Source organism: Balaenoptera physalus, assembly GCF_965194825.1.
Source record: "Balaenoptera physalus genome assembly, chromosome: 9".
Lineage (NCBI taxonomy): Eukaryota > Metazoa > Chordata > Mammalia > Artiodactyla > Balaenopteridae > Balaenoptera > Balaenoptera physalus.
In genome coordinates, this window is record NC_138888.1 from 97,317,473 (window position 1) to 97,461,651 (window position 144,179).

Below are 144,179 nucleotides of genomic sequence, written 5' to 3' on the forward strand. Positions count from 1 at the left end.
TGTGCTTGTGTAAGGCAGAGAGTTCCTTGAATGCCAGAACAGTGTTCATTTGTCTTTGGATCTCAAGCACCAATAGAGTGGCTACCTAGTAGATGTTCAATAGATCTTCCTGATAAGTAAATCCTGCGACCAGAAACTGCCAGTGAGGGACCATATGATAAGTGAATGGGTGTCAGCTAAAAAATATTATAATTCGAGGTGGCACTAGAATGGGGAAAAAATGGATTTGAAGTAAAAAATAATGAAAAGAGCTGGATTCAAGTTCTGGTCCCCATAAATTACTGCTGTATGGCCTAGAGGTGAGCACTGTGTCTTCAGTGGAAAAAAGTGGGGTGGGGAGAGGTGAGGGAGGGTTAAAAAATTACCACGTAAAAAGATTAGAAGAGGATCATTGATTTTTAGGTAATTTTTTTCAGTCATTCAAAAAAAAATTAAGTTCTTACTCTATGTCAGGCACTGTTGTTTATAGGTGATGGAAGGAAAGTTTCATTCTCAGGGAGCTTACATTCTAGTGATCTATTACATTATGTCATATTATGTTATACGTGAAATGTTATATTTTTCTACTTCATGCTACGTAGTATGCAGTATATTAGATAATATTGTATTGATTGATAGCTTAGAAAATACGTTAAATCGTGAGATATTATAATAAGCAGTATGAAGAAAAATAAATAGTCGTCAGGCAATGGTGCTGCCATTTTAGATGAGGTGATGAGGGAGGTGACCCTTGAGGAGAACGTTGAATGAGGCAGGAGAGGAAGTCAAGGAAGAAATAGGTCTGGAGTATTCCAGGCAGAGCAAATCTCAAATAAAAGGTCCTGAGGAACAACTCGGGTTTATTTCTTCAAGAAAAAAAAATAAGAAGTCCTGTGTGATTGAGGGTGGAGAGTCAGGCAAAGAGTAGAAGGAGAGGATGACAGAGAGCGAGGCAGAGGCCAGACTATGGAAGGGCTTTTTTTTAGAGTCATCAACCCATAGATACCAGCGAAAGTAAACAGAGAAGAACGATTTTCGATGACTGAACCCTGGAGAACAGCTGAGTTTGGGATTCGGCATCTGGACGAGTATACAGCCGCGGAGACCCAGGAGTGGGCGTTGAGCTGGGGAAGAATGGGGAGAACGTGCCTCTCACACAGCAAGTATTTGAAGAAGCATGAGTCACCGTCTGTGCCCAATTCCCCTGCAAGACTGAGGAAGACGAAGACTGAAACCACCCTTTGTACTCATGCCCTCCCCAGGAACAGTTTAGTGAAGTGGTGGAGACAGAAGCTGCCTGTAGCTGATTCGAAAGAGAATACGAAACAAGGACTTTGGGACAGAGAACAAAATACTCTCTCGAGAACGAGAGATGAAGAAATGGAGCTAACGAAGGATGAGCCCATGCAGTAAAGGAAGCATTTTTTTTTCCCCAGGATGGGAGATATTATACCACACTTGTAAGAAAGACAGACGGATGTGACAGATGGAGCGTGTGACGGGCAGAGTGTCTGGGAGAGCAAACTCAGGTGAGCCACGGTCACAGGTACGGTGGATGCTGAGGGTGAGTGGAGAATAAGAGCCATATTGTCTGTGAGCTTATCAAGTTTACAGTCTCATGTTTCCAACCCTAATTGCTGCTGAAAGCACTTTGCATTCAATCGAGATGGAGCTATAACCTAATACTTTCTTGGCTCTTTTAAAGTCATACCCCATTTAAACAGCTGATAGTTGCATACCATAGAGACCAAAGACAGGGAACAGTCCCTGTTCCTCCTCTAAGTCAGTTTTTCTCATGACCAGTGGAGTATTGACAAATATTTAACCACCAACCCTCTGGAGGGAAAAACACCCTAATTTGCAGTAATTGCCAATTATTGTAGTGTCAATACTCTTGCCATGGTCAATTTCAAGTTACTAACTATGGAACAGCCAGCTTGCAGCATTCCGAAATATTTCACAAGCAGCTCAGACAAGTCAGTAGAAGCTGGCTGCAGCATTCCACCCTCTAAGCTTCCTGAAGATAAGAAATGTGTCTGGTCCACTTTCTCTCTCTTTAGGCACTAAGCACATTGATTTATCTAGTAGAGCCACACACCAAATATTTGGGGAAGGAAAGAAGAAAGGGCAGATACTCTGATCAATAGCTGAGATAAATGTCATCTGTGAGCCACTCGGCTTAGGACACACCTCCCCATTCTACCTACCTGGCTCTTTGCCTCACATGTCTTATCTTAAATGTTGCCTCGATAGAAATGCCTTTCTACTGATTCTATCCAAGCAGTCCCCGCAGTTATTTCATAACTCTGCACTCTGTTACTTTTTTTCATAGTACTCATTGTGATCTATCATTTTCCACAATTTATTTCCTTCCCAATTTACCCCACCATACTATAATTCCCAAACAAGATGGGACCATGTTTATTGTATTTCCAGTGCGTAACTAGCAGCGTGAATGGGGCCTGACTCATACGACACACTTAATAAAAATATACTTTGAACAAATAGGTGGTTTTACATGATTTATTAGTAAAAAGCAAGCTATTTAACGAAATGCTAATCTTATTGGTAAATTATTTTGATATCTACAATACCATTAGGATACTTCGTTTTGCACTTTTCTTCTTTGTCAATTATCAGAGTAGGAAGTTAGTGTTACTAAAATGTTCATCAACTTTGTTTTCTACACAAAGATGTCACTGTCATTTGGAAACTGTAATTTTACGTGGTTTTATATTCGAGAATGTTATCTATGTTCTCTCTGCTTTTCATCTAAATTTACATACACACACTAACAGCCATACATGTATTAAAGATGGAAGCAAGTACCAGCAGACAAAAGTTTGGACTCATCCTGCTAATAATCACGAGGGAGTATAAATTTCTATATAGAAGTAAAATACCAAAGACTCCTTTCCTGTTATATCCACAGTCCTCAAGCCTGTCTTATAGAGTGTTGCTTACCTGCTTCTATGCCCTTTGCGCATGCTGTTTGCTCTGCCCTTTGCTCAGGTTGTTTGCTTTGAACCATCCTCCTCGTCGCAGTCTCCACTCATCAAAATTCTATTATCCAACAGATTTCATCTCTACTGCTCTCTCTAACCATGAAGTGTTTCTCATTTTCATATATCACTCCTTAAAGAGACATTTGCTGAGACTGCTGCGTCTCTGGCACTAAGCAAGTACTAGGTACTCGGAGATAAATAAGATACAGCCCTGCCATGCGGAGCTGACTGTGTAGCTGGGGGGTCAGACCAGCAAGCCTAGTGGGCTTCACACAGGGTCAAATGCGAGGTTCTGGTCCAGAATGAGCTGTCAGAGAATGCTTCCTAGAAAAGAGTACCTCTCCTGAGTTACAGTCATGCTAGATGGATTTCCTCTTCATTCAGGTCCCGTAGGATGTTTCTTTTTCTTACGGCATTTGTAGAGTTCCTTATTTTATTATAGGCATTATGGGCATTTTTATATATTACGGATGTATAAAATATCCTTTTATTTTTATATGCGTGTGTATTTATTGTCACAATCGAGTTTGTTTCTCATTCGTGTCAATTAATTATTTTTCAGGTGGCCAACAAGGTGATTCAGGGACCCAGGCTCCTTCCACATATTGGCTGCTCCAAATACTCTGTTGGCTACTCTGAGTCTGGCCTGGAGATGAGGGGAGAGAGATCACCAGCAGAGAATCTCAGGGACAAGTTCAGAGGCCACGTGCAATGCTATATACATTCATTTGGCCAGAGGTAGGCACATGGCCCCAAGTAATTTGTACCTATTATCAAACTGTGAACTTGCTAAGGCTACTAATGTATAATGTAACTGCAAGACGCTTCAAAATACATTTATTTACAATAACTTGAGCATTTTTTCCTCTGGAAAAGAAGTTCAGAAAGTTTCATAATATACTTTTCAATAACGTTCTTGTGCACCATTTAATCTACACACCTGGCAGATGATCTTCAGTACCTTCCATGCTGGGGAGTGAGGCATCCAAGAGACATTTCTTCCTTGTGTTAAATGTGCAGCCAGGCCCAGCGCTAGCTGTGGGTCACCAGAAGGCTTGCCTGTTGAACATAACTCTTTCTGTCTGCTGGTTTGTAAACCGAATTCAGCATTGTGAAGTGAGATTTTTTTTTCCAGAATTTTATGGCATGTGGTATTTTTCAAAGCATTCATCCAAAAGAAACCTAGCTAAAAACTACCTATGATAATACCACCATGTCTCCCAGTTTTTGCCTTTAAAATCAAATGCATTTGTGTTACCATGCCCCCTAGGTAGAAACTGTCCCCGGGTACACTCCAGTAATACAGAGAAGGCCAGTGACAGCTGAAGGACTATTTTTTCCTAAACAACTGTGTAAATTGAGAATGGGCATAACCTCTAAAAAGTGGGTAACCGTGTTATTTATCATCTTGTAAGACTATGTAAATTAACATCAAGTCAGCTTATCAGCACAGTCAGCAGGAATTATATACATCGTGAATTTGATAAATATGGAACAGATACGTGAGGTGGAGAAGATCAATGTGTGCAATTCAAATAGTAACAGAGAATCATTTGCAGCTCTAATCCAGGAAACCTCACACATTCATTAGGCAAGGTGGTTTAATGGAAGAGATAGGTGTGAGAGTACATAGCTTTCCATTCCATTCAACTCTTTATAACCTGTGATCCTAAGGAAATCATTTAATAAATTCTCATCTAGACAGAGATCTAAAACACGTACTGTAATCATTAATTATAAGGATGTAAATTTACCTGCAACAGTACCTGATACAGGGAAGCCTCCTGAAGGAGCTATCGTCCAACTTAACTAATTTTATTTATTTATTTATTTATTTTTATACATCTTTATTGGAGAATAATTGTTTTACAATGTTGTGTTAGCTTCTGCTATACAACAAAGTGAATCAAAGTATATACACAGACACACACGCACACAAATGCAGACATTTTTGAAGAAAAGATATCTCCTATGAACTCCAATACCAAAGAATGACCATTATAAGATTTTGTTGTATTTGGCATATATTGTATGCATGTATGCATCTCAATATTTTATAAGTGGCAATATTTCAAAATATATTTTAAATATATGTGGGCATCGTATAGTTCTGTATGCTTATTTTTTAACTTAACATTAAGAATTTTCCGACTTTTCAGACATGATTTAGTTGAAAACAAAACTTAGAGCACATCAAATAAAGTTCTTTTGTCAGCCACAAATACTGAATTAACATAGCAAATATAAAATTAAAGGAAAAATATGCATGAACATACAAGATCAGAGGGACTCAGGACAGGAAGAAGAAATAATATTCAAAATATTTAAAAACCTGAATGGCATGGGGCACTGTATCTTTCAGAATCCACATCAGCCATGGAGCTGCTGGGCTAGGTATTACGCCGTTATTTGCTCAATTTTGGGGCCATCCACGGGGTCCTGGAGGAAAGGCTGAGTTAGGGGGGAAATGAAGGACTCTCAGGGGCAATGGCTGTTCACAAACAAGTACGGAAGTGTCAGGGAGAGGGAAATTTCCCCCTACCTTTCTTGAGTTCTTTTGGCTGGGGTAATAATTAAATTGACACAAGACAGATCAAAAGGAGAAAAGAAATTTAATTTGCTCACATGGAGGTCTCAGAGAAATAAGACCCCAAAAGTGGCCAAAGCAGGCAGCTTTTATACTTTTTAGATGAAAAAACAATAAATTTGTGAGGAATTGACTGGACAAAGAAACTTAGGGTCCTTAATTAATAAAGAATCTAAACAAGAGTTTGGGCTTGGAATAGTAAATTAGTAAAGAAGTAACGAAGTATGTTTATGTAGGCTTCTTGGCCCCAAATTCCTTATCTCTGGCAACAAGGGTATGGGAGATTTTGCTTCCTGCTTTCAGGGACACAGCAAGGAGGGTCAAAGTGTCCCTCTTGCATTGGCTGTTTCTTAAGTCATCTTAATTCAAAATAATCAATATACTGCTTTTGCATGTTTTGGGCTGGCCTGCCCTAAGCCCCAACAGAAGTAATTAAATATTTTGACAACCAGAAGGCAGAACAGTAGACCCAGCATGGTCTCATCCACGGCAGGAGCCAGGCAATCTAGGGGAACCTTAAGGACCTGCAATGAAATGAATAAACTATGACTATCTCATTCTTCTTTCCATCGATCTGAAAATATTCAAATTTGACGGAAAGACTCCATTGGCCTAGCTTGGGTCAAATGTCTATCCTGTGACTAAGAGAATACGGAACACCTAATCTCTTATGGGGAGAGATTTGGGGAAGTATAATTACCAAAACAAGATGGAATGAATATTGTCATTTGTGTGATACAATGATTCATTTAATTATTCCCCATTGTTGGACAATTAAGATGTTTCTAATTTTGTTATTGTATATAACACAGTATACCATATTTTATATATATAATACTAATACATATTATATATGTGTACATATATAATATGTATTAGTATTATATATAATTCTATAGCATCTTTGCTCCCTTCTCTGATTTTTAAAATGATTTTCCTAGGAGGAGATTACTAGATTAAACAGATATGAACATCATTAAGCTTTTCAGACATAATGGGAAATTGCTTTTCACAAAGATGGTACCAATTTATATCCTGATGAGCAATGATCAAAAATGCTCTCAAGAGCACTCGATACTACATTTAACAAATAATTTTTCGTGGTTGCAATGGGCCGGTAACCATTACAGTCTCCAGATAGACAGTGATAAACAGATGTCTCTGCTGGTGTAGAGCTTAAATTATAAATGCACAAGAGCATTTCAGAACTGAGGAATCCTATGAAGAAAATTAATCAGGGGAAGAAAATTAAAAGTTATTGTCATGTGAGTGTGGAGAACATTAGAAAAAGTGGCCAGGAAGGCCCCTCTGAGGAGGTGACATTTAAGCTGAATTCTGAACGATAAGAAAGATCTGTCACGTAAGATCAATGGGAAGAGCTTTCTAGACTGGGGGAAGGGCAAGTGCAAATGACCTGATGCAGGAAGGATTTTACTATATTTAATGAAGGAAATAAAGGCAGTGTTGTTGGAGGTGAATTAACAAAAGCAGGAAGAGATAAGAAGAGTAGGATGAGAGAGGGCCAGATAATGCAGCAGCTTCTATGCCCGAGGAAGAAGTTTCAGACTGCATTTAGTTGTTGAAATATTTTAAACAAGACATGGACATTTTATTAGTTTGCTAAGGCTGCCATTACAAAGCACCACAAACTGCATGGCTTAAGCAACAGAAATTTAATTCCTCACAATTCTGGAGGCTAGAAGTCCAAATCAAAGTGTTGGCAGGGTTGATTTCTTCTGAGACCCTCTCTCTTTGACTTGTAGATGACTATCTTTTTTCAACATCTTCTCATGGTCTTTCCTCTGTGCCAGTCCGTGTCTTAATCTCCTCTTGTAAAGACACCAGTTGTAGTGACCCATATGACCTTATTTTACCTTAATTACTTCTTTAAAAGTCCTACCTGGGGCTTCCCTGGTGGTGCAGTGGTTGAGAGTCCGCCTGCCAATGCAGGGGACACGCGTTCAGGCCCTGCTCTGGGAGGATCCCACGTGCCGCGGAGCAACTAGGCCCGTGAGCCACAACTACTGAGCCTGCGCGTCTGGAGCCTGTGCTCCGCAACAAGAGAGGCTGCGATAGTGAGAGGCCCGCGCACCGCAATGAAGAGTGGCCCCCACTCACTGCAACTAGAGAGAGCCCTGGCACAGAAACGAAGACCCAACACGGCCAAAAATAAAAAAATAAACTTGAAAAAAGGCCACAAGCAAAATTAAAAAAAAAAAAAAGTCCTACCTCCAATACAGACACGTTCTGAGGTCCTGGAGGTTAGGACTTCAACATATGAATTTGGGGTGATATAATTCAACCCGTAACAGACGTGACCTGATTCGCAATTTAAAAAAAAAAACAAAACTTCTCTACTTGCGTTGTGGAAAACAGATTGTAGAGAAACAGGAGTGGAAACAAGAAGATGCGTTAAAGGTGTTCACAGTAATTCAGGTAAAGGATGATAGAGATTAGAACAAAGGCTGTGGCAAGAAATGAAAACTATTAAACAGGTTTGGGATATATGTAGAGACAATAGAACCAGCAACTCTTCTCGGTAATATAGTAAACTTCAGTACCAAATAGCCTCACGTAGAGAGAGTTAAATACAAGAGAACTTTATTTCTCACTCATGTACCAATAAGTATGTATCTGGTGAAGTATTTTCCAAAGCATGTTCTGTGGAATATAATTAACGGAATCCTAAAAAAATGGATTCTCTGGTCCCTTAGGTTGAAAAATGTTGGTTTAAACAAGACAGTCTGATCTATTTACTGACAATTCTTGGAATCTTTAATTACTTTAAAGTACAGCACCAAGAAAAGACTACCTTTCCCAAAATTATTGATCAAGTAGTCTCCTTTGTTTAAGAAAACAGCGTGTGAGACTTGTGCACCAAAGAATGGCAATCTGGGAAGCAGTTGTCTATCTCTAATTAAGTATGAATCTGGTTATTACTTTAAGATACTTTTTATTATATTAGGTATGGAGCTTTCTATTCCTACTTTATCTAGTTTTGCTTTATTTAAATAATGAACTGGCATTACATTTAATCACAAAACACATAAAAAACTATTAAAAAAAAACTATTGATATTATCATGTATCTATTCTTCTCTAATCTATTGATAATGATATACTATACCAATAATTTTTGCAATATTATACCATCCTTTAACTCCTGGAATAAATTCTATTTTATTAGAGTGAATACTTCTTTCTAAGAACTGTAGAAATATGCCTATTAAGTATTTATCTAGAATTGATGTAACACACAAGTATAATTGCCCTATAATTTTTTTTGTGCTATTGTCAGCTTTTAGTATCATGATAATGCTGATTCACGAATGATTGAGTGAATCAATGGCTGTGCATTGTTTTTAATCATTTGGAACAGTTTATTATATTTAAATTTGAAAGTATGTCCTATGATGAACCTGGAGTTATTTCTATATGTAACTCTTTGAAAACTTTTTCAATTATTTACATGATTATTTCTATCTTTATTAGATTATCTCTACTTCCTTTTTTTCTGATTTTGCTTATTTTGACTAATTTTTAGTAATTTTTACTTTTAACATACTTGTCTACTTTGTGCATCTCTTCAAATTAATGAGCAAAAGCCATTACCTGGCTTTCCTTACACTTAACAAATCTCTGTAACTGCTGATACCTTCACATTCTCCTTTCTGCTTTTGTGTTGTGTTTCTCCTGTTTTCTATTTTTCTTAATTTTATTATAACTTTCATTAATTTTTCTATCTCATTGCTAGTGTTTTCTCAAAAAAACATATTTTGGATTTATAAATATTTAAATTTTCTCTTTGGTAATTTATTTGTCATATATTTTTATGTATGAAATCATTCTTTGTCCGCATTTATTTAAACAATATTAAGAGCTTAAGGTTGTAACAGACAAATACCTAGTGCATTTTCGGGCAGTCTGAATTATAAAACTCACTTGTCATTTTCTTTGACTTCTGATTTTTGTATATTAATTATGACTTAGTTACTTTAATCTTCTTCCATGATAATCATATGTATGTAATATTTTAAATTATGTAATAGTAATGTTTAAGTTTTTGAGAAATAAGCTTTTTTTTTTTTTTTTTTTTTTTTTTTTTTTTAACATCTTTATTGAAGTATAATTGCCTTACAATGGTGTGTTAGCTTCTGCTTTATAACAAAGTGAATCAGTTATACATATACAATATGTTCCCATTTCTCTTCCCTCTTGCATCTCCCTCCCTCCCACCCTCCCCATCCCATCCCTCTAGGTGGTCACAAAGCACCGAGCTGATCTCCCTGTGCTATGCGGCTGCTTCCCACTAGTTATCTATTTTACATTTGGTAGTGTATGTATGTCCATGACACTCTCTTACCCTGTCACATCTCACCCCACCCCCTCCCCATATCCTCAAGTCCATTCTCTAGTAGGTCTGTGTCTTTATTCCCGTCTTGCCACTAGGTTCTTCATGGCCTTTTTTTTTTTTTTCCCCTTAGATTCCGTATATATGTGTTAGCATACTGTATTTGTTTTTCTCTTTCTGACTTACTTCACTCTGTATGACAGACTCTAACTCCATCCACCTCATTACAAATACCTCCATTTCATTTCTTTTTATGGCTGAGTAATATTCCATTGTATATATGTGCCACATCTTCTTTATCCATTCATCTGTCGATGGACATTTAGGTTGCTTCCATGTCCTGGTTATTGTAAATAGAGCTGCAATGAACATTTTGGTACATGACTCTTTTTGAATTATGGTTTTCTCAGGGTATATGCCCAGTAGTGGGATTGCTGGGTCGTATGGTAGTTCTATTTGTAGTTTTTTAAGGAACCTCCATACTGTTCTCCATAGTGGCTGTATCAATTTACATTCCCACCAACAGTGCAAGAGTGTTCCCTTTCCTCCACACCCTCTCCAGCATTTATTGTTTCTAGATTTTTTGATGATGGCCATTCTGACCGGTGTGAGATGATATCTCATTGTAGTTTTGATTTGCATTTCTCTAATGATTAATGATGTTGAGCATTCTTTCATGTGTCTGTAGGCCATCTGTATATCTTCTTTGGAGAAATGTCTATTTAGGTCTTCTGCCCATTTTTGGATTGGGTTGTTCGTTTTTTTGTTATTGAGCTGCATGAGCTGCTTGTAAATCTTGGAGATTAATCCTTTGTCAGTTGCTTCATTTGCAAATATTTTCTCCCATTCTAATGGTTGTCTTTTGGTCTTGTTTATGGTTTCCTTTGCTGTGCAAAAGCTTTTAAGTTTCATTAGGTCCCATTTGTTTATTTGTGTTCTTATTTCCATTTCTCTGGGAGCTGGGTCAAAAAGAATCTTGCTGTGATGTATGTCATAGAGTGTTCTGCCTATGTTTTCCTCTAAGAGTTTGATAGTGTCTGCCCTTACACTTAGGTCTTTAATCCATTTTGAGTTTATTTTTGTGCATGGTGTCAGGGAGTGTTCTATTTTCATACTTTTACATGTACCTGTCCAATTTTCCCAGCACCACTTATTGAAGAGGCTGTCTTTTCTCCACTGTATATGCTTGCCTCCTTTATCAAAAATAAGGTGCCCATATGTGTGTGGGTTTATCTCTGGGCTTTCTATCCTGTTCCATTGATCTATATTTCTGTTTTTGTGCCAGTACCAAACTGTCTTGATTACTGAAGCTTTGTAATATAGTCTGAAGTCAGGGAGCCTGATTCCCCCAGCTCCATTTTTCGTTCTCAAGATTGCTTTGGCTATTCGGGGTCTTTTGTGTTTCCATACAAATTGTGAAATTGTTTGTTCTAGTTCTGTGAAAAATGCCAGTGGTAGTTTGATAGGGATTGCATTGAATCTGTAGATTGCTTTGGGTAGTAGAGTCATTTTCACAATGTTGATTCTTCCAATCCAGGAACATGGTATATCTCTCCATCTATTTGTATCATCTTTAATTTCTTTCATCAGTGTCTTATAATTTTCTGCATACAGGTCTTTTGTCTCCTTAGGTAGGTTTATTCCTAGATATTTTATTCTTTTTGTTGCAATGGTAAATGGGAGTGTTTTCTTAATTTCACTTTCAGATTTTTCGTCATTAGTGTATAGAAATGCAAGAGATTTCTGTGCATTAATTTTGTATCCTGCTACTTTACCAAATTCATTGATTAGCTCTAGGAGTTTTCTGGTAGCATCTTTAGGATTCTCTATGTATAGTATCATGTCATCTGCAAATAGTGACAGCTTTACTTCTTCTTTTCCGATTTGGATTCCTTTTATTTCTTTGTCTTCTCTGATTGCTGTGGCTAACACTTCCAAAACTATGTTGAATAATAGTGGAGAGAGTGGGCAACCTTGTCTTGTTCCTGATCTTAGTGGAAATGGTTTCAGTTTTTCACCATTGAGGACAATGTTGGCTGTGGGTTTGTCATATATGGCCTTTATTATGTTGAGGAAAGTTCCCTCTATGCCTACTTTCTGCAGGGCTTTTATCATAAATGGGTGTTGAATTTTGTCGAAAGCTTTCTCTGCATCTATTGAGATGATCATATGGTTTTTCTCCTTCAGTTTGTTAATATGATGTATCACGTTGATTGATTTGCGTATATTGAAGAATCCTTGCATTCCTGGGATAAACCCCACTTGATCATGGTGTATGATCCTTTTAATGTGCTGTTGGATTCTGTTTGCTAGTATTTTGTTGAGGATTTTTGCATCTATGTTCATCAGTGATATTGGCCTGTAGTTTTCTTTCTTTGTGACATCTTTGTCTGGTTTTGGTATCAGGGTGATGGTGGCCTCGTAGAATGAGTTTGGGAGTGTTCCTCCCTCTGCAATATTTTGGAAGAGTTTGAGAAGGATAGGTGTTAGCTCTTCTCTAAATGTTTGATAGAATTCACCTGTGAAGCCATCTGGTCCTGGGCTTTTGTTTGTTGGAAGGTTTTTAATCACAGTTTCAATTTCAGTGCTTGTGATTGGTCTGTTCATATTTTCTATTTCTTCCTGGTTCAGTCTCGGCAGTTTGTGCATTTCTAAGAATCTGTCCATTTCTTCCAGGTTGTCCATTTTATTGGCATAGAGTTGCTTGTAGTAATCTCTCATGATCTTTTGTATTTCTGCAGTGTCAGTGGTTACTTCTCCTTTTTCATTTCTAATTCTATTGATCTGAGTCTTCTCCCTTTTTCTCTTGATGAGTCTGGCTAATGGTTTATCAATTTTGTTTATCTTCTCGAAGAACCAGCTTTTAGTTTCATTGATTTTTGCTATTGTTTCCTTCATTTCTTTTTCATTTATTTCTGACCTGATCTTTATAATTTCTTTCCTTCTGCTGGCTTTGGGGTTTTTTTGTTCTTCTTTCTCTAATTGCTTTAGGTGCAAGGTTAGGTTGTTTATTCGAGATGTTTCCTGTTTCTTGAGGTAGGCTTGTATTGCTATAAACTTCCCTCTTAGCACTGCTTTTGCTGCGTCCCATAGGTTTTGGGTCGTCGTATCTCCATTGTCATTTGTTTCTAGGTATTTTTTGATTTCCCCTTTGATTTCTTCAGTGATCACTTCGTTATTAAGTAATGTATTGTGTAGCCTCCATGTGTTTGTATTTTTTACAGATCTTTTCCTGTAATTGATATCTAGTCTCATAGCATTGTGGTCGGAAAAGATACTTGATACGATTTCAATTTTCTTAAATTTACCAAGGCTTGATTTGTGACCCAAGATATGATCTATCCTGGAGAATGTTCCATGAGCACTTGAGAAAAATGTGTATTCTGTTGTTTTTGGATGGAATGTCCTATAAATATCAATTAAGTCCATCTTGTTTAATGTATCATTTAAAGCTTGTGTTTCCTTATTTATTTTCATTTTGGATGATCTGTCCATTGGTGAGAGTGGGGTGTTAAAGTCCCCTACTATGATTGTGTTGCTGTCGATTTCCCCTTTTATGGCTGTTAGTATTTGCCTTATGTATTGAGGTGCTCCTATGTTGGGTGCATAAATATTTACAATTGTTATACCTTCCTCTTGGATCAATCCCTTGATCATTATATAGTGTCCTTCTTTGTCTCTTGTAATAGTCTTTATTTTAAAGTCTATTTTGTCTGATATGAGAATTGCTACTCCAGCTTTCTTTTGATTTCCATTTGCATGGAATATCTTTTTCCATCCCCTCACTTTCAGTCTATATGTGTCTCTAGGTCTGAAGTGGGTCTCTTGTAGACAGCATATATATGGGTCTTGTTTTTGTATCCATTCAGCCAGCCTGTGTCTTTTGGTGGGAGCATTTAATCCATTTACATTCAAGGTAATTATCGATATGTATGTTCCTATTCCCATTTTCTTAAATGTTTTGGGTTTGTTATTGTAGGTGTTTTCCTTCTCTTGTGTTTCCTGCCTAGAGAAGTTCCTTTAGCATTTGTTGTAAAGCTGGTTTGGTGGTGCTGAACTCTCTCAGCTTTTGCTTGTCTGTAAAGGTTTTAATTTCTCCATCGAATCTGAATGAGATCCTTGCTGGGTAGTGTAATCTTGGTTGCAGGTTTTTCTCCTTCATCACTTTAAGTATATCCTGCCACTCCCTTCTGGCTTGCAGAGTTTCTGCTGAAAGATCAGATGTTAACCTTATGGGGATTCCCTTGTGTGTTATTTGTTTTTTTTCCCTTGCTGCCTTTAATATGTTTTCCTTATATTTAATTTTTGATAGTTTGATTAATATGTGTCTTGGTGTGTTTCTCCTTGGGTTTATCCTGTATGGGACTCTCTGTGCTTCCAGGACTTGATTAACTATTTCCTTTCCCATATTAGGGAAGTTTTCAACTATAATCTCTTCAAATATCTTCTCAGTCCCTTTCTTTTTCTCTTCTTCTTCTGAGACCCCTATAATTCGAATGTTGGCGCGTTTAATGTTGTCCCAGAGGTCTCTGAGACTGTCCTCAGTTCTTTTCATTCTTTTTTCTTTATCCTGCTCTGCAGTAGTTATTTCCACCATTTTATCTTCCAGGTCACTTATCCTTTCTTCTGCCTCAGTTATTCTGCTATTGATCCCATCTAGAGTATTTTTAATTTCATTTATTGTGGTTTTCATCATTGCTTGGTTCCTCTTTAGTTCTTCTACGTCCTTGTTAAATGTTTCTTGCATTTTGTCTATTCTATTTCCTAGATTTTGGATCATCCTTACTATCATTATTCTGAATTCTTTTTCAGGTAGACTACCTATTTCCTCTTCATTTGTTAAGTCTGGTATGTTCTGACCCTGCTCCTTCATCTGCTGTGTGTTTTTCTGTCGTCTCATTTTGCTTATCTTACTGTGTTTGGGGTCTCCTTTTCACAGGCTACAGGTTCGTAGTTCCTGTTGTTTTTGGTATCTGTCCCCAGTGGTTAAGGTTGGTTCAGTGGGTTGTGTAGGCTTCCTGGTGGAGGGAACTAGTGCCTGAGCTCTGGTGGATGAGGTTGGATCTTGTCTTTCTGGTGGGCACGTCCACGTCTGGTGGTGTATTTTGGGGTGTCTGTGGCCTTATTATGATTTTAGGCAGCCTCTCTGCTAATGGATGGGGCTGTGTTCCTGTCTTGCTAGTTGTTTGGCATAGGGTGTCCAGCACTGTAGCTTGCTGGTCGTTGAGTGAAGCTGGGTCTTGATGTTGAGATGGAGATCTCTGAGAGATTTTTACCGTTTGGTATTACGTGAAGCTGGGAGGTCTCTTGTGGACCAGTGTCCTGAAGTTGGCTCTCCCACCTCAGAGGCACGGCCCTGATGCCTGGCTGGAGCACCAAGAGCCTTTCGTCCACACGGCTCAGAGTAAAAGGGAGAAAAAATAGAAAGAAAGAAAGAAAGAAAGAAAGAGGCTATAATATAGTGAAGTAAAATAAAGCTATTGTAAAGCAAAGCTATACAGACAAAATCGCACCCAGAAGCATATACATATACACTCACAAATAAAGGAAAAGGGGAAAAATTAATATATCCTGCTCCCAAAGTCCACCTCCTGAATTTGGGATGATTCGTTGTCTATTCAGGTATTCACCAGATGCAGGCACATCAAGTTGTTTGTGGAGTTTTAATCCGCTGCTTCTAAGGCTGCTGGGAGAGATTTCCCCTTATCTTCCCTGTTCGCACAGTTCCTGGGGTTCAGCTTTGGATTTGGACCCGCCTCTGCGTGTAGGTCGCCTGAGGGCGTCTATTCCCCGCACAGACAGGACGGGGTTAAAGGAGCAGCTGCTTCGGGGGCTCTGGCTCACTCAGGCCGCGGGGAGGGAGGTGTACAGAGGAGGCGGGGTGAGCCTGCGGCGGCCGAGGCCGGCGTGACGTTGCAGCAGCCTGAGGTGGGCAGTGCGTTCTCCCGGGGAACTTGTCCCCGGATCACGGGACCCTGGCAGTGGCGGGCTGCACAGGCTCCCGGGAGGGGCGATGTGGAGAGTGACCTGTGCTCACACACAGGCTTTTTGGAGGCGGCAGCAGCAGCCCCAGCGTCTCACGCCCGTCTCTGGGGTCCGTGCTGATCGCCGCGGCTCGCGCCTTTCTCTGGAGTTCGTTTAGGCGGCACTCTGAATCCCCTCTCCTTGCGCGCCGCGAAACAAAGAGGCAAGAAAAAGTCTCTTGCCTCTTCGGCAGCTGCAGACTTTTTCCCGGTCTCCCTCCCAGCCAGCTGTTGTGCGCTAATCCCTTCAGGCTGTGTTCACGCTGCCAGCCCCAGTCCTCTCCCTGCGATCCAACCGAAACCGAAACCGGAGCCTCAGCTCCCAGCCCCGCCCGCCCCGGCGGGGGAGCAGACAAGCCTCTCGGGCTGGAGAGTGCTGCTCGGCGCCGAGCCTCTGTGCGGGAATCTCTCCGTTTTTCCCTCTGCGCCCCTGTTGCTGTGGGATCCGCGCTGGTAGCTGCGGCTCGCGCCCGTCTCTGAAGTTCGTTTAGGCAGCGCTCTGAATCCCCTCTCCTCGCGCACCAGGAAACAAAGAGGGAAGAAAAAGTCTCTTGCCTCTTCGGCAGCTGCAGACTTTTTCCCGGACTCCCTCCCGGCTAGCTGTGGTGCACTAACCCCTTCAGGCTGTGTTCACGCCGCCAACCCCAGTCCTCTCCCTGCGATCCGACCGAAGTCCGAAGCCCGAGCCTCAGCTCCCAGCCCCGCCCGCCCCGGCGGGTGAGCAGACAAGCCTCTCAGGCTGGAGAGTGCTGGTCGGCACCGCTCCTCTGTGCGGGAATCTCTCCGCTTTGCCCTCCGCACCCCTGTGGCTGCGCTCTCCTCCGTGGCTCCGAAGCTTCCCCCCTCCGCCACCCGCAGTCTCCGCCCGCGAAGGGGCTTCCTAGTGCGTGGAAATCTTTCCTCCTTCACGGCTCCCTCCCACTAGTGCAGGTGCCGTCCCTATTCTTTTGTCTCTGTTATTTCTTTTTTCTTTTGCCCTACCCAAGTACGGGGGGAGTTTCTTGCCTTTTTGGAGGTCGGACGTTTTCTGCCAGCGTTCAGTGGGTGTTCTGTAGGAGCAGTTCCACGTGTAGATGTATTTCTACTGTATCTGTGGGAAGGAAGGTGATCTCCGCGTCTTACTCTTCCGCCATCTTCCCGAGGACCTCGAGAAATAAGCTTTTATCCATATTTTTTGAATTATCAACATCAAATATAATTTTGACTACTGCATATATCAATACTGTTCAACACTCTATTACTTTTCCCATCTCTCTACTTTATAATTTCAAGCTATGTAACCTGGTTATCTTCATTGGATTATTATTTCATTAAGCATAGTTTAAAATATATTTTTATATTTTCAGTTGTATTAATGGTACTATCGTCCTTCTATTTCAATAGTCCCTTTCCTTTTTTGATTTTCTTCTTCAGCCCATCTTTTTGTTAGTTGGCATGTATGTTCACAAAAGTTTTTCCCAGTGGCGTGCAGATGACAATGGAGTTTTTCTTGGAGTAGAAAGAACCTACTTCTGCCTCTTTCCTTACTGGTCATTTCGTGCTCTCCCGGAGGCTTACGTATAAACTAGTATAAACTAGCCAAAGAACATTTCTTAATCCAGCATGTTAATTCTATGGTTAGGGTGATTCCTCATGAAAACTAGCAAACCATTGGTCAATATCTTGCACTTCTAATTTTCTTGATATTTGTGAATTTTTAAGTGAGTTTTAAACATGGGAAGTTAGAGGAATTAGCCTCAATCAAACTCTAAATTATAACTAAATGTTTAAGGTTAAAAATAAGACAATATCTGTGCGATTGTTTTGTCTGTATTGCAAGGGTCTGAAAACCTTTTCTACAAAGGGTCAGATTGTAAGTATTTTAGGCTTTGTGGGACATACAACCACTGTCACAATGACTCAACTCTGCTACTGCTGTGTGAAAGCAGCTCTAGAGAATATGTAAACAAGCACATGTGGCTGTGTTCCTATAAAACTTTATTTTCAACGTCAGGTGGTATGCCAGATTTTGTTCCAAGAGCAGTTTTTTGCTGACCCTTCCTGTATACAATTACAATATTGTGATTTAAATGAGATTATTCTGTGAAACAGTTTATTATTAAGTTTCTGTGTCTGACGTGAGGCATTGGGATATTTATAATAATTCACAATTTAATAAAATTTTCAGATTTTAGTCATGTGTATAGTCTGAAGACCATAAAGTGATTATAACCTTTGTTTTCAGTATAAATAGCTCAGCTACAATGCATTGATTCATAGTTTTTTACTGAAATAATGATAGACAAGATGTATATGATAAGTTTCCTATGGAATGTACGATTGGTGAGAGTAGCTGATTTTCCTTAATTACTATACTCAGTGAATTCTTATTCTCAAGGGAATGAATCTTGGCTTGAGGAAGCCCATTGGTAAGAGAGATCTTCTGTACTGTTGCTAATTAATAAGAAGAAAGGTTAGATTAAGATTAAATTAAGTCACAGGCAATCCAAACACGTACTTCCTGTTTGGTTAAATGTGTGTTGAGGGTCGGGGAGAGCTGTGAAGGTAAGAGTAAGATAAGATGCTGTAACACTGGAGTCTGCGTCAGGCCTCTGAAAGCATTCCCTTGCCCACTTGGTAAATTCTTTTACACCAATTCCATAAATGAACATAACTCAGGGATTTTTGTTTGCCCATTTGTTTTCAGGATTGCGTTAGTTTACAATTGCTGTGTAACATATTATCAGAAACTTGGTGGCTTAAAACAACATAAGTTTATTTTCTTTCAGTTCTGGAGGTCAGAAGTCTGAGATGTCTCACTGGGCTGAAATGAAGGTGTTGGCAAAGCTCCTTCTGTTGGCTCCAGGAGAAATCCTGTTTCTTTGCCTTTTCTAGCTTCCAGACGTCACTCACATTCCTTGGCTTGTGGCCACCTTCCTCCATCTTCAAAGCCAACAGTAGAGGGACGTGTTCTCACATCACATCAATCTGACCTTCTCTTCTGCCTCCTTCTTTCACTTGTAAGGACCCTTGTGATTACTTTAAGCTCACCTGGATAATCCAAAATAATCTCCCTATCTTAATGTTAGCTGATTAGCAACCTTAATTCCATCTGTGAACTTTATTCCCCTTTGTCATATAGCCTAACATAATCACAAGTTCCAGGAATTAGGAGTTGGCCATCTTTGGGAGACCAGTATTCTGCCAAACGTAAGGATCAAATTATGCACAAAATTAAGTAAACTGAATTGAATTTTCCTATAGAAGAGTTGATCCACATTGAATTTTCCTATAGAAGAGTTGATCCGCCCTGAGCCATCCTTACATCTGAAGATGTAAGGCCTAAAGAGCAAGGCCATAAATTTGCTGGAGATCTAGAATATGTACTAATTTTTTAATACAAAAGCCCTAATTTGGATACATTATCATTTACTTAGTGGTTAAAAGCATGGCCCTGAAATAATAGAACCTGGGTTCACACACTAGCACCACCATTTACTGGCTGTATGGCTTTTGGTAAATCACTTAGCCCTAGGTTTCAATTTCTTCCTCTGTAAAATGGGCATGGTAAAAGGTCTATCTTTTATAGAGTTGTTGGGATGATAAAATGAGACAGCACTTAAAGCTCTTACAAGGATGTCTGTAAGAAAGGGGCAAGGGCACAGTTACCAGGGGAAAAAAAGGCACAGGTGCCTGACTTATTGAAAAGGCTCTTTATTTCTCGCCTAACATTATTGAACTGGAGAACACAGAAAAGGAGATAGGGAGCAGGCCAGAATGTGTTTTCTAATTTTAATGTGGTGCTCGTATTGTTTTTCAGGATGGATGAATGAAGTCTTCCATGTTTGATAGTGTGAATGCAAATTATTTTCCTAGACTTTGAGAAAGATGAACAGATCAGTGGGCATGTTCCATGGACAAGAGCAGCATAGACACGATGCATAAGACTGCTCTGCCTTGAGGGGGCTTGTGTCTCCTCATTCGGTGCAGTTGGATGTATAAAGTGATAGAATTTGGAATATTGGACTTCACCCATTTTCTTGGTATCCTCGGCCTCTCTGACATTCTCTTAGCCCCCAAATAATGATTAATATCTACATTGATAGACAGAAATATATCTATATATTCTGACTAATATAACTTCATACTTTAGAGCTTTGACACAAAATCCATACCCTAGGCAATATTTCCACAGAATTCCTGTGCCAAAGGTGGTTATAAAATGTAGGAATAAAAAACTAGGGAGATCTCAAATAATTAAAGGGTTCTCCTCTGAGTCTCTCTCTGCCATGGTTTAAAGTTTTAGACTCAAGAACTATCAGGGGAGAGGTCATATGAGTTCTTATAATCAGCCTTGGCTTCTTTAATACCTCATTCAAACAACTGAATTAAATTCACATAATAATTCTAAGAAGATGGTATATCTGTGTTTTTTCTACCTTTTAATGAGAATTTATTACTTTGCATGCATTTCTATTGTAATTTGAATTAAATCTACTCATCTGAAAGATGATGAAAAACTAATATTAACATTGCTTATGGTACTTCCAGTAGCCTCACCAAATGGTTTTATGATTTCATGTTCTTCTGTTTCTCGCAACTGGATTGAAACAAAAGAACATCATTTTATTTTTTAATAAATAAATAACTTGAAAGGATACATGCACCCCAATGTTCATAGCAGCATTATTTACAATTGTCAAGATATGGAAGAAACCTAAGTGTCCATCAGTAGATGAACTGATAAAGAAGCTGTGATATATATATATATATATATATATATATATATATATATATACACAATGAAATACTACTCAACCATAAAAAAGAATGAAATTTTGCCATTTGCAGCAACATGGACAGACTGGGAGGGTATTATGCTAAGTGAAATCCAGACAGAGACAGACAAATACTGAATGATATCACTTATATGTGGACTCTAAAAAAATACAGCAAACTAGTGAATATAGCAAAAAAGAAGCAGACTCACAGATATAGAGAACAAACTAGAGGTTACCAGTGGGGAGAGGGAAGGGGGAAGGGGTAATAGAGGGGTTAGGGAATAAGGAAGTAAAAACTATTAGATATAAAATAAGCTACAAGGATATATTGTACAATAAGAGAAATATAGCTAATATTTTATAATAACTATAAATGGAATATAACTTTTAAAATAATGAATCCCTATATTGTACACCTGTAACTTATATAATATTGTACATCAACTATACATCCAAAAAAAAGAGCATTGTTTTATGCTATTTTTGTAGCTAAATGGTATAGAAAATGTGTAAGGAAATAAGATTTATTGATTAGCCTATATGTCTTAAACAACTTATTTTATTTAAGACTTACAACAATCATTCAGGAAACATTATTATCCCCATTGCAAATTAAGAAAATAAGACCAAGAGGTTAAGCAACTAATCCAGTTAAGACAGCTGGTGAGCAACTAACTGTGTATTCCTAAGTAATCTTCTCTGAAGTCTTTGACTTCAAGCCCAGGTTCTAGTACCTGTACTGCTCTGCCTCCTTCAGATCCCATGTATCAAACTGAACGTGCTAGCCAGAGTGATGTCACCTGACAGGTATCCAGTATGTCAGTCACTCTTAAATCAATTTCCCTGTGGATTTTGAGACCTGTATGTAGCACTCCCTGTAACCTGGCAGTATATGATTAGAAAGTCCTTGTACACTGGCAACAAGACATTTCCATTACTCTGCTTTCTGCTCATGCAAAATGTTACATAGACTTACATAGCAGGAGTGACTGAATTATATGTGCATGTCAGAGGAAGTTCAAAGAATATAATAAAATATACACTTAGGAAAAAAGAGCTATGACCCTACAGAATTCAATATTAAAAGTTGCTTAAGATAATATATATTTACCTTGCTTCAGTTATATTTTGCTAAAAAAAGTGAAACAAATCTATTTTTATTTGGTCAAAAATCATCTAGTGACCATTTGCACTCACCAAAAAAGGTCTAAAATGGATATGAAAAGATTATAGTTACCCTATTTTACTTGGAATTTTATATAATCCAAATAAACAATTGATCTTGTATGAAATTATCTCCATTCTACTAAGGTTTTAAATTCTGCTTTTGATTATTACATTTTATTGAGAAAATGCTTATTCTTTTCCCTGAAAAAAGAATTCTACTGTTTCCACTTCAATAGTCATCCACAGTCTTCCATAGTCGCTTATAGCAAATATCTGGTATTTCTAAATGAAACCTCAGAAACTCCCTGAATCATAGTCTGAAGAACTAATTAAAATATCAAATGCTGTATAATGATATACTTCACAGAATGGGAAAATAAAAATCCTGCTCAATAGAACAGAGATCTTGAACAATGCCTACATTATTGATTCTGTGTAGAATGGATCCTTTATGGAATTAAAGGCCTAATTGTTCTCCCATTGATGCACATGTGTAACTTCCTTTAGAGAAACTGACAATGAACCCCTTAAGAGGCTTCAGCGCTCACATCCTGCACTGTGTGTGTGACAGCGAATTGGGGCAGCGAGCTAAGACTCCAATCGCTTACCACATGCTTCTGATCAATGTCGAAGAGACTTTTAAAACCCTACTTTTAGGAGATTGAGGGAAATAACAGATTCTTCTAGGTTCTCCACATCTTTTGTTTTTGGGGGGACAAAATGGGCAAACCTTTTTAGCTCCTTTTCTTAACTGATGTCAATAAAATTACATATTCTGATCCTATAAAACATAATCAAACTTGATACATAAAATAGTCAGTAGAGATCCACAGAATTCCTATCTTGGCACCTAACAATTACATTTGAAATTCAAATAATACAAGAACTATTTGTTCATGGAACACATTTTCTTGACCAATAAAATAACCAGATTCCCACAGAGCACACCTGTTCCACCAGTCTGCGCGTATAATGTCCACAAAGCCAATATTAAATAGTGAACCCCACCCACCTGGGTCCTGCTAACTACCCCGCCTGCTCCCTCTTCCTCCAGATCACCCACTGGCCCTCAGAGGCCTGCCCAGCTGTACTTTCATTTGGGTACCACAACCCGTCTCCCTTCCTGTTTCTGACGAGTAGGTTGTTTGTTACTCTTCACTTCCTGCTACACAGCCACTCTGTGAGAACTCATGGATTCTTCTTTGGGTGGTATTTCTGGGGTTGGACCTTTTTACAATGCTGTAAAAAGAAACAAAGAAAATTGCTAGAAAATTGTACGCATCATACTCTTTCAAACCAGCACAATATGCTCCTGCATACAATGGAACATAAACAGAATCGTTCTCTTGTAAGGTAGAGAAATGCAAATTATTTTCTTTAATATTGTAGATGGGTCAAGTGTGTTTGTAATGGTTAATTACATTTCTGGCCACAGAAAGTGGTGTTGATGGTTCCCCTGGAAATTTAAACCACAACCCAGGCTCCAGCCCCAATATGCAGGGTCCAACCTCAGTCTAGCCTCTGGCCCTCTTAAGTTAACACCTATCCAGTAACTGAGCAGAGCCACTCTTGGATGTGGAGGATTTGTACAGGGCTTTAATACAGTCTACCATTGTAATGGCACATGAGATTAGTCGTTCCCATTTTAAGGAGAGGTGAAATTATCTTTATCAAAATTATGCACATTGATTATTGGATCAAACGAATAAATCTTCTAATTACTAAGAATTTAATCGTTGGTTTCCAGTCAGGTACTCAGCTTAAGCACTTAATAAAAATGTCTTTACATTTCCATCTTGACTAATCTTTCTACAACCAGGGCCATTTATTTCTGCTTCTATTCAAGCCCTGACAGTCACTGAACCACTCTTGTTTTTCACACCTTCTTTCATTTTCCCATTCTCACTAATGTAAAATGACCAAGGGCTGGGGACAGTGGACGAACAGAGACATCTTGTCCTCAGCCCTTCCCCAGGTGCTTCACTCTCTCAGGGAGTCTTTGCTCGTGCTTTTTGATTCATCCAAATTCCATGAGTCCTAGCTGCTCGTGCCCCCTGCCCAGCTTAATCCTATGGGCTGTTTGTTTTCCCAGCCTGAGGAAAGTGCCTGTATTGGCCAACTGCCTCTATTGCTTTGACTGGGACCCGGGTGGTCTAGAGAAATTCTTTGCCTGTTGTTAAACCAATTCCTCAAGGGTGTTTGGTAGCAAGAGGTTCAAACATGGCTCTAAGAGCTTGGTTAGGTGTAGAGTAAGAGGTAACCACAAGTAAGTCACCGTGTGAGAGGTTGGCATTTGCCTATGAGGCTGGTGAAATTTAGCAAAGCTGGACTACTAATAATTTTTTAATTTAATGTTAACATGTGTTCTGATTCTATAAATATACTATGTTATTTTTGTTTGAAATTTTCTATAAAATTTAGGACCTCGGAAAGGGATTTGAAGTGAAATATCTGACCACTAGAAACCTTGTGTTTGGTTTTAATCCAAAAGTATAAGCAGAATGACTGTTGTTTGTTAATGTGTTTGTGCTTCCTATATGCTGAAGTATTTTTTCTAAAAGACTTTATAAGTTCTTTTTCTAACATCTTATTAAATGATTGAGTTAGCAACAAATCAAGATTTCTGTTTATGACACCTAAGGAAAATAGAACTCTGCTAATCGTTGCCAAGTTTGAGAATTCATAAGATGTTAACTTCAGTTACAGTAATGATCATGAGTTTTTCAATTTATTGTTCGATGGAATTTTTCTCATATATATATTCTGATTTTTCTGATGAATGATTTGATCTGTTTCAACGTGCTTTAAAGTTGGAAGAAATAAAGAATAGTTATGATAAGATAAATGGAAGCAACACAGTGCTGTAAGGTAATTCAAATTTAGCTGTATCTATTCCTTGGATAGAATTTTAAATGTTTTGTAACATTTACATTTTTTGATATTTAATTAAATTTTGCATTTGTATATAAATTTATGTTTTTGCTAGCTTTTCACACAACTCATTTGATCCTCTTAACAAATTTGTGAGGTAGATAGGGTAGGTATTTTTAATTCCATTTTGTAGATGAGGAAACTAAAGTCAGAGAGGCTATATGGCTTTGGATTAAGGTGTTATAAATTATGCTCACAGACACTATTCATTCATTCAACAAACAGTCATTGTGTGTTGCCATTAGGTTCCTGTCACTCTTCTAACAATGGGGACATGGCAGTGAACCTATGTCTCTTAACTCTTATTCTACTGCTTTATCAACTAGACCACATGGGCAAAGAAAATTGATTTAAAAAAAAAAGAAAAGAAAAGCATAATGATGATGGGCATTTTACTCTACTCTAAATATCTAGGTACAGCCCAATATTACATCAGAAACTAAGATTCTATTTGTCTTTCTCTGTCTGACTTATTTCACTAAGCATAATACCCTCTAGGTCCATCCAAGTTATTGCAAATAGCAACAGTAAATAACTGTAAAATTTTTAAAAAGAGAAAAAAAATAAAAAGAAGTTAAGGTTCTAAGGCATTAAAAACAAACAAAAAGTCTTAAAACGCTTGAAAACCACTATAGTAATGTCGATTGGCAGGAAGATAAGTTACTTTCAACCCTCTGAACTACTTTACTAGGAGGGTGGTGATGCTTTCAAATCATGTGTTCCTCCTTCATATTGCTGGGGTGATCTACTGGGTAAATGGTGTGAAGACTGCTGAATGCTGAGACAGCTGGGGCGGCCAGAAACACTATTTAGAGGTTCATATACACTTCTTCCAGGTAAAGATCTTCTCTGTCTTTTTAATCAGAGATGATTATTGTTATGTGTTTGGTAATTGGTACCCAAACTAAACGATTATTTGAGCCTTGGATACCTTATTAGTACAGTGATCACTTAATTTATTGTCCAAACTGGGACACTTGATTATGAAATGTGGAGCTGTTAATAATTATGCTTTTTCAAGAGGCATAAACTGGGGACTATCCTAGGTCAACTAGGACTAACGGCCACCCTTCTTATGTGGCAGTCCCTTGATAAGCAGAAACTAGAGTATACCACCCTTCCTATTTTAAATGTTCCAGAATAACAATTATTTCAAAATCTGGCCTTCATTTTCAAAGGCACCAAATAGATAACCATAGCTTACAGACTTCTGAATATACTACATACTTTCCTCTTCCAATTAAACAAGAAATTGCTGGACTAAATCAATAAGAAGCTTTTGGTTGCCAGAAACAGATAATCCAATTCAAACTTGCTTATTCAATAAATAGAATTTAATATCTTCCATTCCTAAAAGATTCAAAGACTGAGCTGGCCCAGGTAGAGGTGAATCCAGTGGCCCAACAGTGACATCAGGACCTGATTTTGTTCTGCCTCTTCCTTCTACACTTCCTACTGTAGGGTTCATCACAGGCAAGTATTTATGATCCCCAAATGGCTTCCGTCATGTCTCAGTTCCACATGCTTCTGTATTAGTATCACACAGAAAAGAGTGTCACTGTCTCAGAATTCACAGAGAAAGTCCATAGATTTTCGGTGTTTATACTGGCTAAGGTTATGTGACTGTCTGGGAACCAGTCTCTGCGTTCAGGACAGTAGGTGCTGATTGGTCATGTGCTTTATCTTTAAAATAAAAGGTGGCGCCAGATTCTCTGGAATCCAGATGAAAATGGGGAGTTACTGGGCCGGAAGGGCCAAGGACTGGGTGGGAGAGGGTGAGGGGTGATGATGGTGGTTGTAGTGGGGTAAGGGGAGATAGGGCAGATATAAAAGCTGAGAAGGTGATAAAAATGACTACTGCCTGAACATCAAGAAATCTCTCTAGGATACTGACAATAGAAACTGTGAGTAGGGACAGACATGAGAGATAGCAGAGAAACTGAAGCTGCAGTAAATGAATTAACTCAGAGTTTGCGCGAGAGATTGGGATCTGGGATTTTTCTAGCATTTTTGGTTTGGGTGATTGACAGGATTATTGACTATATTATTCATAGAGATGGATCCACAGCAAAAGGGGTGAGTATAGGAGGAGAGGAAGTTGGATTTGGGACATGTTGAGCTTGAACTGATCTTGGACTTTACACATAGGCTCTCCTGTAGGTTCTTTTAGTTTTATGTTTCTGTTAGAGTCTGCTAGTTGCTTTACTCTCCCCTATATTGTCAAGGTGACCAATGTACCTGGTTAGAGATATAAATTTCCCAACATCAATTGCAGTTTGAGGTGACCAATGAGATGTGAGAAGAAGCTTCTGGAATTCAGAAAAGTTCTTTATAACTCTGGACCTAGCTGGTAACTGTACTTTGGGATTTTGCCCCTTTCTCTTTCTTATCCATTTACATCATATATTAAATGGTATACATGTGAATATAAACCTGGAGCTTTGGGGATATATCTGAGATATAAATTCTTCATATTTCAGTACAAGTTAAAATATACCTACCAAACAACATATGCAATATCAGCCTGGAGCATATATTGTATTGAAGGATACAGGAGTGATGAATATACAGTCTTTGCCAACAAGAACTTAGTATAGCGGGAAGAGTAATTGTGAAAGCAATATTTAAATTATTATGATGAAGGTACATGTTATGGGCTATGAAGGGGTAGATTTCAAAGGCAACAAGATAATATTGTGTTGGGGGTTCTGGGGCATGTGAGATGGCGCTTGAAGAGTGAGCCAATTTTCAACCGGAAGTTGTGAGAAAGGAAGGGTATTTCAACTGGAAGAAGCAGCTTAATTAATATGCGAGGTTTTAAAAGGATAATCAATTACCCACTTTGTTCAAAGGCAAATTGTCACATTTAGGAATTCAGAGCTGTTACAAACAATACGAAATTAAGTCTAGGAAGATTTGGGACCCTCTTGATGGAAATACAGTCAAAATGGTTAAACTTTTTTATTTACTGACCTGATCAGGTTTTTTTGGCCCAAGTGACCGGATCATCTGACTATTTTAGCATCAGCTGGGTACATTAACCTTTTCTTTCCTTTAGTTCACTGATGATCTCATCTCTGAGTTTGTAAAATCAGTAACATTAACCTCCTACTAACTTATTTTAATGCTTGCCTGTGCACTGGTTTCTCAATCTGTAAAATATGAAACACTGTGTTTCTCGGCTACATGTGGTAAATTAGTTGGTACAACAGCCAACTTTGAGATTCTTGAAGGAGAAATTTCATATTCTATGTTTCAGTATTAGTATATTGTGAAACATTTTCTACAAAGAAAACATAGGTAAAACAAACTGAAACAGAATTGTAAAACTAATATTAAGCCATCTGACACCTTTATAGAGAAATTGAAACTTAGATATTTCCTCCTAATTTTAGTCTAATCCTTCAATCATTTAGAATCTGACCCAGATGTGCCAGACCAAAACATAAAGTTATTTCCTTCAAATGGAATGCTGAATAAGATAGTGACATTAAGACTGAATGTTTTGTGGCCACAGTGAATGAACCAAGACTGAAAAATATACTTTTTATACTAGCCATTTAGATTACCTGCCATATTTGCTAATTCAACTTCTGTACATGTGCTTATATACATATAGATAGGTAGATATACATATGCATAGATATAGTTTATTTCCAACTTTTTTTTATTTTAGGAAAAGAGCATTGATCACTTCAAGCTTTAAAAGAATTTAAATCAGTGGGTTTGTTATCTCAAAAAAGTAAAAACGTTTTCAGGAAGCAGAAATTTGAAATAATTTTTTTTTATTATGAGTAAATGATAGATAAAATAATCCAAGAGGGAAAATATGTACTTCACACGTGCAAACACACATTAAAAACAAACACACACCACATGATCTTTTGGTGTCTCCCATAACTTTTGTCAAAATGGTCATTCCATTAGGAGATATTTATAGAAGTTTCTAACTCATAGCATGTTATTTATCAGTTGATAATAGTAACTTGCATTCATATGATATTTTACCTAGCATTTTAACATTCAGTCTTTTATTTGATTCTGATCATAGCCTTGTGAGTTAGATATTATGGATAATGCATCTCCTTTTTACATAGGAAGACACTGATTTGGAGAAGACAAGTAACTGTCCTGAGGCCGCACAGGAAGCAAGCAAGTTTCTAAAGCCTCTTTGACAACTCTTTCTACTGCAACATAATAGCTGCCTTTTATTGTTATGAATACAGTTTTAAAGCCCTCTACAGACCAGTCACTGGCAAACAAGGAATCAGACAAATATTGAAAACCTTGTGGACACAGTTCAGTCAAAAAAGTGTATATTCCTCAGGGAAATATAATAATTATCATATTTTTCATGATTAAGGCACGGTTCTAAAATTTCTCCTAGACCCTCTTCTATGAGAATTAATAGTATAGCTAAATGTCAATAACCCCACAATACTAGGTTTATGTTTTAAATGCAAGATAGAATGCAAAAGCAGATGGGATGCCACGTACCCAAGACAATTTGATCCATTTCCCAAATCAACAGCCCTCAAATGCCTCATTACCAACCCATTTGCAAGTTTCCCCCAGACATGACAACCCAGGAAACCTGAAACCCCAACCAATTTGGTTGGGATTTCTAGGTCAAACCCTGAATCCTTTCGTTATTTTCTCTCTGCCATCACAAAGTACACAAAAAAATGTCTGGGTCTTTTTATGATACAAGCCCAGAACCATTTCCAACCTACCCAAAATGGCATTCCACATGGTAACTTGAGTGGAGTGAAAGAGATGGCAGAGAAATTAGTCATGCCTCAAACAGCAAGCTAAAGACCTCCTACCCTGCAATTTGGGCTTTACTTAAGGTCCTACAGAAAGAGCTGCATTCAGGAACTTGGGTGGTCCCACATTGGCAGGGGCTAGGGGGAAAGTGAAGCAATGCATGAGGCAGAGAAGACAGGCCTACAGAACTAAATGCAACTATGACACCAACACATCAGCCAATATCCACCCCTTTCTGTTGTAATGCATGCTCTTTTAAATGTAGTGATTTGTTCCTGGCCAAAATGTCACAAAACATGTTCTTCCATTCTTGAGTTTTCCATTCAGAACACTGTGTCCTAAAGGAGACTAGTTTCCACAGTGAAAAATAATTGGGTATGGCCATGTGAATGAAAGAAAAATCATTTAAATCTCTTTTCTTCTACTCATAAATTAACAAAGTTTCAACATGTAGCATAAAAAAGTAACAGGACAAGAACAGTCAGTACACAAAGGAAAAAATACAAACAGCCAACTGTATTAATAGCCAAAGAAATGCTAAACAAACCAATAGTATTTTCACCTATTGTATTGGCAAAAAATTTTAAATAAGTTAAAATATCTAGTGTTATTTCGGATATGAGGAAACAGATTCTCATTAACTGCTAATAAAAGTGCAAATTGATAAAATGTGTCTGGAAAGTAATGTGGAAATTTATCAAACAGATTTAACACATGCATGGAAGAACTTCTGAGTCAAAGAATATGATCTATTTTGACATTATCCATCAGAAAATTTGCAAGGCTTTATGCTTCAATCAGAACAGAGAGCTGATTGGTTGGATGGCTATTCTTTGGTCAGTGCCATACTGTACTACTTGTAAAATATTTTGATTATCACCTCTGAATATGCCAGCACTCATTTGAGTGTATCTCCCATACTAGATATTGGTATATTTTTAAGAAATTAGTGATGTGGTAAGAGGTAAATGTTATCGCTCTGATTTAATTTTCATTATGTAATTGTTGGTAATACTGAACATGTTTTCATATATTTAGTCAATACTGTAATTTTTATGGAGAACTGTGAATTTCTTTTTATACTCCCCTTTTCTGTTAGAGGAATTATAGAAAGTAAGGTAGGTTTGGGGAAAGATATGACAATTTTTCATTCATTGGTTGTGACAAACTGGTGAATGAACTAAATAACAGAACCATAACTAATGAATTATTACCTGCCCAAAAAAGGGTTGTCATGGTCTTAGATACTGAAAACATTCCAAACATTTTTGGTTTTTGGTTTTATTGTATATGCTGTTTTTAAACAAGATTTCTCATCTTAATTATTTTGTTCTCGGCTCAAATGAACAGCAGTCTGGAACCACTGAACACACATCAGCCAACATGGGAAGCAGACATCTGGCCCAGGAGAGAAATCAAAACAGGAAGGTAAAATTCACCCCAGTTAGTTCATAAAATCAAAAATGTCCACACAAAAGATAAAATACCATCTTCTCGCTCTGCAACTTTAGTCTTTCACTCAAATAGCAGGATGCAAATTCTCATACTTCAAGATTTATATATCCCATAGCTCAAGACAGACAAATGACCAGATGACAGTTTCATAGCATAATACCCATTGTCAGCTACTAGTTAAAAATTAACTCATGGCAAATTCATGTCATATATCTGGAAGAAAACTGCTTAAGTTTTCTTTAAAGCATCCTTGAGAACAAGCTTCTGGCATGAAAATGGAAAATAGGTTGAAGAATATTAATAAATGTTAATAAAACTTGTAAAGTACTAAAGTATAGAAAAATTGGGTGGGAAATTTTTTTGCTCTGAAAAACAGCTTGAATTGCTTGTCCCTTAAAACTCCATAGATGATTTCCATATTCACATCTGTATATGTCATGCCAGAAAAGGATGAAAGGGAGAAAGAAAAGGAATGTTAAGTGTCTGGGAAGGAACAGGAAAGCCTGATGTGCTTCAGGGATTCAGGTTTTACACCATACATAGTCAAGATGTTACTCTTACCAGAGATAGATCATCGAGTCTTCCTCTTATTTACATAGATACACTATCGTGGAAGATTTTCCCAATTAAACTTAGGGTTTCTTTTCAGTATTCCTTCAATACATTTGACAAATCCACAACTGATATAAAATTTCAGATGGAAATGCTTCTATAAACATGCCACCGTTTTCCATCTATTCTCTGATTTCTAGATACTTAGACTTGTGCCTTAATCTCTTAATAACAACTCAAACAACAAAGACCACAGTACCATACAGGGGAAATAATGATTTGAGAATCAAAAATTGCTAAAGAGCAGAACTGACTTTCATGTTTATTTAAGGACTTTCCATGGAACAATGATTTTTTTTTTTAAATTAAGTTCTTATCTCCTTTATTATGAGAGTTTCCTGGAAGAATTACAGTTGGGAAAGTGGCCACTTTCTTATGATTAAGCTCAGTCGTTCACTGCAGCATGCTGCGATCATTAGGGCTTGTAAAATCCCTTTTGCAGATTTGCAAGAAGGCTAAATTACATTATCTCCATCAGAGTTTATGTACCTAAAGATGAAAGATAGACTCATTGAACTCACAGAGTTGCAGAGTTCAGTGGAATTAGGTTATAGAACTACTATTGCTAACAACGAAATACTGTAAGACTTCTATTTTCAATATTACTGTTAACAGCAAAGCTAGAAAGAAACTTTCAGATAATCTAGGTAAATAAAATATCCCTCATAAAAATTCACAGAAAATGACTTTTTTCTTTTTATGATCCATATTCCACATGTAAACTACTGTGATAAAATCTTCTTCTATGAAAAGAAGTAAAATTATTCTTATATTTCTAATGTTTTATTTGGCTCTTACATAGTCTAATATATGGATCATTGATCAAAGTTTTTATTTTAATCCAAATATTTTTTATCATGTAGTCACAGTATAAATTTTGATTATTAATTTTTAGCATATCGGAGAACGAGGAAGAAAAGAATTTGAAAAATAAAAACAAATCGACTTTTGCAATTGAAATGCTGCAAAACTTATTTAACTCCTTTAGAGCTTACTGAATTTATTCATTTCCCATTCCTTTGCAAAAAAAAAAAAAAATGATAAAGTAGATACAGAGAATTTAAGATAACTAAATTTATCAAGAAAATTTGAAAACAGATTAAGAGAAAATGATACTGAAAACAGTAACCAGTACTTTCAACAAGACATGATAACACATAAAACCTGGTTCTTAACCTCAAGGAACCAAATGTAGTGGAAACCAACACCTTTTTCCTTTTCCCGCTGGACGTACAGCTACAGTATGTTTCCCACCCACCCTTGCCCTGAGAGTAGTCAGGTGACTGAGTCCTGACCAGTGAAATCCGGACCACAGAGATGTGCAACGCTTCCATGCCTGGCCTTTCCCCATCTGCAAGATGAATGGACCCTACTGTAGGACTTAAGAGAGGATGGACCAGCAAGCTAGAAGGAGCCTGAGTTTTCAAGTGACCACATAGAAGGTGACCTACAGCCAGAAACACACACGTCAGCATTTGTGTGAATGAGAAATAATTCTTATTGCATTAAGCTGCTGAGATTTTGGAGTTTATCACTTAGTATAATCAATTCAGTAAAGCAAAGAGAAACTGTAAAATGTTAATAATTTTACTTCAATACACACATACATACACATAAACACAAATGATGGCATGCATAATTGGAGAAATCTGAACAAGCTCTGTGGGTTGTACCAATGTCAATTTCTTGGTATCCTTATCGTACTATAGTTATACGATATGTTAACTCTGGGGGAATCTAAGGGGAAAAGTGCAGAGACCTTCCTGTACATTTATTTGCAACTTCCTGTATATCTATAATTATGTCAAAATAATTTAAAATTTCCCTTGATTAGAGGCAAAAAACTGTATCAAATATTTAGGGAAAACCAAATTTGATTTTGCTTGTTTATTACGTAGGTACAAACGAGGTATTTATATCATTAAAAAGGTTGTAGAAATAGAAAATGTCAAAGTGGAAATTATATGTCTAATTCTTATAGTAACTTTTCATAAAAACTAGAAGACAATAGAGGTTGAAGCATTATTTGGTAAAGATGATTTGATAATGATCTAATATGATATGGTCCAAAAGTATAAATGCCTATTTGAAAAACTAGATTTTAAACAAATAAAGGAGGGTGTAACAGCCCAGAAATGTTCAAATATTTCTCACTTTGATTCCTACCAGATTGTGCTTGCATGCACAACACACAGCCATGTGCATCAGATACAACTTCCCTCTATCACTCAAGGAAGATAACGGAATCAAGAGCATAAGAACAACACAATCACGAGGCCAGCCTTGACTTTGCTCTGACTTACTTTTTATTATACTATAAATTATTTGTCAACTTCAGGACTTTCCTATTGTTAAAAAATAAGTAGTAATACACTGTGGAAGAACTCTTTGCTGTGGTTAGAAAGAATCCATTAGCATGAGTTTCTTGGTCTTTCAAAGCCAAGACCAGTATTCTACCCCTTTTTGACAAATAAGCAAGGTATCATGCTGCCTCTAAAACTAGGTGTCTCTGCCATCTCCTCACTAGAGTGGGTTCCACATGTCATCTGCCTCACGTAATGCCTGTGATTGCTACAGCAAGAGTTCCTCACTTTTACTGCAAGAAGGCTGCACATTTCAGCCTTGTGCCCCAGCAAAGCAAGAACTTACAAGGTGAGAAATTTCTTATTATAGGAAAGAGGTTCAGAGAATGAGGCAGCCAAAAAGAGTGACAAATATCTGCTACACAGCACATGTATAGATTAACATTATGAATAAGATGTTATTTTTCTATTTGGCAGTAAAGAACCCTGGCAAACACTGCCTTAGCCAGATGATGAAGGTCAAGCTCACCCCAGTGATAAGTCATGTACCCCCAACGTACACCCATGTGATGTCATGAGAATGGAAGTTCATCTCTGTGGTCACCTTCCCCAACATGCACAACCCCCGTTTAATCATGAGAAAAGCATCCAGCAAGAGACAAAATACCTGACAAAACAGCTTTTGTCAAAAGAAAGTCATCAAAAATAAGCAAAGACGGAGACTCTGTCACAAAGCAGAGAAGGCTAAGGAGACATGACCACTAAATATAATGTCCCGGATTGTATCCTGGAACATAAAAGACATAGGAAAAAACTAGTCAACTCTGAATAAAATGTGAAGAGCTCCGCAGACTCTTGGCTAAGATCAAATGTGAATAAAATGAGTTCAGTTAAAAGTAATGCACCAGTGTTGGCTTCTTAGTGTGACAAATGTACCATAGTAATGTAACACATTAATAACAGGGAAACTGGGTGTGGTGAAGGATATAGGGGAACTCTCTGTACTGTCTTTCCAACATTTCTGTAAATAAAAAACTGTTATAACACAAAAAGTTTATTTAAAAAAAGAATACTTTTGCACCAGCTGGTTAATGTTCTTATGGACACTAGTGTGAAAATATTCCCCCATTTTCTCCCTCCCCTTTACATAAAACAGTAATGACTGGTAAAGTACTTTAAAATAATACCATTGTCATTTGTGGCTTCTTTTCATTTTAACTAAGGTTGATTCAAAGTATTTAAAGCTTGTAATTTTCTATTTCTACAGCATCTCACAAATAATCACAAGCAAGCACAACTAACAATGTCCTTAGATTGTTAGATCTGGGAAACATTTCTTTGCTGAGGTTATATCTGGATAGTAGTGGTTCAAAGGTACATATCCTGATAGTATCTGGGGCTGGGAATATTCATATCCATATTAAAAGATGGGATTTAGCCTGTGATTGTGAACATAAAGGGGCTAAATCAGTTATTCTCATTGAATGAAAGGCAGATCTCTTCTCCATATGGAGGTAAGCTGTGGGAGATTTACCTCAGGAATTTAACAAACCATTATAAAGTTGTTCTGAACATTTTCAAAAAAATATTATTACTTATAAAACTGATGTGTAACCAAAATATATTAGGTCCAACTCTTTAATTAAAGTCAAATTCTTACTCAAGAACATACCTGTGTGTCTGAATTCTCAGCCACTGACGAGTAACATTATTAAAAAGTGTTATTTAAACCCGATTAGCTGCTGACTCCACCAGAATTTCCAAAGAGAAGGAACTGTAAACCTTTTGGGCAGGATATGGGTTTCGTGGGAAGGTTTTTTAGCAACCCTGTGTTCACAGACATGCAGTAAACATTCTGTCTACCCAGAAAGTACCCAGAAGGTACCCAGAAAGTACCTCTCTGCCAAAATTCAAACTTGTTTGATGTTCATGATGTTCATAATGTTTCAAACATCCAACTAGTTCTGATGTTTATAACCAATAAAAGGGATTTAGTTATAACTTCTCGTGATACTGGCTGTTCTTCAAAGGACTCTCCCAAAGACACTTTTTTCAATTTCAAAACAGTTATTAAAAGCAGCAGAATGATAAGTTGCAATGGAATGTACACTTATATGATGTTGAAGGAAAGGTACTTTTATATCTTAATGATGAAAATAATACTTGAGGACTTCTTTAAACTATGCTGATAAGAGTAATTTATCCGAAGTAGGTCTCTGCCAACGGATCTTTCAAATGAAAACTACTGAAAAGAGTCTCAAAAATTGACATAAAGATTTCTGGATCGTGCTGCTACCCTAAAACTGGACTCAGCCATAGGATATGGACAACTCCGGAACACAACTTGATAAACAACCTTTAGTACACAAATTTCCAATGCCAAGACAGCTGATTAATATATGTCAAACTTCTCTGCATAGCTAAATGTGCCCATTGTTTTGTGCTTTCTCATAAAATTTATTTTTCAAACTGTCGAACACAGCTGAGTCATCACCACATTATTCCTATGTTATCTTTTCTGTCCTTTGGGAACATTTTGCCCCACTGCTTAGGTGAGATTTCTTCTATTTGTTACTTCTATTTCTTGCCCCATTCATAGCTGGACTCTAGAGGGTCACACATAATTACCCCAGAGAACTATTTCATGGTATACAAAATTGAAAAGTAAAGTGATTTTAAACAACTCCACACTGTAGTGTGGTGTGCCTACACGTAAGCATACAATCATTCATGTTCTGACTGGTATGGCTGCAAAGTAGGCATAGCCAAAACGGGTGCTGCCTATATTCTTGCAACAGGATGAAATGGAATGAAATTAAATGGAATTTAATTCTAAATTGACTTTGTGTTCATCTAATGCAATGCCTTACATTATTAAAAGTAGAATACATATTTGTTGATTAATAAATGATTGGGGAATTGTTACAGTTGCAGAATCTGGATTATGTCTTTTACATTATATTTGTTTAGTACTACTTTTACTTTCTTAGCCAGGATTAATTTTGCACATAGGCAAAAGATGGCCAACTATGCAGCATAATTTTAGTGTGCAAATATTATCTGACAGAGAATAAAGGTTTAAGACTCTAGTCCTCTTGTAGCAGCCGGAACCCGAAGCCTGGCAGGCCCTTCCCTCCTCCCTCCTTGGCACGTGGCCCACGCGCGGTTGCATCAGGGGCCGCTCCTCCGCTCCTTAGCCCACCAGACTGTCCCCGCGCCCACCCGCACGCTCACTGCGCGAGTGGACAAGGGGGAGCTCTGCTCCGGGGACACCAGCCCCCCCGAGCCTCTTTCTGGTGTCACATCTTTCTGCTCCTGGTGTGGTAGCTGCGAGGCAGGCGAGGGCTACAGCAGCCCCGCTCAGCCATTGGCTGGCGCCGCAGTGGGCCCCTCCCCAGAAGCGAGTAACTGTCTACCAGCGACATTAGTGGTCCCGCTCAGCCATTGGTCAGTGCCACAGTGGGCCCCGCCCCCTTCCCCTCTTGTACATAAAAGGAGCCCGAAGTCGGTCGGAGGTAAGGTGGTTTCTTGAAATGCTAGGCTGCCATCTTCTCAGTCTGTTAGCTTTCCGATTAAAATCGTTATTCCTTGTTCCAACAACTTGTCTCCCGATTTATTGGCCTGTTGTGTGGCGAGCAGAATGAGCTTGGGCTCGGTAACACTATCCCATTAATCCAGTAGCATAAATTATATATCTATATCTATACCTGTTAGACTTTTAACACTCTTAGAAAGAAAGAAGTGACTTACTTCCTAAGTTAATGAGACGTATGTCCAAATAGTTTTGATGGAGAAATGGTGATAATGAACAGGAAATGACCTGGGAGAGATAGACTTAAAGGCAATAAGATTTAGGGTTTTTAGCAACAGCTGAAAAGTAGAGGGGCATGATATATATGAAAACGGGGGGCCATCAAGAGATAATGAGTTCTCTTGTGAGAAAAACTGCCAAATTCACAATATAAAGCTGATGATATTTGTGATTTCATGGCGAATATAAACATGATTCTTAGAAGTCATATCTTATGCTTTGCTCTCACATGAACTTTGTAGCTATGCTTTGACTTAGAGAAGATTTCAATCTTCTGTTTTTAGCTTCTACCCTTCAGTTAGAGTACCCTCATTTCAAAAACAGTCGTAAAACATGCTGATCATTTTACCCACCGAAATTGTTATAGTAGTAATTTTAATGGTTTTTAGCTATCAATGGCTGTGGGTCAACTGTTATCCCTCTGGCCCACATGTCTTTGTATTCCAAGACTCAGACTAAAGACAGCACACAGAATATATCTGATAAGGACTCATAGTTAGAGTATATAAAAACTCCTATAACTCAATACTAATAATAGAAATAACCCTATTAAAAGAATCTGAATAGATGTTTCTCCAAAGAAGATGACAAAGGACCAACAAGCAAAAGAAAGGATGATCAACATCCTCATACATCAGGGAAATGCAAATGAAAAGCATAATGAGATAGCACTTTGTATCCACTAGAATGACCATAATCAAAAAGATAAAAACAAGTGTTGATGAGGATGTACAGAAATTAAATCCTTATCTAGTACTGGTAAAAATGCACAATGATGCAGCTTACTTGGAAAATTAGACTGGTTATTTCTCAAAATGTTAAGGGTAGAGTTGTCTTATGACCCAGCAATTTCCCTTCTGCATATGTATTTAAGAGAAATAAAAACATGTCCACACAAAAACTTGCACACAAATGTTGATAGCAATGTTATTCATAATAGCCCCAAAATAGAAACAACCCAAATGTCTATCAACTCATAAATGGATAAATAGAATGTGGTATATTCATATACTGCAATATTACTTAGGAGTGGAAAGAAACGAACCACTATTACATGCTAAAACACTGGTGAACCTTGGAAGAAGCTAGTCAGTAAGTTTGGTGTGTCTGTGGGTGGAGGTGAGCTCAGAGTCTTCCTACTCTATCATTTTGGCCACACTCTGTACACATTAAATAGATGAATTGTATGCTATGTGAATTATATCTAAGTAAAGCTGTTATTAAAAATATATAATAGGGGATATTTAAATCAAGAATTTAAACAATATGTGGACAAATGAAAGAGCAGTTGCAGAAGCTGGTCAAGCAACAGCTTTTCAGTAAATAAAGTCTCATGTTGTCAATGGACTATTGGTAACCCATGCTTCTGGTCAGTCAGACAATAGAATTAAATTTTTCCTTAAATGGAGAAAAAGGTGACTTCAGAAAAAGAGATTAAGGTCTCATTTGCCTATTTGAATGGTTGTCTGAGGATAACTTGCTTAAGAATTAATATATGGGTAGCAACATCTCACCAATATCAAAGTGGATCTAAAGAACATATCTTATGAAGATTTCACTTCATAAATACAAAGTCACCTCATGAGTTTAATATGACAATCTCATCTTCAGAATCTTTGGCACAAAAATGGACTGAAGAATTTAAAAGTCTTATTTGAACCAAAAAAACCTTTTCTACTTGTCAAAACAAAAATGGACTTTTAGGGATATTTTATTGATTAAAGAACTCCCATTCCAATATCAACATGTTCCAGCCTTACTAGATATCATAATCTCCATAGATCCATTGATCAGGGAGGCATGGACAAGGAGAGAGGTGTGAACTTGTATAAAAGACCTTGAGAATGGACCTTGAAGGGGGAGTAATGGCATATTATCTCTACTTCTATTCAAAGGAAATCTGCCTCCTACTTCACCAAGACCAGAGATATCCACTCAGCATAATCAACTGTAGCTATAAACCCTCAGTGTTGAGGTGTGCTTGTGTGTCTGCCTGTGAATGAAATCTCATAAGTGATGAATCTATTGAAAATAATTATTTCCATATTTTATTTCTAGATATTATATCCTAAGCTTTCCTCCCTAAAGTCTCCTATTTGTAGAAATAACATTCCTCTCTTCATTTGAAAATAAGCCTCAGATCTTTTTAAATATTAAATGATAAGTATTATTTGATCAATATATATAAAGAAGACTATCTAAGCTAGTTCACACATCTTGTCACGGGAACTCATCATCAATATAAGATTACCTAGTCAGAAGATGTAATTCACTGAAATATGTACCTTAGACACACCTGTTTAAAATACATTTTGGAATAATAGTGGTTGAAATGTGGTGTGTCCCAGAAAGTGTCAAAAGACAGACATCACTGACAGTGGGCCTTTCTACTGAGGAAAAGTTAGTTCAGAGCTTAGTCTTAAAATTGTGTTCAAATTTCACGTTCACCCCCCCAAAGTAATTGATTACGTAACTAGTTGAGCATAAGAGCAATTAAGTCACAAGTCTCTCACAGAAACAGTTTATGCAGTCTTTGGCAATTGATAGCTCTGATGAAACACTGCAATTTAGAAGTCTGTTTTACATAATTTTTCTTATGGAGTGATAAACATATACTGATTACATTTCATCTTGGATTTGGTAACATATTATTGATGATTACAAGCCTTTTCTTGTGGTTTGAGAGTTGCTCGAGTACTATGAACCTAATCTGCGATCATTCTCCAAATTTAGTTTAAATAAACCCAATATGAATGGTTTACCTTATTAGGTAAAAAGGCTAAAAATGTATTCAACCTCAACATTCCAAATGAATGAAGTTGGCCTATTCACTTGTGTAAAGCAATGTCTTTCTCAGAAAGAAGAGTGAAAAAGCAAAATCCTCTCTGAGCACATAGTTTGGATTTTGAGTAGGTTATCACCTAATGCTAATACTTAATTAATTCTGTGAGCACTCTTTAAAGGAGGAAAGAATACATAAGTTTCAAAATGTTTAAGACTCTCCCCTAAAGAGGCAGATTTCAATAAATAAAATCCTATATTCTAGAGTCTGCACCTTACTGAAGACAAGGTACTAGGTAGCTAGAAATCTGGATGATAATAGTATAATACTTCAACTTTTGAATGAAGATTTACAAATAAATCTGTGGAACAGAATAGAGCATATCCCTGTAGAGCTAGTTAAGCATTTTCAAATTATCCTACAACCACACTCATATTAAAAGCAAGCAATGTCAAGAATCAAATCAAACCCATATTACAATACCATACTAGAAACTTCATGTCTAAACTAAGAGTCATGTACCAAAATGTTCATTGCAGCTCTATTTACAATAACCAGGACATGGAAGCAACCTAAGTGTCCATCAACAGATAAATGGATAAAGAAGATGTGGCACATATATACAATGGAATATTACTTAGCCATAAAAAGGAATGAAATTGAGTTATTTGTAGTGAGGTGGATGGACCTAGAGACTGTCATACAGAGTGAAGTAAGTCAGAAAGAGAAATACAAATACCGTATGCTAACACATATATATGGAATCTAAAAAAAAAAAAAAAGGAAAAAAAAATGGTCAGAAGAACCTAGGGGCAAGACGGGAATAAAGATGCAGACCTACTAGAGAATGGACTTGAGGACACAGGAAGGGGGAAGCGGGGAAGGATAAGCTGGCACAAAGTGAGAGAGTGGCATGGACATATATACACTACCAAACGTAAAATAGATAGCTAGTGGGAAGCAGCCGCATAGCACAGGGAGATCAGCTCGGTGCTTTGTGACCACCTAGAGGGGTGGGATAGGGAGGGTGGGAGGTAGGGAGATGCAAGAGAGAAGACATATGGGGACATATGTATATGTATAACTGATTCACTTTGTTATAAAGCAGAAACTAACACACCATTGTAAAGCAATTATACTCCAATAAAGATGTTAAAAAAAGAAAAAATAAATAAATGAATAAACTAAGAGATCAGTGAGAACAATGCCATGTGTGTCTTCTTCAATAGTGAAGCAAATATTTTGAATAAATAAATATAAGAGCATGAGTTGTGCAAGATAAAACAAATAAATGCAGATCTGCAAACTAAAATCTTACCTACTTACAAATGTGATAATAAAGACAAATCAGCAATGTGTGCAAATATATCCTACATGTACCCAAGACAAAATTTGGATGTTGTTAAGCATAAAGAAGTTTTGTGATATCTGTGTTCCTGCTAATTGGAGTCTGAGTGAAATAAGGAACAAACTAACACCTCTCCACACACACAAATGCTCATACATACACCAACACACACACACACACACACACACACACTTTTAAGATCCCAGTATGTTGACATGATCCCAGTATGTTGACATGGCTTCCACTGATGTCTTCAGAAATCTGGATGACAGATTTGTCATCCTTGTCCTGGTGTCCATTATTTGTGCATTACTTGTTCTGATGTGACAAGTAAATTCTTGATCAGGAAGGCCCAATTATTAAGACTCTATTGACAATGAACTTGGAGCAAGTTGCTAAGTAGCTACATAAAATAAACATTGTCTTTCACTGCTGACCACATAAGAGCATGTAAATATATTTCACATAACCAACGGTGTGAAAAATAAAGTTGAGCTACAGCAAACAACATGAGCCATGAACACATGTTGTTTGAAGCCATGATGAGTGGTCCACATAAAGAAGATCAACAGGATAAGAATAACACAAGAAGACAAATCCATATAGCGCTCAAGAAGAAACATTGGCTTGACAAATTAAGAGATTTGCATGCATTTCTTGTGTGAAAAACTTGAAAATAAGTATGGATGCTCAATTTTAATATCATTTCATAGTAAACTATAAACATTTTTTCCTCAAAAAAATCCAATCATTTCTATTAATTATAATTCTTATAGATTTCCAGGTTAAATAATCACAGTATGTTGTTCCAGGTAGATACAAGAAGGAGAATATCACCTCTGACAGTTGTACTCAGGAGTCTGGTTCCCAGAGTAGGAAAAGCCAGAAAGAAGTACCCCTAACAGAATGGCAATTTATTTAGGCTTACTTCTGACTAGAGACAAGGAGATTGCTGGAATGACAATAAAATAATAGCGATTTTTATGAATTCTTACTAAGTGACAGACACTGTTCTAAATGTTACATATGACTCATTTAAGTAACAACCCTATGAGTTAAATATTATTATTAACCTCAGTTTATAGAAGAAGATACTAAGACACAGAATGGTTATAGAAAAATGAAAAAGAGGATGTCCTAATCTAGTCTATGAATCAAAGGAAGTTTCTTTCCAAAGAAGTTTAGCCTCTACTTTCTTATAATGGTTAGGGAAAATGCTTATAATTATTTGTACTTTTATATTCTGACACCTGGTTAAGATGAATCAATTGCAATGGTGACTTGGCATTCTGGATCAGACAGAATTTCTATCCTTCTATATTCATGTAATTGCTATAAGTTATATATATGAGAGAATCTGATTAAAAGATGCAGATATGCCAGCAATTAATTCTAGATATTATAACTTCTGATGAGATAACACAGATGAGTTTATAACAATTTTAAATTCCACATCTAATCTTCATTTCTTCTTACACATTCCACTGGATCACTAGCTTAACATCATTTAAAATATTTATCATATAATATATAGTACAGTGGTTTTCAAGTCTGGCAGTGCATCAAAATCAGGCTGGGAGTGTATAACATTCAAGATGAAATAAGTCAAAATGTCTAGAAGAAGGGTCCCAGAAATTTAAATTTTTAACCAACTCATTAGGTAATTCATATGACTCTTAGGTTTGCAAACCAAAAATCATGTACTAGACCTAGACTAACCTGGGGTGTCTGACACTGCATACATCAAAGTTTGGAAGGGGTCTTAAAGACGAGTGAAAAAAAAAATTTAATCCAGTTTCCTGGAAGGATTGTTAATGAAGGAGGCAACATAAATGTTTTCATTTAGCTTAGGCTTGGACCAGAAACTGAATAACGTAAATTGAAATATGTTGGTGTCCAGATGTGCGAAGTCACACATACAGAAACATGTCAAGACTACAGTCAAAGCAAACTTTAAAAGGAGACTCAGAACTGGTTTTAAGTCAACATTTACAGGGCAGAAATTATTTAAGTGCCAAAATCATAAATCTAACAGCTGGAACAAACGTCATGACATGATTGTAGGAGATCATAAAGAAGGAAAAGTTTTATACAACATATAGCTAGCTTTTTTCAAAATACTGAAGATTTTAGGTTTCCCTGAAAAATTAATTTCTATCAAAAGGGAGAAACATCTTAATTTTCACTGATACCAAGAAACCCATTATTCTGTTCACTGTATATATTACACAAATATACGCATGCTATGGAAGGGAAAATAGTGTATTTTTAAGTAGTGAGATTTCCTAACCATTTACAATTCTGTAAATTAAAATTTTTTTTTAACATTTTCTCAGTAGCATTTTCCATTGTGTATATTTCTCTCCAATAAGAGGCTCATGGTGAAGTCTGTAAATCACCACTTGCTATTTACCCCCTATTGGATATTTATAATGTACATTACTACATAGTCTTTAGACAGACCTGCCATGATCTGTTCAATTTTATTTAATTCAGCGTTTCTCAAACTTATTTCACAAATAGACTCCATTTAAAAATTTTTAAACATCTATTATCCCACAAGGAACATGCTCTGGAAAACACTGGGTAGACAAATTTGAAAATACAACTTTATGGGGAAGTGGCTTTTCACTAAGAAAACAACTTCACAAACAAAATAGAAAGAGTAGTCTCAAAGATTTTTAAAATAGTGTAATTGTTCAGACAAATTAAGATAAAGATACTCAGCAAGTTGTGCCTTCTTAAGAGGGGCACATGTTTTAGCTTTCTCTTTTCATTTTATTAGCTATTTTTCAATAAAACATGGCATTTTATGTAATCATATTTTATTTGAATTCTTCCTTTTTTAAATCTTTGGATATTGCTTCATATATGTGACCTCAGTGCAACTAGTCAATTTCTAAATATAGCAAAATACATAACAAGCTAGTTGGGAAAAGTAGACTAAACAAATGGTTGTAATAGAATCTTCATTTTTAACTACTAATTTTTGCATCATGTAAGGAAAAACCCCATAAATCCTAGGCTATATTTATATAGCATAAATAAAAGCTAACAATCAGTCAAAATTTAAGATGCATTGCAATATGTTTCTATATAGGTAACGTCTATGTATTTTTAAATTACCTTTTGCAATTTACCAATGCATAATAAATAGTTTTAAAAATGGAAGGAATTTTAGAGACTGTTTGTTTCAAACTCCTCATATCATTTATGAGGTAGAAGGTGGTCCAAAGCAATAAAGAATCTTAACCAAGGTCATATCAGGTTTAAACCTTCTCTGGTAATATTCAGTTCTATTTCTTAATGTAATTAAGTTCATCCAACATTTATTAAGCACTTAATATGAGACAGGCTTATCCAATTCCAGTTATAAGTACAAAGCTACTGAGACTGTAGGATGTTGCAATCAGTCAGCAAGCTTATCCCAAAGGAAATGAAGGAGACAAGACAGAATTCAGTCCAGAAACCCTCAAATCACTTAGAAAATATGATTGTAAAGGGTATCCTGAGAAATGGGCCCCCAAATGCGAAGTGTTTACAACTTAAAATTCCTTCTGGGACTTCCCTGATGGTCTGGTGGTTAAGACTCCGGGCTACCACTATGGGGGCACAGGTTCCATCCCTGGTCGGGGAACTAAGATCCAAAAAAGTTCCTTCTCAGAAACTATAAATCTCCCAGAAGAATTCCCCCATAGTTTTCTGAAACAGTAGCATGTGGCTTCTGGGCAGCCTTCAGAGATTTGCTGGTCAAACTAATAACATGCTTGAAAACCTGAGAATGAAGTAGCAAACTCTCTTCTCTCTCCTTCCCTCCCTTAGTGAAGAAATTTCAGTAAAAAGCTAAGAAAGGTTACAAAACTGGGGGCTTGGGGCTTTGAAAGCTAAAATTATAGAGTTTTGCTAAACACTGACCCTCTGTGGGTACAAGGCCACAAGTGCCACTCCGGCTGAGCCTCCTATTTACACAGCCGGTGTTCACAGAGACTCTGAATTCCAGGGGGCTTGAGAATGTGGGATGGTGTTCGGGCGCCCGGGATGCCCAAATGAACCCAGATCCAGCCGGATGTATTGTTCGGCTACAAGGAAAACCCGAATGTGTGGCTCTTACCCCTTGATTTCACAGTGGGGAAAAACAAACTTCAAATCTTTGGGGATCAAAATATGAAACAGACACACTTAAAATACTCTTCACTCTTTCCCACATTCAACAGCTTTTGTGCCACTTCTAGATACTTGATATCCAAACTGTCCATTATTTAGATTTTACTGAAGGGTATGCATACGTATACATATGTATATAGAAACACATTTTTTTTGTAATGGTGATGGGCAGAAATTTTACAGCTTGTTATCTGTATATTTAAAGATGTCCTCATACTGCCTTACAAACAACAGTGTTACATCCCGGGGTGTGTATCTAACTTATAAAGATGTATAGTATATTTATTTTGTGTATCCACAAATGTTTATTTTACTCTTTTAGATCCTGCCACTCTTTGTGGTTCATTTTTCTTTGCCTTGTGTTAAAAAGAGCACATTTCTAGTCACACACGAAGTCCACTGGGGCTTGGCCATGAAAGACCTAGATAGCGGACCTGTGTAGATATGCCAAGCCAGTCCCAAGGCCTCCACATCTAATCAAGATGGGAAGCAGATCAAACTTTCCAAAATTCACGAAAGTGAATAGTGACCTGGAGCAACTGATAGAAGCTACTGAAGCAGGTTTCCACTTCCACTTTACTGTTTTCTTACCTGTTGTGGCCAGAATTGGCTCTGCACACAGGCAAGTGAGTGGCCATCTATGCAGTCCTAGAATAAATAATTATCTTTAGCAAAGTCATAATTAAAAATTCCATGTAAAAAAATCAACACTTTCTAGATACTTATAATGAAAAATTGGAAATTGACGTTTAAAAATAAAAACATAATTTATAATAGCATAAAAATATGAGATGATTATGGACAAGTTTAATAAAATACTTGGGAGCCTGTACCCTAGAAATGACAAAACACTGCTGAGAGAAATTAAAGATCTAACTAAATTGAGAGACATCCCAGGCTCATGAATGGGAAAACTCAGAATTATGAAATGTCAGGTTTCCCCAAGTTGATTTTATAGCCTTATCAAAAGCCTAAAAAAAAAAAAAAAACCTAGGTTTTTTTTTGTTGTTGTTGTGACATACACAAGCTGATTCTAAGAGTTTTTATGAAAATGCAAAGGGCCTAAAATAACCAGAACAATTTTGGCAAAGCAGAATGAAGTCAAAAGACTTCCATTACCTGGCATCAAGACTTTATATTATAGAGCTAGAATAAACAAGGCAATGAGGTATTGGTGTAGGATCAGACATAGATCAATGGAGAAGAATTAAAAGTCCAGAAATATTCTACATATATATGGAAAATTGATATTCAATAAAGGAGCAAACACAATTCGATGGATTCAATGGGAGGAAAAGATGTCTTTTCAACAAATGGTGCTGTGATAATATCTATGCGTCAAAAAAAAACCCCAAAAAACCTTAGCCCTCATATTACACCAGTATTACTACTACAGACCCATTCTTCTCAGTATTATAAGCTCAGTGTTACTAACCCATTCTACAGATGCTGCATATATAAGGTAGTTGAAAGAATTCAGTGTTTGACTTTGGGAAGGTCACCTCATAGATCACCATCAGTCAAATGAGGGACAGGGGGCTTTCTACTCTCCTATTTTCACTAAAAAATGTATAATGTTCTACAAATACAATTAAAGTTTGTATCTATTATGGACATAAACATTAAATATGCTACATTTATATATGTTTACATGCATTAGAACTTTAAAAAATTTAGTGTAAGGTAGATGTGAGACTTGTTATAGCAAACAAAACTGATAGAAATGGAGATCTAACTATGTACAATGTTTAATTCACCAGGTGTTTGACAAAACAAAACAAAAAAAAGTGAGTTAATCAAAAACTGTGTGTATGTGTGTGTATTCCTTTTGCAATTAGTAATTTTGGCTATTTCATGGCATAAGTAACAAACAAGAATTGATTAGTTCTTATGACTTGGTCTAATGGGTCTGATAGTTTCCTTTCTGGAATTTAGACTTGTTAACTTCCTCATACATACTTAAGAATTGGTTATTTTCTGAAGATGTACAAGAATTTTGCAGTATTTTGTGGTTGATTGAAAATTGGAAAATGATGAAAATATATTGGATGGACTAGGGCCCTGGGAGCAGCTAAAAGAAAAAAAAAATGTTTCTAAAGTACTTAAAAAGACATTTATGAGATGGAAAATTACTGTGGATTTTTATAGAAATCTCCTTATTAGAATTCTGCAACATTTTTCTTAAGGAATTCTTTCCTTTAAAAGTGTGGTTAATACCCATATTATGCTGTAGGCAATCAGAGTTTAAGATTTTTTTTAATGCATAAATATATTCTTCAAGGAGTGTTTCCACTCCAGTGAATATTTAAATATGCTCTAAGGCATTTGGGGTATTAAGGAAAGCTCGAGGAAATATATGAGCATTTATTTTTCCAGAAAGCTATACCAGGAAAATGCATGAGGCATAAAGCTTGAAAATACCAAATTTCCAAACAAAAGAAAGAATGTGTCTTCCACTCCCTCTTTTTCACTATTAGAAAGTGAGTAAAATAAACATATCCTTCTTATAGACTTAAAGTTCAAATTGCTGTATGAGTCAGACTGTAATGATGTTTTCTATATCTTTCAAGTTATAATGAAATATAAGCAAACTACTATGGAAAAAATCTAGCCACAGGCTCCTTTTTCCTCCCTCTTCTATATAAATTAGGTTTTTTAAGCCAAACCAAACCCTCATGCATGGGTTACAAACTTTATTTTGATTTCATTTTTAAATGACCCAACCAAAAATCCCTAAGCCAAATACCACAAGGAACTCTCTGCCTTCTCCACCCCAAAGTAAGATTCTGGAATTAACCTCTCTTGGTTACAATTACAGAGTCACTTTAAAAGTATATGGTAGTCCCATTTTTGTCATTGAGGTAACTGATATACTTGAGCATAATATATTATTAATATTTAGCTCTTTGGCTCCTAAAGGAAAATATTTTTCTTTAAAAATTGATGTCATCAATCACTACAGAGTACAATTTGGCAATATTGATCTATTTATCATCTATCTCTTACAAATATACCTATTCTTCTACTGAGAAATTCATTTTTAGGAATTTATCCTGCAACTGTATTTCAAAAATTTTGCAGAGATTTATGTACAAATATATTTACTGCAGCATTGTTCTGTAAGAGCAAAAGATTGAAAACAACCCAAATGTCCACCAACATAAGGCTATTTAATAAATGAAGGTAGGTGAGTACAATGGAAAGCTATTCAGAAGTTAAAAAGCAAAAGGCAGCTCCAATCTGACCTATATAGAATACCCAATGAGATACATTATCAAAAGAAAAAAACTAAGTTTTATAAAAGTATGTAAGATATACAGTTGCCTGCAGTTATAAGTGCATATACACTCATAAATAAATACAATATCTCTGGGAGGTTACGTAAGAAATTGGTAATACAGTTTGCCTGTGAGATAGGATTAAATATCAACTAGTGTACAGAGTGGGCAAGAGACTTACCTCTCACTGAATTCCATTTTATTCGTTTTGAATATGGATTATGTGCATATATTATCTATTAAAATAATCATCTTAAAAGGTAATATACACCTAAAAAGCATTCTTTATACTGAATATGGTGAAGAAGAGAAACACTGCTTATGGGGAAAAAATAAACACGCTAGAGAAAAATAAAACCTAGCCAAAGAACACAAATGATTTTAAGCTGTCAGTATTTGGTGCTAACATTTAAAAATATTACTGAGACAATTGCAATGTGGTAAACATCTCCACTGTTTACATAAATTTTGTTGTGGGAAGAGAATACTTGTCAGCAGCAATTAGAAAAAAATTAAAAGTAAAATATTGTTGGCTGATTGAATATTTGCGAACCACACGTGAGGAAATAGGATTTATTTAGAGTGGCTGGAGTCAAGGAGAACAAAGTTCCTAGAAGGAAGTTAGACTTTTCTTTCATGAGTCAAGAGCAATACCTGTGTCCAGAAGCTAATAAATACAAGTCAGGATCCAAAGGACGAATACAAGATTTACCCAAGAATATTCCTGCAAAGTGGGGTTAAGGTGAGGTTCTATCATCTTTTAATTAGCAAAAGAATGAACTGTAATCAGAAATTTCTTCTAAAAGCTTAATTTTCTGGTTGAGAGGGAGGAACTGCAGTTCACTCTTCTAGAGCCATAAATCCATGACATATCCAGCCAATTTATCAATCTGGTTAGAATTATATACTGTTTGTGACTGATTGCTTCTTGATTCTTCTTGTCTTTAATGCTTTCTAACACTTTGGGATCACTTTGATAAGTTCTAATATTTATAAAGTTGGGGTGAGCACAATAAGACCTTAAAGAAACAAATTCTCTGCACTCCCATCTCTACACAGTGGTTTCAACATCTTCAGTGATTGTTGACAGATAATAACAGGGACATTCCATCTATTGTGGGGAAAGGAACCACATCACTTAGACTATCGAAAACAAATATCTTTAACTTTTAAACCATGAAGTACATCCAAGGAGCAAAAACAAAAGTTCTTAAATAGCAAATATTTATCATGATATAATTTATATGAATCTTTTTGTTGTTATTTACTCTCCTCCACCTCTACTCTGAGTAACCCCAGGCCCTTTCTCCCTAAGCCTTATCCTCTATGCCAACTTACATTTAGTTGCTATTAAGTAGGTAGATATTAATTATTTTCATAACAAATCTTTATATTTTTATAATATATATAATTTCAATATGCTTTGACAAGCATTGTTTTATTAGAGTTTCCCAGTAAGCCTATTAGGAGTTCAGAATAGAAATTATTGGTGCCATAATATTTTAGATGAGGAAACTGATGTTTGTAGTTCTTAAGAAAATTGCTTAAAGTTCTACAAATAATATGGAATAAAAGAAAACACACTGCAGTCTGACTAATCCTCAACTGGGACAGCAAATATGCCCCTCCCACAGAAAACAACCTGCCAGAGAAATGTGCGCCAAAAGGAACAGGATAGCGCTTGTTTCTTAAGGACTTCTTAATAAGAATTTCAGTTAGTAGGTCTACTTGATGAGAGGTCAAATCACTGATCATACAATGCATTGAAAGATCCTCTGATGGACTGTAAGTCTCTTTATTATCACAGAGATTTTTGTCAAAAGACTTTATCCAACGATGGGAGATGACTGAAAATGCTGTCTTTCATCTATCACTGTCACCATATTGAGTTCCAGTCAATGAGTTCCAGAAAAAGAGCTATCATTGTTCAAATCAGTTTTATTTTCTTTGCAAATCTATAATGAGTGCAATAAAAGTATTTTAAAATATATTTTTGATAAGCATCTTTCCCTGGAAAAAATATCTGCTAAATAATCTGTTTAAAAATTGAAATTCAAAAAGTAATGGCAAAGAGTGAGTTCCACAGTCTTCCTCATTTCTCAGCTACTGTTACAGGTTGAATTCTGCCCCTTTCAAAAACAGATTTGTATATCGAGGTCCTTAACCTCCAGTACCTCAGAAGGTAACCTAATTTGAAAATACAGAGTATTTGCATATACTTAATTAATTAATTAAGATGAGATCATAATGGAGAAAGTTGGACCCCTAATCCAATATGTCTGGAACCTTTATAAAAAGGAAACTTTGGGCACAGACACACACACAGGGAGAACACCACTTAGAAATAAAGGAAGAAATTAGAGTGATGTTTCTATAAGCCAAGGAATGCCAAAGATTGCCAGCAAACCACAGAAAGGTAGGCAAAACTCACGGAACAGATTCTCCCTCACAGCCCTCAGAAGAAACCATTCCTGCTGACACCTTGATCTCAGGCTTCCAGCCTCCAGACTGAGAGACAATATATTTCTGTTGTTGAAGCCACTCAGTTTGGGGTCTTTGTTCCCACAGCCCTAGCAAACTAAAACACCCACCAGTATGACCAATTTAAGGAGAATTCCAGCTACGTATGTAATTTTAAGATGTACAGCTGGCAACACTGGGGAATTAGGAGCAGGAATCACCAAGAAAAGGAATAACTGAGATAGAAAGAAAAGGGATAAGGATTAAGGACAAGAACGCATATAGGATGAATGAAAGGAAAACTTCCTGGTTGAGAGTTAAGAGTACGTGAGAGAAAGGTGTTAGCAAGGGGCTACTGTAAAGGATGGCAAGTCAGGCAGTGACTGAAGAAGAGGAATTTTAAGCTGTTTGTGTACCCAAAAAGTGCTCCCCCAAAACCTCCAACCCATGCATACAAACATCCTTCCAACTTTAAATGTTTGTAAAAAATGAATATATCAATTACATATGGATATATTTAAATATATAGACATACATTTTTTTTCCTGCTAAATGCTGTTTCTTTGAATCAACACTGCATGAAGACTAAGCCAAAATTGTATTATATCTATTACATTTAGATTATATGTATGCAAAACATATTATGTATATTATGTATTTTATTGAATTTTAAAGTATGGATTATTTGAATATATATAAAAGTACAGATACTTACGTGCCCACCACACAGGCTTTATATTTCCACCTTATGTAATGAAATAAAACATGAATTAGTTCTACCACTATCATCATAAGTTACCACAAACATTGACTGAAATAACACACATTATTTTTCTAGAGGTTAGAAATCTGACATGGGTCTTACTGGGCTAAAATCAAGGTGCTGGCAGGGATGAATTACTTTCATAGGTTCTTAGGAGAGAATCCCCCCTTTCCATTTTCCAGTTTCTAGAGGCTGCCTGCATCCTTGGTTCACAGTCTCCTTCCTCCCTCTTCAAAGACATATCAGAGGGTCTAGTCCTTCTCACATCACAGCACCGTGCCCTCCTCTTCTGCCTCCTTCTTCCCCCTTTAAGGACGTTTATGATTACACTGGGTCTACCCAGAAATCCAAGATGATCTCCCTATCATAAAGTCAGCCAATCAGCAACCTTAATTCCACTTGCAAGCTTAATCCCCATTTGCCACATAACCTGACGTATTCACAGGTTCCAGGGATTAGGATATGGACATCGTAGTTGGGGGTTAGAGCATTATTCTGTCTATCAGATATAGTAAACGCCAACTGCCTCATCTCTCTCTCCCTCTTCACTCCTAGATATTTTCTTTTACTGTTTTTCAACATATTTTTGAAATATGTGTTTTTATAGTATTGTTTTGTGTATTTAAATTTTTCAATGATATTATATTTAATGAGAATTTACATTCCAGTTTACTTAAGATAGTCTGGTTTACATTCATTGTTCTAACATAAGTACTAATAGCACTCTTATTCTCAAAAGCAGTTCAAGTCATACCATTCATACCCTTTCAACAGCTATTATTTTCCACTCAACATATTTTTAATATCCATGTTTTTGCCCATAAATCAACATTATAAGAGACTGGCTATATTCTCTCTGTTCTGGCTTATTTTGGATGTCTCAATTCATCAACACTTCCTCTACACTCTTTCTCAAAAGAGATGTGCAAAAATTCCCTCTATGACTGAAGTTTTTCGGTTTTCCTTTTACTTCTGTCAATTTCTCCTTTAATGTATTTTAAAGTTATATCATTAAATGTACAAGGTTCAAAATTGCTTTGCTCTCAAGTGTTTGAGAGTAAAGTTATTGCTCTTATCAAGTTTTTTCTGATAATAAAATAAAACTTTTCTTTGGTTGGTATTTATGTAGTTTATCTCTTCCATCTTTCCATTTGTTTTAAAATTTTTTGTCACTAACATTCAGATAATGTCACTAATAACTTTTATTTTGTAATTTAATTTTTTATTTTAACCAGTAAAATTAATCTCTTTACATTTGCTTTAAATACTAATATTTTGGGACTTCCCTGGCAGTCCAGGGGTTAAGACTCCCCACTCCCACTGCAAGGGGCATGGGTTCGATCTGTGGTCGGGGAACTGAGATCCCACATGCCACGTAGCATGGCCAAAATAAATAAATAAATAAATACAAATTAAATACAGATATTTTGCATTTTTCTGCCATGCAATATTATGCTTTCTATATGCCGTCTTTTTCCTTTGCTTCTTTAACATGTTTAATTTAGGGAGAATCTATATCCCTTCTCTCCTCATGAATAATGATGAGAACATTTTAACTCTGGTTAACATCTTTCCCTTAACTTATTGCTGTCCAATATTTTAGTTCCACATTGTTTTTACCCTCCCCCATTATTTCCTATAATTATTATTGGCTTTCACATTCTGTATTTTTAGGCTGTCTTATATAGTCACAAATTTCTTTGTTCATAATTGCTTCTTGCCAACTCACTTCACATTGGATTCAGTTTCCTGAAGTATATCTTGTTAAAGATGCTTCAGTATAGGTCTGCTCATGGTCAACTCTCAGATTTTGTTTGAATAAAGGTAACTTTATATTGACTTTTGAGACTTAAGAGTTTTTTTTTTTTTTAATTTTAGGTTGCACTTGTTACACTTCTGCCCTGCAGAAATATTTCTTGTGACCAACTATATCTTCCAAAGCTTGACATAAAAATGTCTCCCACCTTATAAGTTCTTCTACAATATGACCTTGATTCTCCCACATCGAGTGGTGGGAATCTATGCTACCCTCCTCCCAACACCAAATCTGGCAGTTTTTTGACTCACTTGTAACCAGTAGACTCTAGCAAAAATGAGACTGTATAACTTACATGCAAATTCAAAAAGGTTTATGCAACTTCTATCTTTTTCACAGACATTACTTTTGAGCTCTGAGTGGCCATTTAGGAAGTCTCACTATCCTGAGGCCACCTGGGGAAATGGAGGCCAGATGCTCTAGTCACAGCCTCAGGTATGGTCCCAGTTAACAAGCAGAATCAGCCAACACGCACATGAGTTAAGACTCCTCTAAATGACTCCATTCCCCAGCTGCTGAGTAACCCCAGCTGCCTTGTTGTCCCAGCTAAGAATTCAGACATTTTGGAACAGCAACAAGACCTTGGCTCTATGCCCTGTCCAAATTCCTGGCTCACAGACTCTGTGAGCACAATAAAAGTGTTGTTTTAAGACACTAAGTTTTACGGTAACGGGTTATGCAGCCATAGTAACTGGAACACTAGTGAACCATCTTTTGATCTATTTTTATTGTTCCAAAAACTTCTTGGTCTCATTCCTCTTTATATAATCTGTACCATCACTCTGGTTGTTTTCAGATTTCTCTCTTTGTCTTTGAGAAAGAAAGATATTTTCAAAGATGAAGGTAAGTTATACCATTGGAGTAATTAAAGAAATAAGTGTAACTATTATTTGTTTAAATAAAAACACCACCTCTGGACTTCTCTGGTGGCGCAGTGGTTAAGAATCCACCTGCCAATGCAGGGGACACAGGTTCGAGCCCTGGTCCTGGAAGATCCCACATGCCGCGGAGCAGCTAAGCCCGTGTGCCGCAACTACTGAGCCTGCACTCTATAGCCAATGAGGACAACTACTGAGCCCTCGTGCCACAACTACGGAAGCCCGCACACCTACAGCCCATGCTCCACAACAGGAGAATCCACCACAATGAGAAGCCCGCGCACAGCAAGGAAGAGTAGCCCCCGTTCACCGCAACTAGAGAAAGTCCACGTGCAGCAATGAAGACCCAACGCAGCCAGAAGAAGAAATAACAGAAAATCGGCAGAAACAATATTTGAAAAGATAATGGCTGATAATTTTCCAAAAGCCTCAGATTTAAGATGTGTAGCAAAGAAAACTACACTTAGACAAAAATGATAAATTTGCTGAAATTCAAAGACAAATAGGACATATGTTATAGGCAGCCAGAGAATAAAAGACACATAACGTTCAAAGGAGCAACAATATGAATCTCAGTGTACATTTTTTTCTTTCCTTTTTATTAAAAAAATTTTTTTTCCATCTATATTGGAGTATAATTGCTTTACAGTGGTGTGTTTCTGCTGTATAACAAAGTGAATCAGCTATACATATACATATATCTCCATTTCTCCTCTCTCTTGCATCTCCCTTCCACCCTCCCTATCCCACCCCTCTAGGTGGTAACAAAGCTGATTTCCCTGTGCTATGTGGCCGCTTCCCACTAGCTATTTTACATTTGGTAGTGTGTATGTGTCCATGCCACACTTTCACTTCGTCCCAGCTTACCCTTCACCCTCTCCCTGTCCTCAAGTCTATTCTCTACATCTGTGTCTTTACTCCTGTCCTGCCTCTAGGTTCTTAAGAACCTTTTTTTTAGATTCCATATATATGTGTTAGCATATGGTATTTGTTTTTCTCTTTCTGACTGACTTCACTCTGTATGACAGTCTCTAGGTCTATCCACCTCACTACAAATAACTCAATTTCATTTCTTTTCATGGCTGAGTAATATTCCATTGTATATATGTGCCACATCTTGTCTATCCATTCATCTGTTGATGGACACTTAGGTTGCTTCCACGTCCTGGCTATTGTAAATAGAGCTGCAATGAATATTGTGGTACATGTCTCTTTTTGAATTATGGTTTTCTCAGCGTATATGCCCAGTAGTGGGATTGTTGGGTTGTATGGTAGTTCTAGTTTTAGTTTTTTAAGGAACCTCTGTACTGTTCTCCATAGTGGCTGTATCAATTTACATTCCCAACAACAGTGCAAGAGGGTTCCCTTTTCTCCACACCCTCTCCAGCATTTATTGTTTGTAGACTTTTTGATGATGGTCATTCTGACTGGTGTGAGGTGATACCTCATTGTAGGTTTGATTTGCATTTCTTTAATTAGTGATGTTGAGCACCCTTTCACGTGTTTGTTGGCAATCTGTATATCTTTGGAGATATGTCTATTTAGGTCTTCTGCCCATTTTTGGATTGGGTTGTTTGTTTTTTATATTGAGCTGCATGACCTGCTTATATATTTTGGAGATTAATCCTTTGTCAGTTGATTCATTTGCAAATATTTTCTCCCATTCTGAGGGCTGTCTTTTTGTCTAGTTTACGATTTCCTTTGCTGTGCAAAAGCTTTTAAGTTTCATTAGGTCTCATTTGTTTATTTTTGTTTTTATTGCCATTTCTCTAGGAGTTGGGTCAAAAAGGATCTTGCTGTGATTTATGTCAAAGAGAGTTCTTCCTATGTTTTCCTCTAAGAGTTTTATAGTGTCTGGCCTTACGTTTAGGTCTTTAATCTTTTTTGAGTTTATTTTTGTGTATGGTGTTAGGGAGTGCTCTAATTTCATTCTTTTGCTTGCAGCTGTCCAGTTTTCCCAGCACCACTTATTGAAGCAGCTGTCTTTTCTCCATTGTATATTCTTGCCTCCTTTATCAAAGATAAGGTGACCATATGTGTGTGGGTTTATCTCTGGGCTTTCTATCCTGTTCCTTTGATCTATATTTCTGTTTTTATGCCAGTACCATACTGTCTTGATTACTGTAGCTTTGTGTTATAGTCAGAAGTCAGGGAGCCTCATTCCCCCAGCTCCATTTTTCTTTCTCAAGACTGCTTTGGTTATTCGTGGTCTTCTGTGTTTCCATACAAATTGTGAACTTTTTTGTTCTAGTTCTGTAAACAATGCCATTGGTAGTTTAACAGGGATTGCATTGAATCTGTAGATTACTTTTGGTAGTATACTCATTTTCACAAGGTTGATTCTTCCAATCCAAGAACATGGCATATCTCTTCATCTATTTATATCATCTTTAATTTCTTTCATCAGTGTCTTATAGTTTTCTGCGTAGAGGTCTTTTGTCTCTTTAGGTAGGTTAACTCTTAGGTATTTTATTCTTTTTGTTGCAATGGTAAATGGGAATTTTTCCTTCATTTCTCTCTCAGATTTTTCATCATTAATGTATAGGAATGCAAGAGATTTCTGTGCATAAATTTTATATCCTACTACTTTACCAAATTCATTGATTAGCTCTAGTAGTTTTCTGGTAGCATCTTTAGGATTCTCTATGTATAGTATCATGTCATCTGCAAACAGTGACAGCTTTACTTCTACTTTTCCTATTTCAATTCATTTTATTTCTTTTTCTTCTCTGATTGTTGTGGCTAAAACTTCCAAAACTATGTTGAATAATAGTGGTGAGAGTGGGCAACCTTGTCTTGTTCCTGATCTCAGAGGAAATGGTTTCAGTTTTTCACCATTGAGAATGATGCTGGCTGTGGGTTTGTCATATACGGCCTTTATTATGTTGAAGTAAGTTCCCTCTATGCCTACTTATGGAGGGTTTTTATCATACATGGATGTTGAATTATGTCAAAAGCTTTTTCTGCATCTCTTGAGATTATCATATGGTTTTTATCATTTAATTTGTTAATATGGTGTATCACACTGACTGATTTGCATATATTGAAGAGTCCTTGCATTCCTGGGATAAACCCCACTTGATCATGTTGTATGATCCTTTTAATGTGATGTTGGTTTCTGTTTGCTAGTATTCTGTTGAGGATTTTTGCATCTATGTTCATCAGTGATATTGGCCTGTAGTTTTCTTTCTTTGTGACATCTTTGTCTGGTTTTGGTATCAGGGTGATGGTGGCCACATTGAATGCATTTGGGAGTGTTCCTCCCTCTGCTATATTTTGGAAGAGTTTCAGAAGGATAGGTTAGCTCTTCCCTAAATGTTTGATAGAATTCGCCTGTGAAGCCATCTGGTCCTGGGCTTTTGTTTATTGGAAAATTTTTAATCACAGTTTCAATTTCAGTGCTTGTGATTGGTCTGTTTATATTTTCTATTTCTTCCTGGTTCAGTCACAGAAGGTTGTGCTTTTCTAAGAATTTGTCGATTTCTTCCAATTTGCCCATTTTATTGGCATATAGTTGCTTATAGTAATCTCTCATGATCCTTTGTATTTCTGCAGTGTCAGTTGTTACTTCTCCTTTTTCACTTCTACTTCTACTGATTTGAGTCTCCTCCCTTTTTTTCTTGATGAGTCTGGTGAATGGTTTATCAATTTTGTTTATCTTCTCAAAGAACCAGCTTTTAGTTTTATTCATCTTTTCCTTCATTTCTTCTTCATTTATTTTTGATCTGATATTTATGATTTCTTTCCTTCTGCTAAATTTGGGATTTTTTTGTTCTTCTTCCTCTAATTGTTTTAGATGTAAAGATGTTTATTTGAGATATTTCTTGTTTCTTGAGGTAGGATTGTATTGCTATAAACTTCCCTCTTGGGACTGTTTTTGCTGCATCCCATAGATTTTGGGTCATCATGTTTTCATTCTCATTTGTTCTTACGTATATTTGATTTCCTCTTTGATTTTTTCAGTGATCTCCTATTTAGTAGCGTATTTTTAACCTACATGTGTTTGTATTTTTTATAGATTTTTTCCTGTAATTGATACCTAGTCTCATAGCATTGTGGTCAAAAGAGATACTTGACAGGATTTCATTTCTTAAATTTACCATGGCTTGCTTTGTGACCCAAGATATGATCTACCCTGGGGAATGTTCCATGTGCACTTGAGAAGAAAATATTCTGTTGTTTTTGGATGGAATGTCCTATAACTATCAATTAAGTCCATCTTGTTTGTTGTATCATTTAAAGCTTGTGTGTCCTTATTTATTTTCATTTTTGATGATCTGTCTATTGATGAAAGTGGGGTGTTAACGTCCCCTACTATGATTGTATTACTGTTGATTTCCCCTTTTATGGCTGTTAGCATTTGCCTTATGTATTGAGGTGCTCCTATGTTGGGTGAATAAACATTTACAATTGTTACATCTTCTTCTTGGATTGATTCCTTCATCATTATGTAGTGTCCTTCTTTGTCTCTTGTAATAGTCTTTACTTTAAAGTCTATTTTGTCTGATATGAGAATTGCTGCTCCAGCTTTCTTTTGATTTCCATTTACATGGAATAACGTGTTCTGTCCACTCACTTTCAGTCTGTATGTGTCCCTAGGTCTGAAATGGGTCTCTTGTAGATAGCTTATATACATGTCTTGTTTTTGTATTCATTCAGCCAGTCTATGCCTTTGGTTGGAGCATTTAATCCATTTACATTTAAGGTAGTTATCCATATGTATGTTCCTATTACCATTTTCTTAATTGTTTTGGGTTTGTTTTTTTAGGTCTTTTCCTTCTCTTGTGTTTTCTGCCTAGGGAAGTTCCTTTAGAATTTGTTGTAAAGCTGGTTTTGTGGCACTGAATTCTCTTAGCTTTTGGTTCTCTGTAAAGATTTTAATTTCTTCATTGAATCTGAATGAGATCCTTGTTGGGTAGAGTAATCTTGGTTTTAGGTTTTTCCCTTTCATCACTTTAAACATGTCCTGCCACTCCCTTCTGACTTGCAGAGTTTCTGCTGAAAGATCAGCTGTTAACCTTATGGGGATTCCCTTGTATGTTATTTGTCGTTTTACCCTTGCTGCTTTTAATATTTGTTCTTTATATTTAATTTTTGATAGTTTGATTAATATGTCTTGATGTGTTTCTCCTTGGATTTATCCTGTATGGGACTATCTGTGCTTCTCGGACTTGATTGACTATTTCCTTTCCCATATTAGGGAATTTTTCAACTATAATCTTTTCAAATATTTTCTCAGTACTTTTTTTTTTTCTCTTCTTCTTCTGGGACCCCTATAATTCTAATATTGGTGCATTTAATGTTGTCCCAGAGGTCTCTGAGACTGTCCTCAATTCTTTTCATTCATTTTTCTTTATTCTGCTCTGCGGTAGTTATTTCCACTACTTTATCTTGCAGGTCGTGTATCTGTTCTTTTGCCTCAGTTATTCTGCTATTGTTTCCTTCTAGAGAATTTTTAATTTCACTTATTGTGTTGTTCATCATTGTTTGTTTGCTCTTTGTTTTTCTAGGTCTTTGTTTAACCTTTCTTGTATTTTCTCCATTCTATTTCCAAGATTTTGGATCATCTTTACTATCATTACTCTGAATGCTTTTTCAGGTAGGCTACCTATTTCCTCTTCATTTGTTTTGGTCTGGTGGGTTTTTTCCTCGCTCCTTCATCTGCTGTGTAGTTCTCTGTCTTCGCATTTTGTTTAACTTACTGTGTTTGGGGTCTCCTTTTCACAGGTTGCAGGTTCATAGTTCCCGTTGTTTTTGGTGTCTGCCCCTGGTGGGTAAGGTTGGTTCAGTGGCTTATGTAGGCTCCCTGGTGGAGAGGACTGGTGCCTCTGTTCTGGTGGATGAGGCTGGATCTTGTCTTTCTGGTGAGCAGGGCAGCATCCATTTGTGTGTTTTGGGGGTGTCTGTGAACTTATTATGATTTTAGGCTGCCTGTCTGCTAATGGTTGGGTTTGTGTTCCTGTCTTGCTAGTTGTTTGGCATAGGGTGTCCAGCACTATAGCTTGCTGGTCATTGAATGGAGCTGGGTCTTCACCTTAAGATGGATATCTCTGGGAGTGCTTTCGCTGTTTCATACTATGTGGGGCCAGGAGTTCTCTGGTGGACCAATGTCCTGAACTTGTCTCTCTCACCTCAGAGGCTCAGGCCTGACACCCGGCCAGAGCACCAAGACCCTGTCAGTCACTTCGCTCAGAAGAAAAGGGAGAAAAGAAAGAAAGAAAGAAAAAATAGTATAAATTAAAATAAAGTTATTAAAATCAAAAATAAAAAAATATTATTAGAAGTAAAAAAATTTTAAAGTAATTTAAAAAAAAAATAGAGCAACCAAACCAAAAAACAAATCCACCAATGATAACAAGTACTGAAAAGTATACAAAAAACAAAACAACAACAAAAAAAACAGACAGACAGAGCCCTAGGACAAATGGTAAAAGCAAAGCTATACTGACAAAATCACACAAAGACTCATACACATACAGACTCACAAAAAGAGAAAAAGGAGAAATATATATATATATTTTTTAAAAAGGAAGAGAGCAACCAAATCAACAAATCTACCAGTGATAATAATCTCTAAATACTGAACTAAGATAAACATAAAACCAGAAACAAGTCAGCTGCAGACAGCAAACCCCAAGTTTACAGTTGCTCCCCATGTCCACTGCCTCAATTTTGGGATGATTCGTTGTCTATTCAGGTATTCAACAGATGCAGGGTTCATCAAGTTGATTGTGGAGATTTAATCCGTTGCTCCTGAGGCTGCTGGGAGAGATTTCCCTTTCTCTTCTTTGTTCACACAGCTCCTGGGGTTCAGCTTTGGTTTTGGCCCCGCCTCTATGTGTAGGTCACCTGGGGGTGTCTGTTCCCCACCCAGACAGGACGGGGTTAAAGGAGCAGCTGATTCGGGGGCTCTGGCTCACTCAGGCTGGGGGGAGGGAGGGGTATGGAATATGGGGTGAGCCCGTGGTATCAGAGGCCAGCATAACATTGCAATAGCCTGGTGCATGCCATGTGTTCTCCCCAGGAAGTTGTCCCAGGATCATGGGACCCTGGTAGTGGCTGGCTGCACAGGCTCCCGGGAGGGGAGGTGTGGATAGTGACCTGTGCTCGCACACAGGATTCTTGGCGGCTGCAGCAGCAGCTTTAGCATTTCATGCCTGTCTCTGGTTTCTGAGCTGATAGCTGTGGCTCACGCCTGTCTCTGGAGATCACTTAGGTGGTGCTCTGTCTTCTGTGGGCACACAGGGAAGGAATCCCCTCTCCTCATGCACCCTGAAACAATGGTCTCTTGACTCTTAGGCAGTTCCAGACTTTTTCCTGGAGTCCCTTCCAGCTAGCTGTGGCTCACTAGCCCCCTTCAGGCTGTGTTCACGCAGCCAAACCCAGTCCTCTCCCTGGGGTATGACCTCTGATGCCCGAGCCTCAGCTCCCAGCCCCCACCTGTCCCGGCAGGTGAGCGGACAAGCCTCTCAGGCTGGTGAGTGCTGGTCGGCACTGATCCTCTGTGCGGGAATCTCTCCACTTTGTCCTCTGCACTCCTGTTACTGCACTCTCCTCCGTGGCTCAGAAGTTTCCCCCCACCACCCACCCTCCGTCCCCACCAGTGAAGGGGCTTCCTAGTGTGTGGAAACTTTTCCTTCTTCACAGCTCCCTCCCAGAGGTGCAGGTCCCACCCCTATTCTTTTGTCTCTGTTTTTTCTTTTATCTTTTGCCCTACCCAGGTACTTGGGGAGTTTCTTGCCTTTTGGGAGGTCTGAGGTCTTCTGCCAGCATTTAGTAGGTGTTCTGTAGGAGTTGTTCCACATGTAGATGTATTTTTGATGTATTTGTGGGGAGGAAGGTGATCTACACATCTTACTCCTCCGCCGTCTTGAAAGTCCATCTTTAAAAATTTTTAATTAAAGTACAATTGGTGTACAATATTATATGTTACAGGTATACAATGTAGTGATTCATAATTTTTAAAGGTTATATTCCATTTATAGTTATTATAAAATATTGGCTATATTCCCTGTGTTGTACAATATATCCTTGTAGCTTATTTTATGCATAATAGTTTGTACCTCTTAATCCCCGACTCCTATTTTGCCCCTCCTCCCTTCCCTCTCCCCCTGGTAACAACTACTTTGCTCTATATATATGTGATTCTGCTTCTTTTTTGTTATATTAACTATTTTGTTGTATTTCTTAGATTCCACATATAAGTGATAACATACAGTATTTGTCTTTCTCTATCTGACTTATTTCACTAAGAATAATACCCCTAAGGTCCATCCATGTTGTTGCAAATGGAAAAAATTCATTCATTTTACAGCTGAGAAGTATTGCATTGAATATATATACTACATCTTCTTTACCCATTCATCTGTTGATGGAAACTTAGGTTGCTTCCATATCTTGGCAATTGTAAATAATTCTGCTATGAACAGTGGGGTGCATGTATCTTTTCAAATTAAAGTTTTCAAGTGTTTTTTTTTTTAATATATACCCAGGAGTAAAAATGCTATGTCATATGGTAGTTATACTTTAGTTTTTTGAGAAACCTCCACACTGTTTTCCACAGGTGTTGCACCAGTTTACATTCACACCAACTGTGTACAAGGGTTTCCTTTTCTCCCCATTCTCACCAAAATTTGTTATTTGTGTTCTTTTTTTTGCTAGCCAATCTGAACTATATGAGGTGATGTCTCATTTCCAGTGTACTTGCAAAAGAAGATATGGTAGCCAGAAGACAATTAGTCTTAAAAGCAAATAAAGAAAAGAAAATTACTGCCAACATACAATACTATATAGAGCAAAAATATTCTTTCAAAATGACTTTGCAGGTAACAAAAATGGGACGAATCATGAAGAGGTCCTGCAGACAAAAAAAATAATTAATAAAGGGAATTATTTAGAGAGAAGGAAATAATTCCAGATAGAAACACAGGTATATAGTAAGGAATGAAGAGCAACAGAAAGAATAAATATGTGAGCAAATCTAAAATGATACTGATTATATAAAACAATAATGAGAGGCTTAAAATATACACATAATTATAATATACAACAAACAATATAAAAGATGGGTATGCAAATAGAATTAAAGTGTTCTAAGGTCCATTCATTGTTCAGGAATTGGCAAAAGTACTTATATTAGACGTTGATGAAGTAAAATGTAGATTGTAATTTTAGGTTAATCATTGATAATAGTTTAAAATTTACAGCTAAGAAGTTAATTGAAAAGAGAAATAGAATAATAAAAGTATTTTATAAAATCCCCAAATGTAAGAAAGGAGAGAAAGAAAAGTGTGTAAAACAAGTCAGACAGAGAACAAAGAGCAAGACAGTAGATTTCAATACAAATATACCTGTAATTGAATTCCATTGTATTAAAATTAAATTATAATTATAAGGCAAAAATGTCAGATTCAATTTTTAAAAGCTAAAAGACAAATATTTTCAGATTAAAAAATCACAAGTGCACAAGACACAAACTAAAGAAAACTCGTGAAGCTAAAAAATACAGATGTATGTCAAGTGGACATGAAGGCAAGAAACAACATAAACAAAGTGGGCTATTTCATAATGATAGAAGAATCAATTGTCAGTAAAACAAATTCTAAATATATATGCACTTAATAATATAGACTCTAAATACATCAGGTGAGTTAAAGGTTTACACAGACAAATAGAAAAGCACACAAGCTTAGGGCAAGATTTTAATACACCTCTCTCAGTAACTGATAGAATAAGCAAACAAACAATATATATAGTGGATTTAAATACCATGATTAACAAACTTGGCCAAATTAACATATATGTAACATCGAATCTAACAACCACAGAATACATATTCTACCCAAGAGCACACGAACATTTCCCAAAACTGATCATATATTGGGCACAATTAAATCTCAACAATATTCAAAAGATTAAAATCATAGAGAATTTGATTTTTTATTATAAGGGCACCAAGCTAGAAATCAATATTTAAATTATTTCTAAGTCCCAAAATATGTAGAAATTGAATAATAAGTTTTTACTGACCCATAGATCAAAAAAGATACAAAAATTTTAAAATAGAACATATTTTAAGTGAAGGATAATGCAAATACAATATATTAAACCTTGTGATATGTAGCTAAAGCAGTACTGAAAGAGGGATGTAGTCTTAGATGCATATATTAGAAAAAATAAAAGACTCAGTGGAAATCAATGATCTAAATATTTTTGTGTTAAAAAAATTTTAAAGCAGCAAATTAAACACAGAGAAAGTGGAAGGGATAGAATGATAAGAAAAAAAGAAGAGAGCCAGGGACTCCCCCTGGCAGTCCAGTGGTTAAGACTTTGCCTTCCAATGCAGGGGGTGTGGGTTCAATCCCTGGTCGGGGAGCTAAGATCCTATATGCCTAGTGGCCAAAAAACCAAAACACAAAACAGAAGGAATATTGTAAAAAATTCAATAAAGACTTTAAAAATCGTCCACATCAAACAAAAAATCTTTTTAAAAAATAGAGAGCCAAATTGATGAAATGGAAAACAAATGTACAACAAAGTGAATATACAAAGCTAAAACTTGGTTCATTTCAACAAAAAAAAATCTAATAATCCCTTTTAAAACTGATTATGTAAAAAGAGAGGTATATAAATTACCAACTCCAACAATGAAAAGGTATACAACTTTAAGATCCTATCAATATTTAAAAAGATATTTTGATGAGATGGACAAGTTCTGAGAAAAACATAACCAATAAAAACTGACAGAAGAAGAAGAAATTGAAAAACTTAGTAGTCATACATCAAAGAAATTAATTAAATATCCTCCCACAAAGAAAACTTTAGTCACAGAATGCTTTACTAGTAAATTCTTCCAAACATTTTAGGAAAAGAAGCAACAGTCTTACACAATTTTTTTTGAAATTAGAGAATTGGAAAAGAGAAAACACTTCCTGACTCACGTATGAGACCAGCATAACTCTGATTTCAAACCATGACAAGGACATTATAACAAAGGAAAATTATAGATCACTCTCATAATCATAGATGCAAACTTAAATAATCAAAATATGAACAAAATAAATCTAGCAATACATAAGAAAGATAACACACCATAACTGAGGGTTTTTTAAATTATTATTCCAAGAATGCCATTGTCTACCCTTAGAAAACAATCAATATAAATACTATATTGTTGAATAAAAGGGAAAAAAATCTTATGATTATCTCAATAAGTCAAAAACAGGTGACAAAATTCACTGTTCACTCATGATTAAAACATAAACATAGCAAAGAAAAAATATAATTTCCTAATCCGAATAAGGGTATCTACTAAAGTTACTACTCTGGGTAAATGAAGTTTAATTCCAAGGGGGTACTCTGAGAGCTGGTGTAAAATACAAACTTCAGAGGTATCTAACTGATTAGCAAAGGAACTGGGCTATACAACAACTCCTATCAGTCATTGGTTGTGTTCTCCTAACAGAGTTAATTCCTTCGAAATTCTGATTTGCTACTGCTGGCAGCAAAGAGTCTCCAGGGGACTGAGAATGTTTTCAGCAACAACAACAAAATGTGGTTGTTGGCATTTAGAAGCTGGGCTGGTGATGTGCACTAAGAGGTGAGGGCAAGAGGATTTGATTGGGTTCCAATGAATCTATTTCTGAACACCTAAATAAACGGAAAGGTATGCCATGTTCATAGATTTAAAAGCTTAATATTGTAAAGGTGTCAGTTATCCCCAGAGCAATAGTGATTCAATGAAATCCAATTCAAAATCCCAGAAACTTTTCAATTAACAGGCTATTTCCAAAATTGATACGGAAATTTAAAGAGTTAAGGACAGCCAAAGCAACCTTGAAGATGCATGAAGTTAGAAAATTTACACAGATATCAAGAATTATTTTAAACTTACAGTAACTAAAATTATGTAGTGTTGGAACAAGAATAGACAATGAAACATCAAAAGGAATCAAGAAACAGACTTACATATACATAGACACATGCTTTGACAAAATTTACACTGCACAGAGAAAAATAATGCCTCTCTTAAACAACCACAGCTCAGCTGGATATGCACATGAAGGAAAATAAATGAATCCTGAGCCCTCTACCTAGTTGCAACAACCAATTCTAGACTGATTGTAGATCTCTGTGTAAAAAGTAAAACAATATAGCTTATAGAATATATCTAGAATGATATCATCATGTCATTGGAGTGTGCGTGGATTTCTTAAATGGTCAATAAATGCACAAGCCATAAAGGAAAATATGAAGACTTTCTGTTCATAAAATGAAAACTTTCTATTCATAAAAATCTACCATTACAGGGGTAAAAGGCAAACCACAGAGTGGGAGATGTTAGCAATTTTTAATGCGTAAAAGACCTTGCTATGCATTGAATGTGTCTTCCCAAAATTCATATACTGAATCCTAACCCCCAAAGGTGATGGTACTTGAAAGTGGGGTCTTTGGGAGGTGCCTAAGTAATGAGAATGGAACCCTCATGAATGGGACTAGTGTTCTTATAAAAAAGACCCCACAGATAACCCTTGCCCCTTCCACCATGTGAGGACCCAGAAGTTGCTGGCTGTGAACCAGGAAGAGGGCCTTCGCCCAAGCATTCTGGTGCCTTAATCTTGGACTTCCCAGTCTCCAGAACTGTAAGAAATAAATTTCTGTCATTTATAAGTTAACTAATCTGTGTTTTTCTGTTATAGCAGTCCAAATGAACTAAGACAGGCCTCGTATCTAGAGTATGTGAAGAATTCTTACATATCAATAATGAAAAATTAGTTAACCAATTTCAAAAATGAGGAAGAGACTTTAAAAGGCAATTCATGGAAGAGGATATCAAAATGGACAATAAACACATTGACCCCATTAATCATCAAGTAAATGTAGGATTCCAGCAAACATCCACAAAAATACCTAAAATTAAAAAGACTAACAACATTAAACAGGGATGAAGATGTGAAGCAACTGGAACAGTTATATGCTGCTGGTGAATGTCTAAATTGGTACAATTTAGAAAACCATTTGTCAGAATCTCCTAAAGGTGAACAAATGTATGACAAAGCAATTTTCCCAGAGAAACACATAGGTTTATTTAAGGATACACACAGAAATATAGTAGTGATTTTTGTAATAGGAAAAACTGGAAAGAGTAAAATAGAGTTTTAAAAAATATGGTATATTCATATAATGGAATGGTGTACATCAACAAAGCTAATGCTACTCCAGGAACATGGATTAATTTCTCAAAAATAATCTTAAAGATCAAATACAGGAGTGCATATGATGTGATTTCATTGTAAAAGTTCTAAAACAGATAAAACTAGCCTTTGGTTTCAATGGTGTTAGAAGTGAGAATCATGTTGCCTCTGAGAAAAAGAGAGAGAAGTCCTATGAGGCAGTATGAAGGAATCTTCTGAGATATTGGCAAGCATTTATTATTTATCTCCCTGAGAAGAGGTGATCTGGATGCGCTCACCTGTGAAAATACATTGCTTATGATTTGTTTATAATTTGTTCACTTATAATTTGTTTATTTTTCCATATGTGTTCTACTTTCACTAAAATGTTTATTTACAAAAATATTTTAAAATAAGTAACAACCTACTAGCTATTTTTAATTTTCTTAATGCTAGTTAAATCTTACTAGGGCAAATATAACTTGAGTAAGGAAATTTTATCAGATTTTGCCCAGTTCTTTCGATGGGTTTCTTTTCATCTATTAATTTCTACTACACATAATTTAATTTATTTGAATAATAATTATGGTTCTGTGTACTTATCTATCACATATTTACATATGTATCTTTCTGTGTATAGCACACAAAGTTGAATTGGAAGATGAACACAAAATAATAACACTGTTTATTGTTCAGCTGTTTGTTGTATTCAGTATTATTTTTATTTTTATATGGAATGTTATAATTTTTAAAAAATTATTTATTTATCTATTTATTTATTTATTTATGGCTGTGTTGGGTCTTCGTTTCTGTGCGAGGGCTTTCTCTAGTTGCGGCAAGCGGGGGCCACTCTTCATCGCGGTGCGTGGGCCTCTCACTATTGCGGCCTCTCTTGTTGCGGAGCACAGGCTCCAGACACGCAGGCTCAGCAATTGTGGCTCACGGGCCTAGTCGCTCCGCGGCATGTGGGATCCTCCCCGACCAGGGATCGAACCCGTGTGCCCTGCATTGGCAGGCAGATTCTCAACCACTGCGCCACCTAAATGTTATAATTTTTTAATAAAAATAATAAACGGTTTATACTTGAGAGAAATAATTCAACCTCTTAAGTGGTTTTTAAATCATGTCTTCTAAATAGGTTAACTATATCATTAGTTAAAAACAAATTTACTCACATTTGTACCCCATGTCTTTGTCAATTTTTTTATTCTTTCTTGATCTTCTCCATCCAAGATAACCGCAAACTAAAATGACCTCAAAAGAAGTTTCAAACATCTTTATTTTATTATTCGATTTTACTTTTTATCTTATTTCTTACTACTCAACACTACCTCTCTTTTCCTTTTAAAGATTCCTGCTGAGTTCCCTTCAAATTTGCATGGATGGTTTTTTAGGGTCATTTGAAAGAGTGATGGTTTCAAGTATCATTGTCCATGTTTCCTCAAGCAGGTCACTAAAATTAAGATACACCTGTATCTCTACACTAGCATAAAATAAACAAATAAGCATTTGCATATGTTTTATACCTTTACATTGACTTTTGCTGCTCACTACCAACTTATCAGTTACGGTTGGAGAAGCACAGTCTTTGCATTCACTTTGGGAAGCTCACTATCACAGCATTCCCTTCCTGCCGCAGCCCTCCATGATTCAGTTGATCCTTTACTTAACTTGAATATTTTTCTGATTTCAAAGTCAAGTACAAACCTCCTGTTTTTAGCTATGGAGCCATGTTCCCAATTGAAACCATAAATTTATAAAGACTACATCTTAAAACTATCAGTAAACAACAATCCAAAATCACACGCAGAAAGTACTCAGAATTTTAATTTTTATCTCATCAAGAAACTCCCAGTATTTTCAACTTGTTTATAAACATGCTGATGAAGAAAATTGTGGCTGGAAATTGACCTAATTTTAGGAGAAAATACGTGTTTATATAATCAAAATTAAAAAGAAAAAATCTCTGATTTTTTTAATGACAGACTTGTTTTTCGAAAACAGCTGTATAATCCTCTCTGAACTCATGCATGTAGCTATTGTCTGCTCTCATCAGCAAGCCCTTTTCATGCATTTCTGATGCTTTAAGCATAATCTTTTCATATTATAATGGTAATCAATGGTAAACAAGATGACTACTGGGTTAAAGCTATAAGATCTCCCACTAACAAAATAGTAAATCTTCTAATTACTCGTTAAACATAAAATAAAATTTATTTGTTATCTGGACATTTACAAGTAAATGTGAGATTGGTTAATATGAATTCTTCCAATTTTCTTTCTGAATGGAATTGAAGCAATATTTTAAGTGTAAAAAATTTTAAAACTTCTTTCCCTAAACGTTTTTGTGTCCCCAGTATAATTCCTCTTACCCAGGGAATATAAGTACCACAATTTGAAAAGCATAGATCCAGGGGAAAGGGTCAAAATGTTACCGAGTCCAAACTCGTACTGCTCACTGCACAACAGGCCAGTAAATCAAGAGATGGAGTGTTGAGGCAAGGAATAGTGACTTTATTCAGAAAGCCAGTAGACCAAGAAGATGGTGGACTAGTGTCCCAAAGTACCATTTTACCTGAGTTAGAATTCAGGCTTCTTTTTACACTAAAAGGGGACATGGTGGTGGTTGGTTGCTGCAAACTTCTTGGTGCTGGAATCCTTTGTTCTGGCAGCTGTCCACGTAGGTCTGGTCACATGTTCCTGTGAACCTCCAGCAAGACACATGTTATTCTCTCTTCTGCAACTTTGTGTCTCTATAGGAATAGAAAAGTGTTATACTCTTAAAGGTCAGGGCCTTGAGAATGTGCTATCCTGTATATTTCAGGCTAGAGGAAACATTCTTTTGCAAAAATTGCAGAGCCAGAGTGACTAAGCACAGGCAGCAGAGCACAGACGTTAGAGCTAAAGAAGTAGATCCACTGTGGAGGCAGGTTTGTTCTCTGTTACAAAAGGAGACCACTCAGCCAGCATCCAACTGAATGGGCTAAATCCCTTTTATTTATTTATCTATCTATCTATCTATCTATCTATCTATTTATTTATTTTGAGACTCAAACATCATTCAGTTTATTTCACTGGGGATTTGAGCCCAAAACACTTGAAAATTACAGTGTGCGGAGTCCCTTTAAGTGCTTGTTTTAGAAATAAAAAAGTAACAGTATTCATGCACCCAGAGTCACTGAAAGTGCCCATCTCTAACCTGGAAACCAATCAAAAACAATCAATCAACCAATGACAAAAAGAGACCCCTACACTCTGTATTAGTGTTTTACTGGAACAAATAAATCAATGTATGGGTGAAATATCTATAGTTTAGATACACTTTGCCTCTTTGTATTGACCACTGTCCCTAGACTTGCACACTAAAATACAGTCACACTGGTTTCCTTTCAGTTCCTTTCAATCCCAGGATATTTTCACAAGTGGTTTTCTTTTCCAGGAATAACACACACACTCACACACATGCACACACTTCACCTGACTGGTCAGTATTCATCTTTCAGGTCTCCACAGTCACACCAAATTCAATAAAGCCCACAATTATCATCATGTTTCCTAACTTGTGTGTATTACTTCATCATTTAAAAAATACTTCTATATAATAAGCAACAAGGACCTACTGTATGGCACAGGGAACTATACTCAATATCTTGTAATAAGCTATAATGGAAGAGAATGTAAAAAAAAGAATATATATATATATATATGATATATAGACATATATATATGTATAATTGAGCCACTTCGTTGTACACCTGAAACTGGTACAACATTGTAAATCAACTATATTTCAATAAAAATTAAAAAAAAAAATTTAAAAAGTAAAAATAAAAAATACTTTCATATTCATTTTTCTTCTTCTCATAGAAACAACATTTCTCATTATATGGAGGCAGCATCAAGTGCTTTGGTCTTGGAATCAGATGGCCTGGTTTTCCATCCCAACTCGGCCACCTACTTGTTGTAAGACATGACAAGATACTTAATCTCTCAGAGGCTTCGTTTCTTGATCTGTAAATAGTAATGATGACAGTGCCTATCTCATAGGGACCGGAACAGTGTCTAGTGCTTTGTAATTACTCAATAAACACTATCATTCATTATTTCCTCCCTTACTTTTTAGATGAAGCTAAGTGATTTGGTCTAGAATAGACAAATAGTCTTTTGATTCCTTTTATGTAGTTCTGGGGGCTTTCTTCTTCAAAGCAGACTCATTTTTGCAATAATTATAAGTAATTTAAAAATTAGCATTTAATTCCAAGAGATTGTGTAGGAAATTTTACTGAATGTAAGTCCTGCCAGAGAGAACTTGATTTTTGTTTTCTAAATGACTGGCTGTTTTTAAATTTATATTCAAGAGAAAACATTTTTCAGAGTCCTATTTTCAGTGAAATTCATTGACATTTCTTACAGATGACATGCTGTACCAATGGAAACCAGCACCAAAAAGGAAAATAAAAGGATAAACAAAGTTTATGACATTTAACATTGAATGCCAAGCTCTCTCATCATTAGCAGACAGAGCCTCTTTTTGTTAATTTATGCAATCAGAAATTGTGAACTTTGTCTCTTTTTTCTGTAATGACCACAGACTTATATTATTGTTCTGTGCAGTTTCTTCCTGGACACTTGTTCTTTTTTTATTTGCATTTTATTTTTTATTTACAAATTATTTCACTTTACTTTTGAAAGAAAAAAATCTGTCTTCACTAACTTTACTTTTAAATTGACATTGATTGATAACAATTATCCAGTAGAAATCTAAAATAAGGAAAAAACTCCCACCCTGACACCACTGTTCTTAAGAATATTTTTTCTTACACGGGAGAGTGAGAAATGGCATCTCCACCTTGCATGTGGATTCCTAGGATTCTTTTCCATTAAAAGTTACTGAAGAAGCTAAAGACTTCTGAAGCTGGGGTCTTTACAGGAATCTTTCAAGTTCCTAATACCTGAAATTATTGTAATATTTGTTACCTAAGTATGTTCATACATGTCAAGGATGACTGTCAAATTATACGCTTAAGTAACTTGTCAGTGAGCGTCTTTATTTCTCATGGTATTTAGGATCCTAGGTTTAGAGCTCAAATACAATCCTTATTATTCATCCATTTTGTATTTTCCAATTTGCCTACTTCCTAAAATTTCTTTGTAACCCCCAAATCTATACTGGCAGTGGTTTCAAGGTCATTCACGGACATGTGCAGACTTGCAAAAATATTGAGTCACCCACCACACACTTTATCAGCCAAGATCAAACTAAGCATTGTTCTGCCCTCTTGTTTCAGATCTCATACTGTAAACAAGTGTGTCCTTTTCAGTCTATTTAATGCCATATTTTTCATATTTTCATACTTTCTGTTGGTGGTTTTGTTGTTTAAAAGGTTCCCCGCCAAGCATGTTGCTGAAGTATTTTCTAGAGTTTATAAGCACAAGAATACTGCAATGTGCCTTAAGGAGAGAACGTGTCTTGAGGTAAGCTTTGTTTAGGCATGAGTTATAGTGCCATGGGCCATGCCTTCAATGTTAATGAATCAATAATACATATTAAATAAGTTGTCTTTTAACAGAAACACACATAAAACAAGAACCAGGAAGAAGTTAAATCTGTATAATGGAACTTTTCACCTATGTCTACTTTCCCACTCTCCACTAGGAATTGTAGAGACTGTGGGATGGAGCCTGTCAGTCATCCCGGACCTCCAGTACTGTGAGCAGAGTCAACTCTCTGTCCTCTCCTGAGAATAGGGACCTGAGAATCATGTGGGGTGATAATAAGAAAGTACTGCAAACAACTCGAAACCCATAAATTCAACAACTTAGGTGAAATGAATAAATTTCTTGAGATGCAAACCACCAAAACACACTTAAGAAAAAAAAAAAGATAGCTTTAATAGTCCTATATCTATTAAATACACTAAATTTTTAGTTAAAATATTCAAAAAGAGAGATTCCAGTTCCATATGATTTTACTGGTGAATTCTACAAAACATTTAGGGAAGAAATAAAATCAATTCTACACAGTCTCTTCCCGAAAAATAGGAGAGAACACTTTCCAAATCATCTTATGTGGCTCGCATTACCCTAATTCCCAAACTAGACAAAGATAGAACAAGTAGAGAAAACTATAAACAATATCTCTCATGAACATAGACATAAAATCCTCAACAAACATTAGTAAATCATATCCTCCAATATATGAAACAAAAAATACAACATGACCAAATGGGGATTACTCCAGGAATGCAAGAGTTACTTAAAAATCAATCAATATAATCACCATATAAACAGTCTATAGGATAAAAGCCACAGTATCATATCACTTGATGTAGAAAAATCATTTGACAAAATTCACATTACCCATTTACAATAAAACTATCAACAAACTAGGAATAGAAGAAAACTTTTTTCAACCTGATAAAGAGCATCCATAAAATAACATACAGCTAATATCATACTTAATGGTATAAAACTGAATAATTTCCCTAAAGTCTGGAAAAATTAGGGATTCCACTTTCTCTACTGCAGTTTAACATAGTAATAGATGTCTTAGTTCATTAAAGCAACAAAGGAAATAGAAGACATATAGATTGGAAAGGAAGAAATAAAACTGCCCTATTTGCAGATGATAATTGCCTATGTAGAAAGTCTCAAGGAATCTACCAAAAACCAAAACAAACCAAAACAAAAAAATTCCTATAAGTAACAAGTGAATGTAGCAAGGTCACAGGAAACAAAGGTCAATCTACAAAGACTGTATATTTCTCTACAATAGAAATGAATAATTGGAAACCTAAATTTAAAATACAATATCATCTTGTAAGGCAATTATACTTCAATAAAGATGTTAAAAAAAAAATACAATATCATCTATAATAGCTTAACAAAAAAGAAATACTTAGATATAAGCCTATTAAAACATGTGCATAGTCTGTATGCTGAAAACTACAAAACAGTTCTGAAATAATTCAAATAATTTATAAATAAATGGAAAGACACAGTGTTCATTGATTAGAAGACTCACCATAGTAAGATGTGAATTTTCACTAAATTGATTTACAGGTGTAAACAATGCCTATCAAAATTCCAGCAAACTTTTTTGGAGCTATAGACAAGCAGTTTCAAAAATTTATATGGAAGGATGAAGGGACTAGAAAAGCTAAAACAATATTGAAAAAGAGAACGTGCTTGGAGGAATCATAATGTTAAGACTTATTATTCTGCTATAAAAACAAAGAAATGTGGAATTGATAAAGAATAGACACACACATCAATTGAACAGAATAAAGTCCAGAAAGAGATCTACACAAGTAGGTCTGCTTTTGACTTTTGCCAAAAATACAAAAATAATTCAATAGAAAAAAGATTTTTTTCAACAAATAGTCTTGAAACAATTGGAATTCCACAGGCAAAAATATAAATCTAGACCTAAACCTCACATCTTGTAAAAAAGTAACTCAAAATGGGTCATAGATCTCACAGAAAAGTGTATAACTATAAAACTTTTAGAAAAAAAAAAAAAAGAAAAACAGGAAAGAATCTTTGTGACCATGGACTAGGCAAAGAATTCTTAGGACTATCACTATACTTAGACATCTAAATCACTATACATTAAAAAAAATAGATATCATTCATATTAAAGAATTAACAACTTTTCTCTATAAAGTAACCTGTAAAAATGATTTAAAGACAAGCCATGGACCGGAGGAAAATATTTATAAATCATATATCTGACAAAGAATTGTATCACAATATATGAAGAACACTTTAAACTTAATAGTAGAAAAACAAAAAAATCCAATTATAAAATGTAAAAAGACTTGTACAGACCCTTCATCAAAGAAGACATACCAATGGCAATAAGCACGTGAAAAGATGTTCAACTTCATTAGCTATTAGAGAATTGTAAATAAAAACCACTATGATATATACTCCAACTACAGTAGCTAAAATAAAAATACTAGCAATATCAAATTCTGTTGAGGAACAAACAGATATTTTACAATTGCTAGTGATAATATAAAATGATACAGCACTCTAGAAAACAGTTAAGTTTCTTATGAAACTAAATATACACTTACCATAAGACACAGAAATTGCACTTTCAGGTATATATCTTAAAGAAATGAAAAGTTATGTTCACATGAAAATCTGTACATGAATGTGCATTGCAGCTTTATCAGTAATAGCCAAACACTGAAAATAGCACAAATATTTTTCAAAAGATGAATAGAGAAACAAACTGTGATATAATCATACAATGAAAAAATATTCATTAATTAAATTAACTACCAATATACACAAAAACTTGTATGGATTTCAAGGGCATTATGCTAAATTTAAAAAGCCAATATCAAAGGATTGTATACTGTGTGATTCCATTTATATGACATTCTTGGAATGATGAAATTACAGTGTTGGAGTAAAGATCAGATTACAAGGAGTAAGACCTTACCTACAGACAATCCTAAAGAATCCACAGAAAAACTGTTAGAGGTGATAAACAAATTCATCAAAGTTGCATGGTGCAAGATAAACACAAAAAATCATCTGTGGCTCTTTACTTCAGCAATGAATAATTCAAAAAGGAATTTGGGAAAGCAATTACGTTTATAATAGTACCAAAAAAAATCAAATACTTAGGAGTAAGTCTAACCATAGTGGTGAAAATCTTGTACACTGTAAACTACAAATTATTGTTGCAAGAATTAAAGAAGAACTAAATAAATGGAAATATATCTCATGTTCATGGATAGAAACACCAAAAGAACAGGCAACAAAAGAAAACTAGATAAACTGGACTTCATCAAAATTAAGAACATTTTCGTGCATCAAAGGATACTATCAAGAAAGCAAAAAGACAACTTACTGAATTGGAGAAAATATTTGCAAATTATATATGTGGTAAGAGATTAAAATTCAGAATAAGTAAAGAACTCTTACAACTCAACAACAACAACAAACCCAGTTGAATGGCCTTGAAGAGACGTTTCTTCAAAGATATACAAATAGGCAATAAGGACATAAAAAGATACTTAACATCATTAGTAATTAGATGAATACAAATCAAAACCAGAAAGAAATAGCATTTCCCACCTACTAGGAAGGTAATAATTGTTTAAAAATGGAAAGTAACAGTGTTGATTAGAATTTGGAGAAATTGGAACACTTGGGCTTTACTGATGGCAATGTAAAATTGTGCAGCCACTGTAGAAAATAGTATGGTGGTTCCTAGAGCCATATATATGGTTCCTCAAACTATACAAAGTTAACAATCCCATTCCAAGCAATAAATCAAAAAGAATTGAAAGTAAGGATTCAAACAGATATTTATATACCAGTATTCATACCAACATTTTTCACAATAGCCCATGGGTCCATCAACTGATGAATGAATGAGCAAAATGTGATACACACATGCACACACACACACACTGAAATATTATTCAGTCATAAAAAGGAATGAAACTTTTATTTTTGCTACAATATGGATGGACTTTGAAAACATTATGCTGAGGGAAGAGATAAAGTTGTCAGAGTAGGAGGATGCTGGGATCCCCTCCCCTCAAAAACACATCAAAACTAAAACTACATATAGAGTGACTCACTGAAATCTACCTGGGGACTAGCAGAACAGCTCTACTACAACCAAGGCTGTAAAGAAAGAACCACATGGAGTCGGGTAGGAAGGGAGGAGAAGCAATCTGGCCAGAATTCACACCCCTAGCAGGGAACACAGAAGAGGAAAGGGATATCATAGGCTCCAGGATCCTCCCTGGGGAGCAAAGGGTTCAAGACACATATTAGCTACCTCAGCCCTGGGATCTGACACTGAGAAGACAAGCCCCCTTAGCTGGGGGCTTACCAGAGGGCTGTAAGAAACTAAGACTTCGTTCTTGAAGAGTGTACATGGATTTTCCCACTCCCAATCACAGTGCAGAGGCAGCAGATTGAAAACTGCTTGAGGCTTTGTCTAGCTTTCCAGGATCACCCCAACATGCTCCCCAGCCTGCACCAGGCACTTGTTCCAGCCCCCCTTGCTCCAGCACTGCTCTCCACTAGGGTGAAGGCTGCTATTGCTGATGAGAGTGCACCAGGACAGTGACACCACTGAGCATAGGAGAAGCCTCAGCTTGCACCTGACTCTGACTCTAGCCCCTCCTACTCCAGCCCTACCTCCCACCAAAGGGTAATTCTACCAAACATATAAAAGAAGAGTTAATACCTATCCTTCTTAAACTATTCCAAAATATTTAAGAGGGAACACTCCCAAATTCATTCTGAGGCCATCATTACCCTGATAGCAAAACCAGATAAAGATACTATAAAAAAAATTACAGTCCAATATTCTTAATGAATATAGATGCAAAAATCTTCAACAAAATATTAGCAAATGAAATTCAACAATACATAAAAAGGATCATAATCATGATCAAGTGGGATTTATTCCAGGGATTCAAGGATGGTTCAGTACCCCAAATCAATTAATGTGATGCACCACATTAACAAAAGGAAGGATAAAAATAACATGAACATTTCAATAGACACACAAAAAGCATCTGACAAAATTCAACACCCATTTGGGATAAAAACTCTCAACAAAATTTGTATAGAGGGGATATGTCTCCACATGATAAAGGTTATCTATGACAAACCCACAGCTTACATTACACTCAATGGTGAAAAACTGAAAACTTTTCTTCTAAAATTAGGAACAAGGATGCCCATTCTCACCATTTGTAGTTAACATTGTATTGGAAGTCCTAGTCACAGCAATCAGACAAGAAAAAGAAATAAAAAGCATCCACATTGGAAGACAAGAGGTAAAACTGTCACAACTTGCAAATCGCATGATACTACATATAGAAAACCTTAAGATCTCCACCAAAAAAGAATTAGAATTAATAATTCAGTAAAGTTGCAGGGTATAAGATTAATATATAGAAATCTGTTGATTTTCTATACAACAATGAAATATCAAAGAGAAAGCAAAAAAATCCCATTTAAAAATGGATCAAAAAGAGTAAAATGCATAGGAGTAAACTTAAGGAGGTGAAAGACCTATACTCTGAAAACTATAAGACATTGATGAAGGAAATTGAAAACAATACAAATAAATGGAATGACATCCCTTGTTCATGGATTAGAAGAATTAATATTGTTAAAATGTCCATACCACATAGAGCAATCTAGAGATTCAACTCAATCCATCAAAATACCAACGACATTTTTCACAAAACTAGAAGAAATAATTTTAAAATTTCTATAGAACCACAAAAGACCTCAAAAAGCCAAAGCAATCTTGAGAAAAAAGAACAAAGTTGGATGTATCATGCTTCCTGACTTGACACTACACTACAAAACCATAGTAATCAAAACAGTATGTCATTGGCACCAAAACAGGCACATAAATCAATAGAACAGAACAGAGAGCCCAGAAACAAACCCTCACATCTATTGTCAATTAATGTATGACAAAGGAGGCAAAAATATCAATGGGGAAAAGATAGTCTCTTCAGTAAGTGATGCTGGGAAAATTGGACAGTTACACACAAAAGAATGAAATTGGAACATTTTCTCACACCAGAAATAAACTCAAAATAAATTAAACACCTAAGCATAAGATATGAAACCATAAACTCCTAGAAGAAAACATAAGCAGTAGACTCGTTTTTATTTTTACTTTTTTAAAATTTTATTTATTTATTTTTGGCTGTGTTGGGTCTCCGTTGCTGTCCACAGGCTTTCTCTAGTTGCAGCGAATGTGGGCTATTCTTCGTTGCAGTGCGCGGGCTTCTCATTGCAGTGGCTTCTCTTGTTGCAGAACATGGGCTCTAGGCACACAGGCTTCAGTAGTTGTGGCACGTGTGCTCAGTAGTTGTTGCTCACAGGCTCTAGAGCACAGACTCAGTAGTCGTGGCACATGGGCTTAGTTGCTCCGTGGCATGTGGGATCTTCCCAGACCAGGGCTCAAACCTGTGTCCCCTGCCTTGGCAGGTTAAGGTGGATTCTTAACCACTGTGCCACCAGGGAAGCCCAGCAGTAGACTCTTTAACATAGGTCTACGCAATACTTTTTTTGCTTCTGTCTCCTCAGACAAGGGAAACAAAGGCAAATATTAAAAAATGGGACCTAATTAAACCTAAAATCTTTTTTTAAATTTAATTTTTATTTTATGTTATAGTATAGTTGATTTACAATGTTGTGTATAAAAGTTTTTGAACAGCAAAGAAAACCATCAATAGAATGAAAAGACAACCTACTAAATAGAAGATATTTGTAAACGATATGTCTGATAAAGGGTTAATATCCAAAATATATAAAGAGCTCATATGAACAACTCAATATGAAAAAAACAAGCAATCCAATTAAAATATGGGCAGAAGACCTGAATAGACATTTTCCCAAAGAAAACACAGGCACATGAAATGATCCTCAACATCACTAATCATTAAGGAAATGTGAATCAAAACTGAAATGAGTTATCACCTAACACCTGACAGAATGGTTATCATCAAAAATACAGCAAATAATAAATTTGGCAAGGATGAGGGAAAAAGGGAACCATAGTTCACTGTTGGTGGAAATGTAAGTTGGTACAGCCACTTTGGAAAACAGTATAAAGATTCCTCAAAAAATTAAAAATAGAACTATCATATCCAGCAATTCCACTCCTGGGTGTATGAGTGAAGAATATGAAAACACTAGTTCAAAAAGATATATGCACCTTAACACTCCAATGTTCATAGCCTCATTATTTACAATAGCTAAGATATGGAAGTATATATACACATAGTGGAATATTACTCATCCATAAAAAAGAATGAACTTTTGCTATTTGTGGCAGCATGAATGGACCTGGAGTGGGTTAAGCTAAGTGAAGTAAATCAGACAGAGAAAGACAAATACTGTATGTTTTCACTTATATGTGGAATCTAAAAAATTCAACAAAAGAATGAATGTGATAAAGCCAAAGCAGACTTATAGATACAGAGAACAAACTAGTAGTTACTGGACGGGAAGGTCATGGGGGGAGGGAAAGAATAAATAAGAATAAAGTATAGAATAAATAAGAACCAAGGGTGTAATGTACAACACAGGAAATATTGCCAATATTTTATAACTTTAAAGGGAGTATAATCTAAAAATTATTGAATCACTTTTTTGTACACCTGAAACTAATATAACATTGAAAGTAAGCTATACTTAAATTAAAAAAAAAATTATGCTTAGTGAAATAAGCCAGACACAAAGGACAAATATTATATTATTCCATTTATATGAAGTACCTAGAACAGTAAAATTCATAGAGACACAAAGTACAATAGAGGTCCCTGGGACTGGGGGGAAGAGGAGGGGAAAGTTGTCATTTAATGGGTACAGGGGTTTTGGGGGGGGGGATGAAAAAGTTTTAGGTGTAGGTACTGGTGATGGTTATACAAGTTTGAGAATGTATTTAATGCCACTGAATAATACACTTATAAATGGTTAAAATGGTCAGTATTATACAAGGTATAATTTTCGACAATAAAAAATATTATAAAAATAAATTCTTACCCAGTAGACTTTTAAATTTGCTTTAAAAAATAATCTTTCTTTACCATATTCATAGTACATATAAAGAGTATATATATAGTTTGATGATACTAAATTCCCTTTAATAAACTACTTCTAATTCAGTTTTACTGCTTTGTAGATTTTTGTGAAATGAGGTTTAAATTTAAAGGCACGAAAGGATAAACCAAAAAAATCTAGCTGCTTTGAATGTTGTCTAAATTTTTAAAAATATACCTGTTAATAACCTTTTGCTATTATCCCACAGTCACTTCAGTTATGTGAACTATGTTGTCTGTCATTTCTATTAACTTCTACATGACTTTTGCAAGCAGCGTTGGCAAAGATAATTATTTTCAAGAATAAAAGTTGCATTTTGCCAAAGGGAGTGGCATAAAACAGCGGAACATTTACATTTTCTTCCAAATGCCAATCTTATAAATTCTGGGTGGACTCTAATTTTGGTGGTTAAAGCTTGCCAGTCCTTTCTGGATGAGATGTATGATTGGAACTTACTTGTGTCCTTTTAATTGAAGATGTGGAGACCAAAAGTTTTCCAATACGTTTTTTTTCTTAATGATAATAGTAATGAGTATTTATTGTGTAGAATCAGTGGTCCTATGGATGGCCACAACTTGTGCTAAATAAATTCAAATGAGGGCTAGCTTCACAGCAAATGTGGCATAACCCAAGCACAATTTAGTGTCAAATATCATTGAAATGGTACGCTATCATTGAACCTTAATTTCCCCTCAAACCTCAGTATCTCACAATACTTTGTTTAAGTGCATGGATTCCAGAACCTCTTTGCATGGGTTCAACTCCCAGCTCTATCATCTATTAGCCATGGAAGCCTGAGGAAGATACTTACCGTTTGTGCCTCAGTTTCCTTGTCTGTAAAGTGGGGAGATAATAGTAGCTAGCTCATAGATGAGGCTTAAAGGTAAAGTATTTAAAATAGTACTTGCACAAGTAAACATTTATAGTTGGCAGCTAACTTTTTCACAAAGTACACATCTGTCTGCTCAATATTAATGTTTTAACACTTCAATTATGTCTTGTACTAAATGAAGCTTTATCCTCTTTACTACCAGATTACTTTCATTTTCCTAAAAACATTCTTTTGTTTTCTTGCCCCAGTTTGTTTATTTGGGGGGGGTTGAATATTTCTTCACAGTGACCATATGCTATCCATGAGTGACTGTGCTGTCATCCTAACCAAACCAAGTCTCCTATTTTTGGTACCCAGGCAACCATCTTTGTTTATAATGGCATTATTAACAGATGATGGTGCCAGGCAAAAATTTTTTTATAATGACGGGATATTTTGTTTGGTTCTAGTTTATCTAAAATGTTACATTTAAAAAATTTTAATGGTTATCATCATATCCAGAGTCTCACATATCTTTTGTTAATCTTAAAATGCCAGAAATCATAGTTAATGATGTCTATTAGGCACATTAATAAAAAATAATCTTGAGGAAAACCTCTAATGGGATGATTACTTTTCCTTATTTTTGTCCTGCATTATATAACATCTGAAAATAAAATAATGGCTGGCTCTTGGATTTTTATTTATTAACAACAGAAGAAAATGTATAGCACAGATTAATATTATCAATAATTAATTAATTACAACAAACTATGAAAATATATAGTTGGTACCCTCTGAACAACATCTTCCCAATTCCTGCCCCGCTACCCTCAGCTCCTGGTATCCTCCATTCTACTCTCTGTTTCTGTAAATTCAGCTTTTTATAGATTCTACATATAAGTAACATCATACAACTCTTTCTCTGTCTGACTTATCTTACTTAATGTAATGCCCTCAGGGTCCATCCATGTTGTCGAAAATAGCAGGCTTTTCTTCTTTCCCCTGGCTGAATAATATTCCATTGTACATATATGTGTGTGCATATATATATATATATATATATATATATATATATATATATATATGTATATATATATACACACACACACATATATATGTGTGTATACCATGTTTTCTTTATTGATTCATCTGTTGACTTATGTTGCTTTCATATTTTGACTATAGTGAATAATGCTGCAATAAACATGGGGGTGCAGATATCTTTTTTGATTTCCTGTTTTCATTTTTTTGGATATATGCCCAGAAGTGGAATTGCTGGATCATATGGTAGTTCTATTTAAAATTTTTGAGGAAATTTCATACTGTTTTCCACAGTGGTCAAAACAATTTACATTCCCACCAACAGTACAAAAGGCTAATGGGTTTGTTTTTTGTTTTGTTTTGTTTTGTTTTGTTTTTACATCCTTGCCAACACTTTTTAATCTCTTCTCTTCTTCATAATAGCCGTTCTAACAGGTGTGAGGTGATATCTCATTATGGTTTTGATTTGCATTTCCCTGATAATTAGTGATGTCAAGCATCTTTTCATGTACCTGTTGACCATTTGCATGTTTTATCCGAAGAACTTCCTATTCAGTTCCTCTGCCCACTTTTCAGTTAGATTAGTTTTCTGTTATTGTATGAATTGTATGAGTTTTGGGACTTTTAATTTGTCCCAAAGTTGCTAAAGCAAAAATCATGATAAAACATTCTGCTTTCCTTTATAACCCCACAATGCAAAAAAAAAAAAAAAAAAAAAAACCCAAAAACAAACAAACAAAAAAACCAAAACCAAAAAATTCCGTAGGAAAAAAATGGTTTTGTACATGGGAGGAAACAATATAAATTCAAAACTTAAAGATAAGGGTTAGCTCTATCACTCATCTATTTAAAAAGTTTATACGAATATCTAGTGAACACCAACAGGATTATCTCCCTTGAAATGTTATCTATACGGATTTCCAAGTAGACCACAGGGCTGTATACTCTCTTGGAACGTCCTCAGAAGGTTCTGTCACTGAGCAGGTAACAGAGTAAACACCCCAGAGTCTTTTCTTTCAACTGGAAGAGGGAAAGACAGGGATAGAAGAAACTTCTTCTTTCCTTGTGGCTTGTGGTCTCCTCCTCCTCCTCTGCCTCCTCACCCTCCAAAGCCTCCCCAGCCTCTGCCACCAGATCCACCTCGGCCACCTCTGCCACCACCTTGGCCTCCAAAGCCACCTTCACCCTTAGGCTTGGCCCAGTCCAGATTAACTTTGTTTCCATCAACTTCACCATCTTCCATGGCCTCCTTGGCAGCTTTGGTCTCTTCCTCGCTGTTGAAGTCTACAAAACCAAACCCCTTGGAGGATCCAGTCTCCCGGTCAGTGACTATCCTTGCACGAATAGAGCCGTCAAACGACTCCTTTAGTGTCTCTTCTGTAGTATCCTCAGACAGACCTTTGACAAACAGAGTTTTGGACGGCTGGCTTCTTGCATTAGGTGATCCCCTGGGTTCTTGCAATTCCAGCCTGATTGCTCTGCCCTCAATTTCCATTTTATTACATGAATTTAAAGCTTCTTTAGCATCTTCAAATGAAGCAAATTCTATAAATGCATAGCCTTTAGATTTGCCATTTTGGTTCTGGGGCACTTTGATAAACGTTGCCTTCTCAAATGCTTCCTGAAGAGTTTCTTCTGTTGCACTATAGGAGAGGTTGCTCAAAACCAGGGTTTTTGATTCACCACTCCAAGTGCTATTCTCTCCACCTCTATAGTCTTGACTTTGACCTTTCTCTCTGGTATAGTACAGGGAAATGGATCGCCCATCTATCTCTGTTCCCTGCTTTTCTTCCAAGTTTTTCTCTGAATCAGTTTCTGTCTTAAATTCAATATAAGCAATCCCTTTACTCTTCCCATCCTTGCTGACTAATCTGATCTCTACAGCATCTTCAAACACTTCTTTTAATTCTTCCTGAGTAATTTTATAAGGCAGATTTTAGCCAAAAGTGTTCCCGCATCTCGATCTTTCTTATTGCCTTTTCCCTTTGGTTTTTCAAGTTTAATTTCATTGCCAAAGACTTTCAAACCAGTGAGCTCCAAGGCTTTTCCCAGGTCTTCAGCAGATTCAAAATCCACATAGCCAAACTTCCTAGACACACCAATTCTGACATCAACAACTGCAAGATCATTTTTAGCAAAAAGGTCACTGATACCCGTTTTCAATTCAGGAGAAGATGTACTGAAGTTCAGGTTTCCAACAAAGAGACTGAAAGATGTAGTTGGTTCTGTGGCTTCCACTTTCTGTTTCTTGGCTTCAGGAGCTGTTTTTGTTTGGTCATTTCCTTCTTTCGTTTTCCAGGTGCTTCTTTGACAGGTTCTTCTTCCTCCTCTTCTTCCTCCTCCTCGTCATCCTCCTCATCCTCCTCATCCTCCTCTTCATCTTCAGCAGTGCCCTTTGCCTTCGCAGGAGCAGCCTTTGCTGGAGCTTTCTTTCCTTTGGCTGGTGCAGTCTCCATAGCTTCTTCTTCAGATTTATCTTTGTCATTCTCATCATCTTCATCATCGTCATCTTCATCTTCGTCATCCTCATCAACTGATGAGTCTTTATATATTTTGGAAATTAACTCTTTATACAATATATGGTTTGCAAATATGTTCTTCCATTCCATAGGTTGCCTTTTCACACTGCTGATTGTTTTTGGGTTTTTTTTTGCTGTGCAGAAACTTTTTAGTTTGATGTAGTCCCACTTGTTGCTTTTTGTATTTTGTTGCTTGTGCTTTTGGTGTCATACCCTCAAAAATATTACCAAGATTAATAGGCTTTCCCCATATGTTTTCTTCTGAAACTTTTATGGTTTCTGGTCTTATTTTTAAGGGTTTAAAATATTTTGAGTTAATTTTTGTGAGTGGTATAAGATAGGGATCCAGTTTCATTTTTCTGTATGTGGTTATCCAGTTTTCCCAACACCATTTATGAAGAGACTATCCTTTCCCCATTGAGTATTCTTAGCTCACTTATTAAATATCAACTGACCTTATATGCAGGGAGTTTTATGGATTCTCTATTCTGTCTCATTGATCTATGTATCTGTTATTATGCCAGTACCATACTCTTTGCTCACTATAATTTTGTAGCACATTTAAAATCAGGAAGTGTGATGCCTTCAGCATCATTCTTCTTTCTCAAGATTGCTTTGGTTATTTCAGAGCTTTTGTGGCTTCACACAAATTTAAAGGTTTTTTTTCTATTTCTGTGAAAAATGCCATTGGAATTTTGATAGGGATTACATTGAATCTATAGATGGCTTTGTGTAGTATGAACATTTTATTAATATAAATTCTTCTGATCCATAAACAAGGGATATCTTTCCATTTGTATCTTATTCAGTTTCTTTCATCAAAGTATTGTAGTTTTCATTGTACAAATCTTTCACTTCTTTAGTTAAATTTATTCCTAAGTGTTTTATGGCTTTTGATACTATTGTGAATGGAATTGTTTTCTTTATTCCTTTTTCAGATATTTAGCTGTTGATGTATAAAAACACAACTGATTTCTGTATGTTGATTTTATAACCTGCAGCTTTACTGAATTCATAGATTAGTTCCAACAGTTTTTTGGTTGAGTCTTTAGAATTTTCTATATATAAGATCATTATCACCTGCATAATGAACAGTGAGTTTAAATGTGTCATCCTTTTCGTTTTATTAACTTATATTGCAATGGAAAATAAAAGTAATTTGAGTAAAATTAATTAAGCAATTTCTTATATCAGCCAACAATTCCATTACTAGGGGCTGATCTGGCATTTAAATATTAGGCTAAAGAATTGATGTCATTGTGAAAATGGAATAGTCCACAGTAAATTTCAATATTGTGTTCTTAATGTCTTTAGTAGATCATGAAAGGAGTGTAAAAAAAGCAAAAATGCCTTTATCTTAATTTGTAGAAAATGGGAGTCAATATAACTGACATGATTTTGCATGAAGTTTCACCATCTCAATTTAAAATACTACTTTGATGGAAACTCTGAATCTTTATCTACATCTGGGGTCAATTCTAGGAAAAATAGCAGTTGGCTGATTCAATATTTCATGTCTACTCCTATCTTCTCTGAGCACCCCATCCATGCCTGATTGTTTTTCTAGGGAGGATACATATTACGAGGAATAGAGCACGCTTTTTACAATCTAGAAAGACCTTAAAAATCCCGACTTTTGAGGGGGCTGATATGTAACTAACCTTGGGAAAGTTACCCTGTGAAACTCCTTATCTGTAAAGTAGTGGCATGGATAACCTCTTAGGTTTGTTTTAATAAATAAATATTACAGAAATGTTATTGTGTGTGTGTCAGATATACAATAAATGTTAACATTTCTCTACCTTGGGTAATCTTAAATTACCTACTGAACTTTTCATATTTCGTGTAGTTATTTTTCCTCCAAATAAACACAGTTGGGATAGACTTGATAGAGTCAGTATAGAAAAATAAAAATTTTTTTAATATATAAGCTTTTTCCTTCACTATATTTATTAAATAGTCATGGTGGGTAGAAAAGATAAATCTATTTTATTTATGTTGTAGGAAAACACATATCTAGAGTTTCTGTAGATAACCTTTAAAAATACTAGACTTTGTGCAGAAATTTGCTTTTATTTTTCTTCTCCCTAGATCGTTCCTATAATTTCAAAACTAAAATTTTATTTGAGTTTAATCCAAAATGTATCAAAACAATGAGCAGTTAAAAGATTTATAATTAGATAATCATGTCAATTATATTTATTTCTATATTGGTCACTTCTGAAATAAATATTTCAGTCTTTTCCACCACACCTTTAAAATCCTTCCTTTACTGATGGCAAATCCTATAAACAGGAGTTATGAAATGGATAATCAATGAATTCCAAGTCTACAGGAGCCAGAGAAATATGAGGAGAGGGGAAGGGAAAGAAAGGGAAGGAAAAAAGAGAGGGAAAGGAGGGAGAGAGGGGAAGAGAGAGGATGAGGAAGAGACAGTGAGAAAAGGGGTGGGGGGCAAATACAGAGTGTGAAGCCATGTCCAGTAGTGAGTACTTGCTATCAAGCTTTACACCATATATTTTATTTTATTCTTAATTAATTAATTTAGTTAGTTAGTTTTGGCTGCGTTGGGTCTTCATTGCTGCGTGCGGGTTTTCTCTAGTTGCGGCGAGTGAGGGTTACTCTTCATTGCAGTGCACAGGCTTCTCATTGTGGTGGCTTCTCTTGTTGTGGAGCAGGGGCTCTAGGTGCGTGGGCTTCAGTAGTTGTGGCACGTGGGCTCAGCAGTTGTGGCTCGCAGGCTCTAGAGCGCAGGCTCAGTAGTTGTGACGCATGGACTTCGTTGCTCCACGGCATGTGGGATCTTCCCAGACCAGGGCTCGAACCTGTGTCCCCTGCATTGGCAGGTGGATTCTTAACCACTGCGCCATCAGGGAAGTCCCCCATAATATATTTTAGAAAGCAATTTTTTGGTCTGATATTTGATAAAGACTCTTTGAAATCTAAGGTAATCGCAGATAGAGAATAAAAGTTCTCTGTAGTTTTCCTTTAACACCCAGACTTTATAGCAGGTCTCTAGTCAAGGAGTGTCCTCTCACAGAGACCTCCAAATATCCCACTAAACCACAACAACCTCACTCTCTCTGCCCAACTCCTTACAGTACTTGTTTCTCTATGCAGCACAGAGAACTGCCTGAAACAACTATGTATGGATTTTGTTTTCTGTCTCCTGCTCTATAAATTCTTATGGGTACAGGGGTTTTGTCATTCCTTTTGCATTGCATTCCAATGCCTAGAGTAGTGCTTGATACATAATAGGGACTTGGTAAAAATTTAGTGAATAAATTAGTATAAGAAAATGACTGTAGCACAGTCCGGGGAAGAGGAAAAATAGGGTGAGACACAGAGCGGGGAATCATCCAAACTAAGAAGAGTAAAGAAGCAGCAAAGTTGCAGTCATTCCAGGAAACAAAACAAAACAAAACAAACACCTCAGCTTTATATTGAAATAGAAGTTTTACCAATTTCTAGAGAGGATGAATTATAAATTCATATCAGAACCCCACCATCAGGTTTTTAAAATGTGTTTTGCTATTTGTAATTATGCTTAAAACACTATGGTAATTAACATATAGTTATTCATCTACGAAGTGGATCAGCCATTTCTTTTTTCTTTTTTTTTCTTTTCCAGCTGTATTGAGATATAATTGACATACAGTATTGTGAGTTTAAGATGTACAACGTGTTGACTTGATACACATATATATTGCAAAATAATTACCACCATAGCATTAGTTAATATTTACATCACATCATATAACTACCGTTCCCTTTTGTGGTGAGAATATTAAATTATATTAATAATTGCTGTCTTAGCAACTTTCAAGAACATAATACAGTATTATTAATTATAATCACTATGCTGTACATTAGATCCCCAGAACTTATTCAGCTTATATCTGGAAGTTTGTATTCTGACCAACAATTACCCTTTTTCCCCACCTTCCATCCCCTGGTAACCACCATTCCAGTCTCATATCTATTAGTTCAGCTTTTTTAGGTTCCACATATAAGTGATACCATGCAATATTTGCCTTTCTCAGTCAGCCATTTCTAATGAATGTATTCTGTTGTATTTATAAAGAGTTGTATTAAATCACTCATTCAGACATTGCTTTAAATGCATGTTTGAACTTGACCAAGACTTAACAACTGTAGCCATGCTGTTGGTGCCCAGAGCTGACAGATGTTTAAAACTGGTGCATTAGCAATACTTCCAATGGTGCAAACAAACACAGTGATAGTTTTGCCAGCTGACTGTGAATACCAACTTGGTGGGTCACAGAAAAGGAGTCGTTACTATTCCTTTCCCTTCATAACCACAAGTTGTAACAGAAACTGATATCAGAACCTTCTTCCAGAAGACAAAACAAAGGAGAAGAGAAACAGATCGTTGATCTTTCTTAAGCTCTAACTATGTACCAGGCATGGATTTAAATCCTCAAAATAATCATATGTAATTCTTATTAAGGTTGAGGAGATAGGCTTAGAAATTTTAAATGCTAATCCAGGTTCACATAGAGTGATGAATCTGGGATTTAAACCCAAATACCTTTGAAAGATCAGCTACAAAACTCACTCTTCACAATATACTTATCCAAAGTACATACACTTCATTTTAAATATTCCACAATTCATTCTGTAAGAGTAATCATTTCTATTGCATAATTCTTTTTCTCATCTCAAGTATATGGATGCCTTTGTTTCTTCAAAGGACAAATCTACTTCAAAAAAACACTGGGCAAATTTTTAAAATTCAAAAACTAAATTCAAAATATTATTCCTTGTCAATAAGTTCATTGTAGAATCTGGCACTAAAATCAGTTCTAGATCAACTTTTCATACAGTTGATACAGAGACCTAAATAAAATTATTTCATTGAATAAAAAGTAATACAGAAAAGGGAATTTAAAGAGTTATTTGCCTACATGAAGATTTTAAGTACATTATATATTTTCTAGTATAAGCACAATTTTAAACAACATCAAGTAATCTACAGCTTCCCAATTGCAAGTTATTTCCCAAAATGAGCTTCTATTTTCTCAAAATAACAATAGTATTGATTAATTATTGAATTGTTGTTTAAACTGAACGTCTTAACAAGACCAACATATCTTCATAAAATGCCATCTATTTCTCTGTATTTCCTTAAAATACATTTTTTTTAAAAGGCTAGAAAACTTAGCAAGTAGAGAAAAGGTTCTTGAGACTTGGGTGGTTCCCAGTCCTTAGTGACATAGTTCAGTGAAAAGACCACTAAAACAGGAAATTTCTTTTTAAAAAAAGGAGAAGGGGAATATTGGCTCTGACAGCAAATACTGTCTTTGGTAAGCCATCTGATTAGTCTAAATTTCAATTTCCTCCCTCACTATAATGGATCAAACAAACACCTGTGTTGCTTTCTTCATCTGGATGCCAGTATTCAACCTCTTCCCAATTCCTCCTTTTCTTACATAGAAAATTCTAACCAATAAAGTCTGACTGAAATGCCCCCTTTTGTTTCTGTAGCATTCGTTCAACCTCACCTCTACCCCGTGAACTAAATTAACTACTGTAGAACAATGGCACTTCATACATTCTACTCTAAACATAGAATAGAATAGAATAGAATAGAATAGAATAGAATAGAATAGAACAGAATAGAATAGAATAGAATTTTTTACATTTATTCCTTGATAGATATAAGCTCCTTGAAGAAAACTAAAAAAAAAAAAAAAAGCCCCACTATATTTTATATAATTTAATATACCTTCACAGTCTCTAAGTACAAAAGAAATACTAATATTAATTATAGACTGGTAGTAATAATAGTAATAGCCAGATGCTAAAACCAATAGTAAAATTACATCATATCACCATCCTTCTTTTTCCTTTTTCTTGGAGGTATTCATTCCCTTTCTAAATGTTAGTGGTTCTCAGTAGGTCAGTGGCTGTGCCTTACAGCCTCATAAATAGGAGGAATTTTTTAATACCCTTATCAGGTCTCTGAGCAGACCTGTTAAATTAGAATCTTTTTTTTTTTGTTTTCTTTTTGGAAGTGGGTGGGGGAGCAGGCTCTGCTGTTTACAAAGCTTCCCAGGTCTTGGGAACACAGAGCCAGAACAGAAGACCATTGATGATATGGAAGTGCCAAATCATAGACCTGGTTTGAGAAAGGGTTAGAACACACAGGTTACAGCAAAGGAATAGTTGCTTACATGTGGTTTAACTTTCGGGTTAGTTAACTGGGCATAATGTTTATGAAAACAAAAAGGATAATTTCAAATTTTAAATGATTATACCATAATTTGTATACTTCTACCTATGTTTGGGGACAGAATAAGTCAATCAGTTCCCCCACCTTTTGACTTATGTGAGCTCGTCCAGTTAACATTCAGTTGAATTCTTCCAATGAACACTTCAATGAGACATTTTCTCCTCTCACTAATTCCAATAAATGTTTTCTTAATACTGGCAGATTTTTACAATAAAAAACAAAGCAAAAAGTGCAAAACAAACATTTTAAAATTATTTTATTTGTGGTTTCATATGGATCACGAGTCCTCCCTTCCTTTGTCCTCTCTGCCTTTAGAAATGTGGATACAATTTGTTTCCAATAACAGAATAAAACAAAACAAAATAAAGCAAAAAATCAAACCAAAACAAACATGTTTTCCCGAATTGTGTCACCGAATCCCTCAACCATGGTATCGTGTTGATTAAATCCATGGAGCACAGACAACCCTGGTTTCATTTTTGAAGCATTGGGCATCATCAGGAGCAACATTTCTCTTAAGGAAATGGGATGGGGCAGGAACCTCAGGCATAGTCACTAGTTTCCCTGAGATCTATGACCTGCTAGCTCAGAACTGACTGTGCTCTTTCCTTTGGGTCTAATACTATCCCTGATAGGCTTTTATTATCACATTGACAATATTTTCATTTTTTTTCACACTTGTTTAAAGACGTGTCTCCCTCTATTATGGTATTAACTTTCTGAGGAAAAGAACACATAACAAGCACCTGGCACACAGCCTAGCACGTGGGATCCCATACCTGTTGCACTCCAGAGTACATAAATAAAGGAAGAAAACTCAGCTGTTTTTTCTTCATTGTTCTTTCCAGGAATCACTTCTCTTGGACTCATTTAACACATTTTCAGGCTTGTAATTAAGGTCAACTGGCTAAATGCAATTCTGCTTAATTATACATTTTCCTCCTTTTTGACTTTATTTTCTTAATATAAGATTCCACAACTTGGATGAGAATTTGATTCCTTTTCATAGTGTAAAGGTTTTATAGTCTATTCAGTATCCCATTCTTAATCTAATTATTTTTGTATTATTTCAAGGAAAATAAATATAGGCATCCAAGCCAGAAAAATACAAAATATTAGTTGGAAAAAAAAAAGCTGCTTCTTATTTACTTCTTATTACATAAAAAATTGAAACAGATAGATGAATGACTGAGGAGTTTTGAGTAAAAATGTTTATAAACCAGTATTTTTTTAACCCAGAAATTGTGTTTTTCTAATTTTTGAAGAAAATGATAAGCATTCTCAGATATATAAGAATTAAAGAAATATTCTACCAGTGGGCCCAAGTTGAAGATGTTTCTTAAATATATACTGAACACTAAAACTGCTTAATTATGAAATTAAAACTAAATTGTCTCTGTGAATATGAATATAATTATAAAATTATTCAAATGTTTTTGAAAAATTGTAAGAGAAGACATAAATTGCAAAACCCAATAATTAAAAACTTCATTTCGGATGTGGGATTATACTAACAAAAGCAGGAAAAACAAATGAGAAATGCAAGTGATAACATTCTCAAGTGATAAATGAAATAGGAATCAGCTAATAATTGAAAGATTAGTACAATACTTTTTTCAAACACTTAAGGGTAACAAAGAATAGAAACAGGACAATTTCTTTTACATTACTATTGGAAAACTTCAAAAGAGAAAGAAAAAACTTAGCTTATAACATAAAAGAGACAAAACACAGGGAACAAAAAAGGAGTATAAAAATTATGAATAAATTGATTTCAGTAAAAATTGATATATCTGTTACCACAATATATACAAATGTTTTAATTCCTCTATGAAAAGATGAGGACTCTTAGATTGAGCTCCCCAACAAAAAAAATTCTCTAACCATGTGTTTTGTAAAACAGACAATCTAAAATATGTTTTTTGGAATGTTTCAAAGTAAAATATTCTGAAAATACATTTGAAGAAAATACAAAATAAAGTAGGAATCTCAAAAGGAGTAGCTGGTCAAGTAGGATTCAGGTGAAATAAGCAAGGATAAGTTTTTTTTATTTTTTATATTATTTTATATAAAATCTATAACTATGTCTACAACAGTGATCAAATTTTATGGATAATGTAGCATTAAAATTGAACAAAAATTTTTAAATATTTAGAAATACAAGAAATACAGTGGAAACAATGTAGCAGTACACAGAACAAGTAGGTAAAAATAAATTAGAATATAAAAGACTAATTATATGGAAATTAAATTTTTTTTTAGCATTATTCATTTTAATTAATTAATTAATTTATTTATTTTTGGCTGTATTGGGTCTTCGTTTCTGTGCGAGGGCTTTCTCTAGTTGTGGCAAGCGGGGGCCACTCTTCATTGCAGTGCGCGGGCCTCTCACTATCGCGGCCTCTCATTGCGGAGCACAGGCTCCGGACGCGCAGGCTCAGTAGTTGTGGCTCACGGGCCTAGCTGCTCCGCGGCATGTGGGATCTTCCCAGACCAGGGCTCGAACCCGTGTCCCCTGCATTAGCAGGCAGATTCTCAACCACTGTGCCACCACGGAAGACCTGGAAATTAAATTTTCAAAAATAAGAAAATCTTACATAAAGAGTTTTTGGAGGAAATAGGAAATTATGCTGCAATTATAGGATATTTAGAAAATAATTTTTAGAAAACAATTTATATAAGAAACAGAATATATGGTCAAAGATTTTCCCAAAAGCAAATTCATAGCCTTAAGTGTTTTTGTTATTAAAAATGCTAGGAGCTAGATAATATATCTAGGAGATAAGTATATATATATATACACATATATAACATATAAAACAGAAAATATAAGAAAAGAAGTAATGAATAGAAGGAATTTCGAAATCATGTTCCAAATAAGTATATTTTGCTTAATATAGAAGTAAAGTACTATCAGGTTTTAGAGTGTCGTATATATAAGGCAATTCTCTTATTTTTTAATATATTGTATTAGAGCTGGAAGAAGCTTCAAAATCATTCCAATAATGTTTTATCATCAGTTGTCCCTAAGTAAAAAAAAACTATGTCATAAAACTTAATAAAGACAGCAAATGGAATTATGCACTTTAAAATATTGAATATAACCTTTGAGATAATTGAAAATACTACTGTACTTCCATTTCCAATCATAAACACAATTGACTTTTTCAGTGCTTACTCTCAGGTTACCAAACCTTGCTATGTAACATGCTGAATAGAATCTGTCACACACTGAATTGCTTATTCAACCATGAGTAGATCTGGACTCTGGGGGTTTTGTATCCAGTATTTTACCACTACGGAGCCAAAACAGCAATAATAAACTGAGTTTTCACCTAATGTGGCAAAAATATAGGACTATATCAAATCTAGAACTGACTTGGGATGACCAGAAAAAAAAATCTGATCATTCAGAAAACATGCTTTGACATACACTGTAGCACAGGTTTCAAGATTTGTCCTGTAATTCCACAATGAATTCCCTAGCTTTTTAAGTACATTTTGTTGTGAAACTGCTGGATCATATGGCAGTTTTATTTTTAAGTTTTTGGGGAATCTTCATCTTGTTTTCCATAGAGGCTGCACAAATTTACAATCCAACCAACAGCGCATGAGTGTTCCCTCTTCTTCACATTCCTGCCAACACTTGTCTTTTCTTGTTTTTTTTGATGATAGCTATTCTGACTTGGTATGAGGTGATACAGCAGTGTGGTTTTCCTTTGCATTTCCCTGATGATTAGTGATGTTGAGCATCTTTTCCTATGCCTGTTGGCCATCTATATGTCTTCTCTGGAAAAATGTCTTTTCATGTTCTCAGCCCATTTTTTAATCAGCTTGTTTGATTTTTTGATGTTGCATTGTATGAGTTCACCTGAAGAAAACAAAAACAAAAATTTGAAAAGATATATGCACTCTGATGTTCACTGCAGCATTATATACAGTGGCCAGGAGATAGAAACAACTTGAGTGACCATCAGTAGATGAATGGATAAAGAAGAAATGTTATTGCTTGGAAATATAATGGAATAATACTCAGCCATAAAAAATAAAATCTTGCCATTTAAGACAAATGGATGGATCTAGAGGATATTATGCTAAGTGAAATAAATCAGAAAGACAAATGCCATATGATCTCACTTATATGTGGAATTTAGAAAACAAAACAAACCAACAAACAAAACAACACAAAAACAGACTCATAGAAACAGAAAACAAATGGGTGCTTGCCAGAGGAGAGTGAGGTGGGGAGATGGGTGAAATAAGTGGAGGGGATTAAGAAGTACAAACCTCCAGTTCTAAAATAACTAACCCACTGGGATGTAACATAGAGCATAAGGAATATGGTCAATAACAATGTAATAACTTTGTATAGAGACAGATGGTTACTAGAGTTATCGTGGTGATCATTTCATAATGTAAGGGTCAAATCACCGTACAATACAATTAAAACTAATATAATATTGTATGTCAATTATATTCCAATAAAAATAAATAAATAAATGTGTTATGTTCTAACCCTCTTTAAAACATCTGATTTTGAGTTTTAATTTCTAAATTTTAACTTCATTAATGAAGAAATACTAAACAACTGAATGCAGATATCCGGGGATTCTTATACATTCCATGTTTTCCATCCATGAGGCTTTTTGGTTTCCCCAGGTTCCATAAGTCATATATAATATGTGAGGGAAGTATGCAGATGCCAAACCTCTGTCTGCAGAGACAACTTTTTCAGGAGATGGAAACAGAGACAGAGTGTGCTAAAAGGTTTCCAGGCCTGGAAGTCCAAGGAGTTGGGTTGAAATTCGACCTCTGTAGAACTGAAACCACGGGGTAATATTTAAAAGAAAAATGTGGGCTTTAAATAACATTTCACATGCTGACTATAGAACATGGAAACAACTTCTGGGTGTCCAGGATATCTGAAGTCTTTAACAAACGGTAACTCACAAATCAAGTCAGACATGGGACCAAGAATAAAAATATGACACTGCATTGTTATGGAAGGGGTGAAGTTTTCTTAAGTCTTTAATCTCTTGGAATAGGTTTATTTTTTTAAGTTTTATAGACATACACACCATAAGCACAAAATATTACTCAGTTTTTTTTTCCTCCAAAGTGAGGTCTTTTTATGTTTCAAGGACATAAATAAGAGATTTCTTTAAAAACACTTTTAAAACTCATGTTCTGAATAAGTGCATTTTACTTCATATAGAAGTAAAGAGCTATCAGGTTTTAGAGTGTGGTGTATACAAGGCAACTCTCTTATATTCAGCCTTATTTTAACTCACCTCCCTCATTATTCTGTCCCACTTGTAAAGACCAAATTTCACAGCTCCAGTAAATTTAATTATGCTGCCAAAAGCACAACTCCTCTACTCTTCTATTAAACTCTATTTGTATTTAAAGATATAGAAAATTAGAGCTGAAAGCAACCATAAAATCATCCATATAAATGTTTTATCATCCTTTGCCCTAAGTGCTACCAGCACAGATGAATAATAGAGCAGGAAAAAAATCAAAAGAGTTGATTAAAAAGTTGATCAAAAATAACATTGATTTTCCTTTTGCTTTGCTCACTGGTGCTGCACATTTGTTGGAAAGTTGAACCTCTTTCTTGCTGAGTCTCTGGCTCAGTGGGGAAGGTGAATGCAAAGTCTCAGAACTAGAATGCCTCCACATTCCTACTTGGCCTCTTGATTCACTGGTCATTGCCCTAAAGCAACCAATCTCAATATTGTATGGGGCTCACACGTTTAGAGAATCTGCTGCAGACAGCCTTACTGCCATCTGCGGGTGAGATGCAGCAGCTTCACCCTGGGTTCTTGACGTCCCACCAAACCTCCTCAGTTACCTGGTTTTTCTGTTTTAATTACAACCCCCTAGTCCTGGGACTCTGATTAATCCAAAGGAAATGATCGTGGAATGTTATGCACTGAATGCTTGTGTCCCCCCAAAATGCATATGTTGAAGCCCTAACCCCCCAACGTGATGACACATGGAAATCTGGCCTTTGGGAGGTAATTAGTTTAAATGAGGTTACGATGGTGGGGCCCCAATGATGGGATTGGTGCCCTTACAAGAAGAGGAAGAGAGACCAGCTCTCTCTCTCTCTCTCTGTCTCTATCTATCTCTCTACCAAAAGAGACACTGCAGGAAAGGGTCATTTGAAAGCCAGAAAGAGAGCTCTCACCAGGAATGAAATCTGCCAGCACCTTGATCTTGGACTTCCCAGCCTCCATAACTGTAAGAAATATATGTCTCATTGTTTAAGCCACTCGGTATGTTACATTTTGTTCTAGCAGTCTGAACTAAGACAGAACAGGCCTAGTGCCAGACGAGAGCACTTTCCCTCATCCAGCTTGGACACCCTAAATGTCTCTTTCAGTCAATGCCTTGAATACTCAGGGATGACCCTCATTCTCCCGAGGACTATTAGGTGGGGGCTGGCTGTCATCATCCACATGCCCAGCCCATTACTCTTCCTAACCAAACCCCTCTAATCAGGAATGATAGACATGAGCGTTTATATGATACACAAACCAAGAAGATGAAAATAGGTCATAAGTTGCTACTTCTGTTAGTATGGGGTATAACAGAATCATGGAGCTATAAAGCTGAGCTGTAGCTTGGAGATCACCTTTGCTGCAACACCTTTATTCCATAACAGAAGAAAGTAAATCTCAAAAAGGCTGATAGCTTGCCTAAATTCACGTCGTCAGGGTAGAAATAGGCACAGGAATAATACTCTGTCAATCTGTTTTGTTCAGTTCATTTTATGTTTTAAACAACAATTTTTATTGTAGAAAACGTCAATAAAAAGTACTAGTTCAATTTTTTCAATTGCACACACATGCATACACCCTGGTCTGCTTTCTAAGGGTTTGGAAACATTGATGTCACCTTGCGTGCTTAATATTTTGCCACATGCTGTGATTACAGCATGACAAATCAAAGCCATAATAGTAACCATAGCTTCTTGCTCTTCCAGTTTAAGTTGTCATCTCCTAAACCAAAAGTCTTCCATACCAATTGAAGCAAAAATCAGGCAGACATGTTTATTATGCGTTTGGGGATGGAGAGACAAACAAGGCAAGTCATGCCTTAAGCAAAACACAGCCCATGTGGAGAGACTGACAGCTGCACAAAGTCTGTCAGAAGGAAATATATGGGGATCATCTCTAAGGTGCTATAATCAGAAACCAAAGTCTCACAATGGAACGAAAGATGTAGGATAATTTCTTTGGGGAAGAATCAAGGAAGATTTCATGCCAGAGGTTTCAAATGGTTATTAGAAATTAGGGGAAAAAAAGCAGAAGAAGGCATAAGAAAATGAAAGAAATGCTCTGAGAAAGAAGTGCCTAGAGGTGGTCAGTGAGAGAACTTTTCCAGTGAGCACTGACCAGGTCAACGTTGCAGAGGGTAATGGAGAATGGGTGAGGTGGTAGTCAGGTCAAGAGTTGGGAAGGCAGGTCAGAGCCAGCCAGATCATGGAGGGCTTATAACTGCATGCTAAGAAGTTCATTTTAATTTAGTATACAGGAGAGCCAAGAAAAATGATTCTTAGCAGAGAAACGATCAGGTCTCCATTCATTACAAAATGACAACAACAAAAGCAAACAAATAATAATAACAATAAGCGATTTGCTGATAGTCTCCCTGCTCTTTGTTTAGACATTCATAATCTGAGAAATCCTGTTTATCACCAGTTATCGGGGAAACCTTATCACCAGAGTATCCTCTCATTGTGATCTGTTTAATCTTTTCAGAATCTGCTGATGTCTTCACTTGTTGGCTGCCAAGATTCTGGCTCGGGCTTCAGTCCTCACTTAACAGCTCCTTGGCCGCCCTTCTCCATTCATCCATCACATGCTTTAAGTCCATCCAAAGTTCTGCAGTACATCTCACTTTTTCCATTTCTTGTAGCGCTCATGTTACAATGGCCTCTTGTACACCTGAAAATTAGATTCAAGTAATTTGTGGTTCTGATGTTTCAAACACTTTATGCCTTTGTGCTTACAGAGTGCCCTTCAAGGCCCTGATTGTGTCCTTCTTGTTGAGACTGGATTTAAGGAGTTTTCACCATTAAGGTTCAGCCTTATCAAGAAGAACAAGGATCATCTTGGACTTATCTGTGAAGTTGAGTTAAAGAATGTCAGAGTGTTGATTAATCTGCTATATTACTCCTAAAATTGACCTCTATATTACCTGCCTCCTGTCCCTATAAACACTTTTCATAAATTTTAAGCCACCTTTTCTAATTATTTAGTGTTCTAGTGGTAGCTTCTGAAAATAGCAAAATGCTTTAATTTCCTGAAAAGATAACATTTAAGTGAAATGTGCAAGTCTCTGTTTTGATAGAGAAATTCTTATTTCCATAGATAAATTCCTTTTGAAATTCACCTGTTACTTCGCTTTCTCTCTCTCTCTCTCTCTCTCTCTCTCTCTCTCGCTGTCTCTCTCTGCCCACTTACTTCCCTTCTTATTTTTCATCTCTAAGCATTTATCCCAAATGGCTTCCTCAGCAATTCTACATTCAATAGTTTCAAAGATCAGAGGACTTCCTTAGAAAAATATGCCCATTTTAAAGATGAAAATACTGAGATACAGGTAAAATGTCTTTTAGGTTTGTTTGTGAAGAAACAAACCTACTATAGAAACTCAAACCTGCTATAGAAACTCAAAGCTCTCAATCCTTAGTCTACTGAGAAAGTTATAGCCCTGACTTATAAATCAGTTTGAAAGAGATCATGATTCTTTCTCTTGTCTTGGAAATAATCTTGGTTTCTGGCTCAGAAATCAATTACATCATATCAATTAACTCAAGGACAGAAAAACTTGTCTAAAACTTGGCTGGTCCAGCACTTAGAAAAAACCCAGCTTTGGCTCAGAGAACCTCTTCTGCAAATGAACTAGCCTCAGTAGCCACTGCAGAATCCTGTCATTTGCTTAAATATTCTTGTACTAAATTCTCCAGTTAGTAAGTGCTACTTAGGCATGACATAAGTTAGTTTTTGGTACTGAGAGAAATATTTTCATTCAGTTTAGAAAATAATTTCAGTTTGTATATAGAATGCTATTACATACAAACTGATCATTTTTTCACTGTAATTTATTTTCATTTTTATGCAGCTTTTTAAATACTTTTTTATTATAAATTTTGCTGTAATTTCTGAACATTATAAAAATAACTTTCAAGAACATTGTTACATCTGCATTAAAATTATCTGTCATTCATTTTTTATGGAAATTGTCTGAATTTTTGGCATTACCTTTACTGATAAATAATTGTGTAGATTATCATGCACAAGAATAATAAAAAAGATTTATTATTTATAAAGTAAATTGGAGATAACTTGATTTATGGAAAGAGGTCTGACTTTGGAACAAGGCAGACTGAAGCTTGGCCATATGCTATATCTCGGGTTTAGACAAATTACTTCACATCTCTTTACATGAAATATGGGCTACTGATTACAATAATGTTGTAAAAATATAATATTATGAATGTAGTAGAAATTTCCCAGCTCAGGGATGGCTTATATTATGTGTTCAAAAATATTAATTCTCTTTCTTCTTTCCCAGAATATAAGAATATTGCACCATTGTAGTGTTGCTTTTCATTTGAACCTTATGATTTCACTAGAAGTGACCATTTTTAGTTTCAATAGTTTAATAAAGTGTTTGCCAAATTAATGAGGGAAGAATGAGTCCATTTACTTCTTTCTAATTGCAAAAGCATTTTTCCAATAGATATCTAACAAAAAGAAATGTTGTAAATTATACTATATTTTCCTTGGCCAACTAGTATAACATTTTATGGGGATGTAATCCTGCAAATTTTACTTAACTTAAAACAAAAACTCCAGGTTGTTTTTCTTATTAAGCCAGAAGAAGCTGTTGACTGATTACATGTCTAGCATTTACTTAAATGAACGTTAATGAGCTCATCTTTTTCTGAAGTATCTTATGTCATGTTTCAGATCCATCTCAAAGACTCACTAAAAATGAAGATTTAATGTTAAACCTAAAGCTAAACATCAAGGTAACTTAGTAAAGAAAGACAAATTTTAAAGGAGGTTAAAAGGGGAAAACAGAAGAGGAAAAAATGTAGACTGAGGAGCTCAAGAGAAAAGTGAAATGAGTCAGAAGAAAATTAGTTAAATATTGAACGTTTAGTTGTCTCACAAAATTAGAGATAGAGGTAATCCAAGCTCTGACTATGTTAATGTAAATGTACCTATGACTGTAATCCAGGTATGTCATTTCAAGAACCCAACATAAACCTTTTTTTAAAAAAATGTGAACCAGAAAGGTCTGTGTTTTTTTGTTTTTTGTTTTTGTTTTTTTAATTTGTTCATATTCGGACACATCCTGAGATAAATTATAAACATCAAAGACTTTCTTTACCTAAAAATCACTCAAAGCAATAGAAGATTCAGTGGAGACAGGAAGGTCTAACATATCGGAGAAGGTATTATACATGTTCTTTAAAAAAAATGCATACCTGTAATTTGTGATCAGATTTAAATTTTAGATCTAAATTCCAAGTCAATTACTTATTATCTCAACACATTTTATCCCAGATCTATAAAAAATTTTACTTCCTCACTAGACTGCCAACTCTTTGAGACAGAGGCCATTACATTTATTTTGCTTTTCCTGGAGAACTGAATACAGTACTTAGCATAAGCTAGTTAGCCCATTTATCGTTAATTAAGGAACCACAATTAACATGATGTGTCCACAATGACTGCAGTGTCATTCTCTTCTTGAGGGCCTTAAAACCCTGCAGCAGTTAGGAACAGCACACTCAGAAATCATGACATGAGTATACCAGGCAGAAAAATATTTTAAAAATATTTACCTCAGTTGCTTCATTTGCCTTATAGGAAATCATAAACACAAATATAGAAAATAGTAAATCTTAGAGGGAATGGAATAATCTGGCATATGCATTTTACTACTGAGGCCCATCACCCGCTTTCTTTTATTCCACTTAGCTTTAACTTTTCTCTTCCTTTATTCTACGTTTTGTTTCTATACTTTGTGCTTCCATACTTTTTACTTCATTATCCTTTCCTGAATAAAGACTGGAAAAAGTTGGGGGAAAATAAAGAAAATAGACATATTTTAATGCTACATTAGCTATTATTTGTAAAAGCATATATGTAAGTTTTGCTATAAATGCACTGAAGTTTTTGTAGGTACTTTTATAATATAATTATTCACTGGAATGAATATGTACTGAGTCTTGACTATGTGCATATCAGACTCCCATATGTAAAGCAGAGTATTATGAGCACTTATATTGGAGTAACGATTGAAGATGGGAAGGCAGAATCCACTAGAGGAGCCATTAAAAAAAAAAGCCCTTGAATCTATTTCTTTAACAAACTTACAAAAGGTTAGTGTTTTGCCATGACTTTGGCTGTATAACAAAGTAAAAAATGGTTTATCTCTCTGTTTACCAATGTTTGGTCTTGAACTTAAAAAAATATTCCTATTTATAAATTTACTCTCAAATTTATTACTTGGTTGTTTAGATAATCTTGAAAATGTTGGATGTACTAGAGAAAAAGGTGAAATCAGATGCATGTTGGACTAAGCAACTTAAAATGTTTTCCAAACATTTTTGGTTCTATAAAATCTAAATTTATTTTCTCAGAAAACATCAAATGCTTGGTTATACTGAAAAAACATGAAGTCATTTTCCAATCTCTTTCATTTAATTCCTACTGCTTTTTAAGAACTACTTACTGTACTGAGAGACTGCGTTTCTTTACTGAAACTAATGTTTTCTTTAACATGGTAAGAAGAAACTTGAAAACATAGTAGGTATAGATGGCTCTTAATGTTAAGTTTTACTTGGTTTGACATTTATGACATTGTTTTTAGTAACTCAGTAGAAATCTGTTTAATTTCCCTGAAGATCTCTTGGATAAGCAAAAGTAATTCTAGGTAAAAGTGTCATTCAAATGAACGCGTCTCAAAAATGTAATGAAGAAAACAGTACCATTATGGAACTGCAAAAATACCATCTTCTCACTTGATAGGTCAGTTTTATCTATGATCAAAAGGAATCAATTTGGAGGAAAAAAAAGTCTTTTATACACATAAATACCTTACACTCAGAAAATTCAGGTACAGATAGTAATACTAAAACTGGTTTTATGGTAATTATAAATTTTCTTTACATTTCTATGAATGAATTATATAGTCATCACTACTTCATTCTTTCAGAAAATATTTATTGAGAAAATTCTATGTGTCAAGCATCATTCTGAGTTCTAGAACCATAGTGTTGACGAGCAAGACAGGGTTTCTACGCTTGTGGATTTGACATTACAGTGGGAGACAGCAGGTCATAAATACAGTAATTTCAGAAGAAATTAAATGGTTGATGGAGTACATGACGATGGGAGGAAGTACATTTATATAAGGCAGTCAGAAGAACTCTTCTGTAATGAAGAGGTGATGGCTGAGCTGAGACTTGAAGGAGTCAGTCATGGAAGGATTTGGAAGCAGAATTCCCGGAGGAAGGAACAGGTATGAAAGGCATTTAGCAGGAATGATCTCGGGGTACTCCCCTGGTAGATTAAAGGTGGCAAATTCTTAGACGCTTTTTTTCCCATTGCAAGGTGGCATCTTTTCTCCCTCTCCTTGAATTTAGGCAGGCTTCCAACTGCTTTGACCCAAAGAGTGTTAGAAGTGAGGCTGTACTTATTTCAGGCCAGTCTCTCAGAGAACTGGAAACTTCCACCTGGTTTCTCAGAGCCCTTAGCAGATAGGTAGCTCTAGCAACCCTCCTGGAGAGACCCCAGGAAGAGGACATGACTAAAAGCAGGGGCAGATGGAGAGGGGTCCTGTTGAGTGCAGCCTTCCTGGCTACTCATTCATGGCTCCAGACACATGACAGAAGCTATTTTTGACCTCTCCAGGCCGGCGGCCGTTTGAATGCACCGTGAAGAAGAGAAGCATCACCCAGCCAAGCTCTATTGGAATTCCTGACTCACAAACATGTGAGAAATGATAAGATGGTTGTTGTTTTAAGCCACTAAATTTTGGAGAAGTTTGTTATGCAGTGAAGAGTAACTGGAACAGTTTCTAGAACAGAAAAAGACCAATATGGTAGGTGCATGATGCATCAAGGAGCTCGTGATCTGGAAGGGGACCAGACATTTTATTCCGGGTTCCCTTGAATGACAAGATTGGGGAGGGAGTGTGATTCTTACCTAACATACAGCTTTAAAACTACATCTCTGCTACTTTTCAGAAAACAGATTTTAGAGAGGTAAGAGTATAAGTAGGAAGAACAGTTTTTTTAAAAAAAGTATTATAGTCATGTGATTATTCCATTTAATTCTCCCAACACCTGAGATAGCAACTTGTATTATCTTTATTTTACAATCAGACTGAGGAACATAAAGGTTAAATAATTTGCCCAGTTTTGCACAGATAATAAAAGATGGAAGTATAATTGAAAGTCAGGCCGGTTCTAAACCATTTGGTGTAATTGAGTCACTAAACCAGGGGTTCTCAGAGAGTGGTCCCTAGACCAGCAGCACAAGCCATCACCTGGAAATTTGTTATAAATGCAAATTCTTAGACCCTACTCCAGACCTACCAAATCAGAAACTCTGAGAGTGAGACCCAGCACTCTGTGTTTTGACCAATGTTCAGGTGATTCTGAAGCAAGGTCAAAACTGTCTCTGAGACACAGAAAAGATAGAGGACTCAGAATTGAGCTGAAAGGGTACTTCTGCATTTGAGGTCTGACTGAGAACAAGGAACCATCATAGGCAAATGAAAAGGAGCAGTCAGTGGAGTAGAAAGGAACCGGGAGACTCTGATGTCAGTCAAGACAAGAAAACGTTTCACGAAGGAGAGGTGGCTCCATTTTGTCAAAAATCGCTGAACGATCATGTAAGAGGAGGACACAGCACGACCAGTGGACTTGCCAGGATAGGTAGAAGCCATTGGTTACCTTGAAAATGGGTTATTTTTTGGAGCGGTGAAGAAAGCTTGATTGGAATAGAATAATGAAAGAATAGAGAGGGAAGAAAGGGAAAATAAAAGAGTAATCAATCTTTTTGAGAAGTTTTTCTATGAAGTATAGAGATATGGGATGAGAGAAGGATTTTAAATGTGTGGGTTTTTTCTTAGATAAAAGATATTAAGGCTTTTTTATATGCCATTAGAAACCACCCAATGTAAGTGAAACTGAAGTTGCAAAAAAGAGCAAGACACAATTATTACATGAGTAAAGTTCTTGAGGAGACAAGGGTAGGGTCTTTGTCCTCAGTAAGATCACAGACTCTTCTTAACAAGAGGTGAAGCAAAGAATCTTGGAACAGATGAAGGCTGGTCTGAAGACGTGGTGGTGAGGTAGGTCTTGTCAGTGAGTTTACAGCTTATCAGTGGTATCTGGTCTGAGGTCATATGTCAGAGTTGGGAGTGTTGTGAAGAAGAAAAAGTGTAGAATAACTTTCTTAGAATGTGGGGATGGAAATTTAGTAGAAGAATAGAGAACTATTAGCCAAAACTGGAGACCATCTGGGATTTGTGATCATTAATTTAATATGAGAACATTGAGGTTTTTTCCCCAGGGAGCTAGGTCTAAATCTGAGGCCTTACCTACAATAAAGTGAAACAGGAGAAAGACTGTTTACAAGAAAGTGATTATAGTAGTGGACCATGGAGCCAAGGACTTCACAGTGAGTAAGGAGGAAATTGAACTATAAAGAGGATGCTGTATAGTGAAAAGGAGAACCAAAGCGATGGGGTTCAAAGAGGGATCGGAGAATTGTGGGTGTAGGAGTACTGGAACAGAGAAGAAAAAACCTGACTCCGTATCAGATCTATTCCTTTAGCTCTAACCCTGTGCTGTGTTGCCTGTGCTTAGTCACGCTGGCTCTGCACCTTCTGTAAAAGAATGTTACCTCTAGCCTGAAATATGCATGATAGCCCATTCTCAAGGTTCTGACTGTTAAAGGCATAACATTTTCCCATTCATATAGAGATAAAAAGTTGCAAAACTGGAAAAAACAATAGTCTTGCTGGAGGTTTATAGGACCATTGTGACCAGATCTACATAGACAGCTGCAAGAACAAAGGATTCCAGCACCAAGAAGTTTGCAGCAACCAGCCATAGCCCCTCCCTTTTTAAGTATAAAAGAAGTCCAGGGCTTCCCTGGTGGTGCAGTGGTTAAGAATCTGCCTGCCAACGCAGGGGACACGGGTTCGAGCCCTGGTCTGGGAAGATCCCACATGCCGCGGAGCAACTAAGCCCGTGAGCCACAACTACTGAGCCTGTGCATCTGGAGCCTGTGCTCCGCAACAAGAGAGGCCGCGATAGTGAGAGGCCCGCGCACCGCGATGAAGAGTGGCCCCCACTCGCCGCAACTGGAGAAAGCCCTCGCACAGAAACGAAGACCCAACACAGCCATAAATAAATAAATAAATAAATAAAAAATTTTAAAAAAAGAAGTCCAGATTCTAACTCGGGTAAGATGGTTCTTTGGGACAATAGTCCACCCTCTTCTCAGTCTGCTGGCTTTCTGAATAAAGTCACTATTTCTTGCCCCAGTGACTCATCTTTAGATTTAGTGGTCTGTTGTGCAGTGAGCAGTACTAGCTTGGACTCAGTACTGGTACAATTTAAGTAAGCCAGGTGGATAGAGGGGAGTAGCCAGAGATCAAGATCCTGACACAGATTTTGGAGTTTACATAGTCGTTACTGATACAGGGTTACAGAAAAGACCTTGGGAGTGGGGTGCTGAGGTGGGGTGAGAGAAAATAACACCAGTGGAGTGAGGAAGTTAAGTGTGGAGTGAACAAAATATCAAGTAGACCATAAAGGAGGAAGCCAACAGCAAGAATGATGACATGAGCAGTGATAAAAAGAATATCAATAAGGCTGGTATTAGAGTGTGTGTGCGTGGACTCATGTATAAATATAAAACAGATGTTTTATCTTTCCTTCCACCATGTAAGTTTCTTGAAGGTAAGGTCCATGGTTAATTTTGGTCTTGCCTGTTATGCTGTCTACTGTGTTATATTTAGGATATAAATATATAAAAAAATATATAAATATCCTAAATATCCCTCTAATGTGATTTGGATAAATGAATCAATTGCTAGCAATTTAAGAAAACTAGCCAGCAAGATAAAAGTTTTAAAAGTAAATAACATTTATTTAAAACCCTATAGGCATAAGAAACTACTAATTTCCTACAAATATATTCTTATGTCAGTCTTGTAAGAACACAACTCTGTAATTTGTTTCATTTGTCTGCCTATGACTATGCTCAAGGATCACACGAAAACATGGAAACAAAAAGCAAAATGTTAAAGAACTGCTTTTAAGAATTGCCATAGTTCCCAAAACTTCCAATAAGGTCAAGTTCCTATAAGTTTAGTCATTTTCAGGATAACCAGACATGCCAGTTTTTCTGATTTATGTTTACTTTCCTAAAGTCTTATCTGATTAAGAATTTGTTCCAGATTAAAAAAAAAATTTAACCAGATTTGATTATTAACACTTACATTAAAATAAGCTTTCATGGGTTTGATGCTACTCCACTTGATAGTTCTAACTTCTGCCAAGGTACCTCTTACCTATTTGTGTCTGAGACACACATGAAGTATGCAGAGACTTAACAGATCTTTCTTTTTAAAGTTTACACAGAAGATAATATTTTGCAGTAATAATACAAATATTAATTTTGGGAGAGCAGAGCAAAATGGTACAAATACTATTCTTTTACTAAGAAACACAAACATCAGAAATACACCTAGAATTGATTGTGGCACTTACACAATTCACAATTGTGCTCAAACAAGACTCTGTCAATTTAAATGGAAACTGTAGTCAAAATTTACATTTCTATATATTTTTACAGAGCAACTATTACCTCAAAATTCTGTTGCAAAGCAGGTGTTGAATACAAAAAAAATTTGTTTAACATGCCAAAGAGTACTTTTACTTTCTGTTACTTGCTACCAATCAGATTTTTAAGTGGTTGGAATTTTAAAGAATTATTCTGTAAGTCAACATATCTTACAATTCATGTGAAACGTTTTACAAATGAGTCCTTTATATTTCTACTGTGTTCAAAATTAGCTGGAAATCTCTAATTAAATTATTCAAAAAATGAAGTACCAACAAAATAGTATTTAAAGATTTTAGTGAATTGCTTTTCTTGGAAATCAAGCTTGCAATTGAGAAGGCATCAAAATTTATCCCTTTAAAACACAGGAGGAATTGAATCAATTAAATGATGACAATCAAAAGTACACAAAATTTAATTTTGAAATTTTATAATTTCTCTTTGGAGAAATCTTTTTATACAGTTCCCATATTCCACTGGATACAAGTATATGCTTATGATTTTGCAGCATCTGAATTTGGCAAAAGTCAAAAGGATTATAAATAGAGACATTTACTTTGATTTTCTTATAAAAATATTTGTTGAGGTACCTAAATAAAAGTTTAAAATAAAAAACAGTATCAGTATTTGGACTGAAATATTTACATATTTCAATTAAATAATTAGAAATGAGAATAGCTTATATTTAGCAAGAATTTGCTCTGAACTTTCCAGGTAATTTAATATCTGTAGAGAAAATATTTTCTCAATTAAGGTTATACAGAGAAATGTCTAAAATAAAAAAGCTTTTCAGATTTATTAACCATAAATATAACTTTGAGCAAGATTACATGTGATTTCATGAATAAAAGGTAATAAGCCCATGTAGTATAAATGTATAAAAAATAAGCCCATGTAGTATAAAAACTACATTCATTGGGAAAATACCAGTTATATTAGAGATAGATATGGGTTTTTTAAAAAATATTGATTAAAGTTCTTGAATAAATACTAATGCAATTTTTAAAATTAAAATAAGCAATATGAATAATTGTTTTATATTGTTTTTATGTATAAAATATTACTTTTTAAAAGAATTTTGTTTTCAAGCACTTTTTGAAAAGAACTGTTTTATTGGTCCACAAATATAATAAAAACAATTTGTTAATAAATAAATATCTCAAAAGCGTATGTATTTTAAATTATTTTAGCATCCCTCTCAAAAATGCTCTGGCTTTATGGTAAATTATATGATTGACATAGTCATAGTGTTTTTTAGAATTACTCTTTACTCCTTTTTATTCATAATCAATTCTTGAGCAATTTTCTGAAATTCAAGTAAATGTCTACTATAGGTGTTTTGTATTGATACTAGAGCCCGAGAAAGTTTCAGGGCGGAGAGAGAGATAATGGAGAACTTGTAGGCGAAAGTCCACATTTTAGTGCTAAGAAGCAAAAACCTGAGGTGCTAAATGTTCAACCCAAGTGCGTGCCTCTAATTGGTAGCAGAGTCGGGTCTGGGAATTCCACTCTCCTAAAGGTGATCAATGGTCTTTCCCATACACCAGGCTTCAGGTACAAGCTTTCTACTCAAAGTGATGGTCATTTCTAACTATAATGAATTATATTTTGCTATTATGCTCTTTTAATTTTCAAGTGTATAAGTCAAGATTACATGTTTCCATCAACTTATTTCTTACTAAGAATTTTTCCATGTATTGTCCTGATAAAAACAATCGAATATGTAGTTTTCTGGGTTTGTTTTTATATTTTTTTTGGTTTGAATCATTCTGAATTTTTTTCATAACTTTACAATGAAATGAAAACAACAATTTAAGGTCTTGATATTCAATTTGTGGTTTAAATGCTGACATTAGGGAATGAGCTTTTCTTATTTATCTGAAGACTGCTATTATGATGCAATTTCCTTTTTACAAAGTTTAGAAAATATGACCAACTCAAGCTTTTATTGATTTATAGAGGATGAAATCATATTTGTATTTCAAGAGAAAAAATAACCACCAAGTTAAAAAGCAAGTTGTCTCCGGTTGCATTATATTCTCAATAGTTATAGGTGGGAATTTAAAAATCAATATGCTCCCATTTTCTGCTAGAAAAATCTACTTAAGATGTTTCTGAATTTCTCTCTCAGGTTCTGAGAAAAAACACACTAGCATGCTTTATGCATTCGCTGATGGGAACTGACACTTTCTGGCTATTCTTTCACTGATTGATTGACACTTTTCACTTTGGAAAAAATGAAATGTCAATTTCAAAGTAAAGATGAAAAGCTTCACTCAGACTATGTGTTTACAACAATCATTATCAGTATTACTCTTGGAAAATGATGCAGAGAAAGTGTCAAAACAAAAAGAACTTTTCCCTGTGTAGCACTAATGGAAAAATTGAATGCAATAGTAAAAATTATATATTTATAATCCTTATTATTAAAGAATCCCATATTTGCAAATTCACCTCCTCCTCTCTAAAATTTATTTGTAATGGCAAAATCCGTACACTTGGCTCTTCTGCCAGAACATTTTTGTGCTTTTTGTTGGTGATTTCGTTGTTTAAAATGGACACCAAGAGTAGTGCCGAAGTGCTGTCTAGTGTTCCTAAGTGCAGAAAGATTGTGATGTATGTACCTTATGAGAACAATATGTGTGTCAGCAAACTTCACTCAAGGCATGAGTTTTAATGTCATTCAGTGTAAATGAACCAATAACATATTTTATAAGGTGTCTAAGCAGAAAAACACATTAAAAAGTTACATACTCATCAGTTGACAAAAAATGTAACCAGAAGCTCATGGGACCCTAACCCTGTATTTCCCCTAGGAGCAATGGTTGGTTCAGGATTCACTAATTCCATGTCCACAGCAATTCCAGAGAACATAACCACTGGGAATAATGAGAATCAAATATACATACAGGTATATACACAAACACAAGCATATATATAAAACACAACCTCTAACTCAGCATATGAAATCTAAGAGATACTATTCATGGTATAAATCTCGTCTGACTGTACTCTCTACCTTTAGGCTTCCATGCAGGGCTGTTCTGAGATCATTTCAGGGAATAGAGAGCTTAAGGAAGAGTCGTTTTCTTCCCTTCGTCCTTTCACCTCTAGGTTCTTGAGAATACAAGTAAAGAACTTTCCATAAACACAACCCCCAGGATCTGATCCCCATCTTGTTTTTGAAGGAGGTCAGAGGATGGCCCTCACAAAGACTCTTTCTTCTCAAGGAGGCCACCAAGCAGATTCCTCAAGATCCAGGAAACCCATCATACACCCTCATCATAGTCATGAACATGTAAAATCCTCTCAATGTTTCCAAAACAGAGGATACACCCTCAGCACTGTTTGTTTTCAAATGGAAGGCATAATTCTCCAAATTCAAATTGTAAGGTGTTGGCTCCAACACAACACAGAAGAAAAAAAAAATGTTTTGCTAAGGGCAGGGTGGTTTTTTGTTGTTGTTTTTCAAGGGGAAGATATTGTCAGACCATGTGTGGGAATCACATTACAGTCCATCTAAAGGAAGTGAAATGAAAATACTGAAATAATGTTCTCCTAACATTTAAGATAGTCCTACACATTTCAAGAGCCAGCTTTAAGAAACATTTTAATTCATATTTAGGTTCAGATGATAGTTTTCAAAACATCCATTTAATGTCTTTGGGTGTTTGAGAGACATTGGTCAGCAGCATGATACGCTGAAAACATGTTTACCTTGACCTGTCTCTGCCTTTATGACAGTGATACTAATCTGCCCGTCAAAGGTGTACTGTCTCCCACACAGACTCACTGGGCTAACAAACCTGCCTTCAAGTACAAGTGTATATTGACTATGAGGACACTGGGTCTATTATATTTCCTGCATACCTTTTTAACACACTAGAATATGTACATTTCTACCTTATTGTTGGGATACTCTAACATAAAAATTCTAGAACCTAGAAACTGCTTAACTTTTCATTAAAATGGAAATGTAGATGCACAAATGCTGAAAAACAGCAGTATTACTGGGCTGGCCAAAAAGTTTGTTTGGGTTTTTCCGTAAGATGTTACGGAAAAACCCAAATGAACTTTCTGGCCAATCCAATACTACAAAGAGTGTGATTAAGTACAACATCTCACCCTTCTGCATAAATTCCCATGTGCTAGGAATAAAATCCAAATACTCTTCCGTGACCCACAAAACCCCACTTGACCTGTCTCCAACTACCTCCCCAGCCATATCTCTGGCCTCTCTGCTTCTCCCATCACACTTCAGCCACATTGTCCTTCCTTAAGTCCTTCAGTGGCCAACTTTTTCCCTGCCTTGGAGTCATTGCACTTTCTCTTCACTCTCCCTGGAATGCTGACCCCATGTCCTCACATTGCTAATACATTCTTGCCTTTCAACTCTGAATGCAAAACATACCTCTTCATTGATTGCCCATTCCAAGTGAAACCCAACATGCTTCTAACCCTCTATTACAATACCCCATTTCATACTCTTCATAGCCTTAACTCTATCTAAAATCAGCTTCTATATATTGGTTCACATGTATTTTGCCTGTCTACCTCCTTGGTATGTAAATTGGAGTATTACCTGTCTTATTCTCCACTGTATCCTCAGCTCCTAGAATACTGCCTGGAACATAGTAGAGCTCCTCATATATTTTCTGGAAAGAATAAACAAACTATTCAAACCATTTAAATGCAAAATATAAACTCCCAGAGGAGATTAAATATAATCACACCTGGATGGTGGCAAAAATTGCTACTGGGAAATTTTAAAAATCCTTTCTTTTATCTGGTTGCTTTGCCTATATAATATGTAAAAAATATTTGTTTAGTTTTTTTTTTAGCTTTTATTTCCATCAAATTTCCAATACCAGCCAGACATGCCATAAAGCTTTGCATTAACTTCTGAGGGTAGAATGAATAGCACAGCCTGCTCTAAAGTGATGGAAACACACCTCCTTGAATCATCTGTGGGCATATGCATGTTCAAGTGTAGGAGGCCTACATTATAGAAAACATTGTCAACTGTGGAAACACTGCAATAGACTGAACTGAAAGTAATTGCAAAATCCCAACCCCCATTTCTGTCGAAGGAGCAAAGAGAGTCGTAAGTACGGTAGTAAGAGAAAAGATAAAGATGAGCAGCATTATACTTCATCTACACTTAAATCTATGTCTCCAGTTTAATCTCTGACCTGCACTTCAACCCATGTCTGAAGATATATAAAGAACATCCTAAGATACCATGGGACCACTCAGGCCTCAACACACTGACAGTTGGATTCATTTTTCTCCTCCACAAAACGGTCCCCTTCATACACAAGAAAATGTGCAATCACTTTTCATACTTTCTTCTCACTGTGCTGCATGTTCTTATATGCACTGGATCCACCCAGCCTGCCTCCTTGAAATGTCTTTTGGCTTTAGTCCTTATCTCTGTCCCAGAGCTCCCACTTGGCCTAGATCCATGTCATTTCACATCAGGGCCATACATTCTTCTGAGATGGGATGGTGGCCCCTAGAGCTTGACTCTAAACCACAACTGAGGTTTGGAACATGGCCTTGCCTCTTGAACTCTATCATCACTTTTATCCTCAGAATTATGTCTCTGTAGAAATGGCTTAGAGCAGTTATCTGATTGGAAGGAGGGGCTAGAGGACTTATTTTAAGGCTTCATGTGTATAGCATTTTAAACAAAGCCAGGCAAAAATATTCATTATCTAAATCAAAGAGTAGGTTGAAGGGCTAATGGAAATGATGGGGATGACGAAGAGCTAAAAGTCACCAAAGCCACCCCTTGTCTCCACTGATACTTAGGATCCAATTTGCCCTATTTCTACACATACTGACCACAGTTTCTTATTCGTGCAGAGCAAAGCATGGTGTATTAAGAGCATAGGACTTTAGATTACAGGATTAGGATCAGAATCTCCAAACTCTGAAGTCCAAGTTCTTCTGGCTATACTACATTGTCTCATTCAAGTGTAAACACAAAGAGACATGATAGTGTGTATCTCTGTATTGTTTTTCTAAAATAAAACTATTTGGTTACTAATCAACCTAGGGTAAGACTAAATTATAATTTTAAAAAGTAAAATTGTTTTTAATTAATACATACTGACCATTGAAATGAAATTTTTAGTAAATCTCATAATAGATGGAAAAAGATGCAGTCTTACTCAAAAAATAGTACTTATTTCATTTGTTGAGGAATATTGACATGTTGAGAAAAACATTACGGCCAAATTCAAACATTGTTAATTCCTCAGTGACAAAACTTTGAACCTCAATAGATGCTTACACTTTGGAAGAAAGTACAAGAAGTTGTTACTAGTGGTGATTAAATCATTCTTAACAATGGTTGCTGTGATTCACTAGCTCAGCTGGCAAGAGTAGAGCTGATCAGGGTGACATTCAAGCTTACCACATGTTGGGTAGTTAGTTCCAGTCTGCTCCACTGCCACAAATTGCACACCTAACTCTTGTCTACTAATTAAAGTGTATGACTGTGGTTGTAAGGATGGCCACATCAAAGAATGTAGCATCTTGTGACAGCATCACTACTGGGAAAAAACCACCTTAAATTCTACGCCTTATTGATGATGAATCAATAATGTCATTGATGCATAAATGTAGACGACGTTTTAACGTACTCTCTCAATCTACCCTTGGTGCACATTGTTTTTCTAAAAAGAAAAGATGAACATATTTTTCAGTGCCCAGAAAAAATATATATATATATACTAAAAGTCTTTATTCTGACACTTTCCTAATACATCTAATTCTTTATTTCCAGTTACTTACTCAGTTACTTACTCAATTGCATATTGGTTTCTGTCAATGAGGCTAAACAGAAACTACTACAGTATCTGCATTTTCAAAAATATCTCCTTCAGAACTGTTTTCTGGGAACACACATCTGAAAAGCCCAAAATGTCTACACTCAAAGGTTTTTTACAATACAAATCAAAACCACAGATAACTAAGAAAAAAAAGATGATAAGATGTACTTTCTATCTGTAAAACTAGATAGCATCCCTCCATATTTTAATCGCCTCTGGAAACACTGAAAGAACAAGGGAAAGGTAACAAAGATGGGGTCTGGTGAACCCCACATACGTATCCTTCACAACACCTTCTGTTGGTGATTTTAGTTTAATTTTTCCTCAGTTTGTGTACCAGTCAAAATCCCTGTATTTCACTAATATTGCCATAAGAATGTCACATATTAGTTGCTGGTAATTATGAGGCTTGCCTAACTAGTGGCACTTAGGGTATTCTTTCAGGAATCCTAAGTTTATCCTACCTTCATGCTGTGAGTTTACCCTGTATCTACAACTTCTTCCAACACCATACTTTGTATACCTACAGATCTTTAAAGCATGCTAATTGACCACAAGCTTGACCCATGTCTTCATTTGTATCCAAATAAACATCCATATAAATTACTTAATATTAAGAACAAGTATGAGAAGGAATGTGACATATAGGAAAGTACACGAGGCCAGTGTCCTAGACGGCCCTTACTCAGCTAGAACCCGGATAAGAGTACCAACAGTCATGTGCCTGTGATTCTGAGGTGTAGATTTTATGAGAGCATCATGGGCTTTTACTGCTCTCTACTGGGTAGAAAATAGATTAGGCATTCTTAAATGAGTAGGTACTTCAGAAGGGAGTGAACACATTATTTTTTTATCTTATTTCTCTCCTCATATTAGGGAGATAAAGATTCCAATTCCCCATTCTACCTCTTTGCCTATAAGATGACTATGACTTAGAATGCACATCCTGAGTGTGTATTTCAAGATGATAGATATACAATGATATCTTTATTTTAAAGTTTGCTTTCTCTCACATTTACAAGTCACTGCCAGCAAATGGCATTAATATCGTAATTTCTTTCCACATATATAGTACTCAATGTTCAACCAACAATATTGTCATGTTGGTGTTGTTAAAAGAAAGTCCCCTGTCTCTAACACACACACACACAGACACACACACATTCATGAAATACTAACAATGCTTTGATGATAATTTTTAAATTTCAAAACTAAAAAAAAAAAAAAAGAAAGAAAAAAACAGACTTCACTTTTGGAAAAGAATCTAGAAATTAGAGTTTTGAAAAAGAAACATGATGCCTCTCAGACATTACCATCATAAAAACAGAAAAGGTCACTCTGTTTTCCTGATTAAGGAGATTTTTCATTCCAAACACTGATGTCATAGCTGCACTGTTGTCCTGAGATAGTTGATTAGGAAACAATATTTACTCCTTCATCTATCTGCCTTCTGTGTGTCATTATATCAGTAAAGAATAAAAGCAACTTTGAAAATAAGAAAGTTTGGTGATATGAAAGAATTTCCACTTGCACAAAGACAAATAAAAGCACCTAACAAAAACACCGCACCTCTTCAAGGACAGGAATTAGCACTTTGTCAGAAAGCAGCCTAAGTCCCCTTCATGCTGGGCACCTTTCATGGACTGCAGCCAGGGAGAAGGGAAACCACTGCAGAGGACACAGACCGAAGGAAAACTTTAAGCATGGGGTACTTTCTATTTATTGCCCCCAAAGTAAGGCACCTGAAGTATAAATCTGCAAGATGAAAGCCCTCCAAGGCTTCCCTGTCACCACAGAGCCTCATCCAGGCCCATCAGCATGGTAGGCTGGCCGGCCACAGCCCTTGCTGCTACTCAAGCCCATTGTCCAACCTCTTTACTTTGCATTTCACAGTTCAGATACACGGAATTGCATGTAGCTTCCCCAATGCATGACTCTGTTTCAGGCTTTCCTGTGGCCCATATTCACTGTCTGTCCTTCCCTCCCTGGCTTCTGCACTTCCTGTTAATACTTCAGGATCCAACGCAGGTGCCAGTTCTCCTAATGTTGTAGGAAAAAAGGGGCGAGAGAGGATGGTCACGTCCCAGGTCTTGAGTGAGTCCCTGGGATGGGCCGCCAAGTGAGGGTCCTTGGCTTCAGGCAGGAAAGGATTCAAGAGTGAGCCACAGTAAAGTGAAAGCAGGTTTATTTATAGAGATGCACATTCCATAGGCAGAGTGTAGGCCCTCTCAGAAGGTGAGAGGTCAGAGGGCATGGGGTCATATCTAGAAAACTGGAAATGACAGGAGGTGTGCCGGTGGTTAGTTTTTATGAGCTGGGTAATTTCATAGGCTAATGAGTAGGAGGGGTATTCTAACTATCTTGGAGAAGGGGTGGGGTTTTCCAGGGATTGGGCCACTGCCCAATTATTGGTCTTTTATGTCGACCTCATCAGAACTGTCCTGGCACCTGTGAGTGTGTCATTTAGATGCTGATGAGCATATAATGAGGCTCAAGGTCAACTGGAAGTCAACTCATCCACCATCTTGGGCCTAGTAAGTTCTAACCGGTTTTTGTGGTATCCTGTTCTTCTTAATGGTTGTGCCATTCTTTGAGTGGTTGTGCTCTGCCCCCTTCCTTCCTGTATCACTAAGGGATCTTTCCTGAGCATCAGCTCCTTGCATCCCAAAGCTAGAGCCAGGTTTTAATTCCTTAATCCCACAACAAGCCTTTCCTGCTTTCATCATAACTCTATCTTGCTTTTCATTTAACGGTTAATATGCCTGTCTCTTATCAAGGGAAAGGATAGAGTTTGTATCATCTTTATATGTTCAATTTCTAGAATCTCATTTTTCACAGGACAATCCACTGAACTGGCCTGAGCTGTGCTGAACCTGCTCTCTGGCCTGGTCAGTGAATCAAACCTGTTGGCCTAAGCTTTAGAAGAGCACTGGGGTGTCTTCCAATTCTAAGATGCTATGGTGTAAAGCATTCATGTCCCACATTTAGAAAGAATTTATGCTATTGATTTGAACTGACGTGAGACTATCTTAGACCTTCCAAATCAGTCCACATCTTGCACCATTTAGAGCACGTTATTATTAACATTAAAGTACTTTAAACATAACCTATAATTACCTGTTTTCTGCTGATGTTATATGCACTGAATTTTAAGAACTACTCAGTTTTGTTCAGCTACCCAGCACAATTATCTGTCACCTCTCCCCATGGCCCAACATATAAATGATCAAGTAATATACTGCATACGTTAATATATTCATAGGGGAAAGTTCTAGGAGGCAAGTACAGAAGGCTGCTAATCTGCTAGATTGCTCCAGGAGTTGAGATTATAGGGGCTTCTCACTTTTTACGATAAATATTTCTAAGATGTTTTTATTTGTTACCGATTGCTAATTAATTTCATAAGAAGAAAATAATAATTAAAAAATAAAAATACATAACAGAGGCAAATGGATATTATGTTTTAGTAATTCTCTCTCTTAGTAGCAACAAATAGTGTTCTCTATATATTCAGGACTACGTTTCTCCTCAGAATCATGGTCCGGACTACACTGTGCTTCATCTACTCTTCTATTAAATCATACTTCATGCCATCAGGTTTAGAAATTACAGCAGAAAATGGAAGTATAAAAGACAGAAAGTTGGAAAAATGTTGATGATTTGGCAAATATCCTGTGGATTTTTAAATAACATATGAATTCTTAAACAACTATTCAATTGTTTATCTGAAAATAAATATTATCAAGAACTTTTTCTCAGTTCCAGTAAATGAGTTAGCTTTTTGCATCTTTCCCAAGGATGATTTCCATGCTTTCTTCCAATTAGTTAGTACTGAAAGCTAATTTGACATAGTAACATCAAGCAGCTTTTTTTCTATTACATGCACATATGTTTATTTTAAAGGAATATTTTGGTGTTTGAACTTAAAAATTCACTCTTTAATAAGTTCTCTATTAATTGCTTATAGGTCTTTTATGCAATATATCATTCAGGCATTTGCAAAATTGCTTCATGGGCAGTCACTTTAGCAAATCTTTGGTGATTGGGTTCCCCCTGCTCCATGATTATAACTGAAAAAAATCATTTGATGCAGGGAAAAGCTAAACATCTATAAACCTTTATTTGTTTGTACATACAAATATCTTGCTAGATATGAAAATTGTTTTCTAAAAAATTTAGAATCGCCAAAATAATACACTTAGAAAGAACTTTTTAAACCATCTCGGCCCAGAGATTGATGTGAGAATCTCTAGGACACACAGCAGGTTAGTAAGGCAGGGCTGGTTAGTTAGCTAGGGCCTAGATCTCCTGGCACTCAAAACTATGTTCTTCTCTTCACAGTTGTTTTTATGCTCAGAAAACTTCCCCAGTCCTAATTAACCTTAATCCTATTTATTCATACCACATTTATTATTTAGCTTCTACAATGTGCATTTCCTTTAAACAAGAATTTCTTTGAAACAGTTCCTACAAGAAGGAGTGAGAAGTGATGCCAAGTTTTGTTATTGTTATTTTAGCACACAAGCCACCCCTTTTAAATTTTCATCACTAAGCCTTAGATGCTACGCTTCTGACATGAAATTTTAGGAGTTTATTGTTATGGTTTTAATAGATTTCAGAATGTGACATAGCCATGGGAATAAGAAGTCATACTGCTCTGTAAAGTCAGATGAGGAAGGAAGTGAAATGCCCTTGTTTTGACGTTGGTCTTTCTTTAAGATGTTCCACCCAGAGTCTGATCCTAGAAAGCAAGGTGATTGTATCTATCCATCTGCCCTTGATCCACTGGAGTTAACACGTTGTTGGTTAAGATCATTATTCATTGTGAAGCAGAACCACTATTTCTAGGTAGCTGATACTCAATCAGTTGTGAAGACAAGATGAAGAATAGGTGAATAACCTGCTTTGGTTTTATGAGTAATCATTAGACTACTATGACTTTTAATTTTTTGCATCTGACTTACCCTCATAAATCTATAATAACATTCCTTTTTAATATATTGGTATATCTTATAGTTTACAGTAAAAAAGGTCCTTTCCCTCCAAAGTAAAAGCTTTTACAGTGAGTGGAGAGAAAACTCTCAAGTAAAGTAAGCTTCCAGAATCTACAGAGAAATCAAGACAATCTCTAGTTATTTGGAATATCCCTTATGTACAGAGTTACAGAAAAACAAATTAGGTATTATTTAATTCACTGAGTGCAAACTTTATTTAGAAAAAAATGCTTATATTATACTACTAATTTAGTTTAGAATTTTTAAAAAATTCTCTAATTCACAAAAAAATTATATTAAATGAAATACTGTTGAATAAATAGTAATAGAATTAAGCTAAGTATTTCAAATAGCACTGGGAAGGATATTCCTCAATACACCACCAACATTCTACATGAGGCCTTACTATGACATACATATTCCTTATTTACTGTGACATTATAATAATATGTAGCCTTTAAAACTTTAGGAAGTTATTAACTTAGGAGTTAAATGTTTGAAGTATTCCTTTATAGAATTGTTCTACTGATGAAACAAATTTCTCCTTAAGTTAATCATTTGGATATCATTTCAAAAAGTATCCAAGAAAAATTGTTTCTACCTACATTTATTTAATAGTGACAATTTCTACATCCAGCCACTCCCCATATGTTAATTAGGTTTACTCTAAAGAATCCGCAGGTGGGAACCTTGTTAATGGGTCTTAGTGTACATTAATGTCAGCATTCTTTGGGAGTCATTTTCAAGGGAAAGGAGCACACAATTTTCTCTGAGGGGTGTCTCTTGTCAAAAGACCTTCAACTACTTTATGAACCACATTCAGAAGTTTCATTTCTCTGACATTCAGAGCAACGTGTGCTGCTCATGTGAATTATGGTGGTGGGAAATCTAAATAAAACTAGAGAATGTGTAATAGCCAAAAATTTAATAGTTTTCATTTTCTTTAAAAAAATTTGGAAAAGAAATAGAAGGAAGGGAAGAAAATTTCATAACATTTCTGATCTCTATATTCTCTAATGCTAAGGAAATAAAAATAATATCAAGTCTACCCAATAGTTTAACTATATACACCATATTGCAACATCTATCATTTACAAATTGTACAATTTAAATCATATATGGTATGCTACCTATAAATACCACGTGTTTATAAAACATTTTTTTCTTGAAATTATAACAGGAGGAGGATAAATGGGCTTTGGTTCTTATTCAGTTGATAATAAAATGTGAAGTGACAAGTCAGTGGGCTTGTTGGAGCAGGGACCGTATTGGGCCTCCAAGTCCTCAAAGCCAAGGGGACCACAACCTTAGCAGTGTGCTTTGCCCCTGCATGGGACTGAGCAAGAATGCCTTCATGGAACTACAGGTATACTGAAGGCCTGCATCATGGATAGCACTTGTCAATGTCGTGGAGGTACAGTTTTGCTGACAGTCTGGTTTGACAAATCCACAGCCATTACGGGGTCTCAAATCCAACCTTATGGTGGATAGATTGGGACTGCCCAGCACATACATATCTACCTGCTGGTACCTGTAGGAAAGTTATAAACAACAACCCGTTGGTTTCCTCTAAAGTGCAGAAGCTCTTCATCCTCTTCCATTTTTTTCCTGATGCAGATTCAGTCCATCATCTAAGTCCTATCTCCTCCTTGAAATTTTCCTAGGTTTTTCTTCTTATGCATAGAAAACCTTTGGGAGATTGCTGGGTATGACCCAGTAATTTTCATTTGAACAACTAGCCCAGATGATTCAGTAGCCCAAATATATATTTATAGAATCGCTCTCTACTAAAAATGAGAAACTTTGCAGAATTTTATGTAGAAGAACTGACAAAAATTAAGTTATATTTTCAAGCAATCACTCTGGCTGCTCTATTGAGAATAGATTCTAAGTGGCCCATAGTAAAATCAAGAAGACACAATAGAGCTTTTCTGCAGTAATCCAAGCAGGAGATGATGGTGGTTCTCACCTTCGTGGTTGTAGTGGAGGTGGTAGATGTAGACAAATTCTGGATATATTCTGATGATAAATTCAATGAGAATTTCCTGACATATTAAATGTAGGGTGAGAATTAGCACTCAAATATAACTCCACAGTATTTGCCTAAACTAGAAGTATGTAGTGCTATTAAATGAAATGAGAGAGGCTTCAGGTGAAGTAGGTTTGTAGAGTAAAAAGAGACCAGTTTGGTTTTGGAAATTATGAGTTGAGGTGATCATTGGACATTCAAGTAGAGATATTAAATCGGCAGTCTGATATATAGGACATGTTCTTTTAAACCCTAAGAGCAGGCTTTGGGAGCCATGTTCAGAAGAGTTGCTCTGTAGCCCTGTGGGATCAGGAAGTTCCTTAGAGTATTGTCTTCCTACTTCCCACATCCTGTCTCCATGTCTCTGGGCCCTTTTGCATTGTCCTGTCTTTATCTCCTGGATCTGGACTGCATGACCAACTCAGAAATCCCAAAGAAGTTATTAGGAGTTCAACATTCACACTCCAAAACCAAGACTGGCACCCCAGGTTCCCACTTGGTTTAGAGAAGGAAATCAGAGAGTCAATGTGAGTTAAGAGCAGAGAGAGCTGGGTGAGGTGTCAAACAGGTGAATCACACAGGCAAAAGGGAAGAATGAGGTGTTGGTGTAACAGAGAGAAAGAGGCCAAAATAACAGTACAGAGGAAAGATGAAAAGAACAAGAGAAGGCAGGCAGGCATAGAAGTCTCTGAGTGAGTGATGTCAGTAGCACGGCAAAGTGAGACACTTGCTTTGTCTCTCCCCTTCTACCTACAACCAGCAAAGTGTCAAAGGTGCTCCTGCCCAACACACCAGGATGCCAGAGAATTCTATAAATCTGTACATGTAAAGGTGGGTGGCCTGGAAAACGTAAAAGAGGTAGAACCAGGGGAACAGTGGAAGCAGTTCCTTTGATCCCAGCCTCCAGCTATGGCAGCTGAGTCCACAGGCCCAGAGAACCTGGTCGCAGCAGAGAGATGACGCACATGACTCCAGCCTTCCAGACACAGCAGCACCCATAGCCACGGGTAACTGGGCAGCAATAACAGTGGGGCCTGGGACCCCATCTCTCCAGCCACTGAGGTGCCCATGACTCTGGGGTCCCTGCCCCCACCCCACTCTCAGTGGTGGAGCCTGAAAACCTTACAACATAGGCCACTGCAGAGGAGCTGGGGCAACCACAGCTCCCCCCTCACCTACTCCCTCCCTCCAGGGGTGGAGCTTGCGATTCAGGGGATCCTGGATGCACAGGAAGAGCTCAGCGTACCAGTGCCCCAGGTGATGATCGAGCAACACTGGCAGTAGCAAGGCATCAATGACCCCAGAGGCACAAGAAACCACAGGGCAACAGCTTTGACAGAGGCAGCGGAGAGTGGAAAGTGCTGACTCTCAAATATACCCAGGTGCAGCTTAGGCAAGAGAAACCAAAAACTTGTGATACAGCGCCACCTAGAGTAAAACAAATGAAATGCCTCTAATTTCTAACATTGAATCATTAGAATCAAGTAGAAAGGTGACCATTACATCAAGTTAGCCAGCAGTGAAACAACTTACCAAGCACCATAAAGAAACTTAGTAACCCTGTACCACAAAAAGAAAATGACTGTTCTCCAGAAACCAAAGTTAAAGTCACAGAATATTGAAATCTAACTGATAGAGAATTCAAAATAGCTGTCATAAAGAAACAATGATGTACAAGAAAAGTCAGAAAGGCAATTCAATTGCCTTTGAATTTGAGCTCAGGAATAAAATTAATAAACAGAAGGAATACTTTACCAAAGAGAATGAAACTCTAAAAAAGAACGAAACAGAAATTCTGGGGCTTTCCTGGTGCGCAGTGGTTAAGAATCTGCCTGCCAATGCAGGGGACACAGGTTTGAGCCCTGGTCTGGGAAGCAACTAAGCCCTTGTGCCACAACTACTGAGCCTGCGCTCTAGAGCCTACGAGTCACTACTGAGCCCGTGTGCCACAACTACTGAAGCCCGCTCACCTAGAGCCCATGCTCTGCAATGAAAGAAGCCAATGCCATGAGAAGCCTGTGCACCACAACAAAGAGTAGCCCCTGCTTACCACAACTGAAGAAAGCCCACGTGCAGCAATGAAGACCCAAAGCAGCCAAAAATAAATAAATAAAATAATAAATTTATTTAAAAAAATGAAATTCTGGAACTGAAGAACCCAATAACTTAGACAATAATACATTAGAAAGCATTTTAAAGAGAGAAGACCTCATAGAAGAGAGAATTAGCAAGATCAAAGATAGAAAAATAGAAATAATACAAGTAGAAGAGTAAACAGAATCAAGACATAGAAAAGTGAGGAAATTCTATGAGAGCTATTCAGCTCTTTTAGGAAGGGCAACATTTGAGTAATGGGTATCTTAGGGGAAAAGAGAGGGAGAAGGGAAAAAAGAGTTTATTTAAATGAATAATAGCTGAGAACTTCCCAAACCTGGAGAAGGAACTGGATATACAAATTCATGAAGCTAAGGGAACACCTAATTACCTCGATGCAAAAAGACCTTCTCTGAGACAGATTATATTAGAATTGTCAAAAGTCAATGACAAAGAATTTTAAAGGCAGCAGGGAAAAAAGGATGGTAACCTACAAAAGAATTCTCATTAGGCTATCAGCAGATTTCCCAGCAGAAATTCTATAGGCCAGGAGAGAGTGGAAAGACATTCTCAAAATACTGAGAGAAAAACTGTCACCCAAGAACACTCTATCCAACAAAATTATCATTCAGATATGAAGGAGACATAAAGACTTTCCAAGACAAACAAAGCATGAGAGAGTTCATCACCACTAGACTTGACTTACAAGAAATGTTGAAAGGAGTTCTTCTACCAAACACAAAAAGGCAAAAGTACACAAAACTTTAAGGTGATAAATAGACAGACAGAATAAGAAAATTGAAACTCCGTATTAGAGTAGGTTTTAAACACTTTATTATAACATAAAGGTTAAAGGGAAAAAAAACAGAAAAAATAACTATAGCTACTTCAATTTGGTAATGACCTCAAACATAAAAATGCATCATTTGGGACAATAAAAACACAAAAGGGAAAGAGAAAAAGGATGGAATCCATATAGGTAAACAAAGATAAGATACAATCAGCAGAAAGAAAGACTATTTTACCTATGAGAAGTTATTTTCAAACCTAACGGTAACCACAAAACATAAATCTAGAGCAGAGACGTGAAACATAGAAAAAGAGGAAACTGAGAAAAACATCATAGAAAACCACCCAAAACGGTAGACAGAAACACAGGGAAAAAGAAACAATGGAGACATAGAGCAACCAGAAAACAAAAGATAAAATAGCAATACTAAGTCCCCATTTATCAATAATCACCCTAAATTTAAATAAATGTAATTCATCAATCAAAAGACACAGAGTGGCTGGGTGGATTAAAAAATAAGACCCAACTATCTTCTGACTTCAGGACACTCACCTCAGCTCTAAAAACAAACATAAGCTCAGAGTGAAGGGATGGAAGATAATACTCCAAGAAAATGGCAGCCAAAATAAAGAGGGTGTAGCCATACTCATATCAGACAAAATAGACTTGAAGCCAAAAAGGTAAAAGAGGCAAAGATGGACAGTATATAATGATAAAGGGGACAATTAATCAAGAAGACATAACAATTATTAATATACATAGGAGCACCTATCATAGGAACACCAAAATATGTAAACAATTACTGACAGGACAAAAGGGAGAAATTTACAACAACAAAATAATAGTAGAGGAATTTAGCACCTCATTTACATTAACAGAGAGGTCATTCAGACAGAAAGTCAACAAGGAAAGAGTGGCCTTAAATAAAATATTAGACCAGAAGGATTTGATAGATTTGTACAGAACATTCCATCCAAATGCAACAGGATACGCATTCTTCTCAAGTGCACATGGAACTTTCTCGAGGATAGACCATCTGTTGGGAAAAAAACAAGTCCCAATAAATTTTAGAAGATTGAAATCATATCCAGCATCTTTTCTGGTCACAATGGTATGAAACTAGAAATAAACTATTTGAAGAAAGCTGAAAAATCACAAAAATGTGGAGACTGAACAACATGCTAATGAACAACTATTAGGTCAGTGAAGAAATCAAAGGAGAGATCACAGCTTACCTGAAGACAAATGAAAGTGAAAATACGACATGCCAAAATCTGTGGGAGTCAGCAAAAGATTTACTAAGAAGGAAGATTATAGTTATACAGTCCCAATTCAAGAAAAAAAGAAAATTCTCAAAAAAGCAATCTAACCTTACATCTAAAAGAACTAGAAAAAGAACAGATGAAGCCTACAGTTAGCAGAAAGAAGGAAATAATAAAGATCAGAGTAGAAGTAAATAAAATAGAAACTAAAAGACAATAGGAAAGATCAATGAAACTAAAAGCTGGTTCTTTGAAAAGACAAACAAAATTGATAAACCTTTCACTAGACTCAGAAAAAAAGAGACATATTTCTGATAAAATCAGAAACAAAAGAAGAGAAATAATAATGGATACCACAGAAATACAAGGGATTATAAGAGAATATTATGAACAGTTATATGCCAACTATTTGGATAACCTGGAAGAAATCGACAAATTCTTAGAATCATAAAACCTTCCAAGACTGAATCATGAAGAAATAAAAAAACCTGAATAAACCAATCACTGGTACAGAGGTTGAAATGGTAACCAAAAACCTCCCCCCTCCAAAAAGGTCCAGGACAAGACAGCTTCATAGGTGAATTCTACCAAACATTCAAATAAAATTTAATACCTGTTCTTCTCAAACTCTTCCAAAAATACTGAAGAGGAGGGAATGCTTCCTAACTCATTTTACAAGGCCAACATCACCCTAATACTAAAACCAGACAAAGACAACACAAAAAAAGAAAATTACAGGCCAATATCTCTAATTAACATAGACCCAAAAATCTTCAACAAAATGTTAGCAAACTGAGTACAACAATACATTAAGGGCTTCCCTGGTGGTAGAGTGGTTAAGAATCCACCTGCCAAAGCAGGGGACATGGGTTCGAGCCCTGGTCTGGGAAGATCCCACATGCTGCGGAGCAACTAAGCCCATGCACCACAACTACTGAAGCCTTCGCACCTAGAGCCTGTGCTCCACAACAAGAGAAGCCACTGCAATGAGAAACCCGTGCACAGTAATGAAGAGTAGCCCCTGCTCGCCACAACTAGAGAAAGCCCATGAACAGCAATGAAGACCCAACACAGCCATAAATAAATAAATTAATTAAAAGCCATAGTAATCAAAACAGCATGATATTGGCAGAAAAACAGATACGTAGATCAATGGAACAGAATAGAGAGCCCAGAAATAAACTCATGCATATATGGACAACTAATTTATGACAAAGAAGCAAAGAACATACAATGGAGAAAGGATAGTCTCTTCAGTAAATGGTGCTGAGAAATCTGGACTGGCACATAAGAAAAGAAAAGGAGGGGAAAGGAAAGGAAAGAAAGGAAAAGAAGAAAAGAAAAGAAATCAGACGACTATCTCACAACATACACAAAAATCAACTCAAAATGCATTAAAGACTTAAATGTAAGACCTGAAGCCATAAAACTCCTAGAAGGAAACATAGGTACTATGCTCTTTGACTTTGGTCTTAGCAATGTCTTTCAGATCTGTCTCCTCAGGCAAGGGAAACAAAAGCAAAAATAAACAAATGGGACTACATCAAACTAAAAAGCTTCTGCACAACAAAAGAAACTGTCAACAAAATGAAAAGACAACCTACTGAATGGGAGGAGACATTTGCAAATGATATATCCAATAAGGGTTTAATATCCAAAGTATATGAAGAACTCATACAATTCAACAACAAAAAAACAAAAAGCCCAATTAAAAAGTGGGCAGAGAATCTAAATAGACATTTTTCCAAAGAAGATATGCTGATGGCCAACAAGCACATGAAAACATACTCAAAATCACTAATTATTAGGAAATGCAAATCAAAATCACAATGATATATCACTTTACACACATTAAAATGGCTGTTATCAAAAAGGCAAGGAATACTAAGTATTAGTGAGGATGTGGAGAAAAGGGAACCCTCATGCACTGTTGTTGGACGTGTCAATTGGTGCAGCCACTATGGGAAATAGTACAGAGATTCCTCAAAAACTAAGAAAAGATCTACCATATGATTCACCTATCCCATTTCTGGGTATTTGTCCTAAAAATACGAAAACACTAATTCAAAAAGATACATGATCTTCTATGTTTATCTCAGCATTATTTACAATAACCAAGATATGGAAACCACCTAAGTGCCCATTAACAGATAAATGGAGAAAGAAAATGTGGTACACACACACACACACACACACACACACACACACACACACATACAAAATAAAATACTCCCCAGCCATAAAAAAAAAAAAAAAAAAAAACAAATCTTGCCCTTTGTGACAACATGGATGGACCCTGAAGGGTATTATGCTAAGTGAAATAATTCAGATGGAGAAAGAACTTATGATTTAACTCACAAGTAGAATAAACAAACAAAAAAACAATCAAAATAAAAGAACAAACCAAACCAAACAAAAACAAACCCTTAGAAACAGAGGACAGAGTAGTGATTACCAGAGGGGAAGAGGCAGGGGGAAGGCAAAATGGGTAAAGGCGATCAACTCTACGGTGATGGATGGAAACTAAATTCTTTGTGGTGAGCACACTGTAGTGTACATAGAAGTAGAAATATAATGTTGTACTCATGAAACTTGTACAATGTTATCAACCAATGTTACCTCAATAAAAAATAAACTGAAAAAAGAAGTCTCTGAGACTACAATTAAAATTTGCCCAAAGGGACACATCAGGAATTGACCATTTTCTACATTTAAAATGAGGAGGTTCTCCTCGAGTGCTCCTCACCAAGAGGAAAGGTTGAATCTTCACGTTTTTCTTTTCAAAAAAGGTTTTTGGACACTAAGTTTAATTTTAAAAAGCAAACTATCATCTTTTAAATCTTCTATTAAAAACAGAAATCCCAAAGATATCAGGTAATCCTACAAAGACTGCCAGTGTGCTGTATTTAAGGTCTGTGGGATTTAATTTTTGAGTCCAGTGTTCGTCGACATTGATTGAAACTGATTACCTGCTTGATGGTGTTCTTGAAAAGTGGCAGGTACTGAGGACTGCCTCAATAACACCTACAGCTGCTGCTGGCCCAGCTTGGCATGTTGTTTACATGTGCCAATGGTTGGCATCTTTAGAAAGCTATCCAGTATCTTATGTCCTCAAAGATCCAGTTAACAGTTCCAAAGACTTCAGCCAGCAGCCTATTAGGATCTGTAGACTGAGTTAAATATCTGCTACAGTATCTCTTGACTTAAATTACAAAAAAATAAAATAAAATAAATCCCTTTACCCCATGTTCCCCTCAAGTCACCACATTTTATAGAAAAACTTCTCAGGATCTAATTTCTTTTCAACTCTCTCTTGAATCCACTCCAGTGAAGCTTTTTCCCTACTATCTCACCAATTAACCGCAAGTTGCCAAACCCAGTGAATAATTCTCAGTTCTCATTTTATGTGATGTAACAACTTTTAACATGGTTGATCAACTTCCTCCTTCTAGAAATTGTATTTCATTTCCCATCGGGGACATTACTGTTTCTGGTTTTTCCCACTGGCCTCTTCTCAATCTCTTTTGCTGATTCCTCTTCATCTTCCTGACTCCTGAACAATAAAGTGCCTCCAGGGCTCAGGCCTTGGAACTTCTTTTGACACTTACTCTTAGAGTGATCTCATCCAGTCATGGCAGTAAATGCTCTCTATATTCTGATGACTTCCAACTTTATCACTCCTGCTTGAATGTGCCTCTAAATCCAAGTGTTAAATATTCAACTGCCTTTTTCACATCTCCACTTGGATTTCTAATACTCATCTCAAACAACATATCTAGAATATCTTGATTTCCTCCCAAAATCTGCTCCTCTAAAACTCTTCCTCACTTTAGTATTGGAAATTATGACCCATTCTTCCAATTGGTCAAGGGTCATACTTGTCTCCTCCCTTCTCTCGTACTCTACATCCAATCCAACCTCAAGTCAGCTATACCTTCTAAATGTATTTAGAATTCAACCACTTCTCACTGCCTCCGTGACTCCTACTCTGATTTAGATCACCAACATCTTTTACCTGCATTATTTCAATAGCTTCTTACCTGTGCTTCCCTGTATTCTACTCTCATACAGAGATCCCCTAAACACTCAAATCAGATGAGATCAAAACTCTAGACAGAATGATACAATGATTTTTCCACCACACCCAGAATAAGAACTAAAATTCTTACCCTGACTTATCAGATCAATTCTATGGCCTGTCTGACCTCATCTCCTCCCTGCTTCATTTCTCTACTATGTTGCAGCCGCACTGACCCTGTTTCCTTCCTCTTCTTCAACACAAGAAGGATGCTTCTGCCTCAGGACCTTTGAACTTGACCTCCTCCTGGCTGGAGCATCTTCCCACAAATACCAGTATGGCTCAATCTTACTTTCCTCTGAACTTATTCAGTTCTCACCCTTCACCTTTTTGGGAGGCCTTTTTTTTAATATTGCTCTATAAAAGAGTAATTTCCTTTCTTATTTACTCTCTATTTCCCTCACCCTGCTTTAATTTCCTTCAGAAGTTTTATTACTCCCTGACATTTTATGTAATTGCTGATTACCTATCTCACCCTCACTGGAATGGAAGCTTCAAGGTAAATATTTTGTCTCTATGTTTCACTGCTGTATCCACAGTATTTCACTTAGAATAGTGCCTGGGGCTATATAGAGGATACTTAACAGATATGAGCTTAATTATTTAATTATTTAAATAAGTATCTTTATAGAGTCTATTTAATGCCAGCTGGAATCATTTCTTTCCTCCCTGGTATTGCTCCTGAATCCAGCTGTCAGTGCTGCAGAGTATTTCTAAGTGCTGGCTCAGGTAACCATTCTAATTCCTCATGCCCCAGGAATATTTCTGCATAGCATGGTATAGAGGAGAAAGAAAGAAATTGAGATTTGCCTACTTAATCATCAAAGTGGCCCAATACCTATGCCAGGCACTAGACATCCAGAGATGAAATCTTTAGAAAGCATACTATGAACAGTTTTGTTGGGTGAGAAAAACAAACCAACAATTGAAATACATTATTTAAGCGCCATAATAGAGTATGTAAAGCGTTCTATGGGAGTATAGAAGAGGGCCCTAAACCTTACTGTGGTAATCAAGGAAGTAGCAAGTAAAGAATCTCAAAGATTATGAAGATTGCCAGGTATTAGGACACTCTAGGTATAAAACATAACTTGTGGAGAGTCTTTAAGGGATTTAGAAGACTGCAAAGCAAGAAATAGACTAAAGAAATAGACAAGAGTCAGGTCAGTAAGAATATGAATACCATGGTGAAAGAGTATATACTTTATCTTGAAGTTGACAGGGAGCCACTGAAGGGACTTAAGTGAAAGAATGAAATGAGTAGGATTTAGTCCTGGCCCTGCTTCCCACTGACCAGGATTTAGGTCATGTTATTTGATGCAATTCGTATCCAATTGTTTAGCTGAATAAAAGCCTTTGTTCAATCAAAAGATATCCAGAACCAACACATAAATCAGATAAAACAGAGCACTCTGGCTGAAGACTTGCCTCTTTGGCCCTTTTACACTTTGCAGCAGTCTCTGGGGCCCTTCCATGAAATCCTCAGAGCTCCAAGGATTACAGGATAATAAACCACCGACTTTACACTTCTCTGTCTTTGTGCCAAATTCAACAATCTCCAGCAGGCTTAAAATATGTCTTTTCTATACAGTCTTACACAGTTGATTTCCCCCAAAGGCATTCGAAAGCAATCTTTGTAGATTATTTGATTATGCAGAGGTGTCAAATTTTTATTTTCACTTTTGCACAAAAGAGCTTGTTTTACTAAAAAAAAGAAAAAGAAAATTCTTCCAGAGAGTGACTTTTACACTAAAAAGGAGAATTACAGATATACTTGTTAGATTAATTATAAGAATCATTGCATCTTAACCAGCTGTGCATGCTAAAGCATAAGCAAGAGTCTGTTAACCAGTAGTACTGCAAATCAGTAGGAACATCAACTATCAAAGTTATGCTTCAAACATAAAGTTGTTTAAGTATGTTATCAGAAAAAGCTAGATAATGAGGTTTTGTTGCCCTTCAGGTTTATTCTTCTCAGATACTGAACCCCAGATATCACCTTTTGAGGAAAGCATTCTTTCTCTTCATTTTGTTTAATACGTAACAGAAGTCTCCTGCTCTATGATTCTGTTAGTTTAATTAACACTGTCCTGGAGAAGTACTTCTACTTCTCTTTATATATGGTGAAGAATGGACGTTTGGAGAGAAGATTAGGAGATTACAGCATGAAAAAAAAATGGAATTACAGTGGAGGTATCAAGAGTTGTGTCCAATTCCCATTCCCATTGTACTCCATGGCTCTTCAAGAAGCTAAGGCATTCTGCCTTTTCTGCCTAAAGGAAGGAAGGTCACAGCAGAAATACTAAGAAAAATGGTCAGTCTGGGATTTACCATCTCAGAAATAAACAATAGCTTAAGCGGGGAAAAGAAAGTTTTAAATTTAAAAATTCAAAATTCTGTAGGACTCAGGGCTTGAAATTTATGCCCCCAAATTAGGTGCATGTGTTAATCAGAGCAGAGGTCAACCAAAGACATCAACCTTCTAATCTTGAGAAACTGAATATGTTACCTCACATGTCAAAAGGCAAATATGACTCTGCTAAGGATTTTGAGAAAGGAAGATTATCCTGTATCATCCTGATGGACACAGTGTAATCACAAGAGCCCTTGCGATTAAGGATGCAGGAGGATTAGAGTCAGAAGAGGTGTTATGATGGGACAGAGGCCCAGAGCTAGAAAAATATTATGTTTTTGGCTTTGAAGATGGAAGATTGCACCACGAGCCAAGGAATGCAGGCAGCCTCTAGAAGCTGGAAAAGACAAGGAGATTCTTCCCTAGAGTCTCCAAAAGGATTGTGGCCCTGCCAATCTGTTTTGCACTTCTCATCTCCAGATAATTAACTTGTATTGTTCCAAGCCTTGTATTGTTTAATTTGTGGTAATTTGTTACAAGAGAAATAAGTAATACAGATTTTGGTACTGAGAGTGAGGTACTGCTGGAGCAAACACTTAAATGTGTAGAATAGTTTTGAAATTGGGTTTTGGGTAGAAGCTGGGAGAATTTTGAGGAGCATAACAGAAAAACTCTAGATTGCCTTGAACACACTGTTGGTAGAAATATGGTTAAAGGAACTGGGAACTGCTGGTGAGGGTTCAGAAGGAAGTAAGGAGCATGTAGAGAAATCCTATATCATCTTAGTGAATACTCAAATCATCATTGACAGTCTGTTGTCAGAAATATAAACTTTAAAAGTGTGCTGGTAAAGGCTCAGAAGGAAATGAACATGTTATTTAAAACTATCTGGAAGGGGGCCCTTGTTACATAGGGACAGAAAGTTTAGTTAAATTATGTCTGACAGTTATACAGAAAGCAAAACTTGTAATGGATGAACATGTATATTTAGCTGAGAAGAGTTACAAGCAAAATATTGAAGGTCCAGCACATTTTCTCCTTGTTGCTTGTAATATAATGTGAGAGAAAAGAAATAAATTGAGGGAAAAACTGTTAAGCAAAAAAGAATATGAATTTAATAATTTGGGGAATCTTCAGCCTATCCAGATTGCAAAACATGTTAAAATTATGAGATTCATTGTTAGGAAAGTGTCCTCTGAAGAGAAACCTAAGACTGTGAACCCTTTTACCAGGACTTCAAAAGGGTCAAAAGATCAGAATATTCATTCTTACAGAAGACTCCATGAAGAGATTAGACATGTGACCCATGGACCTCCTCAGCTATCTAAGAAGAATCAAAGAGTAAAGATGAGATTACTCAGGAAACATCTGAGGAGGATCACTTTGTCTAATGAGTAAATCCCTGTAATATACATGGGAGATCTACAAGATTCTTGAGAAGATATATCAGCAGAAACAGTGCCACGTTAGACTGAAAAGGATTGAGAAAGGACAAAATTGAAAAAGGCTGTTAACCTCCCAAATTCTATAGGCAGGAAACAGGCTGATAACACTATTCAGCGGCCAAAAAATATTTCCCTTCTTGAAAAAGGAAAGATAATCTGAAGGTAGAGCTGCAGACCCAGTGGACAGAGCCATGGGCCCAACAGATAGAAAAGTGGGCCACAGAGTGTTATTCCCATGCCTGAAAGCCTAATGGAGTTTTCCCCAGTGGATTTTGAGATTTCTTAGGAACATGACTCTCTTTTTTCATTCTACTTTCTTCCTTTTTTTAATGTGAATGGCTTTAGCTGTTATCTTATGCCTGTCCCACTATTGTACTTTGGGAGCAGATAATTTGTTTTCTTGTTTCTGCCTCGGAGGAGATAACAGTCCAATAAAGAAAAATTCTACTGCTAAGTTATATGGAGTAGCTTGTGGCCGACCAACACTCGCAACAGACAACAATTAAAGCCTGGGTGAAATAAGTGTGTTTAAAGCTACCTGAGAGCTGTGGAAGAACTGAAGACTTGGGGAACTAAAAATTCAGAGAGGAAGCATATGCCAATATGGGGCAAAGATGCTCTCTGAGAATTTAAATTTAACCCCTGGTAGAGCACTTTAGATGGGGAATAAGGAAACCAGTAGAATTTTTGTGCTCCCACAGTGCCAGAGTGATAAAATTAGAGGCTTGATGGGTCTCCACACAAAGGCAGTTTTCCCCTTCAAAATATTTGCCAGAGTTGAAGCTGCTCAAGATGGAAGATAAAAAGCTAAGGCAAAACTTCTGAAAATCAAAGCAGAAACTACAGGAGTCTTTTCATTCTGAAGAGACAAAGACCCTCCATGAGAAGAGGCCCCTATGAAGAGAGCAAGAGAAATGTAAAAGTACCAGATGGAGGGGGTGGGTGGCGGCTAGTCAGCTGACAACTGCATCCAGTTTTCCTCTTGGGTTACTTGCAGACTCTGGCTGTAGCTGGACTCTGAGCATCAAGGCTTGGCCCCTGGGAGGAGGTTGCTGTGAGGTATAAGGAAACCAACACACATTGGTGAGTCACGGGGGTGGTTGTAACAACCCAGAGGTCTTGGAGGAGCTTCCAGATGGCAGAGGAGTAAGACGTGGAGACCACCTTCCTCCCCACAAATACATCCGAAATACATCTACACGGGGAACAGCTCCTACAGAACACCTACTGAACGCTGGCAGAAGGCCTCAGACTCCCAAAAGGCAAGAAACTCCCCCACGTACCTGGGTAGGGAAAAGAAAAAAGAAACAACAGAGACAAAAAACTAGGGATGGGACCTGCACCTCTGGGAGGGAGCTGTGAAGGAGGAAAGGTTTCCACACACTAGGAGCCCCTTCGCAGGCGGAGACTGTGGGTGGCAGAGGGGGAAGCTTCGGAGCCACGGAGGAGAGTGCAGCAACAGGGGTGCGGAGGGCAAAGCGGAGAGACTCCCGCACAGAGGCTCGGCACCGAGCAGCACTCAGCAGCCCGAGAGGCTTGTCTGCTCACCCGCCGGGGCGGCCGGGGCTGGGAGCTGAGGCTCGGGCTTCGATCGGATCGCAGGGAGAGGACTGGGGTTGGCGGCGTGAACACAGCCTGAAGGGGCTAGTGCGCCACAGCTAGCCGGGAGGGAGTCCGGGAAAAAGTCTGCAGCCGCCGAAGAGGCAAGAGACTTTTTCTTGCCTCTTTGTTTCCTGATGCGCGAGGAGAGGGGATTCAGAGCGCCGCCTAAACGAGCTCCAGAGACGGGCACGAGCCGCGGCGATCAGCGCGGACCCCAGAGACGGGCATGAGACGCTAAGGCTGCTGCTGCCGCCACGAAGAAGCCTGTGAGTGAGCACAGGTCACTCTCCACACCGCCCCTCCCGGGAGCCTGTGCAGCCCGCCACCGCCAGGCTCCCGTGATCCAGGGACAACTTCCCCGGGAGAACGCACGGCGCACCTCAGGCTGCTGCAACGTCACGCCGGCCTCTGCCGCCGCAGGCTCGCCCCGCCTCCTCCGTACCCCTCCCTCCCCGCGGGCTGAGTGAGCCAGAGCCCCCGAAGCAGTTGCTCCTTTAACCCCGTCCTGTCTGGGCGGGAACAGACGCCCTCAGGCGACCTACACGCAGAGGCGGGTCCAAATCCAAAGCTGAACCCTGGGAGCTGTGCGAACAAAGAGAAAGGGAAATCCCTCCCAGCAGCCTCAGGAGCAGCGAATTAAATGTCCACAATCAATTTGATGTACACTGCATCTCTGGATTACCTGAAGAGACAACGAATTATCACAAGTTGAGGAGGTGGACTTTGGGAGCAATGATATATATATATTTTTTCCCCTTTTCTTTTTTTGTGAGTGTGTATGTGTATGCTTCTCTGTGTGATTTTGTCTGTATAGGTTTGCTTTCACCATTTGTCCTAGGGTTCTGTCCGTCTGTTTTTTTGCTTTTTGTTTTTTATTAGTATAGTTTTTAGCACTTGTTGTCATTGGTGGATTTGCTGTTTGGTTTGGTTGCCCTCTTCTTTCTTTCTTTTTTTTTATTACTTAAAAAAATTTTTTTAATAATTATTTTTTATTTTAATAACTTTATTTTATTTTATTTTATCTTCTTCTTTCTTTCTTTCTTTTTTTTCCTCCCTTTTATTCTGATCTGTGTGAATGAAAGGCTCTTGGTGCTCCAACCAGGCATCAGGACTGTGCCCCTGAGGTGGGAGAACCAAGTTCAGTACACTGGTCCACAAGAGATCTCCCAGCTCCACATAATATCAAACTGCAAAAATCTCTCAGAGATCTCCATTTCAACGCCAAGACCCAGCTCCACTCAATGACCAGCAAGCTCCAGTGCTGGACACCCTATGCCAAACAACTAGCAAGACAGGAACACAACCCCACCCATTAGCAGAGAGGCTGCCTAAAATCATAATAAAGCCACAGAAACCCTAAAACACACCACCAGACGCGGACCTGCCGACCAGACAAGATCCAGCCTCATCCACCAGCACACAGGCACTAGTCCCCTCCACCAGGAAGCCTACACAACCCACTGAACCAACCTTAGCCACTGGGGACAGATACCAAAAACAACAGGAACTACAAACCTGCAGCCTGTGAAAAGGAAACCCCAAACACAGTAAGATAAGCAAAATGAGAAGACAGAAAAACACACAGCAGATGAAGGAGCAGGGTCAAAACACACCAGACCTAACAAATGAAGAGGAAATAGGCAGTCTACCTGAAAAAGAATTCAGAATAATGATAGTAAAGATGACCCAAAATCTTGGAAATAGAATGGAGAAAATACAAGAAATGCTTAACAAGGACCTAGAAGAACTAAAGAGCAAACAAACACTGATGAACAACACAATAAATGAAATTAAAAATTCTCTAAAAGGGATCAATAGGAGAATAACTGAGGCCAAAGAATGGATAAGTGACCTGGAAGGAAAAATAGTGGAAATAACTATGGCAGAGCAGAATAAAGGGGAAAAAAAAGGAAAAGATTTGAGGACAGGCTCAGAGACCTCTGGGACAACATTAAACTCACCAACATTCGAATTATAGGGGTCCCAGAAGAAGAAGAGAAAAAGAAAGGGTCTGAGAAAATATTTGAAGAGATTATAGTTGAAAACTTCCCTAATATGGGAAAGGAAATAGTTAATCAATTCCAGGAAGCACAGAGAGTCCCATACAGGATAAATCCAAGGAGAAACACACCAAGACACATATTAATCAAACTATCAAAAATTAAATACAAAGAAAAACTATTAAAAGCAGCAAGGGAAAAACAACAAATAACATACAAGGGAATCCCCATAAGGTTAAGAGTTGATCTTTCAGCAGAAACTCTCCAAGCCAGAAGGGAGTGGCAGGACATATTTAAAGTGATGAAGGAGAAAAACCTACAATGAAGATTACTCTATCCAGCAAGATTCTCATTCAGATTTGATGGAGAAATTAAAACCTTTACAGGCAAGCAAAAGCTAAGAGAATTCAGCAGCACCAAACCAGCTTTACAACAAATGCTAAAGGAACTTCTCTAGGCAGGAAACACAAGAGAAGGAAAAGACCTACAATAACAAACCCAAAACAATTAAGAAAATGGTAATAGGAACATAAATATCGAAAACCACCTTAAATGTAAATGGATTAAATGCTCCAACCAAAAGACATACACTGGCTGAATGGATACAAAAACAAGACCCGTATATGTGCTGTCTACAAGAGACCCACTTCAGACCTAGGTACACAAACAGACTGAAAGTGAGGGGATGGAAAAAGATATTCCATGCAAATGGAAATCAAAAGAAAGCTGGAGGAGCAACTCTCATATCAGACAAAATAGATGAATGGATAAAGAAGATGTGGCATGTATATACAATGGAATATTACTCAGCCATAAAAAGAAATGAAATTGAGTTATTTGTAGTGAGGTGGATGGACCTAGACTCTGTCATACAGAGTGAAGTAAGTCAGAAAGACAAAAACAAATACCATATGCTACCACATATATATGGAATCTAAGAGAAAAAAAAATGGTCATGACGAACCTAGGGGCAAGATGAGAATAAAGGCACAGACCTACTAGAGAATGGACTTGAGGATATGCGGAGGGAGAAGGTTAAGCTGGGACAAAGTGAGACAGTGGCATGGACATATATACACTACAAAATGTAAAATAGATAACTAGTGGGAAGCAGCCACATAGCACATGGAGATCAGCTTGGTGCTTTGTGACCACCTAGAGGGGTGGGATAGGGAGAGTGGGAGGGAGGGAGACACAAGAGGGAAGAGATATGTATATGTATAACTGATTCACTTTGTTATAAAGCAGAAAGTAACACACTGTTGTAAAGCAATTATACTCCAATAAAGATGTTAAAAAAAAAAAAAATTGGGGTCTCAAGCATGTAGCTGGTGTGCACTGTTGGATGTTTAGTAAATTTTGAAGCTGCACAAAGACGGAAGTCAAAAGTTAAGATTGAAAATTTGTAAAGCAGAGGGGGACATTTCTCACATCTCTTGGTGGTAAGAAAACAATAAGAGTAGAAATCAGTAAAAAGATAAAAATTAGAAAATTCACAAATATGTTAAATTAAACATCATGCTCCTGAAAAACCAATGAGTCAAGAAGAAATCAAAAGGTAAAAAAAAATATTTTGAAACAACAGAATGGAAACTTATCAGAAAAACTTATGGGATGCAGCAAATGAAATTCTAAGCGGGAAATTTATAGCAGTAAGTGCCTATGTAAAGAACAAAGAGGGAAGAGATGAAGATGGTGAAGTAGGAGGATGCTGAGCTCACCTCCCGCCCTGAACACATCAAAAATACATCTACATGCAGAGTAATTCTCACTGAAAACAAACTGGACATGGGCAGAAAGACTCTTCTACAACCAAGACTACAAAGAAAGATTCACATGGAGTCAGGTAGGAAGGAAGGAGAAGCAAAAATGTCGAGACCTGCACCCCTAGAAGGAAACACAAAAGAAAAGGGAAATATCTCGACATTATAAACAAATAAACAATATAAAGAACAAACTAGAAAGAAATTGGACATTTATTTCACAAGAAGTTCAACTCAAAATAGATTAGAAACTGAAATGTAGGACTTCCCTGGTGGTCCAGTGGTTAAGAATCCACCTGCCAATTCAGGGGACACAGGTTCAATCCCTGGTCCAGGAACATCTCACATGCCACAGAGCAACTAAGCCCATGCGTCACAACTACTGAGCCCATGCTCTGAAGCCCATGAGCCGCAACTACTGAGACCATGTGCTGCAACTACTGAGCCCATGTGCCTAGGGCCCTTGCTCTGCAACAAGAGAAGCCATCGCAATAAGAAGCCCATGCACTGCAATGAAGATTAGCCTCCACTCGCAGCAATGAAGACCCAATGCAGCCAAAAATAAACAAATAAATTTATTTTTAAAAAAACTTAAATGTAAGACCCAAAACTCTAAAACTCTCAGAGGCAATTGTAGGGGGAAGTCTTGTCATTGGTCTTAGCAATAATTTTTTGATTTGGCACCAGAAGCAAAGGCAGCAAAAACAAATATAAACAAATTGGAATATATCAAACTAAAAAGTTTCTGCACATCAAAGGAAATCATCAACAAAATTTTTCATTTTCAGCAACATACTGAAGGGGAGAAAATATTTGCAAATCATATATCTGATAAGTGGTTAACATTCAAAATATATAAAGAACTCATGCAACTCAAGAGCAAAACAAAATACAATTTAAAAATGGGCCGAGAATCTGAATAGACATTTTTCCAAAGAAAACATACAGATGGCCAACAGGTACATGAAAATATGTTCAACATCACTAATCATCAAGGAAATGCAAATCAAACCCACGAGGATATATTACCTCACTCCTGTTAGAACAGCTATTATCAAAAAGACGAGAAAATCAAGGATGTGGAAAAATGGGAACTCTGTGCATTGTTGGTGGGACTGTAAATTAATTCAAGCACTATGGAAAACAGGATGGAGGATCTCCCCCTCCAAATTAAAAATAGAACTACCATATGACCCAGAAATTCCACTTCTGGGTATTTATCCAAAGGGGAAAAACACTATTTTAAAGAGATATTTGCACTCCTTTGTTTATTGTAATATTAAGTAGTTGAGATATATACAACCTAATTGTCAGTGGATGAATGGATAAAGAATTGTGGTATAATTATGCAATGGAACACAATTCAACCTTAAAAAAGAAGGAAACCCTGCTCTTTGCAACAACACAGATGAATCTGGAGGACATCATGCTAAGTGAAATAAACCAGACACAAAGGCAAGCACTTCCTATTCTCACTTACATGTGGAATCTAAAAAATGTTGAACTCATAGTAACAGAGAATAGAATGTTGGTTACCAGGGGCCATGGGGTGGGGAAAATAGGGAGATGCTTGTCAATGGGTACATACTTTTAGTTACAAGATGAATAAGTTTTGGAGACCTAATGTACAATATGATGACTATAGTTAATAATAACATATTATATACTTGAAATTTTCTGAGAGAGTAGATCTCAAGTGTTCTCATCACACACACACACACACACACACACAAGGTAACTATGTGAGCAGGTGAGGTGATGGATATTTTAACTGGTTGATCGTGGTAACTATTTCACAGTTTATATGCATATCAAAACATTGTATTGGACACTTAAACATATACAATTTTATTTGTCAATCACATATTAAGGTACATTAAGTTTTATTAAGGAAACTGGGAAAAAAAGAAACCATCTAAAATACATTACATCATTTATTTCATCTTTTTAGCATCCTATGAGATAAGTACTATTATTATCCCCATTTTACAGACAAGAAAACTAAAGCATAGAGATTAAATTATTTGCCCAATGTAGAGCTGGGTTTTAAACCCAAGCAATCTGGACCCAGAGACCAGGCTCTCAATTACTCTATATGTGATGCCTTACTGCACAGATTTTTCATTGCCAATCTAATTCACTTTCTTTACCTTTACTGAGTAATTGAACCTTGAAATAAAAGCTGTTTCTCATAGTCCACAATAAAGTATTTATGTCTCTTTTTCCATAATGTCATCCTTCTTTCAAGTCCTACCGAAAGAAGTAGGATCTCCTCATTCATTCATTCCACACTGAACAGAATTCAGATACGTAAGAATCGAAGAACTCTTTTGGTTCATCTGAGACTTATTAATACATCCCACTGATCCAGTTCTGTGAACTAAGAAGTCATATACAGCTCCTTTGAAAGTCAAGATGAAGTAATGGCTTTCAGTCTATTTGAAGACATCAATCCTTTGAAGGAGAACAACCATATTGTAGATATTAAGCAATCAACAACATTGGTCTGTAAATTCAAGATGCAAGTTTCTTCTAGGTTAATTGTGCTCAAATTTTAATATGCATCAGAAGCACCTGGAAGGCCTGTTAAAACACAGAGTTCTAGGCTCCAACCACCCAGTTTCTGATTCAGAATGTGTAAGGTAGTGCACAAGAATTTACATTTCTAACAATTTCCCTGCTGATGCAGATGCTGTTGATTCCGAAACCAGCTTTTGAAAAACATTGACCAAGACCAAGTTTTCCCAACTGGAGCTCCATAGAAACTGGTTTCTTAGAATAACCATGTTTTCTTTGAAAGTGGGTTTTTTTTTTCAAAAAATCTTGAGAAATTATGCACATTTGAGGAATCATAAAATACCAGTATATTATGAGAAGTCTTGGAAAAGATATCCTATCTAATTTAGTTAAACCTAGCTTTTCCCAAACTTATATGACAACGGTTTTTCGCAGAATGCCTATTAAATCACATGGAACTGGTGTTTTGAGGAGGAATGCTAGACTGCCATTCAACATTAGTAGATTCTGTTCATAAATTAATTTAGCCAGGTGTTTTTATTTTCCTAATTGATTTACACAGTACCTCATTAATGGTCCCAGGGAATGCATTTATCCCTAGTTGAGGTTTATTTTTATGAGTGAGATAGTGGAAACATTGTCAACCTGATTATCAGATCTCTTAAAATTATGATGTTAGCTGATGGTGCATAGCAGATATGTAAAGTTCAAAAGACTGTCAAATTGAGACCAGATATCTAAAAAATTTGCATGCACCCTGGCAGAAATAATGTAATTGCCATGACATACCATGTTCATTTTGAAGTTTGCTAAATCAGCATCAGATGAAAAAAAGTTCCTTTTATATGTTCCAGGTAATTAAAAAT

At 36.4% G+C, this 144,179-nt stretch overlaps 1 long non-coding RNA gene and 1 pseudogene across 4 annotated transcripts; one reads left to right on the forward strand and one right to left on the reverse strand.

Moving 5' to 3' along the window:
• The first annotated feature begins 206 nt into the window (after positions 1-206).
• Positions 207-46,736, forward strand: LOC309666661. 3 transcript variants are annotated; one of them, XR_014267210.1, is made up of 4 exons: positions 207-1,508; positions 3,547-3,722; positions 26,160-26,279; positions 28,904-46,736. It is a non-coding gene; the product is annotated as an uncharacterized lncRNA (long non-coding RNA). The 3 variants fall into 3 exon arrangements; XR_014267209.1 differs by having other exon boundaries at positions 26,160-46,736; XR_014267211.1 differs by lacking the exon at positions 26,160-26,279 and having other exon boundaries at positions 28,900-46,736.
• A 34,780-nt stretch (positions 46,737-81,516) lies between these two features.
• LOC309667342 (nucleolin pseudogene) lies at positions 81,517-91,982 on the reverse strand (annotated as a pseudogene). The gene has a single exon. The product of its transcript is annotated as a nucleolin pseudogene (transcript).
• Between the last annotated feature and the right edge of the window lie 52,197 nt (positions 91,983-144,179).